The 136393-nt window shown below is 27.6% G+C and overlaps 12 protein-coding genes across 23 annotated transcripts; 5 read left to right on the top strand and 7 right to left on the bottom strand.

The window, feature by feature from the left end:
* Nucleotides 1-12598: 12598 nt before the first annotated feature.
* LOC132929553 (uncharacterized) lies at nucleotides 12599-16656 on the bottom strand. Of its 4 annotated transcripts, none has more exons than XR_009662121.1 (8): nucleotides 16379-16656; nucleotides 15904-16073; nucleotides 14706-15842; nucleotides 14430-14626; nucleotides 14219-14371; nucleotides 14013-14156; nucleotides 13758-13953; nucleotides 12599-13698 (listed from the first exon to the last, which is right to left on the bottom strand). XR_009662121.1 is itself a non-coding variant. In XM_060994979.1 (7 exons), the coding sequence occupies exons 2-7, from the start codon at nucleotides 16064-16066 to the stop codon at nucleotides 13924-13926; spliced, it is 1824 nt and encodes a 607-aa protein (XP_060850962.1). In that variant the 5' UTR covers nucleotides 16067-16073; nucleotides 16379-16656; the 3' UTR covers nucleotides 12599-13923. The 4 variants fall into 4 exon arrangements, 2 of the variants coding, with proteins under 2 accessions (XP_060850962.1, XP_060850964.1); XR_009662120.1 differs by having other exon boundaries at nucleotides 13782-13953; XM_060994979.1 differs by having other exon boundaries at nucleotides 12599-13953.
* A 6235-nt stretch (nucleotides 16657-22891) lies between these two features.
* On the top strand, nucleotides 22892-30115 carry LOC132930922 (Golgi to ER traffic protein 4 homolog). 2 transcript variants are annotated; one of them, XM_060997042.1, is made up of 9 exons: nucleotides 22892-22908; nucleotides 23123-23379; nucleotides 23510-23588; nucleotides 23649-23743; nucleotides 23802-23947; nucleotides 24018-24156; nucleotides 24223-24363; nucleotides 24445-24599; nucleotides 29501-30115. In XM_060997042.1, the coding sequence occupies exons 2-9, from the start codon at nucleotides 23261-23263 to the stop codon at nucleotides 29593-29595; spliced, it is 969 nt and encodes a 322-aa protein (XP_060853025.1). In that variant the 5' UTR covers nucleotides 22892-22908; nucleotides 23123-23260; the 3' UTR covers nucleotides 29596-30115. The 2 variants fall into 2 exon arrangements, with proteins under 2 accessions (XP_060853025.1, XP_060853024.1); XM_060997041.1 differs by having other exon boundaries at nucleotides 22902-23042.
* Nucleotides 30116-30236: 121 nt separating this feature from the next.
* LOC132930917 (collagen alpha-1(IX) chain-like) lies at nucleotides 30237-40672 on the top strand. The gene is made up of 17 exons (XM_060997037.1): nucleotides 30237-30392; nucleotides 32109-32182; nucleotides 32428-32472; nucleotides 33789-34023; nucleotides 36515-36731; nucleotides 37190-37357; nucleotides 37412-37486; nucleotides 37545-37745; nucleotides 37864-37944; nucleotides 38011-38106; nucleotides 38300-38362; nucleotides 38693-38747; nucleotides 39636-39737; nucleotides 39802-39879; nucleotides 39993-40088; nucleotides 40150-40203; nucleotides 40333-40672. Exons 1-17 carry the CDS (start codon nucleotides 30376-30378, stop codon nucleotides 40449-40451), a joined length of 1776 nt encoding a protein of 591 aa, XP_060853020.1. The 5' UTR covers nucleotides 30237-30375; the 3' UTR covers nucleotides 40452-40672.
* Nucleotides 40673-40858: 186 nt separating this feature from the next.
* On the bottom strand, nucleotides 40859-51716 carry LOC132930914 (ubiquitin carboxyl-terminal hydrolase 7). 4 transcript variants are annotated; one of them, XM_060997030.1, is made up of 23 exons: nucleotides 51284-51716; nucleotides 49921-50040; nucleotides 49034-49218; nucleotides 48709-48924; nucleotides 47889-48032; nucleotides 47619-47804; nucleotides 47470-47550; nucleotides 47296-47386; nucleotides 46993-47185; nucleotides 45920-46073; nucleotides 45648-45849; nucleotides 45324-45538; nucleotides 44959-45250; nucleotides 44768-44892; nucleotides 44608-44696; nucleotides 44378-44545; nucleotides 44151-44316; nucleotides 43950-44089; nucleotides 43786-43881; nucleotides 43591-43714; nucleotides 43448-43519; nucleotides 43298-43388; nucleotides 40859-41778 (listed from the first exon to the last, which is right to left on the bottom strand). In XM_060997030.1, exons 1-23 carry the CDS (start codon nucleotides 51345-51347, stop codon nucleotides 41675-41677), a joined length of 3318 nt encoding a protein of 1105 aa, XP_060853013.1. In that variant the 5' UTR covers nucleotides 51348-51716; the 3' UTR covers nucleotides 40859-41674. The 4 variants fall into 4 exon arrangements, with proteins under 4 accessions (XP_060853013.1, XP_060853011.1, XP_060853012.1 ...); XM_060997028.1 differs by having other exon boundaries at nucleotides 45324-45545; nucleotides 45652-45849; nucleotides 51284-51715; XM_060997029.1 differs by having other exon boundaries at nucleotides 44151-44313; nucleotides 45324-45545; nucleotides 45652-45849; nucleotides 51284-51714.
* Nucleotides 51717-53844: 2128 nt separating this feature from the next.
* LOC132930918 (inositol polyphosphate 5-phosphatase E) lies at nucleotides 53845-63234 on the bottom strand. The gene is made up of 8 exons (XM_060997038.1): nucleotides 61171-63234; nucleotides 60964-61081; nucleotides 60685-60907; nucleotides 60397-60615; nucleotides 60165-60329; nucleotides 58851-59018; nucleotides 57299-57422; nucleotides 53845-54493 (listed from the first exon to the last, which is right to left on the bottom strand). The coding sequence occupies exons 1-8, from the start codon at nucleotides 61806-61808 to the stop codon at nucleotides 54379-54381; spliced, it is 1770 nt and encodes a 589-aa protein (XP_060853021.1). The 5' UTR covers nucleotides 61809-63234; the 3' UTR covers nucleotides 53845-54378.
* A 413-nt stretch (nucleotides 63235-63647) lies between these two features.
* Nucleotides 63648-70000, bottom strand: LOC132930913 (HEAT repeat-containing protein 1). Of its 2 annotated transcripts, none has more exons than XM_060997026.1 (2): nucleotides 69801-70000; nucleotides 63648-68799 (listed from the first exon to the last, which is right to left on the bottom strand). In XM_060997026.1, the coding sequence occupies exon 2, from the start codon at nucleotides 68672-68674 to the stop codon at nucleotides 63710-63712; it is 4965 nt and encodes a 1654-aa protein (XP_060853009.1). In that variant the 5' UTR covers nucleotides 68675-68799; nucleotides 69801-70000; the 3' UTR covers nucleotides 63648-63709. The 2 variants fall into 2 exon arrangements, with proteins under 2 accessions (XP_060853009.1, XP_060853010.1); XM_060997027.1 differs by having other exon boundaries at nucleotides 69907-70000.
* A 331-nt stretch (nucleotides 70001-70331) lies between these two features.
* On the top strand, nucleotides 70332-73279 carry LOC132930923 (NEDD8-conjugating enzyme Ubc12). Its single transcript, XM_060997044.1, has 4 exons — nucleotides 70332-70613; nucleotides 72596-72690; nucleotides 72757-72963; nucleotides 73025-73279. The coding sequence occupies exons 1-4, from the start codon at nucleotides 70511-70513 to the stop codon at nucleotides 73163-73165; spliced, it is 546 nt and encodes a 181-aa protein (XP_060853027.1). The 5' UTR covers nucleotides 70332-70510; the 3' UTR covers nucleotides 73166-73279.
* A 145-nt stretch (nucleotides 73280-73424) lies between these two features.
* LOC132930915 (importin-7) lies at nucleotides 73425-81930 on the bottom strand. The gene is made up of 21 exons (XM_060997033.1): nucleotides 81557-81930; nucleotides 80574-80655; nucleotides 80169-80313; nucleotides 79784-80096; nucleotides 79534-79718; nucleotides 79297-79470; nucleotides 79035-79180; nucleotides 78808-78971; nucleotides 78620-78739; nucleotides 78356-78544; nucleotides 78157-78294; nucleotides 77645-77837; nucleotides 77494-77585; nucleotides 76979-77110; nucleotides 76827-76919; nucleotides 76534-76757; nucleotides 76325-76470; nucleotides 75018-75077; nucleotides 74878-74957; nucleotides 74505-74811; nucleotides 73425-73630 (listed from the first exon to the last, which is right to left on the bottom strand). The coding sequence occupies exons 1-21, from the start codon at nucleotides 81638-81640 to the stop codon at nucleotides 73548-73550; spliced, it is 3150 nt and encodes a 1049-aa protein (XP_060853016.1). The 5' UTR covers nucleotides 81641-81930; the 3' UTR covers nucleotides 73425-73547.
* Nucleotides 81931-82099: 169 nt separating this feature from the next.
* LOC132930924 (protein stunted) lies at nucleotides 82100-84908 on the top strand. Of its 2 annotated transcripts, XM_060997046.1 has the most exons (4): nucleotides 82100-82298; nucleotides 82725-82855; nucleotides 83967-84023; nucleotides 84665-84908. In XM_060997046.1, exons 1-3 carry the CDS (start codon nucleotides 82270-82272, stop codon nucleotides 83978-83980), a joined length of 174 nt encoding a protein of 57 aa, XP_060853029.1. In that variant the 5' UTR covers nucleotides 82100-82269; the 3' UTR covers nucleotides 83981-84023; nucleotides 84665-84908. The 2 variants fall into 2 exon arrangements, with proteins under 2 accessions (XP_060853029.1, XP_060853028.1); XM_060997045.1 differs by lacking the exon at nucleotides 83967-84023.
* A 2241-nt stretch (nucleotides 84909-87149) lies between these two features.
* On the bottom strand, nucleotides 87150-92186 carry LOC132930921 (diphosphomevalonate decarboxylase-like). Its single transcript, XM_060997040.1, has 10 exons — nucleotides 91569-92186; nucleotides 91415-91485; nucleotides 90933-91000; nucleotides 89426-89475; nucleotides 88915-89046; nucleotides 88623-88825; nucleotides 88013-88135; nucleotides 87783-87953; nucleotides 87547-87699; nucleotides 87150-87479 (listed from the first exon to the last, which is right to left on the bottom strand). The coding sequence occupies exons 1-10, from the start codon at nucleotides 91621-91623 to the stop codon at nucleotides 87345-87347; spliced, it is 1161 nt and encodes a 386-aa protein (XP_060853023.1). The 5' UTR covers nucleotides 91624-92186; the 3' UTR covers nucleotides 87150-87344.
* Nucleotides 92187-92372: 186 nt separating this feature from the next.
* LOC132930919 (RING finger and SPRY domain-containing protein 1-like) lies at nucleotides 92373-101433 on the top strand. Its single transcript, XM_060997039.1, has 11 exons — nucleotides 92373-93195; nucleotides 96767-96932; nucleotides 97032-97211; nucleotides 97299-97365; nucleotides 97425-97565; nucleotides 97633-97748; nucleotides 97819-97962; nucleotides 98022-98245; nucleotides 98311-98466; nucleotides 98528-98641; nucleotides 101041-101433. The coding sequence occupies exons 1-11, from the start codon at nucleotides 92999-93001 to the stop codon at nucleotides 101156-101158; spliced, it is 1623 nt and encodes a 540-aa protein (XP_060853022.1). The 5' UTR covers nucleotides 92373-92998; the 3' UTR covers nucleotides 101159-101433.
* Nucleotides 101434-101520: 87 nt separating this feature from the next.
* Nucleotides 101521-127226, bottom strand: LOC132930916 (serine/threonine-protein phosphatase 4 regulatory subunit 1-like). Of its 3 annotated transcripts, XM_060997034.1 has the most exons (15): nucleotides 126218-127226; nucleotides 120603-120759; nucleotides 112405-112514; nucleotides 112188-112327; nucleotides 111987-112133; nucleotides 110481-110651; nucleotides 110103-110398; nucleotides 107717-107818; nucleotides 106396-106504; nucleotides 106249-106336; nucleotides 105896-106179; nucleotides 105664-105825; nucleotides 102335-102556; nucleotides 101994-102270; nucleotides 101521-101927 (listed from the first exon to the last, which is right to left on the bottom strand). In XM_060997034.1, exons 1-15 carry the CDS (start codon nucleotides 126285-126287, stop codon nucleotides 101794-101796), a joined length of 2469 nt encoding a protein of 822 aa, XP_060853017.1. In that variant the 5' UTR covers nucleotides 126288-127226; the 3' UTR covers nucleotides 101521-101793. The 3 variants fall into 3 exon arrangements, with proteins under 3 accessions (XP_060853017.1, XP_060853018.1, XP_060853019.1); XM_060997035.1 differs by lacking the exons at nucleotides 120603-120759; nucleotides 126218-127226 and adding an exon at nucleotides 116544-117282; XM_060997036.1 differs by lacking the exons at nucleotides 120603-120759; nucleotides 126218-127226 and adding an exon at nucleotides 115367-115559.
* Between the last annotated feature and the right edge of the window lie 9167 nt (nucleotides 127227-136393).

Raw genomic sequence — 136393 nt, 5'->3', positions numbered from 1 at the left:
AAACATACTGCACTATCAATTGATTTTATTTGAAAATAATTTATAATTAGTGTCTAAAGGTTGACCAAATAATTTAAATTACATTCAATTTTAGCTTTTTATTATTTATTTTAAAGCTTAATAGGAAACTTTTTATAATATAATTTAATGTAATAGTGTCAATTGCTAAAGTTAATTAAGTTATTTTTTTTTTTTAGTTAACTTTTTGTACTTTCCTTAAAAATAAAATATAATTAAATATAAAAAAAACAGCACTTAAATTGATGAATTGATAAAAAAATTTAAAAAAGCGTTTTGTGTATGTATATTTTATTGTTAAACTATACAATGTTATATTAATTTTAGTAACGTAGGTGTTGAATAATGATTCTTAGTAGAAACAATATATCATCCCATATCCTTAATTATATTTCATATTTTTTGATTTTACAATTAGATAAATTAATCTTACCAGGTTGTAAGTATACATTTATAATACAGTAGATCGAAACATTTTAAATTGTCATCATGTGACATGTGTATAAAATATAAGTAGGTTTATATCAATTACCAGAGGGCAGGGATGGGTTACTCAATGCTACTAGATGAGGGCCAATTTTTTGAAAGTGAAAATCTAACGGGCCAGACAACATAGAAAGTAAAAACAAAAAAAAATGGTTAATAAAATTTACAATTTATATTTATAGTTCCACTATATAAGAATTTATATCTACGTTTTACATTAAAAATTATGTCGGTTTCATAAATATAATAAAAAAAAATACAAAAAAATTCTAACATTTAATATTTTTATAAAGTAATTTGAAATGTAGCACGATCCACCGGGCCAGTTAAAAATGGTACGCGGACCGCTAGTTGCCCATCCCTGGTATATACTAAACTTAGGGGATTGGAAGCAATGATTTTCTGTCTTTGTATATAACATACACGCAACATAGGATTATAGACGTGTTCTATTTCCAGGCTTCCAGCGTAACAATTAATGTATAATGAAGCGATAAGAATTCCGAAAACAGTGAAAACAGATTTGAATTTGGCGTCAAGTCTATTTGTGACTTTTCCACATTGTTAATTTATTTTTATTTTAACTTCTCCAAAAATTGAAATATGACAATTATTTTTTTAATTACCTACTCATGTTTAATATAACGTTTTTAGGATTTTGTGAGGGACAAAATCAAAAATGTGGGAAAATCGATCTCAAGTAGACTTTAAGACAAATTCAAATCTGTGTTCAGAATCCTTATCGTTTCTACTAATTATTTATTTATAATCCTAAATTATTGCCTAAATCCAATTTTACTGATTTTCAACTACAAAAATATTAATAATATCAAAACACTTAAAACTAATTAGTAATTACTAATTAGTACTAATTACTATTAAATAGATTGCTTATCTTCAAAAAAAATAACTACCTTTTTATCTTTGTGTTATCACAATTGGAAATGACAACAATAAAATATTACTATATTGTACGATATATTTATAAGAAATATGTTTTATACTGGCTTAAAATTATGTAATACAATTTTAAAAATGTATTTTTTAGTAAACATAATTATTGTTTATGAAAATATTTCTTTTATCAACAAATTTGTTTATGAAAATATTTCTTTTATCAACATAATTTGTTTATTAAAATAATTGTGTAGGACGTAGGTACAGATTTATACCTAAATTATCTTCAAATAATAATTTAAAAAAAAAATAATTTTAATTACGAAATTTTTTTTTATTTTTTTTATCATAATTTTTATATTTTTTTACTATTTACTAAAAAAGAATTTAAAATAATTAGGTAAACGCTAAAACAGTAACAATATACCTATACCAAAAATTATTTATTATTTAGTATACAATGTACATATTTGGGTATATGCAAATCTTAAAATTTATAAGAAAATAATTAGTAAATTTTCTTAAAAAAAATTTGCTACTGCTGTATTACACTTATGATTAATGTGATAATTTTTTTAAAACATTTTACTATATTAAAAATATAAGAACAGTTTAATGTTTAATAATACTGAAGGAAGTTACTTAGAGGAGTTTTAGTTTAGATATAATTGCATTTTTAATCGTACTTATATTTGGTATTTCTTTATTAATGTTTTATACTTTAAAAATGCTTATTCATACCAGCTTAATTAAAATTATATTTATTGTTAATAATGTGAAACTATTTTTATGTAATGAAATATAGTAATTTCATTTTTTGATATGATATCATCTATTACATTATGAGTTATGACCCCTTCGTTCATTAACTTTTTGCTATACCTACACATCTATTATTTTATACGCTATACCTACATTTAACTTCATAATGTAAACCATAAATTAATGTAATACACTAATACTTATAAAGTTATAACTAATATAAATTATAAATTAATTTCTAATTCGAATATTATTACTAGCAAAAATACAAGATCGATCACAACATTTAACTTAAATAAATATATAATAATATTATATATAACTATATAAGATTATAAGCTGAACCATAGCTGACCTTATACAAAAATGGGATAACTAAAAATAAAGAAGATTATTTTGAAGTAAATATAATTAAAAAGATAATAAAAGTCACAGTTTGTATACACACGCGAAGTTGCGATAAGCAATTAATTGGGCGACAACGTATACGTTCTTATATTATTAAATATAGTATTTATACAAAATTTACGACAAATAAAAATAAATAGATTTTTCTTAATTATATTAATCAATAGACAACAATCATATTGTAATTTATAACATTATATTTGAAATTTAGGTTAAAGTGTTATACCCATTATCTATTTATCTATAATATGTATGTAGATAGTGTTTACTATTTAGTATAGTACTATTACTATTTACTTATTAGTACTGTTAGTGTATTACACTATTACTAGTGTCTAGTATTGAAGTACCTATATTGTAATTTGTAATTATATATTATAGGTACCTACTGCAGTGTGTGGCGGACACCTCGTATATACCTTCTCGTAAGTCCTAGCTAGGTATATATAAATGTTTAAGATGGCGATAAAATTGAAATCAATCATTTATTTCAACATCATATACATTCATACAATATATTCATATAATATGATATAGTTTAAAGTGAGCTATGAACATATTTTTAAAGTTGTAATATTTTACATAGCTATAACTCACTTTAAAATTAAAAAATTGTATAAAATGATAATAAATAATAATAATAAATTGTATAATGCAAAACTAAAATGTAGTATATATATTTAAATTTCTATAATTATTAATATACGATGTACATGGTGTATCGTGTATATGAATTGTGGAAATAATACGCTTATGTATTATAAAATGTATAGTCTAAGTTATTTAAAATGATAATAATTGTATAATTCAAGTATTATAGTAACTAATAGGCGAAAAGTAACATGGGAAGATTGGGAAGTTCACATTTTAACAATATAAATATAGGACTTTTCCACTATTATATGACTTATATAGATATATTATAAGATGGTATATATGATATACCATGGCTCTTAAAGATAAGTTTTCGGTCAGAATCATATAATTGACAATTATTGACATATATATGTATTATGTACATATAGTGTATAATACATTATAGCAATACGTATACGGAAAAAAATAAAATATATTGACTTGATTTATTTTTATTTTTTAATAGTAAAAATAAAATATAATTTAAATTTGTTTTCAAAATAGTCAATTTGTTAATCTAATTTTTAGAAAACTTTTTGTTATAAAAATATTTATTTAGCAAAGTTATATCATTTTATACAATTTAAACTATATATTTTATAAATTATTCACATACACCGTATTAATTACTATTATTCTAATTAGAATACCTATATATATACATTTTATTAATATAATATAAAGTATATTATACGTATAATAGGACTGTATATTTTAAAATATGTATACAAGTGGGAGGGGCCTAAACAGTAGTCGGCGGAATCGATATGTCATATGTATAGACTATATATGATATTATATAAAATATAAATGTAAATATAGCTAGTATAGTCGGCGGAGTCAATATATACAATCGGCGGAATCACCCCATTGACGAGTGGTGGGAAAAGAGCAGACAATCAGACAAATGTTTTTTTCCAGCGATAAGGTATATATAGTATAATGAAATATAAGTTATAACATAATGCAAGTATTGTTGTACCTACAGGGCTACGGATGACGACATGACGTATATAATATAATATAACAAGTTATAATAAATAATAATTATATCGGGCGCGACGAAAATATAAAGATAATAAATTTACATCAATACCTATTCAATATTATAAAATAATTTATAAACAACATAAATTGTACAATGTTTAAAAATTAAAATGTTCGCTGTCGAATGGCCTGCAGTATATGCATAGGTACTATGAATACCCATCATGGGCGATGACAGTCAAAGTATTTTTAGTTTTTACCATATGATAAAATATTAAAATATAGTAATACAAATTATTGTACCGCAACATAACAAAACAATTTTTTCCTCGTTACTCGAAATTAATAACCCCAAACCCGCCTGTATACGTGCTTGACGTGTACAATATATTTTAAAGTATAGAGTTATTGGGTCCTTACTCCTTATATAAAGTTATATCTTATATATAGACTAATAGACTATAGTTCATCATTCGGCCATTCGGTGTAAATAGTAAATGTATATTAATGATGGTATTATTGGCTAATATTCATTTATTACACGAATAAAAATTACTTTATTATGTTAATATTAGGTAGGTACTTCAGGTACTTGGCGTTAGCAATATAATATATTTTAGTGCTTATATATTTACGGCTAACTCAATACAAAATATCACCGCACGGCCGGGCGAACGCCACAGTCCACTATAGTGGCCACTGGCCACTTGATGTATTATTGTAACATCATGATGTTATATAATTATATAACAGGGATGGGCAACTGAAAGTTATTAGGGTGCCAATTTTTAGAAAATTAAAATTTATTGGGCCAGAGTATAGAGAGCAAAAAAAAAGGTCATTCAAAATAATATGCATTTTAATTTAGCATATAGGCGTAGGCTGCGTATAGCATAGAGTATAGACTATTGACTTTAAAATTGTATGATATAATTTGAAAATGTAGCGCGGGGCAGATAAAAAAGGTTCGCAGGCCGCCAGTTGCCCACCCCTGTTATATAAGATCATATAATATATAGTTTTCTCCTATATTATATATTATTTTATTTATTATAAGTTATACGCCGCAATATAAGCCCACGGTGACGTTCATAGGTAATATTATTAAAAAAAAATAGGACTTAATTCTATAGTATCCAAAACTTGGTTTGGAAGTTATCAGTGATAAACCTAAAAAAATAATGTTATGATTTAATTGAACTAAAATGAAAGACTATTTTAGTTGTGAAAAAATTTAAAAACGCGTTTATTGTAGATTATTAGGTATAATATATAGGTATTTGGAAACTAAAACTTATTCAATTAATAATATTCTAAAACTAAGAATTTTCATTTAAATATATTATCATATATATATAGCCACACACATATATATATAGGTTTATCAAATATCAAAATAACTTAAGTATATACAACAATTTTTAATTTTATAAATATTCTTTTATATATCTGCATTTTATATTATATATAGGTATAACACAAAATTTAATTGCTGTGCTTACACATTTTTAATGAGTTGACAGTTATTGTATTTTATTTGTACTTGTCTCGATATGTGCAATAGTTTCCTGTTAATCCTTATTATGAAACCACGAAATACAAATGTACTATATTATAATTCAGGGATTCGTTCAATACTACACTCTATTCAGTTTAATTATAACATTTAAAGTGACTATGTGACACGACGATGTCCGAAGTCGATTATCGTAGGTGGTGGGACGGTCATTGTTACCACGCCTACCGCTGTCTGTGGTTAATCTTCATGCGCCGCCTAGTGTCGTTGCCTGTTATTGGCCCCGGTCGCTATATGCATAATGGTCCCTCCCCATGTTGTTGCAATAATGCCGTTTGTGATTGAGCACCGGTAATGATTGGTGCGCCGTTATTTTGTCTCATGATGTCTCACCGTATTCGGTAAGTACTAAGCTCATGTATTCTGCAGCAAATATTGGCCTTCAGATAATACTTGGATAATTATAGATTAATATATCACTTTAATTACTACTATTTAAAGAATTTTGAATTTAGCGATTTTTGTAGTCCTATACAAAATAGGAGATTCCTCATAAGTTGTTAATTTATACTAAAAAAAACTATTAACAATTTATAGTTTTTTTTTGTATGTTTTTAAATAGTTATTAGCTATAGGTACCTATTATATAATTTTGACAAAATCTCAAGAATTTAAAAACTATTTTGTATAGTTAACAATTTTTTTAAATGTAGGTAATACAAGATTCCTCATATAATAAATTTTTTACCTATACTTATACATATAAATAAGTTTAAAAAAATAAAAAGTTTATCGAAAAGTCACATTATTTTTTTATGCGACCCATGCAAGTTCAAATATTTCTACGTCATTGGATATTTATCCGTCTAATAACTATTTTTCCTCAAACGAGTTTTTGATATTTATTAGTTAAAGGTATTAGGTATAATTCAAAGACCTGCAATATAACTGTAGTCTATATATATAGTAACTTGATATACTCGTATAGGTATATATAACTTGATTTTTTAACTAATGTTTATATCAGTACCTATTTTAAATACTCATGTAATAATGTTTTCAAGGATTTTGACTCTGTTTGAGGTAATTATATAAACTTTTAAAAATTGTTAAGGTCATTATATTTTAAAATATTGTATATTTACGAAAAAAACTTAAAATCCAATAAAATATAATAATCTATATATATTAACATCTTATAATTCTTATAAGACTGAGACGGTACCAGTATAGCACTATATAGCTTGAAGCTTCGTTGTACCAAGTACTACCACACATCTATACACTGGTACTTAGGTATAGATACGTAGGGAAATCAGTTTTGATATTTTGAAGATCAATTTTATTTTGTTTATGATAGTTATTATTAGTGATAACGGTCGTAGGCCACTAAACATAATAAAATATCATCGGAATAACTATATGTCTATATGCGCATATACTAATTACAATTATACAGGGTGCGGCGTAATGGACTCCCATATTTCAAATAATCATTAGCGCGTAATTAAACTGATTAGATTAAAGTGGTTTATTTCGCTAGATTAGATTATTAATAAGGTTTTTAGTCGTCACTATGCCGTGGTCTGGTGAACAACGTGGTTTCGTTATTGAGGCATTTTTCAAAAACGCTGAATGTGTGATTGCGACACAGAGAGCATTTCGCACTCGGTTCAGTTTGAATCCAAACGAAAGTGTCCCTGATCGGAAAACGATTTTGAATTGGGTACAACATTATAGAGCGACCTAGAACTATTGAGGAACTAAAGAAGGCTATCCGTCAAGAAATCTCCGCGATTCCACTCGATATGCTGGCGAAAGTGATGGAAAACTTTCGAGAACGGCTCCATATGTGCGTTGCTCGTCAAGGCAATCATTTAGACGATATAATTTTTAAAAAATAATTTTAAAAAAACCTTATATAATATAGTTTTTAAAAATAAAAATTTTTTTTTTTATCTTGTATCGTTTTTTTTTAATTCACTTCGGAAATGTGGGAGTCCATTATGCCGCACCCTGTACTTATTACTTATACACCAATACTGGCAAGTGGCAATACCATTATTGCGTACAACTCGCTAATCGCTTCTCATAATATATATAGATATACTCGTATGATGATTGTGATGATACAACCAATGAAAAGCGACAAACGTATGTTATTGATAGTGAGCGATATATTATGTAGTATAAGAGGTATGCGTATTATTAATTACAACTTTACCTTAGTATTTTATACCTATAATGGGTCAAACCACAGAATAGATAATATAAACTTTTATATAAAAGCCGGTTATAAGCGATGTGAATGTTCGCTCAAAAAAAATTGTGTTTAATTTTGTGCGATTTTGTTCACGTTAAAGTTAGGATGGGGCGCTTTATTATTATTAGGTATAGTATAGTATAGGTACCTACATTGCGAACGGCTCACAATGCCTTTCGTATGAATATAAGTCGCAGATAATTCACATTTTTCAGGTGATTATCGATTGCCTGCTATGTAGGTACCTAATAGATATTAGATAGTATATTTATACATCAGCATCAGCGATCATCTGTATATTTTGTGGATTAAACGTATAGGTATATTATCAACAGTCATGTGCCCATGTAGGCTATACAATTATTAAGTTATAAACACGATGTAGGAACTGTTTTTAAAAAAACTACCTATATATATTAAAAATATTTAATAAATCTGTTAAAAAAAGTTAATGTGTCGATTACTATTCATCCTTCCCACCTATCACTATGTACATGTAAACTGTAGTATATTATAACCCCAATAAAATGGCTTGTCACTTGTCCAACGTCAATGTACACTCGATAATGTCTATATATATATATATAGGTACAACAAAGATAATTACCAGTAGATACTTTTTTAATTTTATTCTGTTGTTCAATATAAGAATGCAAATTTTAGCTTTTAAATATTAAGTATAGGTTTAGGTGGTACCTATATTGTTTTATTAAAATAATAATAATAATAATATTGTATAAGCATCTTACAAAAATAAATAGATATATAGATTTGTTTTAAAGTTCTGTATTTATATATAATTTTTTAATTATTATAGTATTATACTATTTATATTTAAAACTCAAGGTTATTGAAAATTGAAAACGAAATGTCTTTGTCAACAGGTGTGCATCATTGGTGCATTGAGCAACATATATAGGAATTTAGGTTATACCTATATAATAGGTACCTACAATTAGATGATTCGGACATTTATGCTGTACATAAGCTGTAATAAGCATTCAGAAAACATATTGAAATTGTTATCAAGTCAATACTTGCAAAGATCGACTTTGCTATAGTTTTGATTTTATCTCACAAAGTCACAATTCATATTATTCATAAAAAGTAGAGATTAAAAAATATCATATTTCAATTTTTTTTTTTTTTTTTAATAAATAATCAAAAATGTTATTAAGTTATTTCCACGCGTTTTACAATAATTTAAATTTGTTTTTAGAATTATTACGGTTTTACTAAACTAATATACTGATTGAAATATAAAAAGTAATTTAAGTATTTTTAAGTTACGCGTATAAGTCAAAGATAGAAATTCGTCGCTTTTTATTCGCTTTAAATCCCTCAAGACCTTATGCCTACCTATTATCATTATAATCATTATATATATATATATACGATATACGAACCTATATGCGACTTATGAGTATGTATAAAGTAATAACAATGTATTCGGTGGACGGTGTTCAAACTATTAAATTATAATTAAATTATATATTATACCTACACAATATTAAGTATTTAAAAAGTGTAACATTTTTTAATTATTTTACTTTTAAAGGTAACGAATAATACCTATGATATTGGTTATATAAAAATTATATTAATAAATTTATAAATCAATAGTGTTTATATTAGGTACTAGCTGGTAATATACTACTATTACATAATATATTCTTTCTTAATACAGTGAGTAATTATAAATTGGGGAGCAGTGGCAGTTGACCTCCCCCCTTTAGACGTTTTTTTTATCAAAAATATAATGTTTATAATATAGGAATACAATCATTTGGTCGTGGTGAAAATATGTATTCAGCTGTTATGCTGTATTCACGTTATCGACTGCACTGGTGATAATAATCATTATCATTCAATTATTTTATTATTTTACCACGGTTGTAGATTTATTTTATTACTAAACCCTCCCCCCCCAAAAAAAAAAATCCTGGCTACGCCACTGTTGGGGAGCGTATGTATAATATATAGACTATAATACCGGGAATTCTCATTTAAAATTGTATTATTTATTATATTTCGTTTAATAATTTGAACGTTTTAGTAAAAATAAATTGATTATTATATTGTTGTTACAAATTGCTTCAATTTTATTTATAAAATTCTAAGTGGACATTCAAATGTTTTATTTTAGCTTTTTTTACACAAAGATAAATGTAAAATATTTTGGTGGGCCACGAAGGGGAAAAATATTAATTACCAGGCCAACTCAAACAAAAGTTTGGGAAACGCTGGACCATAATATATATTATAGTATGTACCTACCTACCTACAACCTACGCTAATGCGGCCAATATTAAAATTTTCAAAAAATTATAATTAAATTTATTATTTTAATTAACTCATGTCTCATAGGTAACCAAATATCGGTACTTGGATCTTGGAAATGTTGATTCGGGCTTGTAGGCAGTGAAACACTGATAATACACAAGTGTCTGGTAAAATAGTAATAATTCAATTTTAGTTACACTTACACCCAATATCTATATAGTCGGTCATGCAACAGCCAACAAGTCACTTTCATATAATATACTTCTACATCGTGTTTGCGCGCAAGTAAGTAAGTACTCTTTGGGAATTAAATGGCTGCGTGGCGCGCGGAAATGCGTAGATCGGATAGAATTTGGTGAATAAAGACATACAAGGTATGAGGAAATATACAAAAACGTTGACAATGCAGTGCAGATCTCATAATTAAATATTTATTATTCGCGAAGTGGCATTACACCTTTTACAACCATTCTGTTATTTTATAAATGTATTCCATAGACGAAACTAGGTCTATATAGCCTATAGGCTATATAGGTATTAAGTTAGAACGATTCTGACATTTTTAATAGCAAATAATAAGATATGGGAATAAATAGTAGGTACTATTAATTATAAAATTCACTGTAAAATATTTTAAAATCCTGGCTTCTTTTGTTGTTTTTCTAAAAAAAAAAAAACAAATTTAAACGTAGATTAAAACAATTTGAATATTATTTTTACATACTCTCTGAATTGATTTGAATGATGAACATTTTTTTGACATTTCACAAGAACTTCGTTGGTACTTGGTTGTCAGATAGGTAGCTAATTTTTGTAAAATAAAAAAAATTATTCAATAGAAATAATGGGTGTATATTGAAATGTATCAATTTATCAGATTTTTTTTTCCATAATATTTAAATTTTTATAATTTATATGCAAAATAAAAGTGAATGTACTTATCTGGTTCTATACTTCTATATTATATCAAACTAATTTATTGCTTACTCGTCTGTAATGAATACAAGTACGGTGGTATGGGCTAAAAGAAAATAATATGAAAAACTCATAAACACAACCTAGTCATTAGGTACCTACAGTGGCGTATTTAGGCCGGGGCCACCAGCTTGGGCTCCCAAGTTAAGTCCAAGTAGGGGGCCACAGAACCTGTACCATTACATACACAGAGGGCTCCCAGGCCATCAACTTACATGCCACTGGGTACCTATTATTGTTTAGCGATGTATACTAATTACTAGGTAACACTCTCTATTCCCTTAAGGGGATTGGAAGCGGTGATTTTCTGTCTTTGTCTAACATACACGCAACATAGGATATTATACACGTGTTCTATTTCTAACGTACCGATTGATAGAATGAAGCAATAAGAATTCTAAAAACAGAATTTGGCGTCAAGTCTTCTTGAGATCAACTTTCCCATTACTTTGATTTCATTATTTCGAGTTCTCAAAAAATTGAAATATGTCAATTTTTTAATTATTCTTTTAATATAACGTTTTTAGGATTTTGGGGGGTTATAAAATAAAAAATGTGGGAAAGTCGATCTCAAGTAGACTTGACGGAAAATTCAAATCTGTGTACAGAATTCTTATCGCTTCATTATATCAATCGGTACGTTGGAAATAAAACACGTCTATAGTCCTATGTTGCGTGTATGTTAGACAGACAGAAAATCACCGCTTCCAATCCCCTTAACTATTTTGGCGCCTGTTGTATATTATCTATAGATTATAACATAGCATATGCCTATAATTGTATTAATAAAATTTTGAACTACATATAAATCGATAAAACCCAAATAAATAGGGAAATTTCCAATTGATTAGGTATATGATTAACTCATACTTTTTAAAACCAAAAAAATAACACAAAACAATAGTGTATTTTTCTTTTTATCCCTAATAATTAGTAAATTTTTCTACACTCAAGTACCACATAGTTAAATTTTAATCTAACAAAACAAGCATTGGTGTATAGTTTTCTATGTTCAAATTTATTTTTATAGCACAAACTATAGGATATTATGTTAGTCAGTTTTAACATTTCCAACCTTAATTTTTAAGAAATTTTTTTATATCATAAAGGAATATATTGACAATCTTTATTAAATAAGTATAAATGAACAATACAATAAGTAAAAGTTATGGTGTAATAAGTAGACGTTTCATTTTTCATGATCGAATGAAGGGAGTGTTCAAGACACCACTTATAAGTTCATATTTTATCATCATTTTTAAGAAATCAATAATTTAAACACATTTTGTTTGTTTTGCCAATAGTTGAATTAGATTATTACAATCATTCTTGGCACAGATCTACAAGGATTAAATAAGAAAATTACATTTCGATATCTAATACCTTTAAACCAGTACATATAATATATTGTGTATATTATGATTTATATTGTGTCATACATAGAACAGCATTGTTAAACACATTTTTTCTTAAACCACATACCTATACATACTTAGATATATGATCTAAGGTTAAATAGAATAAATTACATACATTTGACAACCAAGAAGTGCTAGGTATTTCATAAACTACTATTAAAACCCCACTACCAATTTCTCAGTGTCAGACCCATGTAATCAACTCTAAAATAGTTTTATAACATAACCTTAATATTAAAAATATATTAAACTGAGTTAACATAACCTTATAATTACTTAATTTAAACAAGATAAAAATTAAAACTAAAATATCAGGAGTAATATTAATTGAATGTAGAATAATGTATAGGTACTTTTTATGATATTCTGTAGGTAATTAATGTAGGTATTTAAAATTAGGACGCTAACAAAACTATTAATGATATAATTTTATAGTAACATTTTAAAACATAAATATTTTTTTTTTAATAAAAACTAATCATCTTGCTTATTATGCAATGAAATTATTTAAGTATTATTTATTAATGCTAAAATAAAAATGTGCTATTTCAAGTTGACATTTTTTAAATTGTAATTTGAAAATCATTATTACATTTTAAACCAATTTTGTTACTCATCAGTCATCACAGTCCAATAGATATTTATTAAGAACATAATATCTTAAGAAATTCAAATACTAACTTAATAATTGCAATTATAATAATAGATAATAAATATTATCTTTAAAATATTAATAAATACCAATATGTATTTTTTCTAACGTATACAATTATATAAAATCAAAACAATTAAGAATAATGTAAAAAATAAATAAATAAAATAATACAATTCATACAAAACTTGATTAAAATATATTCATGGACAAGATTTATTTTGTTCATGTACTTGTATAGTTTATGTACCAAAATGTGGCACACTATATGGACTACAATAGAGCAATTTTTTTCAGCTCTAAAATAATAGGCTTACTTGAATATTTTAGTTAAATTAACTTTCTTGTTGTGTACTGCAATGTTTTCATTAGTTCATATCTTCTTTACTTTATAAAACTAAACAATTTAATAAAATTATAATAGATTAAAATACATAAATATATTAACAAACATACGACAATATATGAATAAGAAAATACTTAATGGTCAATTCTTGTAAGTTCATAACAAGGCTGATGATGTTCTAACCATAATACAATATTATACACAATAATAAAAAGAAAACTTAAAAAGCCTATTTTTTTTTTTGAATATAATAATATATGAAGCAAAAAAGCTCCATTAATGACAACTACTTCCAAGGAGAGAATTCTGTAAAAATAAATATATTAGTTAAAAAGCCTAATCAGAGATTAAAATTATATAATTACCCTATGAACATTACATGTAGTCATGTGATTCTGGCTATCTAAAAGCCAGCCAACATGTATAGCACAATTATAATGTATACTCGATTTGCAATGACGTGCTGTACATCCAATACTAGCACCATTAACACCACAATAACTACAGATCTAAGTAAAAAAAAATGTTTTTATTATTATCTATAATTTAAATAATATATAAAAATACTTACAGTATTTTTTGCAACTCTCACACTATCTTCCAACCCAATAATTTTATCCCCAACCATATAAACACCAGACGCCCAAACTAAACAATTTTCATGAGTCCATACTTCAATATATGTTTCTGAAGTATCATTATCATTTAAATTATGTTTAGATTTCTGTAAATTACATTTTAGCCATAAAATATGTTCAATAATAAAAGTGGTTTAAAAATACCTTTCGCTTAGGGTTATCATTTGATTTTACAACCTTTGGTATACTGACATAATAAGGACCAAAAAGATCTCCAGAAGGATCATGGACAACGTTTCTTACATCAGGTCCTCGCGAACAGAATACACATTTCCAATCACTACTTTCTAAATTGTTCACATCAGGTTTTTCTTCACCATTGCAACCACCAGATTTATATGCTTTCAAAAAATTATAAATAATTAATATTAAGTTATTTAAAAAAACAACGACCTATGACACTTTTAAACTATAACTTACAATAAGTCTTTCGATTAATATTTCGACCATCTAATGAATCCTCATCATCTTGAACATTTCGATTAATTATAACAAAACTTGTTGGATTTTCTATGTTACCCCCATTGACTCTTATCAATGGGCCTTTATATTTTTTAATAGGTGGTTCAACAACTGGTTTCGATTTTTCAGCTATGGGTAGAATTTTTTTAACTTTTTTTAATTGTTTCTTATTTTTATTATAGGGCCTCTTTGTAGAAATTATTGGTTTTGATTTATTTTCAGTTATTATTTGTTGATCAGATGTACTAGTTGATGTAATGACTCCACCAAATAATTCTTCTAATTTGTTTTCTACTTCAAGGAATTGAGAATGTGTGTCATGAATTTTTTTTGAAGAATTTTCTGATGGTAGAGAGTCTTCAGATTTATCATGTTCTATTCTAGGTATAGGAGATGGTGATTTAAGTATTTTTTCTACAGATTCTGCCCTCATCATTGATGGCGATGGTGATTTTATTGGTTTAACAATTTTAATAACAGATTGTTTTTCAGACTCATTTGTTTGAAACATATTTTCCAACATTTTTTCAACATTATTTGTATCTTCAACTTCAATTTTAATAGGAGTATCAACTACATCCCAAGTGATCTTATTATCTTGTTTACTAAGTTTGTTTTGATAACTTTCAGTATTAAAACTTTTTACATTTTGAATACTTATACTATCTGGGACATCACATCTGACTTCAGACTTAATAACTTTAAGAGGGTTTGGTGCTATAACACTTATAGCCTTCTCTTCAATGGTTCCTATTTTAGTTGAATTTATTTGACCATTTACTTGATCTCTTGCTCGTTTATAAGAAAAGTTTTCATATTTTTTATTATTTGAAGACAAGTCAATAGACATTTGCTCAGATTCTTTTTTATGTTTATTGAGATCAAACTCAACAGTTCGAGATAATGAGAAACTGGGTGATACATTCGCAGAATGCGCTGGACTAGGAGATGGTGGACCAGGTCTAGATGGTGGTGGCATATTATTTCTTGAATCCATCCACCTATCAATTACAGGAGTATGTTGGGGTTTGTGCATCTGTAATGCAGCAACATTGTGCAAAGAAGCATATGGTGTATTTCTGTAAGCGGCCATATCTATAATCCGATAACAATACAACTTAACACTTGTCAATGAACAATTCAATTAATTATTTACCTTGTTTAGTAAACCACGAAGATAACTGATGAGAAATTGCAGGAGGGTGGAATGTAAGTGGATGAGGAACAGAAGGTGTTGCAGCAGTTGCCAAATGATGTCTTTGCGGTGCTGGGGCCGCTGGGGGTAAATGATGATAAGATGGAAATCTTCCCTCAGACATTTTTATTCTACAATATTAATAAAAGTAATAGAATAATTTTTTTAATGTAAATAATGTGATATGGCTAATTAGGTAGATTAAAATTTAAAATCATTTATTTTCAATATTATTTTGAGTAATCATTAATTAATCGTGTTATCACAATGTAAATGTTACCCTAGGGAATGTAAACATATTAATTGTAAGGTTATTTTACTTAGTACCCAAAACAATTTAAAAATTTTATTTAATAAAAATCAATTAAAATAAGTATTATTTACAACACTGACCAAATGTTAAATAGTAAAAAAAATAAAATAAATATATACACACTTTTGGCAAAGTTGAAAGGTATCAGATGATTTTATTCGACCGTTGTAATTGTTATACAATACATCTTTACGCGTACGTGTTAATTTGTACAATTTTAATCAAAAATCGTACATGGCATTAAATAGTCAAAACAATTAAAAGTAATTTCCAAAAATAAAATAATTATTAAATTTAAATAAATTTTCACAATTACTATTGAAAAATTTCATATGAAAAAACTTGTCACTACCAGAGCCATTTTTGTTGTTGTGGTTCATGGTTTTTCTGATCTCTATGACTCTATTTTCTCTCTCTTGCATACATACTTACATTGTCGGCACTACAACCTCTTTGGAACCAATTAAACCGTCATGGACGTTGGATAAATATAATAAATTATATTCTACTATTCTAGCGTCCTCTAGTTGGCCATTAATCACTTTTATTACCCGAATTGCAGAACAAAAAAAAAATTAATATTGGTACTTATTCATATTTCGTATAATATTATTTTATATACTTGATACTTTACACTTTTACGGCTAAAAGTAGATAGGAAATGTATTTATTAAATTATTATTTTTTTGTGGTGAATTTAATGAGGTTTCTATTAGTTTTCGTTTTAATTTAAGCCTAAGCGGAGCAATGAATGTATATTGATTTTACGAAAAGTTTTTTTTACTTTTATTTTTTTGCGTCTGTCACGTCACATTGCCTTTTAGGAACAGTTAAAATGTTCCAATTTACAGCTTTGAGGATGATTTCTGATAGAAAACATGATCTAGTTGGCGTCAAAAGTAAAAAATGTCGAGTACTTATATTTTACAAAATAATATAGAAAAAAATTAAGGAAAAACCGTATTTTTTACTCAAAATTAGTTATTAACAAAATCGATTTTGTTTTTAGGTACTTTCCTGTTATATATGAGACTACCTTATTTTATGAAATATTACACTTCTGTTATCCATGACTACCAAAATGTCCCACTTTCCTATTCCCACAGTCCACAGACTATATAGGTACCTTTTATAACAAATTATATTATTTGGTTTCTTGTTACTATAGGTACCTAGTGTTTTATTTGTATAAATATGTTAATTCAAATGTTTAAAAGTTATTTATATTAAATGACAAAATATATTTACATATATATTTTCCAACTTTTTTTAAAACGAACTTTATGTCCCCCGACTTTTTAACCAATTACTGAGTTGAGTATGAGTTTACTGTTTAGGTATAGGCTATAGGATAAAATATAAATATTGTAATAACAGTTGGGCATGGTGTGGCGTGATGTTTAGAGTGTTTGGACACACAGTCACTGAATGGTATACCATGGTCAAACATCCGTCGTTGTTACTGTTGTTAGATCTCGGATGTTTTAAAGAAGAAAAAAAATTATAATTAATCGAGTGCTAAATAGTAGTAGTAATATAGTACCTAGTAACTGAATTACAAATACAAAATAATAATAATAATAATAATATTTATAATTCACAAATGATTCTTATGATGGTTCTATAATTATAATTTGTATATATGTATAATTACTTTATTTATGAATATTTAAAATGCGAGTCAAAACCTATTGGTATACTTGCAGTTTACCACATTGTCCACTTACAGTGTTTTATTTTGAGGTGCATACATTTATAAATGGTCTGGTCTTCAAACTCTAGAAAATGCTACATATAGATATAATATTGTCCATGTGAGACTCGCAAAAAACCGTAACCTTTAAATACAAACCCCCCTCTCCCTCCCCTCAGACAAAAAAATAAAAAATCAGGCAACGTGGTGATACTCAAAAGAGTATTTGAAATATCTCAGTGAAAACAAATTGGAAAAAAGTTAAATAGTGTCGACAGTATCGTCCCAAAACTAAAACTAGAACATAAAAAAGGCCTGTTCTTTTATATATATAGGTAAAGTACCTATACAAGGATTGAAGGATGTCATGCGCGTCCCGGCATAACCACGGCAAGGCAACGGACTACGGAAAATACCGTTAGTAAATTTGTATGTGTATTGTATCTATATTGGTTTTTGTTATGGGTGTATATTTTATTTTTATAATAGGACTAATAGGAGTATTGATGTACGCGCGATGCACGAGATTATTTTTATCGATAAACTTCTTGGGACAATGCAGATCTACACGCTGGTATATAAAATACATAATTGCCGGACAAAAAGGATAGGTAGGCTTGTAGCCTTGTAGGTAGCTGGAAACCCGCTGGCCGCTGTGCCGCACAATAATGTATTGGGCATTGGCAGTGAATAATTATTAATTAATCCATAAACCATAACTCCATAACTGGACTTAAACGTGACATTTTTTAAAATCCTTTCTTATTGCATGGTGAAAATATTAGAGGAACCACTATTCTAAATTTGAAGAGCGTACGTTGAATAGTTTTTGAGATACAGTGATCAGTAAGTCAGTAGTATTTGGATTTTATATGTATAGATATTATAGGTAACAATGGTGACATCCTTCCTAAGCTTATATTAATCATTTTACTCATTTATCATATTTTCTCATTAAAAAATTATTATGACTTATAACTTATAAGATATAGTTATAATTAGCATTTATTATAAATATTTACTAGTATGTATAATCAAGGATCAATGAACAATGATAATATAAATATTAGATTGTATCTATTTCATGTGATAATTATGCTGCGATTGTTTTGAATTTAAAATATTCATAAATAGGTACGTCGCGGTCGCATGTACCTATCTATAAATATTATATTTATTATTTATAAATTTTAACATATATAGGGTGTCATGTACATTACATTAGTGTTCGATATAATAAAATAATAATATAAATATATAATGTTTAAGAAAGGGGATATAACTATATAAGGTATTACGTAGTTATAAGTAAAATATTAAATAGGTACACAAAATGCAAAAATAATAGATTATAATTTATAAGTCGCCTGCAGTAGGTACCTATATCGGCTATCTAAACAAAAAACACATACAATATATAATATTATCAACACGATAATTGATGACATAGGTATCTATTATACCTCCTGGCTCCTACGGTATAGATAAAATATTAATAGATAATCAGTGGCGTATTTGGGGGGGGGGGCAAAAGGAGCATTTGCCTTCCTGCAAGACTTTTTTTTTTACTGTTTTGCGAAAAGCTATAAACCTATAACACCTCTTACTGCAATATTTCACTTTAAATTTTAAGTCACTAATCTACAGTAATCAAGAAAAAATCAATAGATCATCTATAAAATACCTATAATAAGGTAATTTTATGCCATATATTATGACCACATAATATCACTGATAATTATTAAGTATAATTTGAGTTAATAATAATATAATATAATTTTCTTATCTGACCAATTTTACACTTATTATGTCCAATTACTAAATAATGACTTGCTTATTTGCTTATGCACTTTGCTTTTTCCACTTAGGTTAAAAACTTAGTTGCGATGCGAGCATATTAGGGCAAGATCGCTTAATTGGATTGGCTTTACTAAATATTCATAAACACAGGGACATTCAAATAGATGAGGTAATTGATATATGTTTGCTGCCATGAAAAAAAGAAATATAGACCTTATACCTATAATTATTTTATGTATTAAAATTTAAACTTTTGAGCAATAAATAAGGTGCTTTTTGTTGGATTATAACTGAACAAGTTTGAACCAGTGTCCAAAAACTAATCAAATAAAATAAACAAATATTGCATTTGAATTTCCTTACATTGTAACAGTGAGATATTTTTGTATTTTTCCCCTGAAAAATTATCCAAAATATGCTACTGTAGTCGTAGCCTGTTGCTATTGCATGTAGGTAATAGTAAGTTCCTATATATAGACTATAACTTTCTACACGAGAGTGACAAGTAAAAAAATTATATACCAATGCGTTAATTCTTAAAAATTAGATGAGTGATGAGTAAATTCCTACAAAATAAACAAATTACGCATGTTATTATAGTTCCTATGACCTATATACAGAAAAATAATTGTATACTAAATAGTCATAAAATTATGTTAATGCTGAATTTTAAAACGAAATATTTGTATTAGTAGTTTTAAACTTTATTCACGTGTGACTACTTGGAACTTTTTCTTATGCAATACTATTGTGCTGTACAATGGCGTAGCCAGAAATCTCGTATGGGGAATGGCCAATGGGGAGGGGGCTAACATCATGAAATGTTATACCTACCTAATCATATTATATTTTACAATTTTATAAATAATTTAAATATTATTACAACCAAATAATATAATAAAATAATTACAAGAATCACTGCAGAGTATACTGAAATGAATAATAAGGCCTTAATAAATAGCCAAATTAACAAACACTGCAAATGGGAGGCTATATCGCCCTTAGCTCACAGTGACTACGCCCTTGGTGCTATAACAATTTAATATATATCTATACTATGTATTATTATTCATTTTACAATTTGTTAGTATTATTGTTAATATTAGGTAATACTGGTAATAGGTGTGTATTTAATAAAATTTATACCTATAAAGAATTACAATAGTAATAGTAGTACTAATATAATAATAATAATTAATAACACTGAATAATTAACAATAGTAAAATTAATAAAAACAAATAATTAAAAAGTTGATATAAAATATAAAATTAATAATTAATAAAAATTAGAGTAAAATGTATATTGTGTATAAAAACATTATATATAGTTGTAAAAATCTCGTCAACTTGTTCGTTCGTTTGAACCATCGCTGTATATATATATGCACATTTTACATAATTTTCATACATTTTTTTATAAGTTTTTATATTTTTTTAGGGATACAAATTTATAAATTTACTTTTGTATAAATTGAGCTAATTTCGTTTCATTCGATGAAAATTATAATCTATTTTTTTAAAATTAATGTCCTAGCTATAACAGATATAAAGTGTGATTGTGTCATATTATATGCTATACTAATTTTGAAAAAACTAAAAAGTGGGTTCACCCTTCTGTTTGATTGTTTTATTGGTTCGATGTTTATTGTCAAGAGGGATTTGAAGGATATTCCATGTTATTGGAGGATACAGTGATAAAATATTTCTGCAGTCTATAATTCCAATATATAGGCATATAGCAAAAGGTAGGTAATATTATATTAATTGGATTATATCTAACACAGTAACACACTTTGTGATGAGAACCATGGACATAAGTGGGAACTGCCTTTGGGGATATATAATTGTTTATAAAAAATTGATTTTTTTTAAATATTTTGTTTCATGAAAAACAACAATAAGTAATAATAGTACCTAATGAGGGGCGTATTTAGAATTTTTTTTGGGAGAGGCTGAGGTATTTTTAATTATATTGAACTTCTACAATTTACATATGATAGGACATAATAAGCAGACTTAATAAATATTTCCTGGATTTCGCCCTCTCAGCCCCCCATAAATATGCCCCTGATAGTAATATTAAGATATAAACGATGTAAACGATGAAATTAGCCAAATTAGTAAAGATTGATCAAAGATTGGTTTATCATATGATCTATTATATAATAATATATAAGGGTAAATTAAAATGTGTATAATATATAGACAAATAACTCATACGTGTAACGAGTTACGTTATACGCTTATTTTAATTGTTATTTATTTTTGTGAAAAGAAAACTATTTAAATTGTACACATTTAATTGTCTTAGCTCAGAAATGTATTTTTTTTTTTTATTTGTTCGAGTCTCAACTACCTAGTTATTAATTCAAACAGAAATATTGTATAAAAAAAAGTTTATAGTGGGGCGTACGTGATGAGACACCTTGTATAACATATTTCGTCTTTTATACTATTAGATACCAATAAAACTGCCCAATACCGGAATACCCACTGAACTATATAGCCTACAGGTCATCGTGTCAATGCAAATGCGTGAAATTATATTGCAAATTGAAAACAAAGGAGGCAGTACCTATTTCCAATTTAGAACAACACATATTTCTAATCCGTATAACAATACATAAATTATACGATACTGGTTGAAGCTCATTTTAATTATAAATTGGGTATAATTTTTATTAATATATTACATTATATCAAATACATGAATACATAATATAGGTACGTCATTATCTATAATCTATATGATCTAAGCGTTGGGCAGTGAACGTGATAATATATAACTTACTAGTGAAGACGTGAGCAGAAATACTCAAATACAAATAATGTAATGGTTTAAACCAGGAATTAAAATATGTGTTTTGGTGTAATTTTATTAGTTTTTGAAATAATTTAAAATTAATAATTATTATTTATTATTGACTATTGTGGAATGTCGACAACTAGAACATATAGAAAGCGCGGCTTAATTATTGTGATTTGTGAAGCGCTAGTATAGACATAAACATAAGTCTATAGACTAAAATATAGTGTTGGTAATCGACATCGGCTAACCAATGACGTGCGGATATCTGTAGACATAGATCTGTTCCAAAATGTCAGACTTCTAATCGCTGTTATCACAGAGACACTGTCGTGCTATCAGTTCTACGGCTGCGTAAGACTACTTTACTTATTACTCACCAACATTATTAGGAAAACGAAAAAGAAAAAGGACAATAAATTGTATCATGTGTGTGTTTATAATTTAGTATTCTGTTCCTGCCATAATATTATATTATATGTTTAATGGTATATGATTATAAATTAATTACAAAGTAAACGTGTAAAACTCTGACGTGATTATTCATACCGTTTAAAAATGCTCGTAGTTGCCGACCTCTGCCTCGCACTGAAATTCTATTAAAATATCGATTGAGTACATCAGTGTTGCGGCGGAAACCGAGAACCCTTCGTGTTATACTTACTTATACGCGCTTGGCACATATAAGCACAAACACACACACAAAATGATGGTCAGATCGGATCCAAATAGCATGGTCAATCGCGTGCGCAGGACTCTGAACAACGCGATCAGGGATGAGAATTTCTACATGGCTCATCAATTATACAAATCGCTCTATTCCAGGTACGTTACAAAGGAGAAATAATAATAATATTGATTACTATTTTTCAAAATGGTGCTTCAAATGTCTAACTGTATATTGATTGTCTCTTCTTATAATGTCATTACCGATCGTATTATTGTATGCTTGCAGATATATAAGCATGCAAAACAAAAACGCTGCCATAATGACCCTGCAGGAAGGAATTATTGTCTTATATGATAATAATCAAGTAATTATTATACAATGATTCAATAAAAATCGTTAATACATTTGTATATACATATTTTAGATTAGCATTGCAACTGATTTAGCACAATTATTTGCGAAATCTTTGTCAGCACAACACATCATTCCTTCTGAAAATATGTTTGATTTCATAAGAGAGTAAGTTTATAACATCGCTTTTTGAAACATATGTGCTTAAATTGTTATTTTTATTTAGTATATTTAGCAAGTTTGGCCCATCATTATCTGCAGAACGAGATTCCATGTTGAATCCAATCATACAGTGGACAATTGAACATTGTCCAGAATACTCAATGGGACATCCGGGTTTACATAAACGTATAGGATATATCTATTGGTCAGGTAGTTGGTCATACATTTTAATACAGTATTATGTTTTAAAAATTAAAATATGAAATGTATATACATTTAGAGGCTAACTTTGCGTTAGCTCAACATCATTATTTGAGATCAACAGATGGTTTAGCATTCGCAGCTATGTTGGTAGAAATGCATAAGACACGGGGACTAAAATATGAAGTTGATTTATTTATTACACAAGTTGTACTGCAGTATGTATTTAAAAAATCCTATAAAAAAATAAATATAGATATTTATATTTCTTTAATTTAATTTAGAGGGTTGTGTATGCGTAACATATCAATGGCACAGTCAACATTTCAGTCATATACTAAGTTACATCCTGCTATAAATGATGAACCACCTTACATTTTGCCGTTACTCAATTTCATATGTTATTTACTAAAAATATTAGATGGGTAAGTAACTAGCTATTTTGTTTTGTAGTTGGTTAGTAACTAATTACTTTGATATTTATATGCATTATAATTTATATTTAGTGGAAAACTAAAAACTTATATAGTACTTTGTGAGCAATATCAATCATCTTTGACCAGAGATCCGAGCTACACTGAATATTTGGATAAAATTGGGCAACTTTTCTTCCACGTTAAGCCATTTGAAAGGAGACCTAGACAACAACATGGATTTTTAGGTTGGTGTATCTATAATAGTATTAGTTTAGTATTATTTAAATATATTGTATTTATCATTTTATATTTTATATATTTTAAGAGGACGCCATACCCGCAAGTGTTGTCTCTGTCTTACTAATGTACATCATAACAAATTTACATTCAGTAAAACACATTTTGTGATGTTAGTTTTAATATTAGGGTAAATTTACCTAGTATCAAATTTAAAGGTAATAATATTATCTAAAACATGACATGCTTTTATTGATATTATAATTTTAAAGTGAGTTATGAACATTTTAATGTTGTAATATTTTACATAACTATAACTCACTTTAAAATGATTATATCAATAAAAGCATTTGTCATTTTCTAGATAATATTCTTGCCTTTAAGTTTGATAATAGACAAATTTACTCTTATATTAAAGCTAACATCAAAAAATGTGTTTTTTTGAACGCAAATTTGTTATGATTTATGTTAATAAGACATAGACAACACATATGGTATGGTGTCCTTTTAAGTATAAGTTATAGTACTGGTTTGTTATAGCCCCACCATCCATATAACAATAAATACATTGTATTAATAATGAGTTTATTTATTGATATTAATCTAATCATTTGATGATAGACATATTGATATAATATAAAAAAATTAAAATTAAAAAATGGAATAATAATACTTTTAAAACAATGATAAATTAAAAAATGTATAAAAATGTTTATAATGTTAAAAAATTATGGTTTCTGTGATTCCCAAAATTCTGCTATATCTTTTAAGATGGTGTCAAATAGATCACTATTGTTTAGTTTTGATCACCTCATAAATTCCGCCATGTTAGAGTCTAAAAAATTTCTGTCAGTACCTCTACGTTTTTTGTTGCCTCATGTGGCCAACCCCACATTCTCTCGATATTTTGTATGTGTGCTCCTGAGTTAGGGTCTACGAAATCATACCTATTTTTAACTTGATTATGTTGAAATCCATGTTGATCAAATTAGCATAAGCTTTCCGCTGTCAGAAAAATTGTAGAACCATGTCTAATATATTGATTAATGATAGGTATCAATGTAACTTCTGATCTATTTGGCATACTAACTTTGAAACATTCCTTAGTTTTACGGCATATACCACTAAACATTCATTGTTGAGGTAATATACGCCATCCGACGTATGAAAAGACTTTCATTTATTTCAACTATTATACTTGAACCACCTACTTGATTGTTGTTGCTCTCCATGCGCCAAACACAAACTCTCATAAATAGTTGTTCTAATCGACTACCACATTTTTTCTAATACCCAATTCACGTTTGCAATATGTCACTGAAGTTAAGTTCATGAGCCAAAGAGTATAAAAAATATATAATACTATTTATTGGTCATCTAGAACCGTTCAACCAATTATTTTCTCTAAAATCTTTCTCTTTGCGACAATCTCTTCGTTGACATCGCCATCTCGACCCTTTTATAAACATTTTGTGGCAATTTTCAAATGTATTTGTCATTTCAATAATACTTTTGGACTGGAGAAATTTAATTCCGGCATTTATATCGGGCACTTGGGTTAAAAAATCTTTAAAATTAATTTTAACGATAATATATGAAACGATATATGATATACAAACAAATACGTATTGTGATGTTTGTTTGGTATATTGGGTTATTATAGGTATAATTGATTATTACTTATTAGGTAGGTACCTAAAAGTAATGGTATGTATTTTCCTTCAAATTATAAACATTTTTATACATTTTTTAATTTATCATTGTCTTAAAAGTATTATTATTCCATGTATCAAATTTAATTTTTTTAATATTATATCAATATATCTATCATCTAATTATTAGATTAATATCAATAAATAAACTCATTATTTTGTATTTATTGTTATATGGGTGGTGGCAGGGCTATAACAAACCAGTACCTAAGTTATTTTTATTTAGTTATTTCTATAAATATTCTGTTTAAAAAATATTGTTTTAATTTTTGTTGGGAATTAAAATTCTCTTTTAGCTTTTAGAATAATGTACATATTGTATAATACAGTAGAGCTTTGATAGTTCGGATGAACTCAAACCAAGTGTCGTTTGGATTATTGGAGGGTTTTTTTATTACCTACTCAAATGATTAAGACATTTTGTTATGCTACATTTATTTATTGAATTTACTTAATTACAAAAAAAAAATATTACAAGTACAGGATTTAACATTTATAACATACTCACATTTTATGTATTAACAAAAAAACTCGTTATTTCTTTTTGAGTAGTAAATTTTACAAGATAGAAGTGAATGAAATGACGAGAAATTTCTTATTGCCAATAAAATAATGAAATAATAAATTAGATTCTGGAATTCCAAAAAATTCACCTATTACTGTTTATATTTTAAACTGTCATCATTAATTGACAATGGAATTTATTAATCAAGAATATTTATGATAATATATGTTTACAGATATGTTAACAGTGGCATGTTTATAATTTTTAATAATTGGAACCATGAGTAGCGTTTTAGATCTATGCAAATGGTCAAACCATAAGTATAATTTATTTTTGGGAAAGGAAGACTAAGCGCTCCTACATTTTTAATAGCTTTAAAAAAATTGTATTGGTTTTATTATGTTATAGACATTTGAATACTTTTATTTCTAAGATTTTGTTTGATTTTTAATAAAAATGAAATTTTGTATTAGTAATAACTAGGACTCGGATTTTGTAGCAAAATAAATCCTTAAAAAAGCATTTTAAGTAAACAAGAAAAGCAAAAAAAAAAAATATTTCTTAAATTTAATTCTTAAAAAACAAATTTAAATTACACATAAAATTAAATATTAAAAAAGGAATTTACGACCATATATTTAGTCGAGTACTTTCATTAAAATTCATCCTATTGGATGCTAATGTATTTTTATACATAGAAAAAGACCTATCCATATCAACCGATGTAATCGGTGCATATTTCATATAAACTAAATCATTTAAATTATATTGTTCCACATTAATATTTAGTGCAGTGCCATTATGAATACTTTTGATTTTTTGAAGTTCTACCCATCCATTATTTTTTGAAAAAACATGATTGCACTTTTCTAAAATCAATTTTGCTACTTCACCATTATCTTTTCCTCTAACTTATGTTTTCTTCTAACAGTTCTAATACAGTAACTATATTTTTTGCCAATGGTTTGCCTAAAAAAAAATAATATATAAATACAAATACTTAAAATAAAAAATACCTTTTTATTAATTTTTGTAATTGCATGTGGTATAAATCCAAAATTTGTTATACCGGTTAACTAAAGTATTAGAGCGTACTATAAAGATACTTAGATATAATTCAGATAATTTTCCCTTTCCTTAAGTTGTAAATACAACTGTAATTACAATCATTAAATTGCAGATAAAATTATAGAATTTCTGCACAATAACGATAATTATTTTATCAATCATCTATTTATTATTGGTTTTTTCACTGGTTTTATAATTCCTGGCGATAATAATATAGTCCAAGTATAATATAAATAGAAATAAGTTAAATTTTCAAGAAAAATATGTAAAAATTAAGAAAAAAGAACCAAATAGGGGAAAAAACCAAAAAAAAATTATTTCATTGAAACCAGAATGATTCAAGACATATTTATATACAAGAATTATCTTTCTATCACATTCCCTTCAAAAGAAGCAATTTCTACAAAATACGAGCCCTAGTAATAACAGACAAAGACTTTATAGTATGATAGGTATATTAACGATCATTTTATTATAAATAATCATAATATTTTGTATATGGTGGAATGGGGGGAAGCCTCCCACAGATCACTTTGATCGAATAATTGATTCATTTAATGGATAAATCATGTTTAATAGATTGTTAGATCGTTTTTGATTTATTAATAATTGTTTATAATTTATATAATATAAAAAAGACATTTTTTTGATAAAATACATATTACATATTGTCAGGTCATCAGAATTTTGATCAAGGGAATGTTACTACTTTTAAAACTTGTCTTTATTCTTTATGATTCATTTTTAATTTAATAAATGAATTTGTAAATATACTTTCTTTTTAAAATGTTACATTATTAACATCTGTTTCTTTATATAATATAAAAATGGTAGTATATTTTCTCTTTGCATTACTCATTTTTTCAAAATGTTCAAATTAGTAAAAAAAAAATGCAGTAAAGAGGTGTTTATAATAAACTAGTTGCAGTAAGACTATAATAACTGCTATAAAAGTTTACTTTAAACTTTTAAATTATCCAGTAAGTATTTATCTACCGATTTGATCACTACACTTACAGCAAAAAGGCAATAACTAACTATCTGATTGATAGACAATAGTTATGCATGAAAATATGTTGGAAAATGTATTTAACTATCAACCTCTAATTAAAAAAGCTATATTTGCGACTGAAGCCAAATTATAATATTCCATTCTATGGCCCAAATTTAGATTGTTCAAGGATGTCTTGCACTTCCGATATCATGCCTATTATGTAAGAGCCTACCCAGTTTTTTAAATGTATTTAAGTTGATAATAAATAGGTAAATTAATAATTTGTTGAAAAATGTATATGTAGAGCATTAATAAATAGTTTTGTTTAGTAATTTGTGTTGTAGGTTATGCTATCTAATTCGATCTATTTGGCTAAAAAATAAAAAATATATTTTTTCTATAATAATTATAATAGATAGAGGCATCAAGCCCACATCAATTTAGACAAAAACTATAAATTAACAAGTAATTTAAAATCTGTATCTATTTTATTGTAGCTACAAATTTGTATTCCTTATTTTTTTTAGTCAATGTAAATTTATTTTTGTTTAATTATAAGCAGTGAATAAATATTATTATACTTAAATAAAATCCTCATACATTAATAAAAACTTTATTATTAATTTTCAGGTAATTTGATCAGTACATTGATGGGCGACTGTGATCGTGATGGAGAACCACGTCCATCATCCTCGCGTCCAATTAATGTAGAACCTCTTGATTAACTCACATTGATTTAATAAAAAATAATCTTTTTTCTTTTAAAACACCGGGTTTAATTTATATTAAAAAAAAAAAAATAATAATAAAATAATTTAACTAAATATTATATATAGCAATTTATTTGTGTTTTCTTTCTAATTATTATTATATTTTTTAAATACAATTTGTAAAATCCATAATCTCAAAAAAAAAAAAAAACATTAATTTATATGTTTTATTGATGTTTAAAGATTTTAAACTTAATAATGTATATAATTGTACTAATGTATACATTTGTTTTGTTTAATTTAACATAATCTGCAATCATAAATTTTTAACTTGTTTTTTGCTTATCTTTGAGGATAGCTACAATTATAGTTCTTTAAAAAATGTACACTAAACATTTTAAATGCTTATGTATTAAAATATAGTTTACTAAATGTTTCTTAGTATGTATTTATAAATCTATTTTAAAACTTATACTATAATCATACTATGTGTATATACTTATAAATAAATTCTTAATATAAATAATATATGTAACAGTGTGTCTGTCTATGCATATGTACATGTAAAATACATGAATAATAAAAAAAAGTATATTAAAAGGATTCAATATAATTAAAAACATTCTATCCCCACTATTTTCTACTAAGTAACCTCATATGATGTCTTGATTCACTTAAATTATCTCACAGTTATGGTTAAGCCATTGACGTGTTTATTCTGATGTTTTATCTTCTAATATTAATGTATATAAAACATACTAGAATTTAGTATTTTTATCATTTTAATCTCATAAGATGATGTACATAAAGGGGTAAGTCCTGTATTTAAATTACTACAATATTTTAATATTTAAGTAACATTTTTTGAGTATGAATAAGTATAAAAAAAAATTGTTATGAAAACTTGTTACTAAATATGAGGATTTTTGTATGAATTAAAAAATATGTTTTTGTTATAATAAAACTAGTATACTGAATAAATTATGGATGAAAAATATAATTTTTAGTATTTTTATGAATATTTTTTGTTACAGTATAGGTAATGCTACTAAGGTGAAATGTAAAATATCAAATTACATTGTCCTTGTATAGTGGTAATAATAAAGAATAATGAAGCTCTATAATGTATATTGTATATATTGTGGTTTAAATGAAATAATTTACAGTATTATATGCATTTTTAATTAGCTAACAGGTATTATTACAGTGCATACTTTTATAGTATGATTTAATCCAAGTAATTTTTTCTCTGGCAATTATTAAATTAAATTCACAAAAATATATTCAGTTTCTTAGAGAAGTATATGAGTACAAAGCTAAAGTAGAATCCAAAATGACGATAAATTATTACTTTCTTTTCCATAAAACAAAATTAGCCGATACCAGTTTCTTACAAAATGTAGTTGTTTTTAATAGTTTCACTTAGATGCCTAGTTTAGTTTTGATTATAATTGTAGTTTTTAAAATTACCTGGATATTTAAAAAAAATATGTCCAAGTTGCAACTATTACGTGTAACTAATCTTCAATCTAGGAACATAAATATAAGAACCAAAAGAACATGGCATAAAAAGATAATTATATCCACATGCTATCTTTGACTTACTACCATATAATATATCAAATATCAAAATGTATGTTCAGCATCAGTAGTTCCAATTTTGTATAGTTAAATTTAATATTAGAATGACCTATTATCAAACTTAAAAGTTAAGACAAGAACATTATTTGTGATCTCTCGATAGTTGATAATGTTTTACAATATTTTATTTTTAAGTTTTATGACTGATAATTTTTAAATATTAATATTTTATATACTCGTATTGGTTTATGATTGAAGATTGTACTATAAATTCTTCAAACTATATACCTATAACAGCATTTTAAATTTTGTGATTGTATTTTGGTTTTGAATATTTACAAATTCCAATGAATTAATTAGAATCAAGAATCAAAATAATAGAATTATCATCATAGGAATAAATTGAGAGGGGGTAGGTTAAAGGCCCCCCAAGTATTTCCTTAACCTCGTAATTCGTACTTAAGTATAATAAATTACGTTAATACATGTTAATTGATATTTCTAGCTCTCCAGATTTTTAACCATATTTACGCCTAAAAGGATCATATATTATATCGTCGTAGAGTAAGGTGATATAAGTATCTTATACTTATTTTAAGTATATACATTTGTATATTTGTTTGAGAATATTAAATTTAAAAAAAATGGTGTGACGAAAATACGAAATTAAAATATAAAATTTTAATTCAATAGTTTGTTTTTTTAAACTGGAATTATTCATCTAATATAATATATTTGGCACAAGACCGAACGTTCTCTAATCCTTCTAAATTTAACACGTCGTTCTCTGGATATTTGTCGAAAGTAATAAACCTATCAAGATGTCACGCTTTAACGGAACTCGTAAATATTACATATTTTAAAGTCTGGTTTATATTGTATATATATTTTATAACTTAAAATATATTTGTGTAGGTTTGTTAATTTTTATTATTATTTTTTTTTAGAAATTATTTAAGATGGACACAAATTGTTTTAATTACAATGATTACTTTTCCAACTGGAATAAACGTTTTAGCAAGTAAGTACTTCGTATATCTATCCATGACTAAACCTAATGATTTTATAGAGAAACGGTTGCAAAGCTATGTAACATACCTACATATATATATATATATATAATATCATAACTAAATAGTATAATTTATATATATGAACATCCATAGCCAATCAGTTATCACTATAAGGATATAAAAAATGGATTTTTATTTTAAAATAAGTTATACTACTTAAAAAATACACGAGTGTAATTTTCTTTGGTTACAGATAATAAACCTCAAACACATTCCGAACGTCCTATTGATTATTCAGGTAAATACCTACACTTTTATCTATTTTATATATGAAGCACATGGGCGTAGCTAGAATTTCAATCCGGGGGGGGGGCAGTGGCATAGCCAATTTTAAATCATTAAAACTCAATTAATAAGGTGTAAGAAATATAATTTAGTTTGAAATGCAAAGGGAGGTCATTTGACCCCCTGTCTCACCCTCGCTACGCCCATGATGAAGCATTAAAGCATTTATAAATGTTTAAATAAACCTAATATATGAAGGGCTACGGGGAAAAACGATAATAGTCAAAAGAAATTTTTTTTCTCATAAAATCTAAAATGTAAATTTAATATTGTTGTTATTCATTATTGTATCTTGTATAACTACAATACTTTTTTTTGAATTATTTCGTATTTGATCTCTTAGTTGTTTTGAGTTCTGAAACTCTAAAATTGCAATACAGAACATTTGAGGAATATTGACTATTATCGTTTTCCCCATATTATAATACCTATAAAATTTGAAATAAATAAAAAAAATGTTCAGGGTTTTTTTTTTAATTTAAGTATACTCAATGATAAATATCTCTACGCCTAAATACAGTACCGCTATTAACTATAATAGGTACCTACTTAGGTATTTTGCTCAAGTCTCTAGCTAGTCCTTACTGTTAAGTAGGATGCCTCGTAGGTCACTAAGACTAGAAAATTTAAACTTCTATTTTATATTACCTATTTATGTTTAAGTGTCCAAGTTCAAAATTAACGTAAAGTTGTTGACATTTTTTTTTATTTTAAACAAACAATCTGTATAAGAGTGTGAAGAGTGAAATAGTAGCAAAGTACAATGGTAGGTATATACATAATTCAGCAGATTGATAATTGAAACATTTGAAACGACTAAATATTGAAAATATTATATTTTATTTGTTGATATTATAAGCTTCGGAGAGTATATTATAGCAAAATGAAGCTAAGGCTAGCGTGAACCTATGATAGAAATGTTTTGTCTTTTCTTGATTATCCTAATTGAAAGATAAATAAATAAAATAATATACAATGATATAAAAGTTTTAGCCACATCTAACTACCATGTTGATAACTAGGTATAGGTACCTATTTCATTCAACGGTTAATGCGGTACACGTAATGTAGAATATCATTTTTCAAAAATAAATATATAAATATTGAGTTATGTATTCTTTATGTAAACGCCATTGACCTATACAAATAATGCTATAAACATGTGCATAGAATATACATCTGTTACAATCATCATTTACATGATATTATCCTATTAAATATTATTTATTATGAGTGTACGCGCCGTATAAATGGTAATGTGCTGTGTAGATTATGATGAGAACGGCACCAGTAAGCCCGTTAAAGATCAAGCATCGATGCAGGTGCCGTGTGGGGACTTCCGGCCGGGCGAGGACGATCTACAAATAATCGATTTCATTAGAAAATTTGGGTTGGATTCGGCAGAAGAAATATATAGAAAAAACGTAATCAAAGTGACAGGATCTAACCGTTTTCAGACTGCTTATAGGGTGGAAAAAACAGCTCGTTTAATTTTGCCCACAAGGTATGTAACACAGGAATCAATTATTGTAGAGATTTGACAGTATGTACTGTATTGTGCTGTCTACTAAATAGCTACTAAGTAATATAATTGTAATAACATAGGAGAATGATTTATATGTTATATAGTTATATGAGTTAATAGACTTATGTCGGGTTGCATAAAATCATTCTTTAAATTTATTTAATAAACGGTTTTATCGAACCATTAAATATTTTTATTGAGCCATTTAGGTTGCACAAAAAATTGAATGAAAATGTATGGGTTTTAAATATGATATTACAAGGTTTATGTTTAAGTTTGAGCTTGTAGCTTACCACAACTCACAAGAAAAGTGATGGAAATTTTATTACTCTATAGCCGTATTAATTTGAATAATAGGTAGGTAAAAGCGCAAATTAACAAAAAGTTTAATGACTGACTAAAATTTAATAAGCCTAAATCGGACCTTAAGTTTAATTAACTAGTACCTATTGTACCTAATCGATGCCAGGATTGATCGTTTGTAATGACTAAACGCTATTGTACGTTTGATAAACGTTCAGTGGACGAATAACTTTTTATTCATTCAATGATACAATGGCGTGGCTATTGATTCATTAGGTAATACTATTTGTTGAACATTCATGCGGCCCGGAATAAATAATATATTAAACGCAGTTTACAGTGGACTACTATTAAATAGTGATACCTACTGGCAAGGGCGCAATTTCAATGAAAAAACTGAGGGTACTAAAGCTCCTCTATCTTTTTTTATAATGTTATCTTGAGGTTATGGATACCTCTTACTATTAAAATCTAAATTAACAGAAACAATTTGCTGGTGCTAATTTCAAAATTGGGGGTGCTAAGCACACCCAAACCCTCCTCAAATCGCGCCTATGCCAACTGGCTTCTATATATAGAAATTAGAAAGTGGTAGTTGGTACTAATAAATAATAGGTAATATTATTATTATTATAATATTACACTGCATTGGCCCAACTTATAACTAAAGAGTTGGTTGTCTAGTATCCTGGTTTAATATTACATAATATCGTCATTGGCTATATTAAATTGTTTTTTCGGTTACCTATAGCTATTTATAGTTCTCTAATTTACTAATTTAGTATTATTACTGTTTATTACTTAGGTACGTTATTCATTTAAGCGGTCTAAAGCCCAATAACTTAAATAACCATAATAAAAAGTTGATGTTAAATAGAAAGAAAATATAATACAGATGAAGACATTTTCGTTTTATAGTACCTTGGTACCTAATAAATTTTATAAAATTTTGCAATATTGTTACTTTTTCAGCTAAAGTATATGACAAGTTGTCACTCCTTAAGTCTATATGCTATATGCAGCTTCTGTTGCCAAAGTTTTGGTTGGGGGATTGGCCTGCTAATCCCTGGAGAGGGAGTAATTAAGGAACATTTTCATTTGCACCCTAATATATAGTATTACTAGTATTAGTGTTTTTAACCAAATGTAGGTACAGTACTACATTGGCGTGTCCAGCATAAAATAAATAATTGGGTAGGCTCGTTTTGTTTTGTAGTACCTAGGTATAGTGTAGTGTATAAGTGTGTTAATAACTATTGTCTATTAAGGAAGATTTATCCTATCACATGGGACATGGGCATGATATTAATATTCAATACTAAATATTAATAATTTTATTTTTATTTGTGATAAAAAAAAACCAAACAGTAAAATAAAATTTGTAAAAGCCTGAGCCCAATAGGTACATATATTAGTAGTTAGTATACTACCTACCAAAATGTATAAATATGTATACAATTACAATTATTAATACATTTATTCCTAAAATTGATTGACATATTTAGTTATAAAAAATTCATTAGAGTATTACAATTTTTATTTTTATTTAAAAAAAAAAGTGCGCACAATGCTCATTTGTTTTTATAGATTGCAAAATTATGGCCTGTAAATTTCTTTTGGACCAATATTAGTTTAGACAAATTCTATGATAGTAAATTACTTATATATTTATAACTCAAAATCTGAAATAGGTATTTATTTAAAACAATCTTTTTCACTTGGATTTTTACCTTCAAAAAATGTAGGCGATGCATTTGCTTATTTAATAGAAAATAGTCCTGCTGCAGCATGAACAATTATATATCATCTATTTCCATCGATTTTAGGGGTAAATGAAACACGTAGTTATGCTTATTTGTTTATGTAAATTAGCAATGTTTATGTAATTTGTGGAATTTTTGAAATATAAAAAGATAAAAGTGGGTAAACGGGCAGTTGGGTTATGCACTTGCGCTCTAGGTGTCTAATGCGAAGCGCCGCGGAAGTAGGTAATGCGAAAGCTGTTCCCGCGGCGTCGTTCGTTATAAACTGAAAAAAATGTGTATAATGCAATATGTGAATACTATGAACAGTATGAACGATAGAGTAGGTAATATTAATTATTATTTTGATAGACTATATTAGTAACTACACAGAAATGTTAATCCTGTTTTATTTGTGTTTATAGAAATGTATTTCCGTTGGGCATACCACAACAATTTTCTTTTATTGCTACCTACAGTTCAAAATTGGTGTCTAAAACACAATGGCATATACTTAAGATTGTTGATTATCAAAATAATACTAATTTACAAATCTCACTGAATCAAGTTTTAGGGACTGTAGAGTTCTCAATTGTTAATTATGATGGGTACTTACAAACTGTTAAATTTGAAGCAAGCTATGTAAGTTGATTTAATATTGTATAATTTAACAATTAATTTACATACTACTTGCTTTTTTTAACTTATTAGTTATTAATCATTATATATTTACGGAAGTACTAGCATTTTGGGTAATAATAATATCTAAATTAGTACATATTAATTTATGTTAATAGGTATTTAGATTATAAACAAAGCTCATTTGGTAATAACTAATAATCTATTAAATATGCTTTGTTTTGAGTTTAATTATAAAATATATTTTCTCAAAGTTATACATATTATTATTATTATTATAATTTTATTTTATACTGTATTACCTATAAAATGAAAAGTTCAGCAGAGTTTTATTTTTCACATTTAAATACTTTTTTATTTTTTATTTATTATTACCTTGGTTAAAAAAAAATATTTATAAATTAAAAAAATAAATTAATTTACCACAAGATAATTAAATACAACCTTTTTGAACTTTTTAGATTTTTGATAGAAACTGGCACAAATTACATTTTGGAGTATTTTATGATAGAGTAGTTCTTTACATAGACTGTAAACAAGTTGGTGTTAAAATGTTGGAATCTAGAGGTACAGTGGATATATTTGGTAATACAGCTTTAGTGACAAATATTGATTACCAAGGAGCACCAGTAAGTTGCATTAAAAATTATAATTAATTTCAGTTTATAATTTAGTTAATTTAGGTGGATGTACAATGGATAACATTAAGTTGTGATCCAACAAAACCTCAACGGGAAGGATGCACAGAATTGTATCTAGTAATAATTGAAAATAATTTTTTATGTATTTCTTAATTAACTTAAAACTATCATAAAGATAGGAGAAGAAACTGTACAAATTCAACAGCCAATTGCAGCTACTACTGGAAGTAATTGTCCTAACCGAGAAAATCAATGTGCCAACAGACATCCACCAATTATAAATCAAAATAAACAGGGACCTCAAGGACAAGAAGGGCCACGAGGACTAACAGGTCCACAAGGCCCTCCAGGTCCTCAAGGAATTCCAGGAGTGGAAGTAATAAAAATATTTTTTAGTTATATTTATTAATTTGTATATAGTTATATTATAACTTATAGGTTATTAATTTATTATTCTTCAATTTATAAATATATTATATAAAATTTGTTTAAAGGGTCCACGAGGATATCCGGGTTTACCTGGTACGCCAGGTATACCAGCATTGCCTGCTTTACGTGGAGAAAAAGGAGAACAAGTAAATACTGACTTATCAAAATTACAGTATATAGTATAATATTCACTTATATCAAAATAATTATAGGGAGAACCTGGAAATCCTGGTAATAAAGGAGAACCTGGACTTCCTGGAACTATTACTTATATTCCAGCTCAACAAGAAACGCAATATATAAGACCAGTAAGTAATTATTTACTAAAAAAAAAATTCTTTCATTTCTTCATTCAGAATTATTTTTTGTATGCAATGATTTATCATTGAATTCAAGTTAAACATATACATTATAGTGACAAGATACACTTGACACTTACTGTACAGCTGAGTAACTATTTCCTCTATTTTTAAATAATGTTGTTCAAATATATTTCCACAGGGAACAGTTGGCATACCAGGCGAAAAGGGAGAACGAGGAGAACCTGGATTGCCAGGTTATTCAGTATGTTATTTATTAATAATTCCTAATCATTTTATCAGTGTTGTAAAGAATAGTTAATTAAAAAAATATATATTTCAAATAATCAAAATGTTTAACTTAATTAATTGGAGAATAAACATGAATATTTATTGTAAATAAAATAGATATTAAATACTCAAAGTAAATTAAAAAAAAAAAAAAATCATAACTTGTATATTAATTTGCATTGAATATTTGTTTTAACACTCTTACTCAAATACATAATAAACTAATAACTTTACAACACTATACAAAAGTATAATATCTAATATAATTGCACACTGACAATTTTTATTATTTTTTTTTTATTAGGGAAATAGTTTTAGTGAAAATGAGATTAAAGAAATGTGTAAATCAATTCTGAAAGGTAAATTTATTATTTTTCAATCTATATCATGAATTAGATCGTAATTGATATAATCACTGATGAGTAGGGTTCAGATTTAAAAGCAATATAATTAATAAAAAAAATCAATTACAAAATTTATTAAAAATTAAATAGTTTGTATATTGTATATTTTAACTAGTTTGTATTAAAAAATAAATGTGGACTGACGAATAATTTTGAATCTAGTATCAACACATTATGAACATATTTTAATCTATATATGGGTAGTATGGGTACTTTTAGAAACGTTAAATTAACTGTCCTTACCAAATACTCGATAAACTATTTAGCGATATCAATAAATATTACCGATAATAAAACTCATTAAAAATAATTGACTTACGACAATGCACACAATAAGGCATGTCATTTATAAAACTATCAAATTAAACACAAAAAAAAATATATTTGTCTTCAATATTAAATGATATACATTTTTATACAAAAATTATTTTTCTATTATTATTATTATTAAAAAAAAAAGGCTTTTGCCTTCAAATCCAAACTTTACTGATGAGTTATCACTTAGATAGTACTAAAAATATATTAGTGCCATCTTAAATATTGAGATATTTGTATTAAAATAATATGCTTTACAATAATAATTGGATATAATCTATATCCAATACATTAAAAATCAAAATGAAGTTAAAGAAATTCATGTAAAAAAAAAAAATTTCCTTAGTTTTGTAAATTTAAAAATTACCTTCAATAATTTTATAAAAAGAGATCTATCATAGAAAATTTACTTAGTTCTTTACATATATTTAAAGCAATATTCATTCTAGAATTTACTCTCTACAATGCCTTACTCCGATCATACTTTTAATGTACAAGTTTTAATAATATTTTGATTATCATTCTTAGAACAGTTATCTGAACTCACAAACACCTTTGTCGGTCCACCTGGGCCTCCAGGACGATCAATTATAGGTAAACCTGGTCCACCGGGTATCCAGGGTCCCCCAGGTAATTTTATAATAAAAAAGTTTGTTAAAAGTTTATAAAATAAACTAATTTTTGTTATTTTTAGGAGAGCCTGGATCACCAGGTTTAGGAATGCCAGGCGAAAGAGGTTTTCCAGGATCCCCTGGTATACAAGGGTCAACTGGTAAGTTTTAATTGATACCTATATTATATTGAATGTAATAAAAATGTATTCTGTTAAGTTATTTACTTATAAATCATTATTTTATTGTAATACTGTTGAATTTTTAATGGTAGGTCCAGAAGGGCCAGTTGGACCAAAAGGAGATAAAGGAGATCGTGGAACTGAAGCAGTTGCGTATGAAGGGCCACCTGGACCCCCGGGTCAACCAGGTTTATATTTAATAAATATTTAGCCTAAAATTGTTTGCAATTTATTACAATTAATTTTTAGGTTCAAGTGGAGCAAAAGGTAGACCAGGAGATAGAGGTGAACCAGGAAGACCAGGTATGTATTATATTTAATATTAAGGTGATCAATATTTTTTCAATATGAATTAATTGCAAAAAAAGTATTTTTTTTTCTATACGAGCAACTAATTTAGACTTTAATTAATTACTTAAATTTTCTCATCAGGTCCAATTGGTCCAAATGGTTATCCTGGCCCACAAGGTTCGCCAGGATATTGTGAAATGTGTAATAATGTCTACTATGCAGGTAGACCACCAGCAGTCGGAAATTTCAAAGGACCTTGAATTACACATGCAAATATATACAATATACTTTATATTACATTATACATTACTTATAAACCTTTACTAATAAAGACTTATTAAAAAATATAATAAGTATTTTCAATAACATTAAAATACAATAACAGTGAATTCCTAGTATAATTCAGTTCACATTGTTAGGCTAATGCACAAAGGATTTTGAGTTTCAAAATATATGCAATAATTATTATATTATCTATTAAGATTTTTACTGTTTATTTTTGATTATTTAGCTAGAATAATGTATTAAAAATTTGAACTTTTTACTGGAAACAATGAGAAATAAAAACAAATTCTGTTGGCTAACAATGATTTGTCATTTTAATTCTAAATGTAATTTTGTTAGTAATATCACTAATATAATTTTAAAAAAAATGAACAAAAAAAAATATATATAAAAACAAATAATTGAATTTATTTACACAATTACATTGCCTTTTAAAAAATAAATAAACATTCTGATTCTATATTTTATAATGATGTAATAAGTAGGTCTAATTAGTGAAAGTTAACAAAAAATGTTATACCTAACAGTAACGGATTTACATCTTAATGGTAGCGGCATTATATAAATTGAAATTATATGATTAATTGTCAACTATTTTAAACATTTTTTAAAAATATTATGTTAAGTTGAATTATTTTTAAAATCCAGTTTAAAAATAATGCCAAAATACTAATAACATAGAAATTAAATCAATACTTAATTGCAAAGATAGGAGTATAAGACAATTTAATAGTCTTGATGTAAATCTGTCACTTATAAACACATTTACTGTGTATGTTAAAGACTGTTATTCAACATTTACATATATTAATATTTTAAAATAAAATTAACAACAATGATTATTTTTTGAATGTCTGAGTGAAATTTTTTATAAATACTTTACAGTAAAATTGAGTTTTTAAATATATCATATATATATATATATATATTTTATATTTAATATGAATATAATAGTATTTATACAGTACTATGATCCGTAGAATAAAAAATAAAAATATAGTAAGTACCCTTTAAAACATTTAAAAATTGTTTTAAAATCAAGCAGAATTATACATAAAATAGAATAGCAATTTTAATCAAACGCAAAAACACACATAGGTAAAAAGGTTTATCACCAGTATATCAATTTGACATTACTATCACACACAGTATTTAATTTAAAAATTATTCAAGATACATAATGTGTATAAATAAACTTTCAGTTATAGATTTTAATAGCTTTTTCTAAATAATTTAATCGTGTGCGTTTAGTCTTATTTGGATGTTCCATGCCCAACCATGGTCGTTGGCCTTGTCCTTGAGCTGAAATTTATAAAAATATTTTAAAATTAAACCATTAAAAAATAAACCTCATATGAGATTATGTAAATTAATCTAAATAATACTATTGTCATTGCGTGTATAACATACATACATACAATTTTTATGTCCCCCACAAATAATGTTAAATTTACATTCAATGATAAATTATTGTATACCTATGAAAAATTTATGAAAAAATTGACTATTTGTTTAAAATTATTATACTATTGAAATTGTATTACACATTTATAATTAGACAGAAATACAATCATTTTAATTATAGGATTATTTTTTCAGTGGTTATATTTTCGGAGACTAAGTTTCCGGGGTTATTTAATAAATAATATTTTTCGATTACAACAAAATTATTATAATAAAAAGATCAAAATTATTTTTCATGTAAATAAAAATATTCAATTAGAAAAAACAATAAAAATATAAACATTACACAATAGATCAGATTTCAGATACACTTTCTTTATTAGGTTAAAGCCTATGCGATAAACTGGTATGGGAATGCAGAAGAACAGGTGACTAACTACTTAAAAACATTTTAATTAAAATGATAAATAAAACCAGGATAGATTGACAGTTACCAAAAGATTTATCAATGATATACTAGAACACAACCTTATAGATAGTAATCAGAAAGAGATGGAGGGAAATTTTGATAGTAGTGCTGTTCCTGAATGAAAGACAAAAAGAAGATATATTCAAATATGTCAAAATTTGAATACAAAATACCTATAAAAAAATGTGGCTGTGTATTTTTGATACTTTTCAGCTGACGCAAGAACACAATGAGTTATAACTTATAAGAATATTACTTTATAAAATTTATTAAAGGAGAAAAAATATAAAATAATATATTTAGTAGTTTAGAAAACAAAATTGAAGTTGTCAGAAACTGGTATTGTATAAATATTCATATTCCATTTTTGTTACTTCTTTCCAATTAATAAGTTACGTAATGGGAATTTTCTCAAGTACCATTTAGATCAAGTTTTTTAAGAAACTACCATAAAAATCGAAGATTGGAGCAGTTTTTTCATTAAACGTCACACATAAAATAAATAAATAAAATAACCAATATATTTTTTTTTCTAAAAATTACAAGAGTACATTGTATAGGAAGAGAATGATCTGATACTTCGACAAGATAAACGTCAGTTTATACTTCCAATTAATTAGTATAACTATTGAGTGGGCAAAAAATAACTGGGGTAAAGAATGTAGACTATAAATAGCGTTAAATAAGTTTGTGCTTTCATTAAGAATTATTTTAATATTAAAAAAAAAATCCCATAGTTTGCCTCAATTTCACCTGAACGATCATCATCTGAGTATATTCTTGAAAACTAAGATTTCTACTTAAGATATAATTATAATTCTGTAAGATAATAAGGATTTTATCGCTTATAACAGAAGTAAATTTATCATAAAATATTCTATTTTATTTTAGATTAAATCATTATAATATCCCATCTGCCCATAATTTAAATTGTTTTGAAAAACTTACAGGTAGGAGGTGCTTTAAAATCTTGTAAGCTCATAATATGAGTATCAGGAATAAAATTTGCTCTGACTCCTTGGCAAATTGCAAATTTATACTAAAATTTGAAATTTAATTAGAGTAAATTTTTTTTAAAATTCAATAAAATTAACTCACTTTTTCCAGCTCTTTGTCTAGAATACCAGTCTTGTTAACAATACGCTCTTTTACATCTGCTAAAGTCTCTTCCTAAATAGTAAGATAATACATGAATGTATTTATTATATGGGTACTTTAATTATTTTGGGCTCTTCACTTACATGTATAATTTTAATAAGAAAAGGAGTACCAAATGTCGAGTATACTTCTTTTGAAAAATGATTAACAGGAACTAATAATTCATTTTCACTAAGTTCCAATTCATCTTTTGGTACTTCTTCAACTCTGTATATTAAATTAATAATAATAAATTAATAAAACAAAAATATAATCGATTTATTTTATTTATAATTTACCTATAGTATTTTGCTGGGAAAACTGTAGCAATATCTGGCATTTTTATTCCTGGATTGAACCATTTACTTATTTTAGCTGACATAATTTCTAGTGTTCTAAAATTTATAATGTATTAAATTTACAATATTAAGAAAAATAGTATTATGTCTTTCAATAAGATTACCTGAATTTTCCAGATCCTTCGGGTGATAATTCTACACTGTCATGTAATACTTCATAAAAATGAGTACACGAGGTATCATTTTTATTAAGATATAAAATTATTTCTTTTTCGTCTTTTAATTTGGGACCACACCAAATGATCTGCAAGATAAATTTTAAAATTTATATAATAAGAGACTTGTTCAACAAATTTTTAACTTACTTTAACGGGCTTCTTGCTTTCTAACTCATCAACTGACATGTGCATTTCTTGATAAAAGAATTTTTTAGGATATCGTTTTCCATAACTGTTATTTGTTATAAGGTCTCGAATTGGTCCATTATAAGAGTTTTTAATTGGTTCACCAGGACATTCCTTTTGACCGCTGCTAAAACAAGATATATGAAATATGGAAAGATATTTGAATATCATAATTGATATGCACATACTTAACACTAAAATAAATCTGTAATTTGCGTTGATCAACAGATACTCTTTCAGCAACTGCTTGTAACATATCGTGGTATAACATCCACATCGGTAATCCCAAGGTAAATCCAGGATCGTTAGGAATAAGTTTATCACAAAATGTTATATACACTTGGGAACAAATATTTCTAAATGAATAAAAAAATTGTTATTCAATGTAATTATTATTGTTATTATTAATTCAACTCACTTAAAATGATCCATAACACAAGGATAAGTTTTTATAAGTTCTTCTTTTTGATAGATTAATATCTCTCCATAAGTTGATGACTGTATTATCTTAATGTAAAAATAATAATTGTATTTGTTAAAAACATATAATGGTTAAAATAAAAATTTTAAATTCATACTTCACAAAGGGGGTCATCAAGTTTAGTTATCTTCTCAATTTCATTTTTATTAGTTTCTTTATAAATTGCAAGTTTTGTATCTTCATCAAAACCAGCTCTTTTGTTCATGATATTAACAAGAGAATCTTTAATATAAATAAAATTATTTTGTTATAATATAATTGTATTATTAATGTATATAAATTGTTTACCTATTGGTGCTTCATAGTTTGCAAAATAGTAACCACAATAAACTAAAAGCCTCTCTTCGGGTATAAACAATTTGAAAAAAATCAGGGACATTTTATTTTTATCAAAAGGTATTAATGAACTAACACCTGGCTCTACTAGTTCTAACCAAATATTCCACGTAGTTGATGAACTATCATGTAAGTCTTGAATAGTTTTTAAAGCATTTGCTTCTCCGTCAAGATACAAAGGTCTCAAGGAATCATGTTTACTAGCAATAAGAGGCCAAATTCTAATTTGATTTGATTGATATTTCTAATAGGAATGAAAAAAACAAGTTTCATGAGTTTATAATACATTAATTGAAAAATATTTTTAGTTGACTTACAAAAGTTTCTGCCAATAATTGATGTACTTCTTCTAAATTATTATTTTTTTTAACTTTAACTGTTCGGAAGGTGGGCTGCTCCAAATCAAACAAGTCTATTCCCAAATAACTATCAAAACAATCTTCCAAAAAAACTTGTATATTGGTGTATATATGTAAATCATTTCGCTCTTTTCTTCTAATTGTTTCGATACGTTTTTCATCTTGCAATCGTTCTACCAACTAAACACATACAAAATCATCAACATAATACCCTAAATATAGCATATTATATTAGATCCATTAACTAATTTACATTAGATAATCTTAAATTAATACTTTCACTAACCTCTTTTGGTATGTCATTAATTGTTACTTCCTGAAGCACATTTTTTAGTTCAGAATCACGTATATAAACCAACATATATGCATTTGTACATTGCTTTATTGGCATCATATTTTCGTCTCCATCATTTCCACCAAAATTATGTTCTATTGCTTCTTCTTTAGGACATCTTGAGACAACATCATCATCAAATTTACACCACTGATGAAAAATAAATAAATATAATTCATATTATTTTGTAATAAAATTAAATATATTATTTTAAATCTACTTTTCCATCTCCTTTAGGATTAATGAAAACAACATAATGTCCACCATGATTATCCCCACTATGAACAAGAACTGCATGCAATATGTAATCAGCTGGAGTTTCTTCTTTTGTTTTTAAATACTGATCCAAATTAATTTTATCATAAAATTCAAATCTAGAACAAAAATGATTAAATTAAGAATATAAAAATACATTAAGAAAAAAAAAATATGGGCAAGTGGATTCCATTAGGTTATTAGGCGAGGGAGTGGGCCACTACTATAGGTGTGTTAAATTTGAATTCAATGATATATAATTTTGTATGAAAAATTATTCTGAATAGAAACAATCTATTATCCAATAACACCAAGTGTAAAGTGATACATGTTTTACAGATTAAGTTATTAGCCATTTATTTTACTTTTTTAGTATTATGGTAGATTGATATAATTTTTTCCAAAATGTTGCAATTATTATAATTATTTAATAGGTTAGTATTGAATGTCAAAATATTGATTTGGCTTCTTGGTTTAAATTTTTTAGGATTGAAAATCTAATAAAGAACCTTGTTTTAAACTTTTTTAGTCTTAGGCATAAAAATAATTTTTTTTCTTCAAAATAGTATCATGAACCATGATTAAATTATCCATATTTAGGAATCGAGAAATTAACAATAAATTAGGAGATTTGTATTAAATTGTCAAGTTCATTTTAAATAATTTTACTATGAATAATAATTGATATTATAAACATTTGGTGAAAATGTCAAGTATTTACAGTTATTCTTTTTTAAGTTGCATCAAAAAAACAAAATTGAATTGGTATAAAAACTATTGGTTTTCCTTTGTTTATTTTTTATTTTCCCAATTATAAAAATAAGTACTGAGAATTTGTACAAATAAGATCTGCCCACATTTTTAAAAATTGTAGTATTGAACGAGAATGTATGGTGTTATCATAAAAAAAAAAAAAAAACACATAATAAAAGTAATACATTCATTGCTTCGCATAGAATCTAAAAAACCTAACATCGTAAAATCGATACTTTCATGCACAACTCAGAATAAAAAAAACATATATAACATTATATTTACCTATCATTGAATTTAACAGAACTATCTGTAACTGGATCATATTGGAATCGCATAAGGTGTAAATAAAAAACTGGAGGAAATGATGCAAATATAACTCCTTTTTCAGCATCTTGTAAGCCATACTCTCCAGCATCATATCTGTTATCTCCATCCAGTATCTCAACTTGTATATAATCTTTGAAGGACTCATAGACTTTAAAAACATAAAATACATTAAATAGTATGTACTAAGTTTATTAATAAGTTAAAACATTAATTAAAACAAATTTGAAAAAGGTCTAAGGAGAATCTTAGATAACTTACTGTTTTTTTTTCCTTTTATATTGAGTTGAATGTCATAAAACGTCTCAGTTCGTTTTGAAGAATAATCCACATTTTTACAATTTATATATGACTGAAATAAATATAGCAAAAATATTTTTGTTTAATATATTTTAAATGAAAAGAAAAGTTTATTAAACTGAAAATATAGCTTACTATCATTTTGCCTTCAAATAACTTAGGAATTGTTCCCTCCACACACGTGCCTTTCATTTTATTTTCCAATTTATCGAGTAACTTAAATAAGTATATAAGAAATATTAGATAAAAATTAAATAAATTTTGATTTAAAATATTATACATACAACTCTTAAAAATTCTTGAACATCATGTTGCATAAATGAATCAAGTGTTTCCCATCCAAAACTTTTTGTTAATTTTTTTGTCCCAACAGGTTTATCATAAAATTGAAGTTCGTGGAATACTCTTTGTAATGCTAATGCAACACTTTTATTGCTATCATCGCTTTCAGTAGGCATTTTATATACAGCCTAAATAAGATTATTTGTGATCAAGTGTATCAGCAAAAATGACAAATATAAAATAGTTATAATATTGAAGATTATTATATTTACTTTGCGTAGTTGATTGGTGAAATATAATGCTTGTAAAAGTGAGTTCATATAGCAAGTGGCACCTTGGTTTTTCAGACCTACATATCCAGTATGTTTTTTGGAATCCCAACTGACACCATGTGGTGCATCAGCTGTTACAGATACCTAAGATGAATTTACTATTATCAGTATACTTTTTTTTTTAAAGATGAATAAAAAATAAGATTTATAAATTTTTTATACTGAAAAAAGTTGTAGGTATTAATAAATTATTATTATGTTACATCTCCTCAATTAAAAACAATAAACTATGCCATATAATATTACAATAAGTATACAATTATTATTTTCATAAAAATGTTCTAAATCTGTTGTGTGAAATCTAGGGGTTCCAAAATTTTAATAGAAGGTCCCAATAATTTATTGGCAAAAATTAACAATTTAATTTATACAAATAAAATGTTTGGATACATAAAGACCATTAAGTATAACATAATTACATAATGTTGGTAGGAAGGGGGGTTGTATCATCAAAATAGATTATTTTGGGGGTCGTGAATTAAAAAAGATCGAGCACCACTCTTCTAAATCACAAGAAATTAAAAATAAAACACAAAATCTAAATAATTGAGAAAATGTAGTCTAATAATTAATTCTTCTTTATACTTCATAGTAGCAATGTGAATTTTAAAATGGAAAAATTTCTTAAAATTATATAGCACCTACTTAATTTTATATATTATAAGTTAAACAACATTTAATTCAAATAAGTAATAAGTAGTAGTAAGGTAAAAATAGTAAAATATTCTATAAATGTAAATAATAATAAAATTAAACTCACTTCAAATATCACTGTATCATTTTTAATAAATCCTTTGGCTTCGTCTGTTATGTCTTCCCAAGACATAAAAAAACTAAATCCCCAGTCATTCTCTTTTGGGTAAAACAGATGTTGAATTTTACGTTCAACATTAGAGATGCCCTCTTTTTGCGATATAACACGAAGTTCAGCACTTGCATTAACGCTCCAGGAAGTATTTTCTGATTCACCATTACACTAATTAAAAAATAAAAGTGATTATGGTTTTTGTGGTAATAACTATAATTATAATAAATAAAGATCAATAATACTGAATGTGAATAATATGATTAAAAAAAATACATACTTGAAGGAAAAAACCAACAGAAGGTTGAGCAGGTTTAGCAGATCGATTGTCTTGGCTTACTCTATGCATTATCATTATTTTCCATGGAAGATCACGAACATAACAAGGAGGTGATAATCTTTGATCCTTAGATTTACTGAAATTTTCAATTTCAAATTTAAAAGTTGCTTCTGGTCTTGCATTATCTAAAAATGAAATAGTTGTCATTGCAAGTTAGTTTATCATGCCAGCTGACTTAAGATTTACAAAAAATAAATAAATATAATATTTAAAAAAATTATAATATCTAATTCAAAAATTACTAATTTTACTGAGCTATAAAATCATAAAAAATAAACACTGTTAAGATTGTTTAAATAAAATAATGGTAGATTAAAAATCTATTAAAATAAAAAAGAAACTTAACAATTTGATAAATATTATTTTATGTAACAAATAACTATTAACTTTGGTGTTAGACCACCTAACCTCTTACTTGGTGGCAATGGATTTGACTAAGCAGATGCCGATTGCTATGATCAGATGCATCACTTAACTATTCTATCAAATGCCTAGCTTATATTTTGATAAGACTTATACAGTAAAGGAATTAATTTAACGTAGCTAATTGTAAAAATAAGATGATAACAAAATCGATAAAAACTGATTTAATCAATGGGTGTGATTTCACAAAACCATATGAAAATTGGCCACTACTTGAGGAACGAGATTACATTTATTTGAAACAGAGTATAGTCAGTCATTAAAGAGATGAAATTTTACTACTGTTACAATTTTAGGTATTTAATAAAATTTTGTCATGTAAGAAAATATTTTAAGCAAGTTAACAATGAACTGAAATTGTTAACAAAAAAATCAATAAATGATTAATATTAGATATTAGTTACCTTCTTCCATCTCTACATCAGTTATGGGTATTGTTTCAGGGGGTTCTTCTACTAGATCATTAATGTTTGGTATATCCGGACCACTTCCATACACGAAAGGTGTTCCATCATTAGTGAGCACTATAAATAAATAAAAAAAATAAAACATTGTTTATCAAATTAGTTAATTGTTATATTATAACATATATCTAAAAAATAAATTGAAAATTAGGTACAAAATTGTTTTTAATATTACTTATCACTCTTAATACACAATAGTATAGAAATATAAGCTAAATATCCTTAAAATTATTAAAAATAGTAATGTCTCATCAATTAAGTATATTCTTAGAATTAAATCATTAAATTAAGATCAAGTATTTATTTAAAAAAATATATGGGTATTATTTTTATCTTAATAATTTATATCAACAAAAAAATCAAATCCTATAGGAAATTAGTTCATAATATGTAAGATCTAGATACGTTAAATAACAAATTACCCATATTGTTAATATAAAAACAAACTGGATTACAATTTAATGTTGTTTTTACTATATTGTAAATATTTGCAACCAACAAGTTTTAAAATTATGATATAAGTATAGATGTGCCTTTCACTATGATATTTTCATTCATAAACAAAAAAAACTTAAAACTAATTTTATTCTTATGAAATTATCATAATGATAACAGAAAAAAAAGTCATTATATATGAACATATGATTAAAATTCCTACGATTAATGAAAATTAACTATATATATTTTCAATTATCCAATATCATTCTAAATGCTTTTCTAAATTCAAGTATAATTTATTTTATTTATATGAAAGGAAAGTTGGCAAATACACATGGAGCAATAGAATTGGGCTTAATGACTCAACAGTATTCTATAGAATGCTGATCACTGGTCAGTGATTAGTGATCACACTATAGTATAAAATGAAACATTGTTCAAAACTTAATATATTATAAAAACAAAAAAAAATACTGATAACAAACAACTGAAACCAGAAATAATATGATGACAGCATAGTTTATACCATCATGAAATCAAATGTTGTAAATAATTTTTGATAGGTTGGTTATCAATTTATCATTAACTAAATGAGAAATATTTTTTTTTGTCTGTGTGAATAGGTATGTAATTTTAGCAACAAAACGGCATTGCTGTATCGTGCCGTCATCACAGTTATCATTCAACAGAAGTATAAACTTGCAAGGACAATTATTTATTTATTCTAGTTAACTAGCAGAAACGACTAACGAGTAGAGGAGGTTATGTCATTGAGGTGACCGGGGGCGAACGAAACGGATAAACGATCTACGTATAAGTAAATAAACAAAATATAACAATAGCTACTGTAAAAACGACTACATACTTTCCGTGATGTCCATTCCTTCCGGAACGTCATTCTGACTGTCCCGTTCAACCATGTGGTTCATAATACGGGGCAAAGGATTCGTTTTTGATTTTCTGTTCTTGTTCCGTTTGCCGAACGGCGTGGCGGTGCGCTTGTGTTCTGAATTTTTGTCGGCCAAAACGAACTTGACTGGCTTGCTCAGTGTACGCCCAATTTCTGCGACCGTCAGTCACAACGGCACGTGCGTCGAATATTGTATACAGAGATTTTTGGATGGAATGGAGCGTTGGTAAAAGACTCCAAAATATAGACCATTCAATACCGCGGACACCGCGATATGCAGTTCCAATTTCGCGTCGGTAACGACGGCGGCGGACGTTCGTTTGTTCACGTTACACGGATTCGGTGCGGAAACGGAATAACAAACAAGATGGCCGTACGTAAGCACCGATACCGTGCCGTACATCACGCCGGTTGAAGGATGGTGCAATGAAAGAAATCGGGCAGTGCGTCCCAAAATGACCGTGATAACGACTGGTAGAGTTGTACCTTATGTCCTTACATATTTCTAAAATACATATGAAATATAAGGATATCTGGATATTATGTATAATCTGTGGTGTATAATATGATTTAAGGCTATATATTTAAGCCATGGGCTATACTATGGACATGGACTATTCTATAGTTTCACAATTTCACAGATTGTCAATATTATATTAATACCGGCTGCACAATAGATAATAATTTTTATCTATCACATATTATTATCCTTCATTATCTATTTATCTACATCTGTTGGCCGCGATTACGATTAAAAAAATACTGGTTGCACATCTAGATATGATAAGGAGATCTGGAGAAGTTAACCTACGTATTACAGAAGTCGGTGTATTAAACTAGAAATCAGGATAGAATGGATAAATTAAATTTAATCAATTCTGTATAATATAATCGTGAATCTAATATATTTTATGACCAATCATCACTGAACTAAATACTTAGTTTAAATTAAATATTTAGTTCAGTGCTAAACATATGAAACCATAAAATGTGTTGAATTTTATTGTTGTCTTATTTATTCATAAATTTAAATTATGATAGTAGAGGGCTGATTATGTCTTCTTTGGAAGAAATATAGTTCTTATAGGCTACATATGCATAGGTTTCCATGGACCACAGCTGATTTCATAAGTCAGTTTATTCTATTACGAATAATAATAATAATTAACTAGAGATTACTTATTAACGATGTGTCATTAATGTTTAATGATACAAAAAATATATGGTTTTGAATGCGGATACTGCCACCACCAAAGGACTAAAAATTAAATCTCCGTAACATAATAAGATTATTAAAAAGTAGATATTTTTTTAGTATAAATGATTGTATTCCGACTATTTTGTTAAATTTGGTCCCAAAATTGTTTTTTAATTAAATTTCAAGTGTATACGTTATATAAAATAATGGAAATATATACATTATAGTATCATAATTACTCTTTTATGAAAGATCACAAATGAATACACTTAAATATTGTGGCGTAGCATGAAACTTGGTTGGTCTTTAATGTAATGGTACAGGTCTTGTAGCCCCACAACTTGGACTTAACTCGGGGTCCCGGTCTAAATACGCGACTGCTTAAATATTATAGTTGCATAGTAATTTTTTAATTTTTTGACGTCATTGTATAGATCCCGACTCGTAAAAAAAAAATTGTATTGATATGTTATTTGTTAATTTAGCAAGCCAGTTTGTACTTCGTTTTAAATAGTAAATAACCATACTTTAATATTAATAATAATAAGATTACATTAATAAAATCTCTTTATGTCATAGTGACATACTCTTAAGACAGTAACTTATACCACAGATAATAATAAAAAAGAGAAAAAAAACAATTAGGAAAAAGAAATATTATTTTTATATTATTCAGTATGATAAATTTAAAATTTAAAATACACATAGCATGAACAAAATTCAGAATTTAAAATATAATAAATAATGACTAAATAATATATAGCATTTAGATTAAAACTTGCTATATTTTCTTTAGAGTATGATTTATTGATAAATTATAATAAATATGTTTAGTTATTGAGGATTTCAAAATAGCAAAAACCTATATTAAAAAAAAAAAATAGGTACAAAAAAAAAGGTATAAAATGAATGAGAAATGTTAAGTACATAAAATATTAAAACATTCATCATAAAAGTCTGAAATCTATACCTGTCGATATAATATAATCACAAAATTAATAAATAAATCTAATAAACAAAATAACTAAAATTATAATTATTTATACTAATTTGCATAACACTGGAGCTATTTCATAAAATATCACAGTAATTATAATTTTGTCTACTTTTACATAGATAATAATAGTCAAAATATCTGCGAATTTAATTTATATTTTTAATGAATATGGTTAATAAACCATAAACCACTAATATATAAAACAATACAATTAATTGTCAATGAAAAAAGTATATAATAATTAATACTTTATAGTAATTATTTATATCCCTTTAGTAGATTTATTTTCTTTATCTTGGTAGTATCAGAATTAAAAAAAAATACTGAATTGATTGTGTTGGTATAATAATAAAAATTTAAATAAAAAAACCATAAATTTTAACAGTATAAATTGTGGTTTAACAAAAATTACATTAAGATTTAAGACTAGGTGTAGTAAAATAAATAGGTAAAAATTAAAATAATAGCAAGAAAAGGATTATAATAAGTGGTAAGTGGCATAAAAATTGCACTTAAAATTACAATTTATTTTGACTAGACAAAATTACTTTGGTAAGGTTAAAATATCTATAAAACTTCAAAAAAATTAATTAAAAAACAATATTAAAATGAAAGCACCATAGACAGTCAAGCAAATTTAATATAGCTGTTTGTTTTATCTTTTACATGCAGTCTTTTAGTGCGTTATTTATATGTCATTTAACTCCTTAATATTTAACCATTTTTGATTAAAATAAATGATTAGTTATTTGATCCCCCTTTAGATAACATTCTACAAACTAATATATAGTACCCTTTTAAGAAGATTTTATCACTTTTTGCCAATTTTTAGGCTTAACAGTTTTTTTTTTTTTGTTATTGTACATTACAAACAGCAGAGGTTCCAACACGTTTGTCCATACTTGCTGCTCGTCTTTTGATTGCTTCCAAGTATACTTCACGATTAAATTGTCCAGCAGCCAAAGGCATACTAAAATATATTCATATATAATTATACAAAAACATAATATATTTTTAAAGATGTTTGAACAAAACAAACAAAAATTACTCAATTTAATGGTAGATAAAAAAATAGATATTGCTCTTATATCAAAAACCTACAACACTACAACAACAAACAATATTTTTCCAGGCTACAATATGTATAGCAGGGGTCACCAACTAATTTCTATGGAACCATTTTGAAACTTACCATACTGGTTACGGTCCCACTTTTAATAATTTACACATGTTAATAAATACAAAAAAAATTTTTTTTAAATTAGTATTTATATTGATTTATTTATGCATTTGTTCAATACAGATTAATTTAATTTTTTTGTTGTAATATTAATTTTATTTGATACATAGCTAGTTGGTGACCCCTGATGTATAGAATAGACTACCTCGACTGAACCGGCCCACGCAGCTTTTGCCATTCTTATTTCATCACAAATTAAATATAATCTTCTCCCAAGCTTACGACTCCCTACTATTCCAGTAAGAAACATATCGATTACACCACTTAATCACATACCCACAACAATATCTACAGTGTATTGCCTTCATTGGCCAGTAATTTCTCACTACCAAACCAATCTTTTTCTATGATCACTTGGCTATACATTTATTCATCTCACCAAAACCGTTATCCTGACATCTTAGACTTCTTCCTTTCGTGAATTTCTAAACATAAATTTTAGTATATTATACAATACAAACGATATCACCTCAGACCACAATCTAGTTTAACATAAATGACCAACTCACTTTCAACCATATCCTACCTTCATTAACAAAATTGAATCCATATAAATACACTATTTACTAAACAATACAAAATCCATTTTCACTGGTAAAGATCCGGTTTTTTATCTGACAAATAAAACATTAAATCACATGGCTAGTGCAATAAAAAAAATTAATATGAACCCATAAACCTAACTATTTCAAGTCAAAATATCAAGCCTTGAGTATATAGGACAGATCCTTAAGGAAACCTAATAAAAACTAAATCAAAATTAATTCATTCATATCCTCATAAAAATAGAAGACAGCTAATAAGTTATATTTAATGAGGGATAATCAAATATTTTTACTCTACATTCTAATATTCATCCTAAATTAAGCAATATCAACAAAATTGTTCATTTTTTAGGTAGCCTGTTATCTATGTCATTTCCCGTGAAACATACATCACTTGGCGAAATATAAAAACTGAAGGATAAAAAATCACTGGTTACACCTCAATTATAAATAAAAAACTAAAATTTCTCCCTAAAAAATCCACAATGCTTCTTTACCTACGTATACAATTCAATACTAAGATTGTCTTATTTCCTATAAATTTGAAAGTTATCAACAATAATTCTCATATATAAACCAAAACCTCTTCATATCGGCCTATCAGTCTATTACCAATGCTAGTCAAATTATTCAAAAGAATTTTGCTTCACAGAATCAGATCAGTTACTTCCAAACCCCCCAAAAATTCATGATATGCAATTTGGCTTTAGATTCAAACATTCTATCGCCCAATAAATTCATAGGATTAATGACAAAATATCTTCCTTGTTTGAAGAAAAAAAAGTTGTCCTGCCATTATTTTTTATGTATCTTGAGCTTACGATCAAGGTCTACTTTAAAAAATAAAAAAAATTCTCCAATCACTACTTTATTTATTAATTAAATCATACATCTTAAATCGTACATTTGTTAACATTCTCTGCGTATTTTAAAATTCAAACTGAGGTCCCCCAAGGAAGCGATCTGTCTCCAGATCTTTAAAACATATTTACTGTAGACATACCAAATGCTGATAATATTCTATATAGTCGCCACATGTGCAGATGACAATAAGTGAAAATAGTGATAACTATGTAGCATCCTACAATCATCAATCTCATCTTATAAAAATAAAAAATGGACATCCGATTGGAAAATCAAAATTAATATTGAAGTCTTTTCATGTTTCTTTCACCTTAAAAAGAAAAATTTCACCCATCCTTCATTTTAGAGAATAGAAATTCCAATTGAAACCCAAATTAAATAATTGGACCTCATTTTAGACAAATGTTTTACCTGAGAGTAATATTTAAAATAACAAAGAAAAAACTTAAAAGTAGACTACATATCATACGTCTTATTCTTAAATCAAATCTTTCCCTTAACAATAAAATAATTATTAAAATTAATGTTAAAATGCATTTGGACTTACAGAATATAACCTATGGGTTGGGGGGTCGTGCTAAAGCGTCCCAAATAGAAACAATTCAAGCATTCTAATCAATTATTCTCTGTTTACTAACTTCTGCATCTTGTTATGTTTCTAACAATTCACTCCACAATGACTAACATTAAAAAAGGAATTCATTAAACCAACCATAATACTTTATAAGGGTTTTGTCACTGGACAGCCCTCCACCTCATACTATATCTTCTTCTTCTTCCTCTGGCATTTAGTACTATCGAAGAGTTTTGGCCACCATCACAATACCTCCATTTTTTACGGTCCTGAACTTTTTCCCTCCACTCCTGTACTTCCAATCTTTCAAGGTCTTCCTCCACAACATCCAGTCACCTTTTCTTGGGTCTCCCTCAAGGTCTCTTTCCTATTGGTTTCCAATTTAGGATTGTTCTACTTTCTTAGTTTCTTGTTTTACTTGATACCATCATACTATATAGCCATGTAAATATTCTCCACATCATATATAATAGGTTATCCTATTTGCTTATTTACATATGTTATAGATTGTAAATTTTCTGTTTTGATAAAAAAAGATGTTTTAATTCTTACGTATCAATACCCGGCCGAATCGAACACTTGTAAAGACCCCAAACTGGTTTATGATCAGACGTACATACTGATGGAACTGAACAGTAAGTTAAACATTCAATACTAGATGAAGTACAAGTGGATCCTGAAAAAATACATTTTTATATGATACAATAAGAAATTAACAATATTGATACAAAATATTTAGAAAAATATAAAAATTAATTATTATTATTATAATTATAGTCTATTAGTTATTACCTAGTAAAATACTAAATATAATTTAGTTTTTTTGTTGTTTAATTGTAGTTTTTATAAAAATGTTTATTTAAATAATACAGGGTGATTCATTTATCATAAAACACTCATTATTTCAAAAAGTATTCACAATTTTGAAAACATTTTTTTACATAGTTTCAGGTTGTTAAAAAAATGTTTTTATTAAAAAATTATATTTTTAAATATTTTTTATCCTTATATTTTTTTAAGTAGTGGACAAACATTTTGCGGGGTAACTTTGCACCATTCCACTCCGCTTGTCTAAACTTTAAATACGTATAACTCATAAACTACTGCCCAAAATTCGATTTTTATGTATCAAAATACTTAAAAAAATTATTCTGCTTTGGAACATGAAATTAAAACTATATTGTCATTCAAAAAAGTAAAAATAAAAAAAATATTTAAAAATATAATTTTTTAATAAAAACGTTGTTTTTAACAACTTGAAACTATGTAAAAAATGTTTTCAAAAACATGAATATTTGAAATAATGAGTGTTTTATGATAAATGAATCACCTTGTATATAATATATTTTTAAATGTAGTCAATTCTATTTTATAAAATAAATACATACGAATATACAGAATGTTAGGATAAAACTGGCGTAGTTTGTGCTTTTGAAATTCTTAATTATTGTCATTCGATCAAAGTAACTACTATCGGCAGTTAAAGTTAAAATTAATTTTAAATAACCATTAACCATAAACTCATAAACATTTTTATCTCATCGAAAAAAAACGAATAGTTTTGGTATAGTTTAATAATATTTAATAATTTAATATAATTTATAATTACTAATTCTAATAATTAACAGACCGGTTTTGTCCAGATAATTTAGGCGATGACGATGATAATATTGCCATTGCTATACTCACACGATAGTATTTAAATATTATTATTTTATTATCAGCACTACAACATTTTTTTTTTTTAAAAGAAAATGTATTTTTACTTTATATTTTTAAATTAAAATTTACTAAATTACAGACTTTTAACAACACAATATATTTCTGTTATCATATTATACTTATATGTTTTACATACAATACATTAGTTTAAATATTTATTTTAATTAATTATATAAAATATTTAAATTCATGTTTATTGTATATTTGTAATAATTGTCTGATTATCCAGACTCACCTCAGTACAAAGTAGTGCATATAATTAATACTCCACAGAAATGTAACTAAAAACATTATCAGGGCTAAAGCATTTGGGTATCACTAGTATTAATCCACTATTTCCCACCAGTAAATCTCTCATTGAATGAGACTTTATAATATTTACCTGTAGGACTTGGCAGAACCTGTTGTTTTCCACATTTATAAAGAATTCTATCTGTATATGAAGGTGTTCTTTGTTTAGCAGATGTATCAAACATTTCAGTTCCTGGATCATACTTATATGTTGGTGCAAACGTTAATGGGCCTTCTTGAAATCCACGAAATACCAAACCTATATTTAATAATGTTTTAACTTATATTTTACTTTTTTTTTAATTAAAGGGGTTATTTCAATGTTTGCTTTCTCATAATAGGGAAATAACAAAACCCAGTTCATGAAAAGACATGTTAAAAATATTAACACGTTGACTGCCACATGGCCGCCGGCGGTCATCTGTAGTTCTCAAATTTTATGCAGTTATGACTGCCGGCGCCCATAGTTCATCATTACTACCACGCCATATGACCGCCGGTGACCATAAATGCATTTGGTTTTATATTATTAACTTTTCTATGGCGCTACAATAATGCACTAAAATAAGGACCGTGGCGTAGCGGGAATTATTACAAATTTTTTGTTGATATAATACATTTTTTTTCTATTTTTTCAAATATTTGGGTATACAAATTTAGAATACATTGAAAAATATTCTTGGCGTAAAACAAATACCAATTGAATGACCGCCGGCGGCCATGTGGCAGTCAACGTGTTAAGAGTGATTAAAAAGCTTAATATTTATAATTAAAATTGTTTTCACATAATAGGTGACATATTATGTCATAGTTATATTTACTTTCAAATAATGTATGCCATATAGTGTAATAGTGGTATGGAGTTTTCTGTATAAACTGGTTTTTATTTATAATATTTTGCATACTTTATTTCTACTTTTATTAAAATTATTAGCAACAAGAATATAATTGAATGAATTAAATAAATTAGTAAAAGTAATTAAAAATATGAAATACTTTATTTTTGTATTTAATAACAATACATTATCATAGGCAGACCTAGGATACAAACTGTAGAAAAGCTAAGCCTCTTTTTAAATACTTAAGGAGAACCTCTTTGTGTAGCTATAGTAAAGATGGGAGAACAAAAATTAAGTTAAAACAATTCTCAAAGTTATAATTTTTTAATAAATTTATTAGATTGATTATTGATATTTGATATTCAAGTGATATTTTTAAGATTTTTTTATTTAGATTTAAATTGGGGAAAACTATAGATAACAGCTTCAACTTTGTTGGTACTTAAAATGCTTCTTTAGGTCTGTGATTATTATACTAACATTACTAACAATTAAAAGTTTAAAGTAAATTAAAATGATGTTAAAACTAGTTAAATAATATAAATTATGAGTTAATTAAAAATTACCGTTTGAAATACAGTCATTTAGTTGATCTGAAAGTGTTTGATGCATAGGAGAAGCTAAAGGAAATCTATGCTGTGTTACCCATTTCATTACTTCAGGTCGCGAATGGGCCAGTCTAAAGTTTAAATCTCCGCACCAAAATACATAATCAAAATTATTAGTAACATCTAAAAATATGAAAAAAGATTTATATTAATACGATTGGAAAATTAAGTTTAAACAATATTTATATACCTTTTGTTTTATGCTTAACAGGCAAAAGTTTTGGAAGTTCCAAAGATTTAATAATTCTACGCACATCTTGTAAACGTTCTTTAACTTTTTCTACATGTGCAGTAAGATGTGATGTTATAAATAAAATTGATGATCCAAATAAAGAAAATGATATAGCAACAGCACCTTTTGTTCGAAATGCAGTTCCCGGTCGAGTACTAAAACTTGATTCTTCAGGAACTAAATATAAATAAGACATTTAATATTCTTGAATCTCTTTAAAATATTAGAATAATTTACAATTCTTACCAGAACAAAACCAAATTAAATCTCTTCTAATATAAATAGCCAAGTGTAATGTGCCTAAGGAAGCAGAATGAAAAAGAATGTGTGATGGACCAATAGTTTCTTGAATATTTACTTCCCATTCAAACTTATCAGGATAACTTTCTTGGGTACCTATAGCAAGAATATCTGGCAGATGTGGAACCGTATCAGGCAGTAGTAGTTCATTTAGTTCAGGTGGAGGTGCCTAAAAAATTATTGTAATTAATTAAAAACATTAATTCTATTAATTATTTCATTTACTTGGCCATTCATGTTCCATGTTCCAACATAAATACGAACTTCTCGATTATGTAAGACACGTTCCAATTCCATTGCTCCTAGTAAAGAATTTCCTGCAATACGCCCATGCAAATAGTTTCTGAACAAAAATAAAATAAATACATATATATATATATATAAACAAATATAAATTTCAAATAAATTAAAATTTTAATTTATATGTTTTACCGTTCTTTAACATCAGATGTGGGAATAAGATGTAATACTTGTACTGCAAATAAAGCCTGTCTGGCTAAACTATCCATTGAGTTATTTTTAGTTTCAGTTTTTTTTAAATATTCAGATGCTGTTAAAGTAGTTGTAGATGATGGCCGAATTGGCTTTGAATCTGCTGTATTTATACTAGTGGTTTTTGGAATAATTATACTATCAGCAGATACATGTTGTGCATTGCTAAACATTTTCCGTAACCTCTCACATTTCTCCAAAGAAGGGGTTGATAGTTCATTTGATTCAGTTTCTTTATATTCTGGATTCACACCGTTTGTAGTTGAATGTAAGCCCAGACTCAAAGAACGTTTATGAGTAGTATTGGGTTCCACTGCACAAGAACATACATCAGGTTCATTCGAGTTTTCTCCATTTTGGAAATCAGACGGTGTCTTTGTTGTTTCGGTAATTGCACAACATAAAGAAACATTTGTGCTTCTATTGAGTGGATTAGAGACATTACGATATGGACCATCTAATTGATAAAATGATTGTTTTGATGTATCAATTTCGGGTGTCGATGGTTTTTTTTTCTTTAAGTGTAGTATACTTAACAAGCTCGATTTTTTTTTAGGTGAAATATTAGGTTTATTCATATTTATAACTCACAGTTCGGTCATAAAAGAAGACGAGATCAATTTAAGCCGTAAAGAAAAAAAAATACTTATTATATAGTGACTAGGAAAACATTGTAACGTAATCATAATTTAATCATCCTAACAGTATTACTAAAACTCAACTACGTCTAAATAGGTACTTATATCTATCTAATCGTTGTTCGTGCATAATTAAAAATTTGCTTATTTAGAGACAACATCGGCAAAGTTGATGGTTGTAGACGGTTGTCAACTTGTCGTTTTATGTTTTTTCTGATAAACTGATAAACTTTCTTGATGTAAGCTTGTAACCACGAACAGTGTAGCGGTAACGCTGTTACGTGATTGCAAGAGTAACCATAGAGTAATCTATGAGAGTAACTGCAAGTGCAAGTCTGCCAAGTCTAAAGTCTCAAGTTCTGTCTATCCCGACTGACGGTTAGAGCCTAGAAGCATGAGAATGTCTGAATGTGACTATGGGTATTGGCCATTGGGTACTGAGTAATGTGCTTAATCCATAGTCAATAGGGTATAATTTAGTATTTACTATTATTACTGAATAGCATAGGCGTAAATTGGGGAGAGCAAAGGGGGGCCTTGCTCCCCCTAGAATAACTTAGGAGTAATATAATATTAAAAAATATATTGATATATAGTTATGTATTTGCCGCACTAATAAATTTTCAAGTTAGGCTCATGTTAAATAGTAATTATTGCTTTAAGTATTACTTTACTGAATAGTGCGAAAATTTTAACAATTTAGTAATTACTAATTACCTTTATGTATTATTTACTTCTGCTGTCTGCTCTGAATCGTTGTAAGATAATATAGCTAAACCTCCTGCATCAGTGATCCCTAACATTTCGTGTAATGTATGATTCCGTGGTCAATCACAATTGCAGTTTTAAAACTGTTCGCCGACACATTGTTGTATGTGACAAGAGTAGGAAAATGTATAATAATAACCAGATAGAATAAGGATTGATTGTGGGAGACATTTCGTTTCTTTTTTATTGTCTTACATTTTAAACAACTTATACATAGAAAGCAATGATTTATAAGATATTATACAACACTACAATAAAATATCTTACCACTACAAAATAAATCAGTCTTATTCCGTGAAACTTGTTCAAAACACAACTATGAATAATAAAGTTGAGAGTACTGTTTTAATGTTTTTTAGATGGGTAGACCTACCATTCTTAGCTGTACGTTTTAAATACCATATTCCTCGTCCCTCAATGGAATACCCAATATTTTTTTTCTGAAAGATAACTAAATAGAAACTAGATTCTGCAATTTACAACACAATAATTTTTTTTTTTTAATATTTACTAGGTCAAAATAATTTAACCAGTAAATTTTCAGTAAGTAATTAGCAAATACTTAACATCTTAATAATATATAAATAGAGAAACTAAACTAGTTTACTATTTTTTAAATTAAATAGTGGTATTCCTAGATTTATTCTTTTTAATGTTCTTTATATAACTTCTATAGTAGTAATTAGGAATTAAAGTTATACAGAAAATCTATTATATTAAATATTTTGTTGAATATGAATATGTATAGTTATGTATAGGTAAAGACAATTAAATGTGGATGTGATAATAAAGCCAATGAATCAGACCCACGTTAGTCTTATTGTTAATTTTTTTTTGTATACTAGATTGAGAATAAGTTTTAATTTTATACAGGCTCGGATTAAACGCTTGTTAAAATATCTAGCTAAATTAACTGGGCTAGTAAAATTATTGTGTTCGATAAGTTTCTGAGTCCTAATCCGGCCCTGGTTTTAGAACTTGTAAGGTAGATAAAGAACATTTCACATGATATATAAATATATATAGATAGTAGATACAGCGTATATTTCTTTTAAATGTTGTCTTACAATGTTTTAACAAAAGTAACTTTCAATGGGCTCATTGACATATTTTTCCATTTGTTGAATAGCTTTCCGTGTTTTTTGTTCAATGTCTTCTTGTTCATCTTCCATCAGTTCAGCTAAAAATGGTATTGAATCTGGAAGTAATGGCAAGAAATTTTCTCCCAATCTCTCTGCTACAGCTAATGTAGCATCAATACATATTGATCGGACTTCGGGCAAACGATGTCTAGCTTTGAGCATAATTTGACAATTTATATCCTTCCATAAAGTGTCATCTGTCACAGCAGCTATTAAATTCGATATACATGGTATAACATAATTCTGACATATGTTGTTGTAATCTTCTAAGTCTACTGCTTCCAAAATATCTACCAGTGGGCTCATGATTATTTCAAAACGATCTTTAGTTGTAAAATTGATTGTATCATACTTGAAAACATTTGATAGTGTTGACACTATTGATTGAATAAGCAATGTTTTTTCAACATTATTGTTGGATTTACATTGAGTTAAAATTAAGTTAGCTGTTGGTATTAAATTTCCAGCAAATAAAAGATATAAACCTTTTAGCTCACTAGATAAAGTATTTAATAATTTAAAATAGATTAATACACGAATTTCATTGTTTGAACCATTTTTCCATTCATTTAATTTATGATAAAATGTACGGAATGTTGATTCAGAACATTTTAATGCCACTTCACTTATTGCAGATATAACTGAAGTTTCTACCATACCCGTTTTTATATTTTCAGATTCATGAGTAAAACAACAAAAATCTAGAGATTTTAACAGGAATGTTGTAAATTCTTCAGTCATGGAATTTTTAAAACTATTTTTTGCAATGTTCAACACATATTGGAATGCAGTAAATTTTAGGTTTCTTACAATTTCTACCAAAGTATTGCTTAATACTGGTTCTAAAATTCTTCCAGGTATTTCAGACAACTTTTCACCCAACTGTTGAAATTTAGTTCTTATTATAGATTTATAATTATCATTATCATCTGCTGAATTGTCATCACACGTAGCTGACAATAATGATAATTCATAGATTAAAGGCACCAAATATGGACTCAAAAAATTTTTTAGTTCTGATATTATTCTTAATAAACCAGTCAGTATACTTGGTAATAAAGCTCCATCAGCCATAACACTAATGTCGTTCAATTTATGGAGAACAGATATTACTGTTGGAATTATTAATCCAAAACTTGAGATGGCTTTAGTTTTTAAATTAGAAACTAACTCTGCAATACATAGTACAAACGTTCCAAGCAATGGGCCAACAGATACATCTTGTACAGATTTTGTAACTTTCTGAAGAATTCCCTTGAATACATCTACGTTTTCATTAATATTTGAGCATTTGGTGACCAATGTAATAGAGATAAGAGCAGTTTGTTTAACATTCAAATCTTCTTTTGTATTAAAGCTAGACATATTAACTATTTCAGATAAAGGTTCGAGTAATTTTAATGTCTGATATTGGGTTAATGACTTGGATTCCAATAATCTTTTGTTCAGTAAATCCATAGTTCTGTGTTGTGTAGATTTAAGGTCAACAAATGTTAATATGTAATTTATAGCATCAACAAATATATCCAATGGAAGTAATGCATTTACTTTGTCTAAAATGCTGTAATATTTGATAGGCATAAAATTTTTAGAACTACTATTGCCTTGACGTTGTACAAACCATAAAGTATTTTTAATTATTTCTGTGAAACCTTCTTTTAATGTATCATGAGATATACAATACATAACTTTGGATACAAATGTATATGATGATAATAGGTTGGTTATAAAAGATACCAAACAATATTTTAATTTATGCAATTTGTTAACAGAATAGTTTGAAATATCAATCAATGTTTCTTGATCAGATTCTCCTTTTTTAAGTTCTAAAAATTTACAGTAGTTTAATATATTGTTACACATATCAAGTAAAACATTTATTGGACATTCAGCACAGATATCCAAACAAATAGTATTACTGGATACTTTATTTTTTGTATCAATTGTACCACATATGTATTCTTTATGTACAAGTACAATTAGTTCCCATAAATAACTGTTGGTATTCAAAGCTTGAACAAGGTATCTCAATAATGTTCCACGTCTATGTTCTGGTATATCCAAAATACTACGAGCAAATACTGATAATGCTTTTCTAGTCACAACTTGGCCTTCTTTTAACAAAATAGGAATTATTGTATTAAGCACTTGACAAGTAATTTTAAATGTATACTCGTCATCTTGGCGCATTACGGAATTACCCATAAAAGTGAATATAGTCATTACATGCAAAATAATCTGGTCTGGTACCATTTGAGCACAGTTTGATAATAGAATTAATGCATGATGTTGTGTTTGCTGATTTGGAGATAAACGCATAGTTGAGACAATTAATTCAAGGTTAAGATGTTCAGAAACTTTAGATTTTTCTGTTTCACTTTTAGTCATTGAACAGCAATTTAATATACAACTTAAACACAACTGTTTAGTGTACTCTAGTAAACTAGACTGATCTTCAAACTCTAAACATTTTTTTAGTATCTGAAATAAAACTGGAGTCAACCTAGTAACATTTTCTAAACTGTTTTTATTTTGAATTAATTCTAATAAAGCAATTCCATTTTTCCATAGTACACTGTTAGGCGAATCATCATACATTTTTTCAAGATGAGAAATGAACATTACACTGTCAAAGCTAACTTCATGAATAAAACTTTTAATAGAGTCTATAATATCATTATCTTCAACTTTTGCTTGTAAATCAAGTAGAGTTTTTATTAAGTTTAATTTCAAATCATCCGACATTGTGTTAAACATTTCTGTTGTTAAGTTTTGAACAAAAATAGTGACTGGACATATCAATTTTCCAGAGCCAAAGTTTAATACAGGAGTTGTTTCCTTCAAATATTTTTCACATACAGGCCATATGCTAAGCCAATCTATGACATTCGGATGAAGTTTGTTGAGAGCAAATTTAAAAATATGTGATTCAGCTATGTCAATTTGTGTTTTTTGTAATAATTCAAGACCATGGGTCATTACGTTTTGACATACATTTGATGAATTGAGTGCTGATAAGACATCAAACATTTTTAGTCGCAATGCAGAAGATACGTCAAAATTGCATGCGGTTTTAAATAGATTTTCTAAAGTAGGTTTAGCATCAACATTATCAATTTGTAAAGCAATTATCAAAACAAGGCGAATTTGATCACCATCCATCAGAATATTTTGACGTTTACTAATGATATTTTTTATTAACCACATATAAGACAGAGAGTTTGAATCTTTGTAGGTTTTATTTAATTTTTTAAGGAACATCATAGTTGTTTTTCTAACATTTTGTGCGTCAGAAGCCAAACAACACAATAATGTTGGAATTACAATGTTCCCAGGGGTTAGTGATACTAAAAATGAAACATTTTTATTAATTAGTGAGTTAAGACTATTAAAAAGTTGTGTAATTTTAATGTTTCCAATCCATAAACTTTCACAGTAAACTTGAATACGTTCTTCATCGCTTGAGTACTGTTTAGTGAATATACTATCTTCAATTTCCATTTTATTATCTTTTGGTTCTTCAATAACTACATCAACATCCATTTTATCATCATCATAAGATGTCACATCATCATCTATTAATGTACTTATGAATTTATTTTCTTCTATGGAAGGTGAATTTTGCAATAACTTGAATGAATCCTTCCAAGCATTTTTGTATTTATTTTTAACACTCTTAGCTATTTCTAAATACCAGGGTTCATTATTAGAAGAGTCCATTATTAATTTTACTAATTCAACAGTATAGTCATCATCATTCAAATCTATTAAATTTATTAAATCAGAAGCAAATGAACAAATAGATTTTTCTTTTTTTGAAAGCATTATGCTATCTCGAACAGTTAATAAATAGAATATGCTTTTATCAGATTTTAAAAGTTTTTTAAAAGCATCAATTTGTAAATTGGAATGTTCAGCCATATATTTAATACAAGAATTAGGTACTTTGACATTTGGTGAATTTCTTGTTGATTTGAAAATAACACTCAATAACAAAGTACAGTTATAGTACAATTGTTCATGTTTAACAATTAAAATTTTTTTAACTAAGCTTGATCTCAATTTTTCTGTATATGTTATATACTTAGACATAACACCAATAACTATTAAAGAAGAAACTGTAAATGGTCGTGCATCAGATTCAAGTCCAGCAATTATTGATGGGAGAAATATTGTTATTAAGTTATTCTTTGAAATAGAGGATGATGTAAAAGCAGCAACTAAAAGTTTGGCATAAAAATTAGTCCAAACTGTAACTAATTCATCAATAACTTTATGTTCATCAATCACTTTAACGACAATAGAACAAATGAGTTTTAATAATCTTGTATCATTAATTGCTTCCACTATAAAACTTTGTTCATTAATTTGAACACCAGTTTTTCTAGATCTGGTTAACCACCACCAATTTTTTGCAACTTCGGGGTTATTTTTAAGAGGAATTACTTGTATTAACCTTGTAAATACTTGAGTTGAAACATATGGTAGAGCATATCCAAGTAAAATATCTGTATTGTATTGTTCAATGTTAAATCGATGTACTAGCCATTCAAGGGCATATAATGCTGGTTTCGAATTAAAATATGGAGATAACAAGCATAAAAATTCCTCAATCAAAGAATCAATTTTTTGGTTTTCAGATAGATTCAAAATTGCTCTTTGCTTAGTCTGCCACAAATGGCTAAATAATGTTAATTTAAATTTGATAAATTTAGTATTGATACCACATAGCTCTTTAAAACCTTTCTGGCCAACTTCAAAAAATGCAGACAAATCATGATTTCCAATATCTTGTGGTTGAATAAGCAATGATGTTTTTTTGTGGCCCAAACTCAATATTGATGTTTGGGGAGCACTTAGTTTTTGTAATTGTTTTGCAAGAGATGTTGATGCCATGACTAATATTAATAATTGTCTTGTAATATGAGAATAATTCAAATACTTACACAATTAATTATTCATATAATTTGAGTATAATGCTGGTACTAGAATAGTTGAATTACAAATAGATTAATAAATATCTGAAACAAAAATTAAGATTTAAAATGAGTATAAACTTTTTTAAACAAATATACAAATTTGTAGATACAAAGTAAGGTAACCACAACTGTAAAATTAGCTACATTTTAAAAGTGTACGTTTTATAGGCTAAGAAGTATATTTAAAATACCTTAACAAGATCATAATTATTATTAAATACAATATAATGAGTTGTATTAATTTAAATTTCTTCAGTTGAAATTACATAATACTAGCTTGATTAAAAATTAAGTATGATATGATAACTTTGTTACCTAAATAGGTATTTAAAATGTAATAAATAGTAATTTTATATAGTATTTTTATGTAATAAAATGTCATAAAAAGATTTGTAGATCTTATAAATACAGATATATATATACAGTGAGTTTATAATATAATTAGTCTCGATATTAGAATAATATACAAGATCAATATTTTAAATTATAAAGAAGCTTATTTTAAGAAAAATGTGGTAATCATATGAAATGATGAGAACAGCATTGATTATAAATAGTATATTATAAAATAAATGATAACAGTATTCAAAGTATTTACAAAACATAGGAATTAAACGGAATTATAATTGTACTTGTTTATAGAATTAAGGACAGTCAATTGAAGAACTTGAGGTTAATTATGTTCGCTTTTGACCAAATTTTTAATAATAAGTAGTACATCAAATAAGAATTCAAAATTAAAAAAATTCTAGAAGTTTACAAACAAAATGCAATATTATTCATGAGGGGTGCCTCTACAATAGATCAATGCAAGATTATGTATTCAAATTTAAAATTGTTGAATTCTAGTATTACTATTACATCTTAATAATTCAATAAACAGTACGCATGGATCATACATAATGTATACATCTTACATTTTAAAATATTATCTATAAGGTATAAGGCAGTACACTTAATCTATGGTTTTAGTTTCAATGGAATTAAAATATAATACATTTTAATAAAAAAAATACAACGGTTTATAAGGTATTTATACTTACACGTAAAATACGAATACAACAGTATCGTTCGCATTTAAAACTTAAAATGTTATATAGGTAAACTCAAAATATGCTAACACGGCATAACAACCACGTGACTACTCACTTTAGTCAGAAACTCGGAGGCAGTTATTGAATCAATCCATGATATTGTAGACGTCGGTGTTTATATCAATGTTAACTTATCATTATTCATAATGTTTTGGTTTTTGGTTTCCGTTGAAAAATCGATTGTTAATGAGAACATTATCAGACATATTTGCGCTTACCAAGGATACCATCTGTATACTACTTGTACCAAGAAAATGCAATGCAAAATCAATTAAATAACTAAATAAAATTCAAAATACCATATTTAATTGATTATTTAAAAAAAGTCATAATTTAATATACAAGTATGTGATTTTGATTCACTTTCCACTGTAATATATTAATATTTACAATTATACTTCAAATCTACACACAGATGGCGCTGCATTGTTCTTTTGTTGAACCAATGATAAGGCTTTTTATCATTTGGATATTCTAAATTCCTAACTTTCTTCAATACTTTTAGTAGTTATAGAAGACGTATAATATTCAACTAAATTTTATAGATTACCTGGTTTTATTACAAATCGAAATTTTGAGTTTCATCCAAGCTAGTCAAATCCGTATCTACGTATAAAAGACAATCGTCTAGTAATTCAATTTACGTAAATATCACAATTATGATTAAACTTTATTCTTTAAAGCAACATAAAAAAGACGGTGAAACTCCAAAGTCAGGGAATCAAAAGAAAGCATCTGCTGCTCATCTTAGAATAACAAAAGGTAAATTTATATTTGTTTAATAGTTAATTAATATATTTAAAGTTTTTTGAAGTATTATATTCCTAAAATAAATGTTTGACATATTTTAATAGATAACCTCATTAATGGCTTTGTACAATTAAACCAGAAACACCTGATATATTCATATGTGTAATAACATTTTAAACATTTACTTTTCGCAAATAATACAATATTTAACTGTTAAAGTGATAGCCATTGTTTTAAAAGTTAATCAAAAATACTTAAATTTATTTTTGGCAAATAATGAATTTATCTGACTTGTATATGTGATAATCACTAAGCATTACTGTTGTTTTAAAAGTAAATATAAAATACTTTATCAAAAATATAACTGTTGTAACTCATTACATTTGACTTTTATACAATTTATAATGTTTGATTGTTTTATGAAGTTAACAATTTGTAAGTTTTAATAGTTATAACTGTATTATATAATAACACAATTATCTGATAATAATGCTAAAATAAGTGTTGTCAGTATTTTTTTTTATTAACTTGATGATCAAAATTGTGTTTTTAAAATATTTTAAACTTAAAAATGTTTAGCATCATTTTATTTTTTTTTATCTTTGCTCAATTATATTGAAAAAAATATTTAGGTTTGTTTTATGCATGTATGTAGAACCTAATATATCTTATTATCTTATGATATGTCGATAATGACCAAGGCTGTGAATTTAATGCACTTAAAAACTATTAAATATGCATGCATAAATACACTAAAAACTGACAAATTATGCTCTCATTTTAAACTTTTATTTTTATTTTTTATTAATCTTAGTTTAAATATTAGTAATATTACTAATTGGTATGCTTGCATGAGTATATGACTTATTGGGCTTGATCTTCGTTGTGTACAAGATTTATAAACCTTTTATAGGTATGCTTAGAATAGAATATGTTTCTACTAGTAATGGGTTAAAATTCGAACTCAGCATGAAAAAATTTGAATCGAACTATCAAACATCTTTTACTATTCGAAAATCAAACTTGAAAATATTTTTCAAACTAGATTTACTGGCCACTATAGTTCAAAGACCAAATATTTGTACAATTCTTCAAAACTTATTTAAAAAAAATAAAAATTGATTATCATTATTTAGAAGTAATTAGACTATTAGCGATAGAAAGTTATAAGCTGTAACGGGCACTTTATGTACCATTTATAATAATAATGATAAAAAGTATTAAGTTTGAGTTCGAGTTTGATTTAAAATGATTCTAGGTTCGGTTTGGTTCGAGTTCAAGAAAATAATTTAAAGTTTGGTTCGATTTAAAAAATCAGGGTTCGACGCATCACTAGTTTCTACTAAAAATTATATATTTTATACCTTTAAAGTAGTTATTATATTGTACAATCAACGATTTTTGTCTTCTGTTATGTACCACTTGATATCAGTAAATTAATTTAATCTTAACTTCAAGAGTAGAATAGTCAATAACATCTTTTACCCGATTAAAAATAGAATAGTACAAAAAAAGCATTTGTACAAAAACACTGTTAGAACATGCATTTATATGCCCTAACCCATGAAATATGCAAAATTAGATTTGATATTTAAACTATCAATAAGTTAAAACAAATTTTGACTAAATCTATTTTATTATATGGTGTAACAAAAAAAAAACATGCAAATGCACTAAATTCACAGCCTTGATAATGACTTATTAATATAAATTTACTTCACTTATACTATCCATAGTAAACTTCTGAATATTATATAGGACAGGAAATGTTGAAAAATTCATCATTTAACTTTTACTAAATAATATTTGATTTTTTTTATTCATTATCCTTTTCTTACTTTCATATTTAAAATTGTGTAATTGTATGTGGTAAAAACGGTATAAATTAAGCAATTTTTTTTGAGAAGAATCTACTAATATAAACCTAATACATTAGATATTGGTTTCTACATGTTTTTTGAATAGTCTTTTAATAAATTATTTTTTTGATACAGATTTAAATGAACTTACTTTACCGAAAACATGCACTACTGAATTTCCTGATCCGGATGATTTATTAAATTTCAAATTGACCATCTGCCCTGATGAAGTGGGTTAACAATATAAATATTAAATGCATATTAAGGTGTTTTTTTAATATTATTTTTGTTTCTAGGGATCATATAAAGGCGGAAAATTTAATTTTAGTTTCAAAGTTGGAGTTAACTATCCGCATGAACCGCCTAAAGTAAAATGTGAAACAACAGTTTACCATCCAAACATAGATCTCGATGGAAATGTGTGTTTGAACATATTACGCGAGGACTGGAAGCCAGTACTGACCATTAACAGTGTTATTTATGGCTTGCAGTATTTGTTTTTGGTAATTAAAAATTGTTGAAGTGATATTATAAATATTGTAAGTATCATAATTTATATTTTAGGAACCTAATCCAGAAGATCCTCTGAATAAAGAAGCTGCAGATGTTTTGCAGAATAACAAAAGGTTGTTTGATATCAATGTTCAAAAAGCAATGAGAGGTGGAGTTATTGGCAATACATACTTTGAGAAGTGTTTAAAATAATGAAAAAAATGTGATCCTACTCAGACAATGTTGCAATTACGTTTATGCTAATAAGGATTGATCTTTTTCGTGCAAACTTTGTATGAAATAAAAAATGTAATTCTTATATCGTAATATTCATTTTTTGTCTCTTAATTTTGATTTTATTTTTAAGTTGATAAAAATAATTCTAGAATTTAGTAATAATTTTTACACTAATATAAGTAACAAAACTGTTTTAGGCATAAGTTGGTAATAATATATTAATTTCAACACAATATTTAAAATTATGATAACAACATGTTGTTTAATTGGTTTAGATGATTTTGTATATAGTTTGAACATACAATAATAATAATGAATAGTAAAAGCAAATATTATTCGTCAAAATATAATTGTCCAGTTACCGTCCAAAAGCAAAAGGTGAATTATTGCTGTTACTAAAACTAAACGTGGATGGAACAGTAGCTTGGTCGAATTTAAAACCTGAAACATAATAAAATTTAAATTAATTTTTGTATACTGATATAATTTATTGTATTATTACTATTAAGTAATAATCAATAAATCCTAAAATTCCTTTTCTTTAATCTTTTAATTTATACTGCAAAAATCAATAGACCTATAACTGAGTATAAAAATAGTTCATGATGAATTGATAATGATTAAAGATTTATGTAAATTAGCTAAATTTTTTAAATAAAAATAAAAATGATATAAACAGCTATGTCAACTTGATAATATTATTATATTTTTTTAATTCTAATCTCAATTTAATTTTTATCTTCAGTAAAATATTTATTAATGTATTATTTAATACTTTTATATAACAGTACATCATCTATATATTTTAAATTTCTAATAATAAAATAATTTGTAAATTAATTTTAGTACCTCAGCATATTAAAGGTAAAGCTATTTATGAGCACTTTCAACTTGGTAATATTTTACATTTTATAATTAGCTTAAAATTAATACATTGAAAAATCCCTATGATTAATTCACGCCAATATTAATGTTAACATCACATAATTGGTTTTATTAAATACAAATTTGCTATGTTAGAGTAAAGTATGTAAGACAAAGACAATATAAAATATAGTATTTATATTCACAAATATAGTATTTGTGGAGTTTTTAAATATTAATTGTATGAAAAGTTTTAAATTTCTTAATACATGGGTACCTGCTGAGAATTAATGATGCATTATGATAATGTGACTAAAAAATCTCAGTTACTGAGTCCTTTGGTTCCATTCCTGAAGTAAATAATTTATTTACATCTGACATTAAAATTATGTAAATTATAAAAAATACCAGCAAACGAATATAAGATTAAAGATAAATTAAAATACTATACCTGCTAGTTTTTCTTTCTTTTTGTTTTCAACCTCAGCCCGACGCTGTTCCGCAACAACCATTAATTCATTAATAGACTTTTGTTGATCACTATTTAAATGATTAGTGAGTGCTAGGTACCAGGCTGGGTCATTTTGTTGGATGCTTAACAATACAGTTTTAAATAATATGTATACATCAATTGATTCATCAACATTATTATGGTCTGCATCCAATGGCGTTGTATATACTTCGAGCACAGTTTCTTCAGGTGGTTCATATTCATCATCATCATCAGAGTCACTGTCCTCATCAACATTTTCAGAATTCTACACATAATTTTTTTTTTAAAAACATAAAAAAAAGTTGTTTAAACAAGTTAAAATTCAACATACATCTGTTATAAATAAAGGTTTTCTCTTGTTATTTTCAAAAGCTAGAGCTTCATCGACTTCATCTTCATCAGTAGCCAGTTCTAAAATTAAAAATTTGTTAACAATAATTTCACAAAAATTAGAAAACTTTTTTAACTTGCCATTTTCAGTATCTAATTCTTCTTCGTCAGTAGTTTCATCCTCATGTGGATTGTCTCTATCTAAATATAATATTTTATATTTAACATTTTTAAAGTATTTCTTCAGTGGGTTTGTAACTTATTTTTATTTGTCTAATTGTATAAAATAAAATTATACAAAACAATAATAAAAGCAATTTGTTTCAACAACAAATATCAACTTTAAAAGAAATTAGGCTTAAATGAATATTAGTTTATAATTTTATATCATGACTCTTCTAAATTATGGTTATTTTTAATATCTAATGTTAAAATAATAAATTGAACTGTTTTTTCGTAAAAGCCTATATCAATCTGTATATGTATTACAATAAATAATAATTTTTAATGGGCAAGCATATGGAGCACACCTCTAATTTTGAATTAATTTTTTTTTTATTATTTAATTTATTACTGATTAGGACATCACATCCACATACGTTGTTTTTCATCTTACAAACCTGGTTTTAACAATAGTACAATTTAATAGAAAGTTATGAGTATACAATATAGCGTGAATTAAGAATGCTCAGAACTCACTTAAAAACTGAATAATTGTAAAAAACCAATATACAAACATAGATGATGTTCTTACCATCAAGCTTCTTAATAGGTCAATTCACATTTTTAAACTAACGGAGCTAAATATGATCTGCTTAGTGTAAATTTACAATGTTACAGACTTGTAAGAAGGAAACAATTTATGTGGGTGTTGCATCTTCTTAAGGTCTTATGGCTAGTGATATTTTTAATTAACGTTGAATTGGCTATAAAGATTGGAAATAGGAGATCCATCAATTTGGGTATTTTATTGTAGTTGCATGAAACATCGAGAAATAAGTTTTATTCCACATCCAGGTATAAATATTTTAGAATAAACTTAACATGTCATGAAACTATCATAAGACTCTCTTCCTCTACCAATATAGTTTTCAAAACCTAAGATATATCCTTTTCTTAAATTTTCTTCATAATCAATTCAGGTAAAGGGTCTCGATCACAAATTTAATCATAGAGAAATCCATTTAAAAAAATAAAAATTTAGTTTTGGTTGGTTACTAGACCAAATAAATAATTCTTAATCAATTCTTAATAAATTTACTTAATCGTTTTTTTATTTAGTCATCTGAAGCTGAATGTTTTACTGAGAATACAACTTTTGCAAGGAGTGAAAAAGTCTAGAAAATATCTGGGTATTAGTTAGGATTTTAAAGAAGGATATTGAATTATTTTAAGGTGTTTTTAACCAGTTTAAAAAAATAAAATAGTGTGTCAACGTTTATACATACTCGAGTATGCACGGTTAAGTCCATCAAACAGCATTAGCATTGAAGGCACAATTTGATTGGCATGTTCATTAACAGCAATAGGTCGATTTGGAGATAATGCCATTAAAGTGAGCAAACCCATTACACACAGCTTACGATCATGAATTCTAAACATATAAACAAAATTATAATACTTACTAAGACCAAACAATTTATAGTTTTAAACTAACCCGAAGAAACAGTCTGTATCTTGTAACCACTGTCGAATAAAATGGACAGAAATAGATTCATTTGTAGACATGGACATTTGTAATTTATCAAGCGTTTCAAATAATAAATGTGGATTATAATAGATAGCAGCTACAATCACTTGAAGACACATTGCTCTTAATTCGGATGATTTAATTTCTCTGACTAGTCTCTGCAAAACTACTTCAACGATAGATGGTATACACTAAAAACATATTAAAAATAAATTAACTTTGTTTAGCATGATAAATATTTAAATAAAGTTATTAATTACATGATCAATTCGGCCTTTACATTGCAAAATTATAACCTCTAATAATTTCCCAGCATGACATTCAGCTTCTTCACCAGATTCTGATGACAAAACCTAAAATTATATATATTAAATTTTTAATATTAAAATAATAATGATGATATATTACTTACAATTTTACACATATTAAATATAATTAACATTAAATTTTCATTTGCGATTAAATTTTCCATTCCAATAGTAACATAGTTGTGAAGACAAGGCATCATATCAACAAAATAATCAATTCCATCATTTTGGAAAACCTAAACAAACAATTAAATTAATGACTTTAAAAAATATATATTCTAAATGAAGGCACAACAAATCTACAATAGAATTCAAGTTTTAATGAAAATCAATATGATTAATATGTGAAACCAAATAAAATTTTAATCAGTCACAAAATTCAGAATCCTATAGTCTATTCAAGATAAGAAACACAGTAGGCAGCCGACTACTGTGCATGGGCGTCAACAACACAGCAGGCATACAGATAGGTTAGGACAAACGGGTACCAACATGTGTTGTTTGACCGTCACCCAACATAAACTGGTTGCCGCCGACTGTGTTTCTTATTTTGAATAGACTATATACATATTTTAATTCTATACCTTAATAATACACTTAGAAATAATAAATAACTTACTCTATAAATTAATTCCAAAACATTCCACATGTTATTTGATACTTCTAGGCTGGTTAAATCGCATACTAAATTTAAAGCTTCTTCATAGTATTCTTAAAGAAAAAAATTTAATTAACCAAACTATATTTGTGATTGTTGCACATTTATTTACCTATGCCAGATTCTGGCGTATTAAAAATATGAACTATGACTTCCAATACAACTGGTTCAAGGGCTGCTATAGTTAGTGGTTGCTCATCATTCACACTTAATATAGTTTCTATACAACTTAAAATACTCATACCAGTAATTTCTTTTTTATCATTCATTTCATCTGACTGAAGAACTTGAAGGAAGGTTTTTGCCTAAAAATAATAAAATAAATATTACATATTGAACTTGACTATTACATCTTAACAATCTAAGTTAAAGATAATAAAATATAAAAATTAAATGACAGATTTATTTATTGAAACTTTACTTCAAAATCTATAGATAGAGGTTTATTTAAGATCTCAAGTAATGTCCTAGGAAATATTATAGATAAAATATTTAAATAATTTCCAAACATTTTTTTTCTAATATAGTGCACAATAGTGATTTATACTAAAAATTAACTTTTACTTTTATTTATACATATGAGGCAATACTAAAATATTAATAATAAATAAATAAAATACAAACCAAATTCTGACAAATTTCATACATAATTGGTGCAAGTTTATCATAATAAGTTGCAATAACTTTTTGCACAACACTAGTAATATCATCATTCTCAGTTAGTTGCAGTACTTTCAAAAGTTCAAGTGTAATTTCTTTAATCTGTTGAAAAATTAACTGCATTAAATACCTTCTTAAAATAAAAATTATTTTTAAGTCATACCCTAGGCTCTAAAAGTTGTTCAACTTTATTTTCAGCAATTAACAATGCTTGAACTGCTAATCCAGCTTGAACTTTAACAGGAAGTTCTTTATCAGTTAATAAAGCATTAGTACATAATGTTGCTAAATCCTTCCAAACATTATCATTATTAATTTTAATTTCACATATGTGCTGTATAAACCAAGAAGCCTAAATGAAAAAGAAAATAACATAACAATTATCCAATATAATATATGTATGTTACTTAGAAACTGAAATACATACTCTAGCTCGTAAGTGTCCATGTGGACTTTGAAAAACTGGAAATACATGTTGATATAACATACTACATACTTGATCTTTGTACATATCTTTTTTAAATATGACATCAGCTAATGCTCCAAGCTAAAATCACAATTAATACAAAATTAACATTTTATTTTAAACACTTAAAAATAAAAAATTGCATTTACCATATGAAGAGCACCATCTTTCTGAGATGGAGTAGCATCATTTGAAGTAATAACACCAACAATAAATTGAACTGCTTTAGGTAATATGTCTTTACGTTTCTTACATGCTGAATGTAACACTGTTTGACCAGCCATTACAGGAGATATTAAATCCTCAAAGATATCTATTATAAAATGATGTTTTAATATATCACAAGTTTAAATAATGTTAAAAATTAAAATCATACCAAATTTCTGAGAAATGTATTCTTGTGGATCAGTTTCCCACAACTCTTGATCAACTGCTGAATGACACATGAGTGGAAATATCACATCTTGAATAATTGCAGCAATATGTGGTTTAATCATTTTCCAGGTATGTCCAATACTAACACTGGTGATACAAAATAAAATAATGATGAATACACTTTTAATAAATTACCATGTAAATTTTGTTGATATTTAAATTATAAAAATAATATTGTTATTAAGCTAGTAGCTATCAATTACCATTGGTTCAAATAGTGCATACACATTTGCATGACTCTTGGAGGGATGTATACTTTGTTTCGGTATTGATCTAAGATTCTTAAAATTATTTCTATAAATCCAGCAGAAAAAGTTTTAACATAAAATATAGCAAATTGCTGATATTCTTGGGAAACACTGCCAGGACTTCCATACCTTAAATTAATAAATTCAGTATTAGGAAATGTTATTATTATTATAACTATATTTTATATTTACCTCTCAAAAATTCTATACATAGTATGAAACGTCCATTTTTTAATTTTCCACCAAGGTAATTGATCTATCTCACTATGCTCCAAACGATTCACTTCTTCTGGAACTGGACTACATGCTATTATGCTTAACAATTCCATCCATTTGGTAAAAGTAGTTCTTTCCATTAGATCTGGACTTATTGTAAACTATAAGATAAATTGTATATTTAAGCAGAATAATATATTTGATTAGATTATAAGGTTATTCTTACTTGTATAAGTTTGAAATAACTTTTAATTACAGTTTTCTGCAATGCAACAGATTCAGCAGTAGAATTATTAACTAAATGAACCATGACATTGTATATAGATGGTAGCAATACTTTGACTGCAGCATGTATAGGAGATTTATCTGCCTTATGATATTCAAAAGCTTTTATTAAAGCTGAAAAACCAATTATACCAGCCATCCAATATGTTGAATTATCACTTTTTAAATAAACATTTATCTTTTCAACAACATTGGTCCAGCGTCCAGGAAAATCGTGTTTCAACATTGTTACCAAACAAACAGTTAGCTGTGTTCTAAAATTAATGCATACATTCGTTATTATAAATTAAGTAAATTTAAATATAAAAGAAAGGATCATTACTTACCGTAATAATTCTGGTACTTGAACTATAACATCTAAAATGGTATCTCTTATTAATATTCGATCATGTTCATGAATTGAAAATCTACTTGGTTCATCCTCACGAGTTGCCCAACTTTGGTACATTAAATTTTTCAGATATATAGCACCTTTAATTTATTTAATGTTTATGCATACATTAATAGTCACTTTTTTTTTTATATAGGAGTTAATAGTATTTTTGGTACATTGTTTAATACTAGAATATTAAAGTACTGTATGATACAATATATTATTTTATTTTTTTTGATACATAGTATTCTAAAGAGGAAAATATTAATAAAGAAAACATGGTATCTAAAACTATATACAATATCTAGCACTAACTTTAATACTGTTAACCCTAATTTACATATGTCAGATTTTTTACCTGCTTGTCTTGTAGATATTTCCATTTCAGAAGAAACAACAATTTGTAGTAGAGATGGACCAAATCCAGCAATTTTGTGTATCTAAAAATAAATAAATCTAGTTAGGTAATTACATAATACTTATACCTTAGATATACTTAGTTCAAGATAAATATTGAAATAATACAAACTATAAATATAAAATCAAGATAAAGAATTGAAAAGACTATACTACTATAGTATAAAAATATTGTGGATATCAATTAACATAAATTTGATATCAACAGGTAGAATAGACTATATATTTTTTAACATATTTAAATTATTTGATTGCCGTATCCGTTTAAAACAAATCGTTTTGTATAATGCAAGGTATGCAGTCTATCATACAGAGTCCAAGGTATATTGAACATTTGAACATCAGATAGGTTCAATTTTTTTACATTGATGGGCAAGATATTTGAAACACTTTAGTTTATTTTTCCTTTACGTCTTTTTTTTATCAATTGATCCAATCTAACGCTTAACAAATTGCTCGTTATAATTAAACGCCCTTGCAATAATGATGATGTAATTGCACATGGTGGCAACAATACTACAGTTTATAATGAACAAATGAAATATCAGCATCGTTGAGCTTTGAAAAGGTTACAACGAAAAAAATCCCCCCCCCCGCTAGAGGAATGATATACGATGCGAAAAACGTGGCTGACAGCGGGACGTAATCCCGGTAAAGGGTTTTGGCGGGCGATTCTGCCGACAAAACGTTTCTAACAACCCTGATGTAGACGTATATACGTTTATCCCTTAATCGGCCTAATAAACCGTAAGAGAAAATATTAACGATATAAAAAAAATACGTCACCAATCACCCAATGAAATACTCATAATGTCATAATTAGTGCGATAATTCACATAACCTTCAACGGTGTGCATGACGCATGTGGGTAGACTATTATTATTATGGGTGCACGGGCCGGGTGCAGACAAAAAGCATGCTTACTTGCTGAAGCTGTTCCTCTGCCTCGCCTCTATGTGGCTGGTAGAGCGTGGCGTTCAGCAAGGCAGTGAGCTTCTCCATGTCCATTTTATGACAGTGGCGGTGGAACTGCAGCTTTGAGCAACGGCGGCGGAGTCGTTTCCGAGTTCCGACTGACCGGGGACGTTGTTAAGATGCGCACACGTAGCAAACTAAATCGGTATTCGGCTATCGGTAAAAGTATGCGCGCGCGGAACGTGAGTGAGTGCCTCTACGGATGGGACTCGAGGGCCAAGGCGGCGACGAATCAGTTCGAACAAATCACGTGATGACAAAAATCGCATTCCATTTTCTTGATCAACCCGACAACCGCCATAATGGAAATCGTTTTTGTTTAGTTTTTTATCAACAGTGCTTCCCAAAAAATGAAGAAAACAGTAAGAGAATTGACCACGGAAGCAATCAAGGGATCTTACGTGCACGTCTTATGGTTACACTGTACAAAGGTGATCTCGACCAGCAATATTATCACCTTGTCGTTTGCACATATGTTTTATCTTTTATATGTACTTATATGTTACATAGTACATACTATATATTATTTAGGGAGAAAATTATATTTTGATTCGGCACGTCCGTCCGTTCCATCCTTATTCAGATTTTTACAATACAATTTTCTTAGTTCTCCAGACATTTTTTCATTTCGCTACTACTAGACATTCACAACATCGATCACCATGAGTTACTGGAGGGCCGCTGGATTGAAGTAATGATACTCGCCTATTTAAAGCTGTGTAATTGTGCAATGTGCTAAGGTGGACGGTCCGTATACCATTCGACTTTGCGGGACCCGTTTTCTAAGCCTTTCATTGTTAATGGCAAAACCAAACGTTCTATCCTATTATTTTTATTTTTAACCTATATAATTATTTTCCAAGCTCAATTTGTATTAAATTCAATCTCGAGTAAAATCTCAACATAAAATTATTGTCGTTCAATCTTTTATGTTAACCAGCAGACATGAGATGGATTAAATACATATTTATATAATTAATATCTACATTTATTGTTCTCATTGTTGCATTCAATTGAAAAAACATTTTTGATTTGGAAAAAAATTCATTTGTCAAACATTTTTGTAATTTTGAACTTTTAACATGTTAATTTAATTCATTTATTTTTTTGATTGTAGCTATGTTAATTATTCCAACATCGCTGCAAAAGTTGTAAGGAGAGTGTTGAAACCAGAACTCCAAGCTAATGCAAGCAAACGTGATGAAACACATGTAAAATTTACCCCATGGGTTAAGGGAAAGCCATCCAGTAAGTATCAATATTTTTTTTTTGTATTAGTAATAAACAATCTATATCTTAGGGCACAATAGGTTAAGTGGTTAGAGTAGAATACATACAAATTAATAATATAATTAAATATTTACAGGCAAAACTTGATGTGAGAAATCATCTACTTATGATACTCATCGATTGAGTTTATTTTTTTTTGTATAATTAAATAACTATACTGATAGTGCATCTGCCTTTATATTAACTGAAGGAAGGGAGGTGAACAAACAGGTTACAACACCATTTTCTTTTTAGATATCTGGGTGGGTTTCCAGATATAGTTTTTATTTCGAGATTTGGTTGCTGTTGGAAGTAAGACAATTGTGGAAGCGTTGATAATAATTCGTAGCTTCTTTGTGTACTAATTTTAATTTTAGATTGGAGTGAGTAGTGTGGTTAAAGGCGCAAGGGGAAACATTGAAAAGTTTTTTGAGTACTATGTTTTGAAAAGATTGTATTTTATTTATATTTTTTTTTTTTTGCATTACCCCATACTGAATACCATATGTCCAGACTGGTTTGATTAAAGAATTATATATGAGCAGTTTCATATTAATACTAGTATATTTATTTTAGTTAGGAAATGTTTTGAAAAGGCGTAGTCTAAGGTTAAGGTTTAGAAGTTTAGTTTTGTTATGCTGAGCGCAGGTTAGTAACACTAATGTTTTAAGTGCATATAAGTGTATACTTTAAAATATAATGTCCAAATAATTGAACATCGTTATTAAATTAGTCTAAATCTAAAATTCTATCAACATATATTATCTATAGTTTTTCCTAATTTCCCCATAGGTTTTGGATGGTCTTTTTTTGACAAAAATACAATTGTCTTCTTCTGGTAATTACTTTTGAACCAAAAAGAGTGCAAAGATTTTGCAGATTTTCAATGATGCTATTAAAATCTAAAATAATGCACATGTTGTAGTAGACTTCTGCAATAAAATATTTCTTTATATGAAGTGTCATATTATGAATCATTAATACAATTTAAAAACAAAAAATATTTGAATAAATAACTATGAGATAAATAAAACTATAATATAGCAGTTTCTTAATATTATAAACTTTATATAAAATTGCAATATTTCAGATGAAAAAGCTTGAACTTATATAAATTAAACAATTGAAAAATTGTTATACATTTTTAGTAAGTTATAGTGTGTTTATAATTTAGCAAATATCAATTTTTGCATGGTCGATTGTTCAAAATATACTAATAATTTAAAGAAATGTATTTGTATGCATATAATATAAAGTTTATTATTTATTATGTAAACAATAGTTAAGAAAAACAATACATTTTTATTTATTTATTATGCTTAATATAAAAATATAAGATAATTTTATACAAATTTTAAGTTAATAATAATCATTTATTAATAATCATTTTTAAATATATTAGTTTTCATATTATGTATATTTAACAAGTCCACAAAACCTCTATACTCAGATATTTTTTTTTCATAAATGTCTTCAATATTTTTCAATGAAAATATTATTTTTAAATTTAAGTAAAGAAATATTAATTAATAATAAAAAAAAAACATTTATTATTGAACTTACAAAACATTATTTTTACAATTGTGATAAATGATTTCACTATCAATTAATATTTAATCTAAAATTGAGTGAATTGAATTTTTTATTTTTTAGTTATTGATTGCTATATTTTTTTATATTAATTTGTGTGTAATAATAGTTTGTATTTTTTTTATGAGTGTAGATTATTAACCTCAATTTGTGGTCCTAAATTGTAAAAGTATTTAATTATTTCTTTTTTTCTTTTAGAGCCAGGTCAATAGTCGATTTAACAAAAGTGACACATTCAAAGTTATAAGTAAAATTCATTGTAATATGTTGTTTTAGTTCAACTGAATGTAATTTATTTAATAAACAAACATACATATTAATTTACATCAGTTATAATTATGTATAATTATAACCATCAATACAAATTAGTGTTCTTTTTTTTATGTAATAAAGCTGAAAAAATCTTTTTTTAATAAAAATGTAAGATTATTAAATATGAAAATTGTGTTATATTTATTAATTTATTATGATACTTTTCTTTTTATAAACATTTATTATTAGTTTACCAAAATTATTGATTTGATAGTAACAATTTTTTTTTTTTGTTACAATATTTAAATCTATGTTTTTGGAACTAAAAACTTATTATATCAACTATCAAAATAAATGGGAAGTTGTCTGAGGCACTCATAGGTATATTTTAAATAGTAAAAATAACATTAATTTAAGCCACATGCAAATAATTTTGATTTTCAAGACAAATAAATTATTTATTGTTTAATAAATTAATATACTGCAGAGAAGAGTTCTAATAAAGAAGACAAATCTAATAAATTGTCATAAGGAATATTGCTGCTGTTTCAAAATTGTTTGTTATTAACATGGTGGTATTTCATAGTATGTTATTTTAATTATAAATAATTAACTCAAATTTTCAACATTATTTAATATTATTCAGTATGTTAGGACAGTTCTGTGCATATTAAGAGATACCCACCAAATTTGTATCCTAATTTGGTGATACAGTAGAAACTTATTTTACCGTCACTCTGTTTTCTGTCATTGGTCAACGTCAAAAATAATGTTAATGATGCAATCATTGAAATTTTGAATGATGATCAAATTATTTTTAATGTCATTCTCATTGACGAAGAAGTTGATGACGACTTTAAAGATTCAGTGTTTCACTTAAAACCACCAACTAGCCACACAGAAGCAGAAGAAATGTTATTAAAATGCATTGATCAGTTTTAGATACAAGAGGAGGTAAATGCAACGTAGGTCTTAATTCTTTGTAAAAATGTAAAATATGAAACGTTGCCATTCAAAGAGCTCGTGCCTCAAAGAAGAAAAAAAACAGAAGATGACAGATTATTTTGTTTAGTATTTTTTAGTATGGTATTATTTTTGTCTGCAAATTACATTGTAAAATGTTTACGTTTATTGAAAAAGTATGTTTTGTATTATTGTATTTCTGTTAACTGTCCTTGTCTTGGCCTCGACAGTGACGGTTAAAAAAGTATCTACTGTACATGCCTATTAGTAAGTAGTAATATATTGAAGAATTCAAAAATATAAAAAAAAACTCGTCCTGAAAATGTATACTAACAAGTATACAAAGGTACAATATAAAAAAAACTGAATTATAAATACAAGGAGCTGTAGTGGCGCCTCTCTTGTTCAACTGTACACATCAGACCAATAAACCACCACTGGTGACTTTACCGATGAATGATGATAAAACCATCTTAGCCCACCACCATGAGGCATCCAAGATCCAATTGAATCCAAACCCACCTTTTGATATGCTCTCGGCGTAATAAAGAGTGGGGATTCAAACTCAACGAGTTAAAATTCATCCACTACCAATAACACTTGTCTCAGAATCTAACCTATCACACTCAACCTCTCCCAAATTTCCAAAATGTTTGTTACCTAGGTCTATACCTAGATCACTGTCTCACATGGGCTGTCCATATATGCTACAAACTAATATTTTTTAACAATATTGTCAAGAACAGCTTTGCCCCCTCCTTTTGTCCAAACATGTCACTTCACATTAATGGTGCACAACCTTTCTTGATCCACAACCCACAAAAATGATTTATTTAGATGATATGACCTCCCTCCCTTTCTACCAACATTATGTAAGTGTATAATATATACTTACTTAATAATCTTATGTATACAATTTTATTCATACAAATTAAATTGTTAATTATAGGCAATTTATTAAATTATTGACAACACCCATATCGCGCAAAGCTGCTCTACATAATACAATTCTTATCTACAAGCTATTCCTCAAATTCATCTAGTCCTACGGAATTCAATTCTGGGTTTCAGCCAAAGTCTCAAATATAAACAAAATCCAAATTCCTCTGACAGATAACTAAAGCTCCTTAATATATTTTGATTTTTGAATGATACTCTCTACAAGGACCTCCTCATTCTGACAGTCAAAAACATTGCTAAAATTCCATACAAACACTTCCACTTTAAACTAGCAAATCACCAAAATCCCCTAATAAAAAAAATTCTCTTCCCGAACAATCCCATGTGACCCTAGTTGATGTTGACTTATTAGTCGAATAGCTAACTAACCACTCAGTAAAGTACTATTATTGAATAGTTTCTTCGATCAAGCCAACTAAGCCCTCTTATGTTTCCCTTCATCTATTGTGCTTATTGTAAAATATTTTATACAGATTGGGCGCGCTAAAATAAATATGACAAAAAAAAATTTATATAAAATATTGTCTTTTATTTTGGGTTACTGCCCGTTTAAATATAAATATTTAACTCCAATAATAAACCAATAAAGTATATATGTAATAAAACTATAGTTAAAAATTTGGCAACATCAATAAATATTTCCAAAATTAAGCATATAACAATAAATTAAAGTGACTAATAAATATCTTGATCAATTTAAAATTTAGTTGTTTGATTTAAGAGTACCATCATCATTTAATAAATGGTCATTAACACATCTTGGACCACTACCTAATTTAGTGACCATGATATACTTCAAAAGATCTTTATCTTTGGGTTTAAACCCATATGGTTTTACCTGAAACAAATAACAAAATAGGAATTAATTAATTGAACAAATCATTATAACTCACTGAATAACAAACTTTATACGGTAATGTTGACACAATTCCTCGTAAATATGAAGAATCAGGTTGTTTTGATGGAAAAACATTAACTAATTCTGACATAAATAAATTCAGATCATTTTGCTGAATAAATAAAAAAGCATTTGGGCCAGCATCAAATGTATAAGAAACCTAAAATAGTAAAAAAGAAAACCATAAAAGTACACATACAACAACTTAAATATCATAAATGAGGTTAAAAAAGAGTTATATACTTTGATTTGGCCAACAGCTTCATTATAATCATGAACAAAAGATATTATATCATGTGATACTTGATTTAAATAAACACAAGGAGGATATGTATCTAAACAAACTGCATGAAATTGGTTACTATCTCGCATTGTAATTTCAGCAAATTTTTCAAAATTTTTATCTGTTATGGCCTAAAACAAAAATATAGCATTCATGCATCTATGATATAGTGTTCCAGAAATAATTATACTTGAATGATTTCTTTTGTTCTTTCAGGTACACACTTTTGAACTCTGTATTTAAGTAATTCACTTGTTTTTACTGCTTGTTTCATTCCTATAGTACTACTAGTTTTTTTTTGAGAATCATTAACCTAATAAAAATATGAATTATAATTTCAAAAAAGAGTTTATATTAGTCTGACCAGCAAGAGAATGCGCCGATTCTGCACAATCCCCCACGTCACCATACTATCAAAACTAGTTTACTTATGGCTGGGTATCATTGGGGAATGTGTAGAAAAACTGATTTTGGTCAGTTTGCGGCGCGTTCTCTCGCTGGACAGAGTATAGTTGGGTATGCTACATTAATGTTGTGATACATTTTGAAGCGATGAGTATATTATTGAATTCCAAAAACTGTTTGGTATTAAGTTATGTTAAAACTGTATTTACTTCTAGATTTAATTTTCTACCAATTAATAAAAACTTAAATTTTAAAGTATAACTCAATGGTTTGTTATTAAAAAAATATTGTTAAATTAATATATTTCACTTAGAATGTATAACAACATTATTGTAATCAAAAATTGTAACCTTCAATGGTAGCATAGTTAAAATGAATAAAAAGACCTATTTTACCACTAGTATAATAATTCTCATTTCTGGCCAATGCGTATCTGCAGCAATTTGAACTGCAGTAGAATCTGAACCCTGATCATCAATACCAGCCTTCCAATGAACAAATCCTCCATAAATACTTCTACATGCACTTCCACTACCTTGTCTTGCTATAGATGGAAGATCTTCATCAACCAAGCCAAAAGCGTTAGCTAATGTGAATACTGTTAAAAATATTTTCAAAGAAAAATAACTTAAAATAATTATACATTTTTAAATATTCAATTGATATGATTTTAGAAAATTTTCAAACCAAGACATGCATAACCAGCTGCTGATGAAGCCAGTCCTGCTGCAGTAGGGAAATTATTTTCAGAGCAAACCCTTATATTCCATTTAGCTTCTTGACTATTTTCACCTTTTCGTATTTTGATCAAATTTCTTACTAAAAAAAAAAATATATAAATATATATATACACATTTATTTTGAATCTTTAATTTTTTTTTAATATTTACAAATTCATCAATTATTATTTATAGTAAATATTAAGAGCTATTTTTTATAAAGATATAGCATTTCTACTGATAAATGGTACAATATAATATTTTGAGTAAAAAAAAGAATATATAATTTGTTATTTATAATAACAAATATTATAAATATGTAATAAATAAATTCATTGCTCGGCTCAGAATTGAAAAATATGGATGTAACAAATTTATAAGAAAAACTAAAAATGGTTTTAAAACTAAATAGAACTTATAATATAATATAAAAAAGTAATGAATACATTTAAATTTATGTTATTAGAATATAGTCTTACTTAAATGAAAGCACTTTTTCAGACGTTCGTTTGTTTCAATGGGCATAATCCTGAAATGTTATATCGATTAGGTCGTTAAGGATCAAATATATATAATTATAGCTTTTTTATTGAAATAAACATAATACGATTAATTATGAATATAAATATGGTAGTCCTATTTTGATAATATTATGATTTACTTATAATTCCAAAATCAATCATATTCAAAATTTCAATTAAATTTAGATGTGATAAATTCAATAACAGTAGTGCTGTACACATAATTATTTTAATTATATAAATAATGACCAATTCATGTTTATAAATAATTAATAAATATTAATTACTAGTCTGTCATATATTTTTTTTAAAAGCAATTCAATTGGGTTATTAATAAAAAAAAATATTTATTGAATGTTTCCCATAATTAACTAAATATATAAAACTAATCATTAAATTTTAACTATTAATTATATTTAATTGCAATTGAGTGTACATATTAATAGAAGAAAATAATATAATCCATAACTCATATGTTATTCAATTACATCAATTAAATGATTTCTTTTAGTTATACACATTGATATCTATTTAGATATAAACCCAACAGTACAATGTACAAATATATTATATAATTTATTTATTATTTATTGTTAAATATTAATAACCCGCAAATCATAAAATATTACTGAAATAAATACATTTAAATTAATGCAAATATTTAAATAAAACATTATTTTAAATTATGTAAGGTAGATAACATTTTATATAATAATTAATCTCATCATTCAATGTATTACTTAAACTGAATACAATTATTCATGAAATTGATTAATGTTAATGTTGTAGAAAATGTAAATAAATATTGTTATAAAAAAATATTTTATAATGTTATGTAATAAAAAAAAAACTGATAGTTAAAATAACTGTTTTTAGTTCAGAAGAAAATAAATCAAATTTATGGATTGGAAATATTTATTAATCCACAGTTTAGTTATGCTAATAAAATGATACAAATACCTTTATAAATGCATAATAACTCTATTCACTATTATTATTATTATTATTATAGTATGGTATAATATGTAAACATTACAAACTAGATACATATATATATATAAATAATTCACTTAAAAATAAAACAATACTAAACTTTACAATTAATGTTATGGGTAACTTTTCCATGCTGTCAATTAGTTAAGTAGTCTAAAGTTGGATGTCAAGTGTCCTTATACATCTGACCGCGTTGTTGGTTTCACTATTGTTATGATAATTATACTTCATATTATATTATTAAATACATATTTTGAATAAATAAGATAATATATTATAATAGTCAAAGGGAATCTATCAATAGACTAAGAAAATCTTACAAGTGAATCAAGATCAGTAGCAGATTTATGCCATTTAAAGTATCCATTGTTATTCATTATTCAATAGGACTAGTACAACATATCACTGGCCTCAATTTAGAAATTAACATAATCACTTTAAAGAGTAATTATAAAAAAATCAAGTCACTTACTGTCCATTTAGCCAAACGCTGTCTTCATCTATTGATGGTCCTGCAATAACAGATGTTTTAGCATGCATCTGGAAAAAAAATAGATTATTAAATGAAGTTCAACAATTTTTAAAGTAGAAGATATAGACATTTTCCCTTTTATTCCTTGTTGTAAATTTAGGTGTTATTAAAAATAATTACTATTATAAATTATAAACTAGATTTTGAAGTCTATTCAGACAATTTTAAAGATAAAAGATTAACAGCCGATAAATAATTTTGCTCATATTTTTAAATATTGAATACATTTTTAAGTGTTTTGTCAAATGATTCAATAGGTCGTGGGAAAAATTTGCTTGTTATATAAATATAATGAATTTGATCATTTTGTCTACAAATAAAGTTTAGAATCATTTATTTCAAAGGTTCAGTAAATTAGCAAAAATAATGGCCTTGTTGTTTTTGAGTAATATAGTACAAGTATGTGTTTAGTAGAAACTCACTTGATCGCAGTCCAATGTCAGACTGACTGAATCGTTCAGAGGCAATATCAAATGTTCGTCTCTTTTACCCCCTAGAAACAGGAAAAAAAACAAAATAATAAATATAATATTTATGCAGGATTGAATTATAAAGTGGAAAAGCACGGGAACTCACAGTATTTTATGGCGGCTATGTTGACGGGTGCTACGCACGTCACGACTTTATCCATGACAATTCAATAGAATGACGACCGAAGAAAAAAAGGAGCCTTTGTGGCGTCCGGTGTAGTCACGAAGACGTTAGGAAAATTAGTAAATTAGGTATCGTGTACACGCCACGTTGCTGTTCGTTTCGAACTTGGACAACGCGTTGGATGACCGAGCGACGATCAAGCATCAACTAACGGTCGAGCATGTCGGTCCAGTCGTACTTATACTACGAAATGCGAGTACGGTGACCGGGTTGTGGCGGTGAGGACGTGTACAGTGTGCATTCGGCACCTGGTGGTATAACCGTTAACCGTATAGATGGAGGATTGACGTTGTCACTCACTCGTCCACTCCATCGTCCTTACTCCACACTTCTGTTTCGACTTCGGCAATCCGGCCATCCGGCGACTCCGTTTGGGGGGAACGCGATAGGGGACGGACGGTCGGGTTCAGCCGCGCGCCCATTCTGCTCGCAGAAAAATACGGCAACCGGCGGAGTGCGGACCAATGGCCGAGGGCCGGCCGGTTTCGACGATTGACCTTGAATCGGTCGCGCCGGGGAACACACATGGTACTGGCCCACGATTTATTATCATCGAGTAAATACTCTTTGTTTACGTCACCTTCACACTGTGTCCGCGATGCATGCGCGCCGCCCGGATGGCTGATGATAACATCAGCTGAAACTCTTGAGTCTTGTTTTTTTTTTTACTATAGGAAGTTTTTTTTTCAACTGTTATTATTATTATTATTTTAACGATGAATCATCAACCGTACTTATATTTAATCTTTTTTCTATGATAGATATATACCTATATATATATATATATTATGTGCTATAGTTGTGTCTATGAAACGTACAAAACATTAAACAATTATCTCGATACATAGTGCGTAATGTTATACTATACACAAACGCACACGTACGTACAATATTACACGTAAACCAGATACACACACTTACACGCGCGCGCGATTTATCGTTTTCCGCATTTAATAATATGTATTTTTATTGTTGTTGACGTATATAATATTGAACACGCACACACACGAGCGGGCGGGCGCGCGCGCGGTCGGTTAGCACTCTGTAACGTTAATGGCGCACTTGACTTTAGTCGGTTCCAACGGAGTCAATAATGTTTTTTGATTTGAACCGCGGCAATCGCTGCTCGTTGCACGGGAATAGAATTCAATAATATTTTGACCATAGATAGCCGTCGCAGCGTGCTGTGCACCGGAGTCCGGCAATCGTCTACGCGACTATCGGACGGACGAACATTAATAATACCGACGATTTACCATTTAGCAACAATTAATAAAAGTGACGATTTTTTGAATTTTATTTTTCGTATCCCTCCTCCCACCGTTGTCGTCATTTTTGTCGTCGCTGTTTTCATGGGTGCGTTCCATTGTAAATCGTGTCATAACGGCGAGAATGTTACGAACATGTTCGGTCAGCACGGCGCGGACGGCAGCGAACGGAGACGGTTCATATTTGGCAGGCGACGTAGCCGCAGCGGTTCGGTCAGACAGACCGATTCGCTTGTGCTGCAAACCTTGAGCATTATCAAGAACTTGGGACTTATTGAGAAGTAAGCATTTTCCATGCAACCTAGGTTTATGTTTTAGGAATTATGTGTGTGGTATGTATCTACAGACTATAATTTTCTCACAATAAACTAATATTATACTATACCATTATATAAGTCTATATTTATTGTTTTAGATTCTGTAAGATATACATTTTTTGTAAAATTTTAAAAATCATCAATCAACTATAATAATTAGGTACCTATAACATATTTATCATCCTTAACTGTGCAACTATTTAATGATTTTTATAATTTTCCAACAATATTAAAAATTTGAAGACCAGTGCAAAATCAAAATAAATTATAAGAAATTAACATGTGTACCTATCTAGGTACATCTAGGCCAGATACAAAAGCTGGGATAATCATATAACAATTGACAACCCTTATGATTGTCTTCATATGAATAATTTTAATAATTACATAATAATTTTAACTATCTACTATATAATTAATAATTAATACTATACTTAAAAGTTAATTTATATTCTGTACATTTATTTTGTAACATCCATGAAAATATATTATAAGCAAATGCTTAATCTTATATAAATGCAGTCTTATAACTCAACAAAATAAAATATAAAAACTAGAAAGACAAAGATCGATCTTAAAATATATGCTTTAAAATGGTTATTATTTACAAAATCCAGTGACTGAAATACAACTTAAAAAAAAAATCTGAAATGCATCATCTAGCTCAATTTTTAATGATTACAATACAGTATCTACCGATTTTTTCTTTAAAATATAATGTACAATAAAATTACAAATTTATTATCCAACTACAGATATAATGATAAAAGATAATACATTTTTCATTTAAAATATTAGGTATAATAATACCTATTCGGTACAGTAGAACCTTGATTATTCGTCCCCTGATTTACCGTTAGGCCACACTTGCACGGACTACTCACATGTTGCAGTAAATAATAATATATTTAATCCAAAACTTTCCGGCAATATCTACTAGATACACGATAGGTACATACTTTGGTACATATGTATATTTATATATATTTTATGGGTGAGATAAAAACAGTTAATTACGATAGTGATCGCATTTTGTTTTTGAAAAGTCAGTTAGTTATATATATTACACGTGTGTTCGTTTGATTGACCGTTTGTGTTTTTAGTCTCTTTGTGTACAAATATTTTAAGTATATAATTACTATAAAAAAATAAAAAATAATATGTGTTTGTTTAAAAAAAATGTTATTGCTCGCTTAACCGTCTTTTTGATTATCTGTCAAAGCTCTGGTCCTGAGACTGACGGTTAATCGAGGTTCTACTGTACTAAAAAAAGTTAACTTATCAATTGTATGTAGAAGATGCCCTGTGATAACCACATATTTTTTCTGTTGGGTTTCATAAAATTTATTAATGTTACTCAATTTTTTTATGTAAGTAACCTTCTTAACCTTAAATTAAATTTATTTTTTGCTTGCAATATTATTTTCAATAAATACCTTCTTTCCAATTAACTTTAAAAAATAAATAGCTTTTTATTCTATAATCATTACAAAATATATTTTAATCAATCTAAATAATTATAATTAAATGTTTATTTCAGTAAATTTAACTACAAATATTGATTTTTATTTTCTTCACACTTTTTTTTTTTTAAAGTTAAAGGCCTTGAATGGCAATGGTTTAATTTCTTTTTTTTAATATTAAGTTTTTAGTTTCCTATACATACCTACCTATCTAATTGTTTTGTAATTATTTTAATCTTTCTATTAAAAATATGCTAATATACTTAAATTGATTAATTATTATCACCTATTTCATTTATCTAATATATTACTGTTAATACATGATTTAATTGCTTAAAGTTTATATTAAAAATGTTAACTGACTTAAATATTTTTGCGATCATAGACATACTAAGTATTTTACTAATATTATGAGTTATAATCAACATTTTACTATTGGAATGTAGGATATTAGTCTGCTTACTAGCTACAAAACGATTAGCTTATTTTGTAATCACACTTCATGGCATTTAATGAGATTAAAACTAAATCTGTTTTAAATGTAAACAAAATATTTTAAACATTTCAGTTAAAATTTTTAAAAATATTTATTTTTAGTTTGTTCTCTGAATATAAAACATGCTTTATTTTGTTTGGTGAATAATTGTTTTTCATAAAGTTCAAACATTAATTATACCTACTATCTAAAATGTATTTTTAATTACCTACAATAAATATATTATAATGTCTTTATAAATGTAAAATGTATAATTTTAATATTTTTAAGAAATTAAAAAACTTCATAGTATACTTGATGGAAAAATTTGGATTTATTTAATAACTTTAATCAGTATATAAATTATAACAAAACTTATTCCTTTGAATATAATTAATATTGTCATAAATAATCAAAAATATTAAACTATTTACATTATTGCTTAAATATCAACCCAACACTTGTCGTTTTGCTAATTCAGTATTATCTTCAAAAATGTATTCTAAAAAAACGTAGTTAATTATTAATCTTAACAGTGAATTGACACAAACATAGGTACTTTTCGGTTATCGTACTCCAACAGATGGTGGCCGAGAAACATGGATTCCGTTATCCTATTCTGTGCTGTACTTCTATTATATTATATTTTTAATACCAAAAAAATATTTATTTTAATAAAATATGAATACATGAAATTTTTAAAATCTACGTTTATGAAAATAAAATAAAATTTTTTATGAAGGAGGCATGAATTTTTTAACCATGTCTAATTATTTTTGGTATTTATATTTACTTATTATAGTACTTATAATTATTTATAAATGAATAATAATAAAGAATATAATTACTATTATTTTGTTATATTTTTATCATACAACACAGTGTACAATAACGGAATCCGTATTTCCCGGTTGCCGCTGGCTGTTGAAGTACAATAACCAAAAAGTACCCAAATATATTAAAAAATTAAAAAGAGTTGTAGTTTGATAAAAAAATTCTTAGAAAATTCAAAGGAAAAATCGTTATTTATTTGTCTAATTTTTGCTTCCAATGCTTCCATTCAATAAATTCCCAATTTGGCAATTAAGTAGTGATAAGAATAATTGAGAAAAATTAATTAAAATACTGATTGTTTTGAAAGTTCTTAAATGATTTTTTCGGTATTGAATTCAGCTGAATTAATCAAATGAAAAATTTCTCGGCGAATGATCCTCTCGAAATTAAAATGACTATACTATATGTCTTAACTCTAAAACATAAGCCAGTCAAATGCAAATTAGTAATACCAGGCTATTATAATATACCTAATAAGATTAATAACATATCTTACCTATCCTATTCAATTACTTTTTTTTTCGCACTTCTCACTTATAGTTTTGAAATATTTGCAATTTAATACTTCATAATAATACTAACTTATTTAAAAGAAAAAACATTAGGTACTGTAAAAGGAAAGGGGGCTAACAGCAAAGGTATTTTTCTATTCTAATTTATTTTTAAAATAAAGAAGAATGAATCAAAAAAATGGTTCAAACTTGATGAAATTGGTATTAAAAACATGCCAATTAGACTATTTTTTAATCATTTTAATTTATAGTGGTACTGAAGCTCCTGAAGCCTTGCGAAAGTTACATTGGGTTGCTGATGATGGCGATGGTTGGATTCAAGTGGTATTGTCTATGATTCATGTCATTCCCCTTGATGATCCATTAAGTCCAGCTCTTATAACTGTTATTCTTGACGATTGCCCTCTACCCGACAAAGTAAAAACAAAAAAATTAAATTTTTTAAATTTTAGTTAAAAATATATTAATTTAGTTTAGATTGTATAATTTGTTAAATTTTTATTCTGTTTATTATAGGACACTGTAATGAAATTATCACAAATGTTAGATTTGTCAAATAAAACTCCTAAACGTAAAACAGTTGACCAACATCGTAACATTTGTGTAATATTAGGGATACTTGCTGACAAGTTACCCGGACCTTTAAGTATTGCTTTATTAACTAAAGATACATTGACTTATCTTTTCAATAATATGGTGAGTAATACTAAAAAGCATCAATATTACATATTAAATAGTGTATATAGGAAGAATTGTTTAATATTTAGTGAAAATTGTTTTCAGGATTTACAAGTACATCCATCAATTATATTATTTTCATTAATTGCACTTGAAAAATTTGCACAAATAAGTAAGTGTTTCTGTTTTTACTGTTTCTGTCATTTATAAATCTTCCGTTTTTATTCATAGGAGAAAACAGATTTACAATTGAAACTTTTATGAAGACTGGACCTTTGGCTATGTTGTCAATATTTGAAAGGTTGACAGGTTCTGATCAACCATTTTATGCTCAAGTTGGGTTTTGTGCTGAATGGCTACTAGATAACATATGTAAAACTCAGATATAACGTTTATATTTATTTTAATGAAATAATATTTTATAATGGTTTTTAATTAGTTGTGGATGATCAAAGGACATCATCATATTTAAATATTTCTATGGATGGTGTGAATGCCATATTAAATCAAGAAGATGCTAGCGAGTATTTAAAACTGGGTCCTTCTGGTTTAGAAGTATAAACAATAGTTAAAATAACTATACTTTTAATCTAAAAAACTTATAATTTTTTTTATACTTAACTAGGCTAGATGTGATGCTTGTAGTTTTGAAAGTGTTCGCTGTACATTCCAAATCGACAAAGGCACATGGTACTATGAAGTAACAATATTAACTTCTGGTGTTATGCAAATTGGATGGTCAACTAGAAATTCAAAATTTGTTAATCATGTAAATAAATATATTTCATTACATATATTATCAAATTAATATAAATACAATCGTTTTAGGAAGGTTATGGTATAGGTGATGATGAATATTCAGTAGCTTACGATGGTTGCAGACAACTAGTATGGCATGGTGCTCGATGTACAAGTTGTGTATCTGGAAGGCCATGGCGAGAAGGTGACACAGTTGGTTGCTTATTACAAGTGGAAAAACCATCTCCAACTGCAACATTCTACCTAAATGGTCAAATTGTAGCATTTAATGATAAAATATTTCAATATGCTAAGTATGAGGAAAATCTTATTTACACTATATGTATTTAAAAATAAATATAATTATTGTGCATTATAGGTCAGAGTTTTTTGCCGCTGCCAGTTTTATGACATTCCAACAAAGTCGTTTTAACTTTGGTAGCAAACCATTCAAATATCCACCTAAAGGGGTTAAGTTCAGTATCATGAATGATCATGGAAAATTGGATGAAAAAGAAAAAACAATTTTACCAAAGTAAGTATCCAATTAAAAAATAATTTCAGAAATAAATACTACTTATTATTATTATTTTTAGACAAATGAGACTGGGATTATTAGGTTTGCTAGGTAAGCAGACAGCTGATGAAGATTCTTGTACAATTTGTTTTGATCATAAAGCTGATGTTATATTATACCCTTGTAAACATGAGTAAGTACTTAACATTAATTTTTTTTAATGGGTCTTAATTAGATATAGTTTTTTTTTTTGACAAATTATGTTTTTAATTTATTCTTTGTTCATTTTAACCTCATATTCTTAAACTATTAATTCTAAATTTGTTATTCATACTAGAGTTTTACAAAGTCAGTTAACCTATCCATTTTCGGAGTGTATTATTATTGGTTTGTCTGATTTTATGTTTGTATTACGCTCGATGTTGTATAGACGATTAGCCCCTGTTATAATTATAGCCAAAAAATATGTCATGATATATTCTAAAATTATTTGCTAAAATTAGTTAGTCTAACTAATAATTTATTACCAGCTTAAATTTGTATCTTATCTTACATGTTTAAAAATACTTTTAAGTTGCTGTTTTACTGTTTTATGTATATTAGTGACACTGATTGATATTTTCAATTGTTTAAATATATTACACTAAAAAAAAAATTGGCTTGGGAATAATTATCAGTTTATTGTTTAGACTAGATTTAAAATCTGTTCAGGTTGAAGCATAAAGAATAAATAATCAATATTTTATAGGTAACATTTATTTTATTTTCAAAACAAAAAGTCCAATTAACTCAATTTATAATATAATTTGATAAGTATGATCTTTATTTAGATAAAAAAAAATAGTTATATTTATTTGCTATTGCATAAATAAGACAAAATAAATTTGTTCTCAATAATATAAATTTAATCGATTGATTTTAATGTAAAATTAATAAGAATAATATATCTGCATCCATATCCCTATTATAATTAATATTATAAATAAAATAGAAATTAAATAATAATAGTCTTAAATATAAAATTTCAATATTTTAAAAATAGGATTTGTATTTCATCAATTTTGAAGAAGATGCCACATCTGTATAATGCATGCAAATGTGTTGTCTTTGTCTTGAATACGTACAATACATATATTCAGTGGAACCCATTATGTGTTGTAAACTAATATCACAGTGAATTTGCCTATTATCAAGGCTAAAAGTTGGAACATTATCACTTATGAGTAATGAAGTAGTGGATTTTTTAATTTTTTGAACTAGATTTGGGCACTTTCAATTTGTAATACTTTGTATACTCATATCTAAAAAGTAAAATAAAAAAAATATAAAAATCTAACACTATATTACTCATAAATCATAATGTTCTCACCTTCATCTTTGATAAGTTAGTTAAGGGGCCGCTACACCAGCATTTGTTTTCTCTGTCTATCTCTAACATAATATAGGAATAATGATACTCCGTATTTCCACGATTACGACTCTTTTGTTCAGTTTAAGGCAAAAGCACCTTTATATATTTTATAAAGAAGAGTATTTACTATGCATTGACCAGATAGATTTTTAATATTTACATTTTTTATAAATATAAGTATGTTTTAATTTAAAATAATTTTGATTATTTTTAACCATTAATAATTTATTCAAAATTGTAAATATTAAAAATCTATCCAGTCAATGCACAGGAAATACTATTCTTTATTAAATATATTATAGGTGATTTTGCCCTAAACTGAACAAGAGAGTTGTAATCGTGGAAATACGGAGTATCTATGTTCCTATATTATGTGGGAGATAGACAAATAAATGCTGATGTAGCGGCCCCTTAATTTACTCTAATATTAAAGCTAACACATAATGGGTTCTACTTAAAGCTTATTTGCCATTTTGTATTATGCATGTAAGACAGAGACAATGCATGAGAGGATGTGGTATTCACTAAGACTACAAAGTAAGCAATTAAGTTAAACAAAATAACAAAATAGCTCAAAGTATACTGGATAGTCTACTATACTTTCATTTTACTTGTTACTTGATGAAGACCTAAAAGTATAACTTTCTCATAAAGCCTAAGCTTTATAGGCCTATCTACTTTTACACGACACTATAGCGTATTTCATAAGTTAATGCAATATTAATATACTAAAAATAATTAAACTTTAAAATCAAGTTTATATTTTATTACTACTCAAGTGCTGACATGATGGATCATAAAATTTAATAAAAAATATGATTATTAAAGTAATATATTAATAAGTATTATTAATGTGTGTCTCCTTTCACAAAATATCTTACAATTTCATATTTGTTACTTTTAGTTTATTTTATTAATGCATCAAATGGTATTGAGATCAAAAACTTGGTCAGATATAGGTTCAAATTTATATGACTTAGGAGGTTTGTACACACTCGTAGTTCATGTAACAACTATTTGAAATTACAGGTTATTATTTATATCTAGTAAACTCTTAGATCATATACTAATATGACTATAAAGTAATTGTTGTATATATATTAGTACATTTTTACTGTAAAAAGTGCGCTAACAACTATTTCTTCATTAATTGTGTATTTTTTCAATTATGTTTGTTTCAGAGGTTACTGTGAAAATTGTGCACAGCAGTTAACACTTTGTCCAGTTTGTCGTCAACTAATCGACAGGTTTCAGGAAAGTATTCCTGTAACAGCCACAGCAATAGCCCTAGTCAGTTAATCTTGATGTGATCTCTTCCATTTTTTACAAATTATTATATATGGTTAAGTAAATTTATACAGGGTGTTATATTCATTGTTTTTCTGTTATCTCATTTTTACTAACACAGAAACATGGGAAAACACATTGGGTATACCCTGTATACATTACATATAACAATCTTTTATATTATAAGTCTATAAACTTTGTGTACATTAAACATATAATGATGTCTTATAAAATCACATTCTTTCAAATTATTGAATTAATATATTTTTCTTTATTTTAATAATTTATCTTATGTAGTTGTTAATTTAACTAAGTAAAAGGAAATAACTATTCAGTAGGAACATAGATTGGTCAATAATAAAAACATTAAAATATTATATTGCAAAAATAAAATGTTATTCATCTCAATATATATTTAAATATATATATAAATTGAGATATATGTATATATCTCAATTAATACAATAATAATAATAACAATAAAAATAATAAAAGTTTTTTTTATAAATAATAAACATATTAAGTTTTTATTTTTCATATTATGCATAATGTTGGCACAGCCATTTTTGAATAAAATTTATTGTGAATAACTGTTACTATAAAATTAAAAGTATATAAAAGTAATCGCACATGTAAATAAATATTAATTAATTAGCACTTATACCAAATCCCCGGTTGCTATCAGCAAAATAACGAACATCTCGGTCTTCGTCTCTTCTTAACCTTGTAAGAGTTTCAGTGAGTACATTATGCTGAGGATTTTGTAGATCCATAAAAACCGCTGTAATAAATATATATATATAAGTATAAGATTAGTTTTAACTATATTACTTTCTTTTTCACTTACAGTTATTTACAACTTGAGTATAGAGAGTTTTGGCTACCATTAATCTAACATTTGGTACACGGTCAGAACCCAAGTTAAGTAAACAAGGCATTAATTCATTATTGAAATCTGCTGTAGATAAACACCGGTCACCATAGTTCAATATGTATGAGCAGATTTGGGCAAACATTTGTCGTCTACTCCACAAGTCTGCTCGTCCAAAACGTGTAACTAGCTCATTCAACATCAATCGTTTTAAACTAAGATTTTTATTAAGTACCACCAATAATTCAGGAACCTAATAACATAAAAACAGTTAATTTGGTCTTTGAAATTCAATATAAGTGATAAACATTTATTACCAGTGATAAAGCCGACTGGCGAACAGATGATATTCTGTCCATGAGTAAGGACAAGCACACCTCGTGTATATGATGATACATATCAAGTGGTGTGAATAAATGTAAAGACTCTGCTAATTGTTCACAGAAATTTTGTCGAAAACGCCAGTTCCATTCGTAATCTGTTTTCAAAAATCGGCACATCATAGGTGCCAAATCGCTACGTACAGTCACCGATAACATCTAATATAACAAAAACAATATATTAATAATTTACTTGTGTTGATGAATGATCCATTTTTCTCTCATGTTGAATTAAATTTAACTACCTATAAACAGATATGGCGAACATATGTCACATGATGGCAAAATTACTTTATTTTATTGATTGATCTTGCATTTAATGAAAATAAAAAAAAAGAGAGGAAACAGTTCCTTGCTATTACTATTTACTATAAAATAAAGTTATCAGTTATATTCCATAAAATTAAGGCCAAAGATATTCTGTATATCCACGATTAAGACTTTCTGGTTCAATTAAAGGTAAGTATTAAAAATCTATTCAGTTAATGCATAGGAAATATTTTTCTTTATAAAATATATAATAGGTACTTTTAGGTACCTTTATACTCTAAACTGAACTAGAAAGTTTTAATCATGGAAATACATATTATCTTTGTTCCTATATTTTACTTTACGCTAGTAAATGCTGATATGGCAGACCGCCTTAATATTAATGTCAACATATATGATATACATTAAGAAAAATTTAATTTCCCACTATGAATTATTTCAAATCAAAACTAATATAAATATACAGTGGAAACTTTATAAGTTAAAATTCAATTGAAATGCAATGCAATTTTTTTGATTCGTTGAGGTTTATGAGTTAGCAAGGGATTTAAGGAAAAATTTGACTAAAAAGAGTTTTTAAAATGTATGTACATATATTTTAGTTTTTAAATTATTATACAACTATAGTATAACATATATAATTATAGTGTTATTGTTATTATATTTTTAAATAATTACATTTGATACCACCAGACACATGTAAATGACAATACTGAATGTAGTAAAAACAGATCAAAAAAATACAATAACACGATTAGATTAAATTATTCATCATTATCTGTCTATACATTTGGAACTCAGAATGTTAGAGTAGTGATAACAATAGTTTTTTTTTTTTAAGTAATCAAGGTTTCAAAAAAAATCGCTAATATTGTCATACCTAACATGAATGTTATTGTTGTTAAATCATTTGTCTTAAGCGCGAGAGCCAAAGGCAATCGATATCCTGTCATATAAGATCATTTTGAAATATTTTACTTAATCTTATGTTACATTAATTATAAGTGATATATATTTTATTTAATATTCATTAAATTTATAATCAGATAAAATTTAGGTAGAAGTTCATCACTGAAGTATCAGATGAAACACGGACCATAAGTTTTTCATCATATTATAAATACATTTTCTTAACAATTGTCAATAAGTAAAAAAATATGATCTTTTGGATTTCAATGTATTAAACTCAGAAGTTATTTGGAAAGTATACATCACTGAGGTATCAGATGAAACACGGACCATAAGTTTTTCATCATATAATAAATACATTTTCTTAACAATTGTCAATAAGTAAAAAAATATGATCTTTTGGATTTCAATGTATTAAACTCAGAAATTATTTGGAAAGTATTCATCACTGAGGTATCAGATGAAACACGGACCATAAGTTTTTCATCATATAATAAATACATTTTCTTAACAATTGTCAATAAGTAAAAAAATATGATCTTTTGGATTTCAATGTATTAAACTCAGAAATTATTTGGAAAGAATCATCACTGAGGTATCAGATGAAACACGGACCATAAGTTTTTCATCATATAATAAATACATTTTCTTAACAATTGTCAATAAGTAAAAAAATATGATCTTTTGGATTTCAATGTATTAAACTCAGAAATAATTTTGGAAAGTATACATCACTGAGGTATCAGATGAAACACGGACCATAAGCTTTTCATCATATTTAATAAAAATTTTGGTATAAATCAATTTCTTTTCTTTTTAAAATAATATAAATAAAGTAGTTAACAATTTGATGTTTGTATTGAACCAGTTACTAAAAACCAATTAAATAGGCATATTAACAATGTCAATAGATTAGTTGAATAAATAGAATACAATTATTAATCTAAATAATTTGAATATTTAACTGTGTACAACAAAATAATAAAAGTATGATTTAAGTTTTTACGATAAATATTATTTTGAATAACAAATTTTTAACTAAAATAGTTATTAAAAAAATTGAAAAATCAGAAAATACTAATACAAACATTAGGTAAAAATTTCAAGTTTCAAGTTATTCATTTTTGAATTACAAAAAATACAATTAAACCTATTTTAAGAATGGGATTTTTTTAAAATTCCAGTTATTTTTCATTTCTTTTCAATTTTCAATTACACTTGAAATGTAACTAGATTAATTTGCTACCAGATACCACAATAAAAGCTGAAATTCGAAGCATTTTCACTACTCTAAAAGGAAATGAGACAAAAAAATGAAAAATAAAACTATGGTTGAAAAGATAAAACATCAATTTATATCAGATAAAATTTAGGTTCAGGTTCATCACTGAGGTATCAGATGAAACACGGACCATAAATTTTTCATCATATAATAAATAAAATATTTTAATAATTCAATAGAATTCTACATGAATAATGGTAGATTCTTTGCAGCATCTGGACACCATGCTGTTCAAATGATTCCACAGAAAAAACAAATCTTAAAATATGCACATTAACCTAAAAGTTATTTTAGAAAGTAAATAACTAGGATATCAAATTAAAAATGGTTTATACGTTTTTTTATAATATTTAAAATATGATATTTTAGTTCTCAATAGAATCGTATGGAAAAAAACAATCTCATTCTTTTACATATAATATATTATAAACTTACACAGTGAGCTATTTAAATGTCTATACTCATTATTAATTTAATTAAAAATTTTCTTTTAGATGTAATAGTAAAACTTAATTTTTTCTAAAAAAATACTTAGGGGTTGAATAATTACTTAGCTTATCTAAGTTTTAAATATTTACAACCAATAGTTATGTTTTTATTTGTTACATAAGAAATATACAAAATGATGGTACAAATTTATTTCATAACAAAAGTAAAAAAAAATATAGTCTATATTATATTATATATTATAGTATATTTTGGCAAGATATAATTATTAGAATAGGGTTATCATAGATAATCACTTTAATACCAGATACAGCTGATTAACTCACCAATCTACCAACATTATTTTATATTAATTTACCTTAAGAAAAGCAGCAAAATTGTCTATGGCACCAGACCGTACTTCGTCCAAATCCAATACAAGAGACTCAAATATAGGTAAAAGATCTCTGGATGTAGCTTCTTCACCAATGTAAATAGCCAATTTATGAATGTAGGATGCAGCCTTTCTTCTAACTTTCCACTAAAAATTAAAATTAGAAGTAATATTATATGATTTGAAAAATCACTTAACAGATTTTCAAGCAACATACAGATCTGTGTGAAGCTAGAACATAGTAAGTATGTCTGAGCAATGGCCAGTGAGTAGGACCTATAGTAACAAGCACTGCGGGTAACATACATGCACATTGAGATGCAAGATCACTGTCATCAAATGCACCAGCCATGTCAGCGTAATGATCAAGCAGTAACGTAGGTACAACTAGATCATGGCCATTGAGTTCAGTAGCTGAAGGTTTAGAATCTCCATTACCTTCTTCTAAAATTGGTTTTACTTCAAACTCAGATTTTTTCATTTCAGTGCAATTCAAATTAGCTAAAAAAAATACATTATTTAAAAAAAATACAATTTCACGAATCTATTGATTTATTTAATGCAACTTACAATTGTTATTCATCGGCACATACCACAACTTATTTGGTATCATGGTTTGAAGTCTTTCAACTTCAGATTCCCTATCATCACAATCATTCTGCAATAGAAAATAAGTTTAGAAAAACTATTGAATAAACAAAAAATATAAGCATTTACTTCAAAACTAAAAGATGATTTTGTATCACAGATGGGTTCTCTCCAATATGCAAAAGTGCTATATAATTCTTCAGATTCAGTCTTAACATTATAATCAGCAACCCAAAATCTAAAGATAAAAGATCATAAAGCATTTATTAATAAAAATAAAATTATTACCGATATTGATTCAATTCACCTTTTGTAGATACAAAATAAAAAGTAACTATGATTAATACTAGTTTACTATTTATTTAAAATTTAGTATAATCATGTTAGAAAACTACATAAATTCAACAAATTCAACTTAATCAAATATAAAGGTTAGAATTTAAATAAATTAATATTCTAAAAAATAAAATTTAATTATATCAATATGGTTTCAATTCACCTTTTATAGATAAAAAGTAATTGTGAATAATATTGATTTAATATTTAGTATAAGCCTATTAGAAAACTTGCACTACCTAATCATTAAGGTACCAAGACAAGCAAATAGGCTAAAATGCATACTAAAATATAATAGATAGAATTGGAAATAATATTCTAAAAACAAAATTTAAATATACCAATATGGTTTCAATTCACCTTTTATAGATAAAAAGTAATTGTGAATAATATTGATTTAATACTTAGTATAAGCTTATTAGAAAACTTGCACTACCTAATCATTAAGGTACCAAGACAAGCAAATAAGCTAAAATGCATAGTAACATAATATAATAGATAGGATTGGTAATAATATTCTAAAAACAAAATTTAAATATACCAATATGGTTTCAATTCACCTTTTATAGATAAAAAGTAATTGTGAATAATATTGATTTAATACTTAGTATAAGCTTATTAGAAAACTTGCACTACCTAATCATTAAGGTACCAAGACAAGCAAATAAGCTAAAATGCATAGTAACATAATATAATAGATAGGATTGGTAATAATATTCTAAAAACAAAATTTAAATATACCAATATGGTTTCAATTCACCTTTTATAGATAAAAAGTAATTGTGAATAATATTGATTTAATATTTAGTATAAGCTTATTAGAAAACTTGCACTACCTAATCATTAAGGTACCAAGACAAGCAAATAAGCTAAAATGCATAAACAAGTACTTAAATATAATAAGTAGATTCTTTAGATATAATTTAATTACATTGATTTGGTTTCAATTCACCTATTGTTGGTGATTAGTAATTTATAAAAATAGTAAACTCTTATTAGATAACTCAAATATAGGTATAAATAGTAATTTGCATAAATAAAAAATATATAACTCAAACCACGTCAAAAAGCGATTATTATAAACATGCTATCTAAAATTTCATTAATATATTACTTATTATCATTCTTCATTGTTGTTTCATTTGACCAAGGTTTTTCTCGATCCATTAACAATTCTGTAGCTTTAAAATATTCTTGACTTGTTTGACACTTCATACTGGAAAAGTTATTGACAATTAGAAATATTTAATAATACATTTTAAACAGAAGTGTATTTAAGAATTATGCTTTAAAAAACAGTGAATAGAATACATATACAAGATATAGTTGATTTGGATAATTATAAAAAATTAATCCTAGCAGAACAAAAATATATTACATGAAATAACATATAAAATATTGTGATTTGTGAAAGCATTCAAGCCAAAGTTATTATTTGATTTTATATTTAAAAAAAGATTTAGTTTAAGTAGAAAAAAATAATAGTAAAAACTTATAACACACAACATAAATTAAAACATGCTACATAAATGCTAGAATCCAGTAGTTATTATATTATATTAATAATAACAAAGAATATGAAACCATCAATGTGCTTCAAACATTTATTTTAAACAATATAACACAATATATTCAAAAGGCTGTCTTTAACTTTTTTGAAGCTCTAGAGTGGTATAATGGGGTCAAGATTTGGATAGAGTACTATTAATTATTTTTTTATTTTTTATTATTATAACTATAAACGATTATCCTTTTATCTTTCTCGAAATAATTATATTTATCGGTAATAAATATTGATTATCAGTTGGTGATCTTGCAGGAGCTGAAGGGGGTCCTAGGCATGTGCCCAATGGGAAGAGATGCCTGAATATATTTAACCAAATATTTATATTAATCCTTGGCCTGGTTGTGAGAACAACTCTACAACACAATAAGGACTAGTCCCTTATCCCCTGGTCCCATAAATAAATAAAAATGGTTAGAAAAATATTATTTTCTCAACCTGTCATAAATATAACATTAATTAACGCATGTACAATAATTTAAGGTTGGCATCACATTATTTGTTATAGATTAACATATACATTGTGTATCATATTTGAGTATATTTGTTGTGACTGTAAAAAAAAACATTGTTTAAATAAAAAAAAAATCCTTTAAAATTTAAACAACATCAACAAGGACTTGCATAAACACATAAAATAAAAACTTGTAGAAGACGCTAAAAGAACAAAAACTAATAGTTTAATAATAATTCTGGCCAAATTGCAATGCATATAAAAACAAGGTAGATGATACCATTCAGCAAATAATAAGTATATATTATGAACATTGTTAATTGACACCATTTAGCGCAATCCACAGTGAATGTGTTAAGCCTAAAGGAAATATCATATAAAATGAATTTTTCAAAGTTTAAATTGCGTGCTAAAAATGTTATTTAGTTAGATTTACTCACTGCTTATAGTATAATGAAGTTTTACATTTATCTTATACATACATATCATTTTTAATAATCCCATTAAATATTATACCTGGACAACATTTAGTATCATAAATATGACCAATATTCAAATATTATAAAGGATAAGTAATATCATCTGTGATACAGACCTTAAATGTTTGCATAATAGGTCTTATGGCTTATACCAAAAATTAGTTAAAGTCAGGGAGTTTAAAAAAAAAAACATTGAATTGTGTTGATTGTAAGTATTTTGGAAGTGTGGTATCTACCAGAATGCATTCCAAACAGAAATGATGTTGATTTTATATGTATAACAAGATATTTGTTATCACAGTCAGTTATTACAGTGCAGAGTGCATTACGGATGTTGTTTGTAACCAACTGCATCCTTCCTCTAATGTCTATGGAATTTGTATTGTACATGCTTTTACAATGGGAAGGGAAAATAATATTTTTATAATCGGTAATAATAATTATATTGAGACTGGAGAAGGAATGAGAATAAGGTCTGTATATAATGTATTCTCTCTTCTCAACCTGAGTAGGGATACACGCATAACATATTCATGAACATGGATAAAAGGAATTTAAGTTAGCAAATGACTTGATTGTGCACATACGAATAATGAATAAGTATATTTTAAAATTTGAATAGAATAGATAAAACTCGAATAGTTAGGAAGGATATAACAAAAATTATTTCATTATATACTTCTATAAATTGTGTGGTAATTTATTCAAAACTAAAATTATCATCCAACCACTCCATGCATACTCAATACATACCTGAAATATATTCCATATATGAAGTGGTTATAACCAATGAGTAGTCGAATCAGATAAATTTGGATGATTAACCATCACTATGTTTCAGATGAAACGTGAACCATGGATAACACACACCATTCATATTTAAATTTATAATTTACTAACAGTATTGTTTTTATGTACTGAAAACCATATGGGGACTTTTCTAAAGCCAGGAATAGAGCTATGCATGTGTGTATAAACTGTTTTAATATAAAATTGAACTTACGTAATATAATGTAAATCATCAGTGAAATTGCTGACCATCATTAGTATAAAAGTACGAGTAGTAACCAATGATGTAACAGCAGGATTTGCATAGGTCGTAATCAATGGACCTAAGTTTTCTAAAGCTGTCTGTCTTACAAATTTACAACTGTCACTAAGTAATCGTCCAGCTGCATCAGTTATAGGACCTCGCCTTAAAGTATCATCACAACATACTGATAATGGTGTAATAATGTCAGCACATGTTTTACGAATAGTGCCCACACGATCATTACACATTTCAAAATAACGAGGCAACTATAAATACAAAATAAATAAGAATAATTAAGCAAATAAAAATACTTTCTTAATGATAAAAACTAAAAACAAATTAGCTTACCAATACTTTAGTTTTGTGATCCATGTCTAATGCATGGCCAAGTTCAGGAAAACTCAATAAAGCAGCAAGTCTGACATAAATACAATCACTATGGCTTTTGTTGATTAGGAATGGCAATACAGTTTTGCACAGCACGTTGTCACTTATTTTAAGGACAATTTTTCCTACTAACTGATAAAAAAAAAAAAATATATATATATACATATTTATTAATAATTCTTAAATTTTAAATTAAAAATAATTAATTATGAAAAATATTATTATATAAATATTAACAGTTATAACAATCCTGAACAAAAAAAGATATAGATTGTAGAAACTGCAGCGCTCATACAAAGCTGGCTGTGATACGATATTAATTGAATTTAAAACGAAAACCAGAACGTTTCACAACCACTTTGACGAGAACCACAATTCCTCAGTTATCAATGAAATGATGGCCGCTCCATGAAGAAATCTCAACTCGTAACGCTCATCAAAGCTGGCTGTGATATGACTCAATATATCAACATTTCACAGTTACTTTGTGAGCATCTCAAGCCAATAAACAGTTGATTTGAAGACTACGATTAGCCGCCAAAATTGTCAAAAACGGCTGTGATATGAATATTAATATCAACACGTCACATCCGATTTGACCATTTGGACGCCTTCGAATTATTATCATACTGGAATAGTCAATACATTTTAATTTATTATAAGTGTTTTCTTTGATAATAATTAAATTATACATAAACAACATTGTGTCATAAAAATATATTTTTAATACTAATAAACATAATACATAATAGTAAAATAATACAAAAATTTTATTTTATATTATATAAATATAAAATAACTGCTAATAATTTATAATTAAGCGTATTATTAATGATTAAACAATACTATTTATAAGTTTTAGGCTTTTCTACAGAATTTATAAATTCATATTAACAATGCATATTCCTTTAAATAAAAAATGCATAATGTAATCTAAATAAAACAATCATAAATTATTTTAAACAATGTTAAAAAGTTAAATATAATTAAAATACTTATCACCGAAGATAAAATGAAGGTAGATCAGTCGATTGTACCACACACATCGGCTCATCAAAGTGGCTGTGATATGAACAGTAAAAAAAAAACACTTCACATCCATTTTGACGGCCTATGTTGGGCATTAGGTAGATTTGAAAACGGTTGACCAATATCGATCCGGTGCTCATCAAAGCTGGCTGTGATAGTCAAAGAAAATGAACACTCTACGACAGCCCGCTTTGACGGCAACAGATCGACTCCAAAGGCAAATAAATTTGCTGTTGTTTAAAATCGATGCAACATGAAAGACAAGATAGTGAGACAATCATAAATATACCACATCTCACTACCCATGTCTTTCAACAGGCAACGATCAAATTATCAAAATGGAATTATTCTTAAAATATAATTTTTAATTTAAAAACTTAATAATTTAAATATTGTGTATGTAGAGATAAAAACAAAGAAAGAATCACAATTACTTACTGTAACAATGTTATTTTGTACATGGAGATCATCTGTGGAATTGGCAGCTAATATAAGTGCTGGACATACAATGTCTTCAACAGTCTTGTTGTCGATCACACCTTTACTTATAATGTAAGTGAGAACCATCTGTGCTCGCATTATTACCTATTTCAATAAAAATATTATTCACTATTTATTTTATGGATTATATTAATTTACCTGTTCTGCTGGATCAGATAATGCTTTGATAATAGCTGGGAGTAAGAAAGAATGTATATAAGATCTGAGGTTCTCATGTTGGTGAAAAATTGTGCATAAATAACCAACAGTGCTGACCGTGTCGAATCGCATTAGTTTGTCTGTAATATTATAATAGTTAGAACATTTGAAATACAAATTGAGAAGGTATACATTACGTTAAAAAAAAAATAAATACCTTCGTCTTTTGTCATTTTTTCTATCACAGTGAGTATGTCCGGAATCATTTCTAAATGATCCTTTATCACAAATTTCATACAGCATGATATATATTTTGGAGTGGTATTCCTATATACAAACAATTATAATATAATTAAAGTTCAAAAAAAAAAAATCATAATTTATAATATACAAATGAGTCACAGAGAATTAGTCACTGCATTTCTTAATTAAAACTATATAATTTAGTTTTATGAGTCAAATAAATTAGGTAACATTTCATTGAAGAAATTTTAACTATTCAAAAAATTCTAAAAATTTATTCCTTAAATTATAACTTCATGAAAAGCTTTTAATATCAACTTTCAAAATGTTAACATATTATATAGGTTCTAGTTCATGCAGAGAGAATCATACTAAATTTATATAGAATTCTACAATTTAATATCAAAATTATGCTAAAAACATGAAATCAATAAATGTCCTTAAATAAACAGAATAAATAGGTAATAGGTAGTAAATATTAAGTATCTATTACCTATTTATTTAATGATTGATTTTTTTAAGTTGAAAATGAGCAGACACTTAAAAATATTTTGTTTTAATAATAAACATAGTATAAGTGCCTACCTATCTAATATTTATTAATACATAGGTTGAAGCCCTACATCAAAATAAGTGCATTACAATAACAAATAAATATTTTATTTGTGTTAAAATAGTTTTAATACAAGTGATTGATAAAATAACTAAGAGAAGTTACACTATTGATACATGATAATCATTGGTTGGGAAAAGCAAACATTGCATATAACATTTTCATTATTTTTAGCACTCGCATCATTTTGTGTTGTTTTAAATAATTTTATTCATTTTAAATTAAAAATATAGATAGTTATTTGAATAGGTATAAAATACAAATTATACATGTAAATAATAAATATTGAATTAAAAAAATAATAGAACGATAACATAAAATTAGAATAATAAATAAGTTCACAATAATGCGATTTTTCAATTTTAGTTCATTCTCAAAACCGTTTACATTAAACAAATTAAGTTTTGAATTATGCAAATGACAATATAAATTTTCGAAAAATAGTATAAATAAAAAACAATTAATGGCATTTGATTGTAAGTAAAAGAATCGTAAAAATAAAAGATGTCAATCCAAACGGATATTTCAAAACTCCTGTTAACATTCGATCAATCGAGGCGGAAATACATTTTCTATTTCGTTGTTAACGCGTCATTTCAACCGGTGGGCGTTGTTGATGGACAAACCATAAAATTACGTATGGTGGATATAAATAAAATAAATGTCACGTATGAAAATGTTTAAAATGAGTAACGACGACCGATTGATAAAATGTGAGTCATCGGTATCCAAATATTGACACCACCCCGTATGTTAAGGTCAAAACCACAATACCATAAGATTTTCATCGATCAGAAATATCAGGTATTAACACGACGCACGTTATTTACATCAAATACAATAGTGTATATAAATTATAAAAAAACACAGTGCAATAATCATAAATCAATTAACGCATAGGAAATAAGTTTTTTTTTTAACTAGTTAATAAAAAACAGTAGGTATTATCTATTCTAATCGGCTCATATACCTATATATTACGCGTAACAAAAATTTTAGGTAGCGTAAGAAAATGTAAAAGGTAAGAGGAAAAAATTTCGAAAAAACATTGGTATAAATAATTAAATAGAAAACCAAAGCTATATTGAATGTTTAGATATTATATCGACCGAATTATTCATCGAGTATATTTTGGGGTATACGACGACCAGGAGGGATCTGCGAGTGAAAGGGAAAAAAATATAATAATATAACGTCACGGCGGCAGCGTTTACATTTTTAGGGTGTGGTGGGCGTTCTAAACATAATAATAATAATAACGCGTAGTAACAGGGGTTGAGATATGCAGTGTGTGTGTGTGTGTGTACGTTCCTGATCGTAATAATTCTCTCTTACGACGACTACACCACACATTCGGTCCAAACGTACGCAGCACACACACGCACAGGACTACCAACCAACCCGCACAGGAAAGGGGGAGAGCGAGCCTGCGAGTCAGACAGACAGCCAGCCAGCGTGCGAGTGCAACGCGGTGCACATTTGAACCGAATTACATCAACAAAAGGGCAGCACCTCGACGGTAACGATGCCACTATAAGCCCATGCGGGGAGACATAGGAGGGGCATAAGAGGACGTGCCGCCGACGGGCCGGTTCAAGGTCAACGGCTCTAAATTAAACGCGGATGATACGATTATTATTATTATTATTTCCAAGTCATCGTCGGAGAACGCGCCGACGACGTAACTACGATAATAGCTTAAACGGAAAAAACGCGCACGTGGTTTATTTATTTCGTAAAATAATCATCACCATCGAATGAAGATGATAAATAGTATTGTCCCACACGTACAATATACGAACGTGGAAACGTTTATATAGTTCGTGATAGAGTGATACTAAAATGGAAGGGCGCACACGACGATATTCAACGTGTGCGTACATAATGTACACAGACACAGTCAACACGCGCGCCGTCTACGCGACCACACACGCACACGATTTTCAAGTTCAAAATCGCAGTCTGTGCTATTCATGTTCGCGCGCGGCCGTTAGACATTGGCGACTGTGATCTGATGCGCGCGCATATTAGCGAAAACAAAACGTTTCAGTCGTAAAACTACATTATCGTTTTGTAGTGATATATATATGTCTTTACTACGTAGTAGTAGTACGCGCATTTACGAGTCCGGAACACGACGATAAAATGTTTCCGTCTGTCTGTCCGTCTTTACGACGAAAATATACAAGGGGTTGATTTCAAGGGTCAAAGAAACGAGTATCGATAATGATAACAATAATAATAATAATAAAGTTGTCGGGCGTTGTCGTAAAACGTCCCCGTCGATAATAATAGTAGTCGGTAGTTACTACTCGGTACTCACTACCGGCGGGATGACACTGACACACGGAATCCCCGTGCGATCGATAAATATTTTTCTCCCTCCAATAGCACGTCGACGCCGTTGCCCCTGGTCCCCGCCACCGACAACCATGACCGCGCGAGGCCGATGTAGTACACGAGCTTTCAGCGTGGGCAACTCGCCACCGCAGACTTATGCCGCTCTGCAACTTACACCAAAGGCAAACAAGCGGCAATATTGTTTTCGACTAACATCGACAACAAAATAGCGGGTGCATTACAGGAATTAAGAATTTATTTTGATTTTTTTTTCCTCTAAAATCATCAATTCTTTAAAGCCTGTCACCCGCAAATCGAACCACGTGGTGAGACGGCACCGTTTTACTACGCCTCGAACGCCATCAGTGATAGTGGCGATGCCACGGAACACTGCAGGAATGTCGTGCGAGTGCGACTGGCCATCTGCACAGCGCGCCAGAAGGATAAAAAAAAATGTTTTGTTTTAAAAAATAACGCGCCTGCCTCCAGCAACACACTTCCGGCGGCAGCTGCGGCACAGTCTGAGCATTCGGACGATTTTCCATCCGGTTCTCGCACGACACACATGATACACGACGACGATCGTATTATAATATAATTGTTTTCCCCTCAAACGGTGGCGGTAAGCGACGAAAAAGGTCAAATCCGTCTGTGACCACGACATGTAACACATGTGTGCGAGTTGGTCCCCCCACACATCACTGTTTTCATGTGTGCAACGAGCACGCACGCACATGCATACACATTACACACACGCACGCACATATATACATATACAAACGGCGGTTCATTCATGAGGACGAACGATGAGGTGTGTTTTAGAAGGGGTCAGGAACGCCGCCGTTTGGTTACTGGCTACGGCACACCGTCACAACAAACGAGCGGGTTCATTGTCGGCCGGTCGAGTTAGTTACTGCGTAGAAAAAAAGTTAACAGTCATTCGGCCGCGTTGTACCCCAACATCACACATTCGGTCGGAAATCGTAACGGAAATTACGATTGTTACACGAAAGCCTCGTGCGCACTCGTAAATCGTATCACAACGTTCCACTACTATTAAAATAATGAGACGCACATTATCGGGAATCGAGAGTGGGGCAAGGAGAAAAACGCGGGAAACGCAGTCTCCGAAATTAGTGAATAAAACGACGTCTCCTTACCTTGCCGGACACGACTGTGTTGATTACAGTACGATCGCGCATTGCGCTCTGCAACTGGTCCTGATGCAGTTCACCTGCGCAGGAATAATCGAAAAACATCATACACAGAACAGCGAACAGATATCGTAAACATGAAAAGTTATTGTACGTTAATATAAATTCAACGATTTAATAAGAAAAAAATTTTTTTTAAACAAATCACAAAATCGAAAACTGTTCGTAATAAATACACGGACGATTTTTCAGAGGAAAAACACGCGTGTACTGCAGCACACGGAGGTTTAGAGCGCGCGCGCAGAGAAAGCGAAAAGGCGGCGCGACAAAACTGCACACACACACGATCCGCGCGGACGGCACACACTACACTACAACTAGTACAACTACGACGCTATATGGCGGTGGTCGTGTGAACAACGAAGGCCGGCGGCGGCGGAGCGTACCGCCAGAAAGAGAAATGAGAAAGCGACCGACGCACACACACTCGCGGTGGAATGCGCGCGCGCTCACGTGAACGTGTACAAATAAAAAAAAACTGTGCGACGCTCATCAGGCCGGTCGTACGTGTGCGTGCGTGAGCTTGGCGGCGGTTACGGGGGGGAATGAAAAAAAAAATACCGAACCAAACTAAACGAAATAAAAATACAAACGGGGACCGGGTCCAGTGGGACCAACGGCCGGGTATCCGGTGCGACTACAGTGCCGCCAACGTGCGTCAGTCCGGAGGGCGGCGAGCACGCGCGCGTAAAATAGAGACCGGCAACTACGTATCAGAGTCGTACCCAACGTCAAAATAAACACCGGTCGCGTACGCTAGGCGGGGCCGCCCTTTTCGGCCGGCGGTCAATGATAAACGACGTGCGTGCGAAAACGCCCGGAAAAATAAGGGCGGCCCCGTCACCCAACGCGCTTTCTCCGCCGCGGGACGCTTTCGGCGGCAGCGCGCGCGCGGGGGAAATCGATTATTGGCACGCGACGACCGTGAAGAACTATACACCACCACGGACGGGATGCGCGCGTCTGTGTTCTTCGGAGGGACTCGCGCCGCGCCCCTGGTAGGTAGTTGCGTTTTCCCCGTCCTGTCCAGCGACGAATCATTCGTGCGCGCCAAAGCTGACATCACTCTTTCATATTATTATCGTCTATACTACACCACGCTGTGCGTACGACATACACCGCTCATAGTAAAGACGAGCACCACCGCACGGCCGACTCGTTTTTTTTTTCATTCATTTAATTTCGTATGTTATTTTATTTATTTTTTTTCGACGTCGTCGTCGTCCGTCGTTATGGTCAGGTCGGTTCTTTTGATCAGTCACAACGACGTTAAAACGAGTCACGCACGCGGGGCTTTTGCGTGTATAGAACGTGCGGCGCCTCGTTTTGGCAGATGTCCAAAATCAGTCGACGACGCATTTTTATTTTTTATTCGTTACGAATCAAAAACGCATTCAACGCCGGCGCGTGTGGCCGACAAACTAGAATTTAAATACTTAAAAAAAAACCTCATGTCTGTAAATTATTGTGGGTATTATAGCAACCAGTAAAAATGTATAATAGGCATATTATATTCATACTATATATGTCATATTTCGCACTACATGGTAAAAGGTTTTACAAAATTACAAGTAAACAATAAATCAAGAAAGAACGTTGATGGGTTTCAGACTTTTCATTAAAAGACAATCACGACCAATTGTTTCATTATTTAAAATAGATTTTGTTAAATAAATTCTTTAAACAGACATACAGTAGATCTGTGTATGGGTTTTGAACAGAACATAAATGTTGATGATTTAAAATGAATAGTTATTTATTTAAATAATGATTATGATATAGTTAATTTATCTGTCTGTTAACCATCATAATGCAAATTTAGCAAAACGTTTTTTTATCGATGAAGATTGAGAGATAATACAAAAACAATCTCCCGTGGATTAAATATTGAAAATAATACTAATAAAAGTACAAATAGTAAACCCAATATTAATTATTTACATATATCACCAATTAATTTTAATTAAAAATGATTTATCCTCGTCCACACTTGAAATAAAATGCTTGTTTAAATTTATTTATTTATTTATCGTATGGCAACATGTTTAAATTATGGGTATGCGCATGGTTTTGTTTATATTCATATATCAATAGAAAAAAAAATTAAATATATAAAAAAACACTTATTTCTTTGTACACATTGATGGGGATTCTTACAAACAAGGACATAAATATTGACAAATGTAAAAACAAAAAAATAATATCTTTAAAAGATTTTGAAATAAACAGTAACGTGTATAGTACTTGATTTGATAAAAATCGTGTGGTCTTGAAAAAAATTCATAAATAACAAAAAGATTTTGTAAAATGTATCACAAATGCACAGACTATATAGATAGCATATAGTTTTTATTTAGCAACATTTCAATGACAGGTTAAGAAACTTAAGAATGCTTTACACAGACGACATTCAGTGCACAAAATAAATTAGTTTGTGAACAATGCACGGAGGTATTGGAAAGACTAGTGAATATTATTCTAAATTCAACCTACCCAGTACCCGACTACAAGATTTTTTTGAACAAGAATTGTAAACGATTGAAAAAAAATAAAACATTAAAATCCGGATTCAACAACCAGTTATTGGTTTTAAGATTAATGAATAGGCGCGATTTTTATTTATATTATTTTTCCATCAATATTTTATTTCTTTTGCGATGTTATACACACAAGTTCCTGAATAAATAGACCATCGAATTTATTTATTTATTTAAAAAAATAATATAATATTAGTAATTGCCAAATACCTAAAAAATGTATTTATTTTGTATCCGTCATGAAGTCGCAAATTTAAACAATAGTTATTTTTAAAAGGAAAAATAAGTTCATTACAGATTCTGCAGAAATTTTATTTCTGTTTAGCTGTTATGCCATGACGTATTGACCTACTTTATTTATATGCCAAACGATGCGAAGACTACTGACACACTGGTCAAACAAAGTTTTTAATTCCCCGAATTCGCTCGACGCAGGTGCATGGTCAATACCAATCATTCACGCTACGTAATAATAGATGTAAAAGATGTATAGATATTACTATATTAGGTGCTTTCATTAGTTATAGGTATATACGAGTACGACTATACAGAATCATGTATTAAAACTTTATGCTTACCGTGTATAGTTTTAATTGAATTTATTTTAGAAACACCGACATTAACAACATAATATTCACAATATTTATCATAAATTTTACTCTGTATTCAAAATCTTAAATTATGTGCTAAGACTACATTTGAAATCGTAATGTAGCGGACGTTAACTGTGCAAAGGAACAAAGCGGTTATACTACCAGACAGGAAGTAAGAGTTGATGCGTCTAGTTATTTATAGAATGGCCAGGGCACACACTGTGCAGTTTGAAATAAGGTACCACATGACCAACACATTCTGTTCGTATAATTACAAATGCTAACAACCACATGCCATGGGAATTATTGCGAAGAAGTTAAATTTTAGATATGTATTAATCACAAGTGGAAATTTCGAATTTTTTAATTAGCAAAATTTCTCATCCGACTGCGGGTCTCGGCCATTGGCAACGGGCAAAATTCTGCGATTTTATTTTAGCCTGTTATAAAGGTATGGTATATTTGACTGTCTGGCAATAACAGTAGCCAGTTGGCACGAATAAGAGAGTTTAAATTTAGACCACGGCTACAAAGACCCCCATGATTATTCTTCATGTACGACTACTTAAACGTTCACAGCGAATAGAAGAAAATGTCTAGAAACTACGTAATTGTATGAACGTGATGCAGCACGAGAGTCGAGAGGATACGATAGGGTCGAAAAAAAAGCAATGTTTGTTTTTAACTCGAGGGGTGCAAACAGCTGCATTCTTGTATACGTCTGTTTCCAAGAATAGTAGCAACCCTCGATGAAAAAAAGCCAGGTGGTTAGGAGGACTCACAGAACTAACCCCTCCCTCAATGCCCCGCCAATTTAATACATTCCAACAGTATACAGAGCGATACCGATGTTGGTTGTGATAATGTGATGTTACCTGATTTCTTCAGCCGACGCGTTGTACATCTGCTTGACGGTTTCGCTGGGCATGTTATCACTGTGTTGGTTACCTGCGAGATCGAATATTTCCATAGATTCGTCTTCGCTGGTCCCGTCACTATTTTGGATCATTAATCTTTCTATGCCGGCTCCGACTGTAACAAAACAAAATGGGCCAAATATAATATTAATAATGGTATCCGAGATAATAACTACAAATGTTTCTTATTTTTTAACTAAAACAAGAAATGGTCGAGTTTGTCTGCAGCAACATTCATCTCGAGACTCTCTAGAGTTACCTAATGGACAATCGTTTTTAATTTTATTTAATTTTCTGTTTTTATTATTTTTATAACCCCCCGTTACGTGATCGCTGATCACATATGTACACAGTACACACATATACATCACACCATGGTTTGTGGACGATCAACGCAGCAGCGTTTGGGTGGTCAAACAAGTTTGCCGTGTGGTGATGAGCATGGCACGCGGTAGAGCCAGACGATGGCAAAGAGAGGTGGCTGGCTAGCCGAGCGACGTCTGCATGGTTCATTGATCGCCTAGGAAGCTACGAGCGCGCGCAATGCAACTACGGCGGCGGCGGCGCTTATACACCGAAGACGCACAACCGCACCACGTGTCATTCACATGGGGCCGCCGCCGCCGCCGCCTCGTCCAACCGTTGTCGCTAAGGGCGTCGTCGACACTCGGCGACAGACTCAAGAAGTTTGAAACGAACCCTAAGAGAGAAAAATATAAACCGACCCGAAATATTATCTTCCCACGCACAATAATAATAATATAACACATATTTTCTGAGACGCATTCCTTTCGGCCAATATAATAAAGTTATCGAAAATACACGCACCACCGACACCCCAAGCGAGGACCAGAAGCACAGCATCTACGGCGGCAACGATGGCGGGTAAACAAGGGAAATGAATGCCAAGAATTTGTTCGACGGAAAACCGGTTTCGATTACTGTTAGTATATAAATATAATATTATGGTGTATGTAATAAATATACAACGCGGCAGTGGCGGCAATCCGTTGTGTGTGCGACGTGCGTCGAGAATAGAGACCGAATCGGTCCAATCGGGGGGACGCGTTATGCCTACTCGCACGAATCCCGCGATGTAAACAATGCTCGTCGCGCGTTATATATGTATATATATTTTTATGTTTGTATACACACACTATAATATTATTATGGTCCCAAGCAACTATTTACACACTGCACGCACAAACATAAATATAATATCGAACGTTTGTTTTTATTTATTTTTACATTTCTCTGGCCCCGAACAAGTACAAAGTTCAGAAACCACAAATACGCCTTCGATTGAGAATTGTCTGAATTGAGAAGACGGTTCAAAGCGAAATCAAACGCGTTTCACACAGCCTTCCACCTAGAACTTCTCCAAACATTGGTTATAACTAGGGATTTTAAAGGACTTTTTTTCATATTATATTAGTTTTCAGACAGCTATAAACAAATATTCCTCATCACAAAAAGAGTTTATTTTTTAAATTTAAACGCATATTTTACTGAATCTTATACTTATTCAAGACGTTTATATTTAGCTAGTTTTCAGTTAAGTTTTGCTACAAGATTATTGGTCTGTAATATTTAGAAAGATAGTTAAAAACATAATAACTTATTATAAGAAAAAACAAAAGAATAAATTTCAATTATCAATTATAAATAATTTATATGTAAAAAAAAAATGTAAAAATTGATTAATAAAAACGAAATACATTTTTCACATCAGGATAACCAAACCTAGTTTAATTAATCTATCTATACTATACAAATATAAAATTATTTTAAAAAAAAATCAATAATACAATTAATTATAATACACATTTAGTATTCTTTTATTTAGGCATACATACTACTTAAATTAAACATCTATCAAGTACATGCAGCAACATTTTTTTTTAAATTGTTTAATCTTACCAAAGGACTATTAGTAATTTTATAGTTTCTAGTTAACTACACAAAATATAATACTTCATGAAATATTTTTAGCTGCTATTTATAAAAAATTTTAAAATATAGTGAAAAAAGAATAAAAATATTCAATAAAATCCTTTGAAGATAAATAATGATAAAAGCTTAAAAATATATTTGAAAAAAATGCCTTGGTGAACCGATAAAATGTGCTGATGAATATGTGTGTGTGTGTGTGTGTGTGTAGTGAATAATAGACTGGTATGACTCAATTATTTAGAATTGAACAAAAAATAATTACGTCAGATAATTAGTTAGCTTGAACATGGGAATTTAGGTAATGCACTAATTATAAGAAAAAAATACGATTTAAATTAATATAAAATATTTCTCCTATATTATATCATTGAACTTTGATTTGTTGCATGTGAAATATAACAATAAAACACGTCAATTTTACCAATCTGTTATACAGTGTAATTATTGTCTTTAGATATTATCTAAATTATTTGTATAGAATAAAAATATCTACTATTATAAAACCTTAAATAGAGTTACAAATTATCAAGTAATCATTTAATTAATATTGAAAACTATACTTATTAAACTTATAATCTATGTATATAATATGAAATGGTAGTATTCATCTTTACCTACACGGGATCTAACTATCGAACACAAATACAAGTCATTAGAAAATCTTGATACTGTTAACAAAAATAATATACCTACTTACGATAATGTAACAAAGATCTACATTTGCATCAATAATAAAAACCTGACAAAAATGCTGGAATTATCAACATATCTTATGTTTTGTTTATAAAATACAAGCTCTGCTTTTAGGGGTAGCTGTAATATTGTAATTTATTGTCGAAAAACTGTTAATTATGAATGCTATTCTTACAATAAAGCTATTATTATTATTATAATTTGGTTTTGTTAAACTCAATAATAAGTTTTGTTATTTTTACAGTACCTAAAAAGCATATTTATTTATTAAATATTTTTAATATTCAATAATTTTATTTTATTTTTATCATATAATATTCTTTATTTGAAATAATAATCTAGATGCAATGCTTACATAATAAACTATACTATACAATTTCTTGTATAAATTATTTATTATAAATAATACAAGAATATTATATAATATATAGGACAATTTAAGAAGTTAAAATTGAGTTTTAAACATTTTTATCAATTATGTGTTTTAATAACCTAAAAATTAAATTAAATAAGTTAAAATTTTTCTAAACTGTTCATACATATTAAAACAAACCAAGCTTATCATTTTTTGCAGCTAACTTACATGATAAAAATAATACTTATCACTTAAGAGGACAATACCCTCGCATTTATTGTCTCCATCCTACAAACATAAGCAAAGTTGCATTCAGTCAAACCAACTGTATTTTTTTACTTTCTTAGCTTTAATATTAAAGTCTATTATCAAAGTTAAAGGTAAAACATTATCTGTATTTAAGTGTTGGCTTTTTTCGATATTTTAATTTTAAGCTAGATGAAAACATTTTCTACTTTTAATATTCATAATAGATACTTATCTTACTTTAAAATTAAAATATCAAAAAACTAATACTTTTAAGCAAAAAATAGATAATATTCTAGCCTTCAACTTTAATAATACAGCAATTCACTTAATATTAAAGCTAAGAATATACAATTGATTCTACTAAACACAATTAGTATATGTTTGTAAGACAAAGATAAGACAGATGGGGGTAGTGTCCTCTTAAATAATTATTAATATGTGTACATATCATATAGACTCATCTATATGATATGTACCTACATAATATATCATGTATTATTAAACTTTAAAAAAAACATTTGATGGCTGTTGATGCTTAAGGTCCTTTCCATAAAAAAATTAAAATCAAGTTTAAAATAGTTAGGAAATTTATATTTTAGTATGAATTTAAAAATTATAACTAACCTAACTTATAATAGGTGTTCTAACAGGTACTTTATTACTCTATCAAACAAACAAGCAAACAAAATAAATAATAATTCATAATATTTAAGTTCTATATTTTATTCAAAATTGTAATAGGCAACATTTGTAGAAAATAAATGTAATACTGAATAAATTAAATTCACAATAAATATACACAACATACATAAAAACCCCTTAAAACCTAGATTCACCAAAAGATATGTTAGTGATGCTCAGTTCATGAGGTAGGTGACATAGGTCTACGCCTAAGGCGGCATTTAATATTTTTGTATAATAAATTTGATGTAATATTTACATGTACGGGGCGGCAAAACTCAATATTGCCTAGGTGTGTCAAAACGCTTGAGCCGGGCCTAATAATTTTTAATAGTTAGGCTTGATAATCAAATATACTGTTAAAACATTAGGTGTTAGGCAGTTATATATTACTGACTTTTATTATATATTCTAAAAATGTATCTTAATTGTTTATATTATTTTACAAATAGTCAAATACCTTAAACCAAAAAACAAGTTATCAAACTTATCAAACATAACTAAACACACTGTTGGTAAGATATGAAAATACTCGTAAAAAATAAGAATCTTCTATTAGAACAAGGTTTATGTCTTATGTAAAGCATAATATACTTACAGCTTTTAACTATTCTTATCATTATGTTAGAATCAGGTAGGTATTCTTATAGTACCTACTCAATAGAAGTATTTATTTACTAATAATAGTATTAATACAATAATAACTTAGTTGATACAAGAAAATAAGTTCTAAAATTAGTTGACATAATTGCCTAAATACAATTCAATAACTTAGAAGAATTTATTTTTGTTAAATATTCATGGGTAATGCTATTAAAATAATTATTTTAGAATAATCACTACCTATATTGTATTAGTTTAAATCAGAAATATTGTAGTAATCATAGTATAAGTAGGTACTTTGAGATTTTAGATATCAATTACAATTAGATAATATAAGTACCTACATTTGATTAGAATGCAAAAATTAATGTAATGTATACCTACTATATTAATTATAAGTATAACATATAAACATAACTTTCCTAAAGTAAACAACTAAGTACATAAACATAAGAATAAAAAATGTATTGTTTGAAAAATAATGTACCCTCATACAAAAACATTTTCAAGGAATAGTAAACACCAACAATGCAAAACATGTCTACTCGCCCACACGACTTATTATTTATTATGACTATGGTAATTACTAAGTGTTGTCTGGCTATTTAAACCAATAAAAATATATCGATTTAAGCAGGTATCAACTAAAATCTATTTTCAATCAAAGAATATTGGTAGTCATACTTCATAATTATGATTAGATGATAATTAAATAAATCAAATACGTTATAGATAGTAAGTTATAGTTGAGTCTAAAGAACTATTTAATAACTGAATGTCCATAACCTAATAAATAAATAATAATTTAAGCATGAATATATTAGGTACCATTCACTATTTAAACCATAATGTGCGTTAAAATGAAACAATTAAACTATCTGTAACAGATACTGCCGTCAATATGAAATACTTCGGCATGAAGACATATTATGACAGTCTAAGCAAGAACGAAACGTCTCAATTGTATCATTAATACATACGATAAATTATCAAAATCTGGCGAACATAAGAGAGTAAGTAGCATGGGACATGAATTTACCTTGGACAAATGATCCCAGGAATAGCGACCTTTTGTTCTCTTGAAAAACCATGGCAGCAGCGTGGTGCATTTTGGGCGACTGAGGGCGCGCACTGTATTCTGGACACGGTGAAATGATATCCCGGATTAGATAGCGAGTTGATGTGGCGACCAAATCACCATGGACAGCACGTCAAAACGTAACGGAGGCAATAATCACTGGGGTCGTCAACAGTTGAAGCGGTCGGGGACGTGTATTAGTAATGTAAATCCAATCAGTACGCGACTACGACGGGAGAAATCGCGACAGAATAATAAATATTTAAAATAATATATTACACTAGGTGAAAAAATGCCTTAAAAAAAAACGGAATACCAAAATGAATAAAAACCAAAATGAAAATATACAAAAATGCGCGTATTACAAACGGTGCGTCGTACTATTATAACCGAAAACGTTTTACTACTATCACGACGACGACGATGACGGTATCGATTGTTGTTGGTGGTGGTGGCGGCGGCGGGGCATAGCGGAGCGGGCGAAATACACCGTTGCAACTCTCAGTCAGCGGCCTCCAGGGGGGGATTTTTCGCGCGCGTGTTGTGCTTTCGACACACGCGTGACGATGTTGTCGGGACTCGGGACTCACTCGCTCGTTAGTTATGACTTAAGAGGTCTTCTTCAGCATCAGTTTCTTAGTCGTCAACGCCACCACCTCCGTCCTCGCTTCACGTGTGTCCGACGGGTGAGTCGGTCGGCTGGTGTTCCGCGGGACGTGCAGTTTTAGAAAAAATGAACTGGACGCGTACGATATCACCTACTTGGTCTTCGAGAACTGTCTTGTACGGATGGATGGTACTTCCGAAAGGAAGCAAAATTTTCACTGAAACTGGCGGTGAAAATAATAAATAAAACTCTTATGATTAAAAAAAAATAGTATAAAATTCGTAATTAATAAAAAAAAAATTGCAATTTCATACACTCGTACACGCTCTATCGGCCTACACGCCGCGCGCCATAGCGTTAAACACCGTCAAAACAACAGAACGCAAACAAAGCGGACGCAGGCGGTCAACTGTCGTACAACGAATTACCAAGGAGATTGTGTGTGCGCGCACGTAGTGTTTTTACTCGTTACCAGATGTCGCTCTTATTATTCCAGTGACCGGTTATCACGCGCCAAGCACTTCATAGTCCATTCAGTTTTTAAAGTTTTAAATATCACGAGTCGAGACAACAGATTGATTTATGATTTGAATATACTTTATATTTTATGTCTAACTTAGGCGAAACGCTTAAGTGTCAATAATTCGTCTAAACGCCTTGCTGCTACTTTACCATTAAAAATATAATCAATATCCATAAAAGACATCTTTGTATTTAGAATGGGCACACGCAATTACACAAACCATACAGTACAGTCAGTACCTAATATACAGACCATAGAGTAAAGAATAAACAGACTCTCAAATTGTCTTCAACATTATACGATTCATATCGATTCCAACGGTTCAATTTACTTGCAAATTACAATATCGGTTAAAACTATTTTAAACCACTATTTTTATTAGTAAAAATTAATATTAAATTTAAGGTACCAATTTTAAATTGTTCGTACTTGTTGCAAAGTTAAATTTAGTAGTAGTATATTAATATGTTTATTAAATGCGGGATGAATTATAATTTATTTTATTTATAATAATATATATTTATTTATCTGGGTGTGAATATAAATAAAATAATGATGAGTCAATTCAATGATAGGTATCTATATCCATTGAAAATTAATAGGTACAAAACATTATACAACACTTCAGAGCGTAATCAACATGAATAATATTTTAATCACCAATCTTTTTTATTGTAATTTTAAATTCTGTGTGGACCGATAAATGTATTGATTTTACAATGATGAGTGTGTATTTTTTTTGTGCGTGTATAGTAGTGTATACTGTAACTGTATAGTGACTATAGTGTATAGGTACTTACACGAAAATTAGTTGAAAAATGCTTTGATTTTAAACTTGAAGACTGGTTTATTTATTTATTTTTTTTACTGCGGAAATAAATTCCAATAACAAATTTTGTGGTTTTTTTCATATATAATTACAATGTACATACATTATCAGTAATTTAAATATAACAATAATAATTATTATTATAAAATAAATTAAAGTAAAATAACTAAATACCTAGTACCTACTAATAGTCATCAATGTTATACAATATATCTAAATCTATAAAAGAAAAGACAAAGTAAAATAAAAACGAGATATGTATTCATTAGGCTTATAGTTTTTTTTTAATTTTTATGTATTTCTCAAGACATTTGCCACAAAAATTTAAATATCTACTATAATCAATATTTCTTGTAGAGTTACCATGAAGACGTTAAAATATTAGTTGAAGAATTTTGCATATAATTTATAGTTGAATATTTTATGCAAAATAAATTAAAAGATTGGCAGTTCATTGGATTTATTTTTAAATTTTAAATTTTGCAGTAATTCTTAGTTAAAAATCATTATTCGAGGGGACACTTTAGTATCTTTTACATTATTATTATATTTTATACACATAATGATATTTTCAGAAGCAATGTTTTAGGCAAAAAGTAATTCTACCAACTGCAGAAGGGCTCTGTGCAATAACCAGACAGCTCCATTTTTAGCGAAATTCGTATTATCATTAATCATTATTTCAAATAGAAAAAATTATTATCAGATTTTCTGTGTAAGAACGAGATAAATTCGACTATCCATATAGAAATTATAATGGTTTTGGAGCTACCTGGTTTTTTGTTTTCAGGCGAAAAACCAGACAACTCCGTACAGGTTTAGTTTTTTTCTTAAAACTCAAGTATGCTCTTTGATAGTATAAGTACATGATAATTATTGTTAACTTAGTTAAATAAAAAAAACTAATTCTTAGTAAGCTTTTTTACATTATATATATACATACATATGATTTACTAATTACGACCAATAAACAAGACAACTCCAGGAAAAATGTCTTATTTGTGGCTAAAAGTGTAAAAAATATTCATGTATCAACTTCATTAAGGGTACCACAATTGTTATCACTATTTTAAGTATATAAAATAATTTTTCTTTTTATTATTCTTCATTTATGTATATATTAAACATTAAATATGTGCTTCCTGAAAAAATTATAAAACGGAGCTGTCTGGTTACTGCACAGGCCCTTACTGTATTATTAATAGTAAAATAAATTACTTTATCTAATGACTGCAGTATCAAAAAACATAACATGAAATATACTTAGTGATATAGGCTGATAGACCTTATCCGTTCAGATTCGTTTTTTGTGTAATATAATGATATATCGTTGAATACTTGAATTCAAATGTATTACCTATATTACAGTTACCTATTCGATACTCGTCGTACAACAAAGTGGTACCCACTTAATCACCTTTTAATAATTTCTATGTCTTTAAATTTTATTATTGTACTTAGAACTATAATAATAAAGGATAATTAAAACTTAATATATATATATTTTATGGATTTTGTCGTTTAATAGAATCGAAATGATCTATACTATTACTTTTTATAATTTATTAGGTACTTATACCTACTTATTTTTGCTATATCACTTATTTATTATTTTATATTTGTCATGTATAATTATTATTCATTATACTTTTTATTATTAGTTAACATACATTTTTGATATATTCTAATTGTTTAAATTTGAATACCGAATTTAATGCATACATTTATTAAATATATTTATAAAGTAATAAGAGGCATAATTCATAATTTTATAGTTGTTACGTTACGTGATAGAAAGTTATAATTATAAAGGTTGCAAAGAAAAATAATTTAAAATTTAAATCATAGGTAAAGATGGTCACGATTTGTAGAATAATAATTTTTATTTTTTCAGGATTAATTTTATTAAGGTCGTATAATACTATAATAGTATTCTAATTTTTCAATAATCTTAAATAATGCTGGAAAAATAATATTTTTAATACTCATAAATTAGTCATTATTTAAACATTTACTGTTATAGCGATTTCTGAAAATTGAGCTTTTATATCGAAGTCCAATTCAACCTATATTAAGTTTTCATCTTTCAAATGAAAAATGGGGGAGTAGGTAGGTACTAACCGCTCTGTAGTCTATTCACTATTGTATATAGTAGTTGCGAATACGAGTGCATATGTTACGGTCCAAGTGGATAAATCAGTCTTTGTAATACAATGCCCGGACATTGTATATAATGTCTAAGATATTTGGGTAAAGTAAATAATACATATAGGTATGTAATTCCCATATAGACTAGTCACTGTATACAATGTCGTAGTAAACAATGCTAATAGGTTATAGCTACTGGTGTGGGCAATGTGAATATCAGACTATTAGAGTTATCTTAGATTGTTATATTTTATGTACTATGACCAAGGACGGGCAAGGTAGGGCCGTGGCTCTACTTGAAAATTGCTGGCCCTACCACTGGCCTAACCTTAGACATTATAATATACTCATTTTTAACTTTTTGTGGCCCTACATTATAATTGTTGGCATCCCATTGGCCCTACCTAGAAAAAATCCTGGAGCCGCTACTGACTATGACCGCTATACTTGTAACCAGAAATGTGAAACAAGAAGATGCAAATGTAAAGCTTCAGGAATTTTACAATGGTAATATTTTTAAAAATAAATAGTTTCAATATTCAATAAAAATTAATATAAATAAAATATTCTTCTACTAATCAAATCAAATCAAATTATATACGCCAATAATATATGTATTTTGTTCACTTGCCACTTTCAGTACTGGCCATTGTGTACAATGTCTAGTCTATATGGGACTTAAATATGTATTATTTACTTTGCCCAAACATCTTAGACATTGTTTACAATATCCCGGGCATTGTATTACAATGACCATTTATCCGCTTGGACCGTAACATATACACATCATTGAGTAAGTTATTTTAATGTACGTGTTAAATTTGTAGTATATAATTTTTATAAATTACTATAAATTATAAGTTGAGAAACCTAGCATTAAATTCTTAAGGTTATTGACTGAGAGTTTCATCTGCATTTATAGAAAAATCCAAAGTGATTGGAAATTAGGATTGCAGCACTAATATTATGTACCCATGAGCGTGTGTGTGAATAAATGTTCGTATTGTGTATTTATATTTTATATACAATCTGATTCTTACCTAGGTCCTATCCTATCCTGACCATTAAATTAAAATAAAACTAATTATATATACATCATAGACAAACAGTAGGTAGGTATCACAAAGCCATAGCTAATGGTATAATATAATACAAAATAATATGCAGAGGTATCTATAAAGGCAAAAGTATTTTAAAAATGCATAAAAACTTAATACAATTTAAGTCAAATATAAAGAAAAACAAGTAAAGATCCTAGGGTTCCCCACAAGTAATTGTATAGTTTAAAAATCAAAAGCAAATAAGACAATTCGATAAGTAGCCTGAAAGCTCGCGTTACTATTATACAGGTTACTTTTACTTTGTTGTGTAAACCAAAAATAATAATTACAATTTAGTAAAAAAAAAACCGCAAGACATATATGGTACCTTAGGCTATATTATTTAAAAACCTGAAAAAAATGTACCTAATGAAATTCCATACATTCCATACAATATTATAATATATTAATAAAAAAAACGAGCAGTGGTACCTACCAGGATTCGTACTCTGTAGGCCAAAGTATATAATAAGAATAAATGAATGATAATACAAAGTAAAATACTATAGGTTAGAATATTAGATTATACAATATCTAATGAAAACAAGATAATCAACAGTTCCAGCGATGGTATAAAAATGTATTTATATATAAATATATTATAAATATGTGCATACTATAGATACTATACTATCCTCGACCCTAAATAAATTTGTAAAAAAAAGCTAGTGAAGTCTTATAGAAATATAAAATATTCGTGTTATGTCTTTAAAAGATTTAATATAGAATTATTTTTTGGTAATGGAAAGGGAAGGGGTTGCAAGTGTTTTTCCGATCAAATTTATTCCGCTGCAAGTGCACTCCACACAACCAATTATAAATATTAAAGATCAACAATATATATTATATACATAAACAATATCTTATATATAATTAAATACCTATTTATTATAATATATTAATATATAATGCAAATACAAATTATTATTAATTAATATTATTTATATTAATAGTTTTCTTGATTCATCTATAATTTATGAAGTAACTATTAAATAATAAATTTTATTCACATATAATGTAATAAATCTAAAAAAAACAAACTAGTCGCTGCTGAAAATATTTTAAATATGAAGGTACTATACTCATACGTATACCAACATTAGAATTAATAGACAATGATATAATTTTATCAAGCATCAAATGCAGTTTTAAATATAATATTATAGTGTATGTCTATATTCTGAATACCTACAGTGACACAGTGTATAAAGTTTTGCTGACAACAGTCGTGTGATATGGCCGATATGGGTAATAAACATGATAGTTATATAATAATTATATAGTCAATAGTGAATACCTAAGTACTTATAATTAGTTTATCAATACCCAATATTCTAATGTGTTTTGGTTTGAGACAATAGTGGACAACTATAATAACGAAAATCAATATTATTCAAGATAATAATGCAATCAATAAATCCAATAATATTTTTAATTACTAAATATTATTTTTTTTATACGGAAGTATTATTTCTAAAAAAAGACAGGTTCTGCTGGCGCACCCTATAAAACCATCTATATAATGATACGCACATATACTATAGTCTAGGTAACCGGTAACCTAGTCCAAATTCCGGCCTGTCATCAAGATATCAACTATTTCATAAAAAAATATATACATTAATTTAACGTAAATCGTGTGATTGTGTGTATATTACATTACATACTACCTATTCAAAACTTAAGACAATTATTATTTATTTATGTAATATGTATTAATAGTTGCTTGCAATAATAATTGCAATTATTAACAAAATCTAAAAAATATTTTGTTATAGGCACCTTAAAAATTTGGCAATTTTATACTCCTAGAGAATAGTATGCAATATTTTTGAGTGGCTAAGCCCCCTCTAGTACTTCCCAATCACTACCTGATTATAAATCAATAAAAGACTAATTTTAAGTAAGTAAGTGAATATATTATAATACATATATATCATATAAAACATAATTTAATAAACGTATAAACGCAGAAATAGAAAGGTCTATCTAACAAATCACATTATTATTATTTAAAATTTTTAAAATGAACGATTTAGAAAATAAAATTTAAATTTTTAAAAATTCGAAATTCCGCAATATCTCTTACGACTTTAATGTGCAGTATTAATATACTATTTAACAATTAAAAACGTATATTATGTAATATGCTACTATAGGTACTAGGAAACTAGTAAGATTTAAGATATAACTATATAATTATTATATGAATGCTAAATGGAAATTACTTATTAAACTATTGAAATAATTACTTAATTAGCTAGGTATTTAAAATGTTAATTAGAAGTTAACGCAAAAATCATCATTTTAATTATTATATTTGTCATTTTAAGTTCACGCAATAAAATATTTTTAATAAACGTGCGGAAATTATAGTATAATAGGTCTATACTATATTATAGCACTATATTGTGTTTACCATTATCTCGCCTAAGTTTCTAACTTTCAGAAGTGATTATAATATAATATTACATAGTAATTATTAAAATAATTATCAGAAAAATAAAATATTTTAATAACCACTTTAAACAAACATACCAACTATACTTTATAGACTTATAGTATATTATAAAATCAATGATAACACATGGTGTACTATTTCAAATAAATTTTGTTTATGCACTATTTTTTTTTTACTTTTCATATAGTCATACGTACAAACTATCTTTTATGTCATATAAAATGCCTATATATTACTCCTAAAAGTGTCTACATCCATCTCGATGTGATGTGTAAAAATTGTATTCTTTAATAAATCAATGTTGACAATGTTGTTAATTATATTTTTGAATTTATATCCTCTGTCTGTAATAAAATTATGAAACTAAATATTATTTGATAAAATGTAACTATATAGGTTACTGGATAAAAAGCTTTTGTAATATAATACATAAAACAATTTGAATTTAATAATCACAATTCAATTATTATATATAATTGTTCAATAAGACATTTAATAACTTATACTAGTGACTAAGGTCTAAGATTATTTTTGAAAATTATTTTTGTGTGTTACTTTAAAGAATCATAGATATACCTTGATGAAAGACGTTACGTGTTATTGTATCTTTCAGATGTTTTTTAATGGGTTTTAAATAGGTAAGTTAAGGAAAATTGAGCAATTTTAATGAATTGAACATATTTATAATTTATTAAGTTAATAAGTGGTTCCATATTTTCATGCCACAGTAGCTCGTTATACACAATTTTAAACATTTTTTGTCTGTTAATATAGTTTTATTGTTTTAATAGTATTACTTATATTAATCAAAATATCAAAAAATTAACTTCTATGGAAGATTAACTATAAAATTTCTAAGATATTTGGCAAGCTGGACACATTGTCGATCAATTTTTCTCCGTCAGTTTCCACATATTTTTCTACGGACATAATATTAATAATGTATTATAACTATTATTACTTAAGCTCGTTAAAATTGTGAAATGCAGAAAAAAAATTCGGACTAATGAAATGTATGCTATCAAAGACTAAAAATACAAATTTTTTTTTTGAGTTGAATGGTAAAAATAGTAGATACATAAATGCTCACATAATTTGCACAGGTGCACAACTGATATAGTAGAACCAGAGCCGAAAAAATATATATAACGACAACATAACTCTAGTTTCCTAGCTAGGTTCTTTACTATAGAGTTCTGTGGAGAACATATTAAATCAAGAACTATAATCAAATTACAAGAATACTTCAGTACTTCAACAAGTACTACCTTATATTTTGAATCCAGATAAGACCATAGATAAAAATTAACAGATCTTTGACTTTTAAAAAACACTAAGATGCAATAAAGAATAAATTGAAGAAGCGGAATAATACTATAACGAAGTTAACAGGCACAACCTGGGGTAACAATGCAGTGGTTTTACAAATTGCAGAGACATTACCATTTTTCTTACAACGTAGCTGAATATACTATGCGCTCCAGTATCTATGGATCAAGATTACGCAATGTAAGAAAGTAGACTTTGAGCTTAATAAGACTATGCGAAATATTTCGGATGCTGTGAGTACAAACTATAAGTACAATGGTTACCGGTATACTTGCAAATATAATTCCACCAGATCTGCGTAGACTAATATACAGAATAATACAATTATTGAAGAAAGTTTTAAAGTAATCCAAATCTGGTATTGCATAAATTATATATTATGTTACTATTCTATTGATGTTTAACATTATGTAGTTAAACCAGTTACCAGTTAATCGTTATTATTATAATAGTTCGATCTAAGCTTATTGTATTATTGTATAGGAATATTACTTATACAGTTATACGTAAATGTAACAAATCATTTTTAGTTATACAAACTCTCTATTCTCAACGAATCGGAATCGAGTGTATATATAATAATATAAAATAATTGAAATAAATAGACATAATAATATAATGTGATATTATCACACCCAAAGTAAAGACTAAAATCGATACATTCCACATGAGACCTAGAAATTCCAACAGAATCGGTGTTAGATGTATATAAAGTCCGCTGGAAAGAATTTAGTAAACTGCAAAACGTCATACTACTTATGGCAAAAGTTCTCGGTTTTGACCTCTCATGGATTATGTGGATGACTTTAAATTGAACCAGAAAACTGAGTGAGATCTATGCAAAAGCTTCCTATACAAATGGAGAATGATAAAAGCTCCCTTCTACTCGTGTAGCGGAGACGAATCAACAAATAAGTATATCAACGAAATATATCCAAACATTCCAAACAAGTTTAAAAACGGAATTGAACGATCATTCAGAGTCAAGGAAAATGCAGTGTCGTGGATAATGAATCACATGTATAGTCTATGACTATGAGTTATGACAAATACTTAAACATATTCTAAAGTTTAAACTTAACCTAACCAGCTGTTGTCTATAGCAGTGTTCAACTGTTTTACTGTGGCGATCCCCCTTTT

The sequence above is a fragment of the Rhopalosiphum padi genome, chromosome 4 (assembly GCF_020882245.1).
Source record: "Rhopalosiphum padi isolate XX-2018 chromosome 4, ASM2088224v1, whole genome shotgun sequence".
NCBI lineage: Eukaryota > Metazoa > Arthropoda > Insecta > Hemiptera > Aphididae > Rhopalosiphum > Rhopalosiphum padi.
Note: the sequence above shows the minus strand (reverse complement) of the source record. Positions and strands in the feature narration are given on the sequence as shown.

Excerpts from the sequence above, each read along its gene's own strand:
- LOC132930916 (XM_060997034.1), bottom strand. The coding sequence starts at position 126,287 with ATGCACCACGCTGCTGCCATGGTTTTTCAAGAGAACAAAAGGTCGCTA. Across the intron at positions 112,134-112,187 it reads TATCTGATCCAGCAGAACAG|GTAATAATGCGAGCACAGAT; the intron begins GTAAATTAATAT and ends TTATTGAAATAG. Across the intron at positions 107,819-110,102 it reads GATGATTTACATTATATTAC|TATGAAGTGTCAAACAAGTC; the intron begins GTAAGTTCAATT and ends TAACTTTTCCAG.
- LOC132930913 (XM_060997026.1), bottom strand. The coding sequence starts at position 68,674 with ATGGCATCAACATCTCTTGCAAAACAATTACAAAAACTAAGTGCTCCC.
- LOC132930923 (XM_060997044.1), top strand. The coding sequence starts at position 70,511 with ATGATTAAACTTTATTCTTTAAAGCAACATAAAAAAGACGGTGAAACT. Across the intron at positions 72,691-72,756 it reads TGACCATCTGCCCTGATGAA|GGATCATATAAAGGCGGAAA; the intron begins GTGGGTTAACAA and ends TTTTGTTTCTAG. Across the intron at positions 72,964-73,024 it reads GCTTGCAGTATTTGTTTTTG|GAACCTAATCCAGAAGATCC; the intron begins GTAATTAAAAAT and ends TTTATATTTTAG.
- LOC132930921 (XM_060997040.1), bottom strand. The coding sequence starts at position 91,623 with ATGGATAAAGTCGTGACGTGCGTAGCACCCGTCAACATAGCCGCCATA. Across the intron at positions 88,826-88,914 it reads AGCTGGTTATGCATGTCTTG|TATTCACATTAGCTAACGCT; the intron begins GTTTGAAAATTT and ends TATTTTTAACAG. Across the intron at positions 87,480-87,546 it reads TGTCAACATTACCGTATAAA|GTAAAACCATATGGGTTTAA; the intron begins GTTTGTTATTCA and ends TATTTGTTTCAG.
- LOC132930918 (XM_060997038.1), bottom strand. The coding sequence starts at position 61,808 with ATGAATAAACCTAATATTTCACCTAAAAAAAAATCGAGCTTGTTAAGT. Across the intron at positions 61,082-61,170 it reads ACATCTGATGTTAAAGAACG|AAACTATTTGCATGGGCGTA; the intron begins GTAAAACATATA and ends ATTTTTGTTCAG. Across the intron at positions 57,423-58,850 it reads GGTTCTGCCAAGTCCTACAG|GATCCACTTGTACTTCATCT; the intron begins GTAAATATTATA and ends GTATTTTTTCAG.
- LOC132930922 (XM_060997042.1), top strand. The coding sequence starts at position 23,261 with ATGATGGTCAGATCGGATCCAAATAGCATGGTCAATCGCGTGCGCAGG. Across the intron at positions 23,589-23,648 it reads TCTTATATGATAATAATCAA|ATTAGCATTGCAACTGATTT; the intron begins GTAATTATTATA and ends TACATATTTTAG. Across the intron at positions 24,364-24,444 it reads TTACTAAAAATATTAGATGG|TGGAAAACTAAAAACTTATA; the intron begins GTAAGTAACTAG and ends ATTTATATTTAG.
- LOC132930917 (XM_060997037.1), top strand. Across the intron at positions 39,880-39,992 it reads TGGTATACAAGGGTCAACTG|GTCCAGAAGGGCCAGTTGGA; the intron begins GTAAGTTTTAAT and ends TTTTAATGGTAG. Across the intron at positions 40,204-40,332 it reads AGGTGAACCAGGAAGACCAG|GTCCAATTGGTCCAAATGGT; the intron begins GTATGTATTATA and ends TTTTCTCATCAG.
- LOC132930924 (XM_060997045.1), top strand. The coding sequence starts at position 82,270 with ATGAGTTACTGGAGGGCCGCTGGATTGAA. Across the intron at positions 82,299-82,724 it reads TGGAGGGCCGCTGGATTGAA|CTATGTTAATTATTCCAACA; the intron begins GTAATGATACTC and ends TTTTGATTGTAG.
- LOC132930919 (XM_060997039.1), top strand. The coding sequence starts at position 92,999 with ATGGGTGCGTTCCATTGTAAATCGTGTCATAACGGCGAGAATGTTACG. Across the intron at positions 96,933-97,031 it reads ATTGCCCTCTACCCGACAAA|GACACTGTAATGAAATTATC; the intron begins GTAAAAACAAAA and ends TGTTTATTATAG. Across the intron at positions 98,642-101,040 it reads TTATACCCTTGTAAACATGA|AGGTTACTGTGAAAATTGTG; the intron begins GTAAGTACTTAA and ends TGTTTGTTTCAG.
- LOC132930915 (XM_060997033.1), bottom strand. The coding sequence starts at position 81,640 with ATGGACATGGAGAAGCTCACTGCCTTGCTGAACGCCACGCTCTACCAG. Across the intron at positions 77,838-78,156 it reads ATGAAATTTGTCAGAATTTG|GCAAAAACCTTCCTTCAAGT; the intron begins GTTTGTATTTTA and ends TATTATTTTTAG. Across the intron at positions 74,958-75,017 it reads AGAATTAGATACTGAAAATG|AACTGGCTACTGATGAAGAT; the intron begins GCAAGTTAAAAA and ends TTTTAATTTTAG.
- LOC132930914 (XM_060997028.1), bottom strand. The coding sequence starts at position 51,347 with ATGAACCACATGGTTGAACGGGACAGTCAGAATGACGTTCCGGAAGGA. Across the intron at positions 44,697-44,767 it reads TTGATGACCCCCTTTGTGAA|ATAATACAGTCATCAACTTA; the intron begins GTATGAATTTAA and ends TTTTACATTAAG. Across the intron at positions 43,882-43,949 it reads GAAGGATCTGGAAAATTCAG|AACACTAGAAATTATGTCAG; the intron begins GTAATCTTATTG and ends TATAAATTTTAG.
- LOC132929553 (XM_060994979.1), bottom strand. The coding sequence starts at position 16,066 with ATGTCTGAGGGAAGATTTCCATCTTATCATCATTTACCCCCAGCGGCC. Across the intron at positions 15,843-15,903 it reads TTCGTGGTTTACTAAACAAG|ATATGGCCGCTTACAGAAAT; the intron begins GTAAATAATTAA and ends ATCGGATTATAG. Across the intron at positions 13,954-14,012 it reads CTACATGTAATGTTCATAGG|AATTCTCTCCTTGGAAGTAG; the intron begins GTAATTATATAA and ends TTATTTTTACAG.